Source organism: Mustelus asterias, chromosome 3, assembly GCF_964213995.1.
Source record: "Mustelus asterias chromosome 3, sMusAst1.hap1.1, whole genome shotgun sequence".
NCBI classification, from domain to species: Eukaryota; Metazoa; Chordata; class Chondrichthyes; order Carcharhiniformes; family Triakidae; genus Mustelus; species Mustelus asterias.
The window spans coordinates 71,158,643-71,302,821 of record NC_135803.1 but is presented as its reverse complement, the minus strand read 5'-3'; the positions used below and the strand labels follow the sequence as shown (position 1 = coordinate 71,302,821).

At 44.1% G+C, this 144,179-nt stretch overlaps 2 protein-coding genes across 2 annotated transcripts; one reads left to right on the top strand and one right to left on the bottom strand.

The window, feature by feature from the left end:
* Window positions 1-8,692: 8,692 nt before the first annotated feature.
* On the top strand, window positions 8,693-12,038 carry LOC144484366 (G-protein coupled receptor 55-like). Its single transcript, XM_078202891.1, has 2 exons — window positions 8,693-8,788; window positions 11,066-12,038. Exon 2 carries the CDS (start codon window positions 11,079-11,081, stop codon window positions 12,036-12,038), a length of 960 nt encoding a protein of 319 aa, XP_078059017.1. The 5' UTR covers window positions 8,693-8,788; window positions 11,066-11,078.
* A 15,898-nt stretch (window positions 12,039-27,936) lies between these two features.
* LOC144491830 (NACHT, LRR and PYD domains-containing protein 3-like) lies at window positions 27,937-122,282 on the bottom strand. Its single transcript, XM_078210122.1, is given in 18 exon segments — window positions 27,937-28,735; window positions 48,665-48,839; window positions 49,923-50,093; window positions 56,808-56,978; window positions 62,678-62,848; window positions 62,937-63,107; window positions 63,790-63,876; window positions 65,864-65,950; window positions 66,852-68,727; window positions 70,155-70,283; window positions 73,077-73,136; window positions 80,173-80,348; window positions 80,485-80,584; window positions 83,064-83,090; window positions 86,111-86,164; window positions 97,171-97,419; window positions 105,779-105,842; window positions 122,007-122,282. Coding segments are annotated over 17 exon segments (4,032 nt in total). The 3' UTR covers window positions 27,937-28,735; window positions 48,665-48,676.
* Between the last annotated feature and the right edge of the window lie 21,897 nt (window positions 122,283-144,179).

The following is a 144,179-nucleotide window of genomic DNA, read 5'->3' as shown; positions in this document are numbered from 1 at the left end:
CCCCTGATTCCCACAGTCCAATGGCCTGGCGGAACAGGCAGTATGCTTAGCCAAGCTCTGGGGCGGCATGGTGGCACAGTGGTTAGCACTGCTGCCTCACACCGCCAGACACCTGGGTTCAATTCCCGGCTTGGGTCACTGTCTATATGGAGTTTGCGTGTTCTCCCAGTGTCTGCATGGGTTTCCTCCGGGTGCTCCAGTTTCCTCCCTTAGTCTGAAAGACATGCTGGTTAGGTGCATTGACCAAACAGGCACCGGATTGTGGTGACTAGGGGAATTTCACAGTAATTTCATTGTAGTGTTAATGTAAGCCTTACTTGTGACTAATAAATAAACTTTATCTCGAGAAATGTGCCCGAGATTAACCAGATTACTATGCTGCACTCCTCCGCCTGTGAAACACGCCACGACAGGGTCTGCCCTTGTCAGCACAGTGACTATTCTCCAGGCACACCAGAACAACAATTCCTACTGCCAAACTCTGTTGCAGCCCAAACTCAAAACCAGTGTGAGTGGTGCCCTTATGGAACGCCGATTAAGAGGGAAAATGCACTATGATAACAATGTTCACAAACTCAGCCCTTAACACCTGGTCAAATGGTCAGCATCCAGATCTCACACACCATGACAAGTTGGTGGTGGCACACAGCCATGCCCCACAGCCAAACAGTTACTGCATGTTCTCCCCAGAACATGGGCAGAGTGAAAGCATGTAAGAGCTGTTTAGATTACTTACTAAACCATTCTTACCATAGAATCCCTACAGTGCAGAAAGAGGCTATTTGGCCCATCGAGTCTGCACCGGCCACAATCCCTCCCAGGCCTTATCCACATAACCCCACTTATTTACTCTGCTAACCCCCTGACACTAAGGAGCAATTTAGCATGGCCAATCAACCTAACCCGCACATTTTTGGAGTGTGGCAGGAAACCGGAGCACCTGGAGGAAACCCACGCGCAGACAGTCTCATAAGACCTAGGTTGCCAATCATTGGAACTCAGCACTTATACAGTTCCCTCTAAGTTTTCTGTATACTGGATGGTCTACAGACTTCTCTGAGCTCTAATATTTTGTCCATGTACAGCTTAAATTGAAGAAGTCACTGAACTTCTACAAAGCTATGAAATAGCCTGTTTATTTAAATGTGTGGTATATCCAGATTGACACACACTCAAAGACACACACACACACACACACACACAGACAAAACATACACAGGCACGTGCAAACATACACACACATATACAGACGGAAAGAAAGACAAAAAACACACACAAAACATACATAGGCACACACAAACATATATATACACACACACACACACACACGAAGACATGGAGACACACATCCACAGACAGTCAAAACATACAGAGGCACACACGGACATACATAAATACAGACACACACTTTAGAGGGAACACTGCACAGTCCTACACTGAAGTGTGTCTCCTGACAGAGATGAGAGTATTAGCATTGAACCAAGGCTGATACTTTCTTTCTATTCTTACTCAGTGAACCCCTAAACTGGGTGAGGACAGTATTCAATGCCAATTTTTAATAGCTTCTGTGTGTTCCATATCTGTTGATGAATTGTCACTTGGGTAATCTACTGGAGGATGATTGTGGAATCAATACCCCAGCATGCGTTGAGGTGCAATTGGGGGTAGTGACAGACGGGGAAGGTGTAAGACATGGCAGACAGAGAAGTATGAATGCACTGTGATGTGGCTGAAGATTAAAACTCACAGTTCCACACACACAACTCTCTTAATCTCCAAAATGGCATGTCAGAGATGTTAAGAACCCCGCTGACATTAAATGCGAGAGCATCCCAAAACCCAGAAGGATAACTTGGAACACTGTTCTTAGTGGTGTATATTTTCAATTTGATATTCTGTGAAAAAAGATATTCAAACCAGGGAGGAACAGTCCACTCATTTAGAGATCAATTAATACACAATATTTATTAACTTAAAAGAAAAACACGCAAGGACTATAACAACAATGCACTTAACTACACATATAGTATTACATGAAGTTACCCTTTGTTTTCAACCACTTATATTTCCTGAACTCTGAGACACCCCTTGTTCCCAAAGAATATCCAATATTACATAAGTCTCCGAGCTAAATCCAGCAGATAGTTGCCACCCACAGGTTATTTGTCCACGTCTTCAGTTTCAGCGAAGGTGTCATCTTTTTGCTTTAAGTTTTGGATTTTAACCAGATTCCCTTTTAGCAATAACTTGTTTTCAGGGGAGACTGTTTTCTGCAGCTGGGTGTGGCTGTGATGTTAGCTGTGACTGTGCCCCTTTCTACAATTATTGTGCTCTGGATATATCATGATTTCCCATTGATGTTACTCACCCTTGTGGAGTCAGCTTTTCAGCATCTAAGTGCCAATTCCCTTATCTCTCAACTTTGAAGTTACCTCTTCTGTACCCCATTGTTTTCCTCTAGTCACATAGGCTAAGTTGCATATCAAAGCCCCCTTCAGACAGCTTCCCTTATCAATTCTCCTTTTTATTTTATCCCAATTTTATTTTTTTAATCTTAATTTTCCCCAATTCTTAACAGAGAGCAGAATCAAAAATATCCAGAACTTTCACCCACCCTCCTAGTTCCAATATCTGTTCCTGATATATTCCCTGCTGCTGGGAATATATCAGGAACACCCATTCTGCACCTCCCATCTACACCTCGAAACATTGCACGGTAACTGTCTGATGTCTCAGGCTCTGCCAAGTCCATTGTTAATAAAGTTATGCAAAAACTTTCAAAAAGTTAAAGCAACAGGAAACCAAACTCTGAGTGATCAACGGAGAGTAATTTCTATATTTGGTTTTGAAAAGAGGTTTCTGATGGTGGTACTTGTAGGTATGCAGTTTGAGTGCGTTTTTACAGTAAATCAATGTGAACCAATTATCTTAATCATTAACCACTTTTCAACAAAATTACTGAGTGATTTTGAAGTTTTCGTTATTACTCAATGACGTGCAGTTGCTGCACATTTAGAACTATTCTGATTTGTTACTCAATCCAAACGGGAAGTGGTTAAGAATAGCACGCTAGGTCCTCCCATAAGTCATTCGTGAAACCACCAACTTACCCTCATATGTCCTGTGCATTTAGTTGTTGTTTCAGATATTTCTACTGCTTACTGAATGAGGCTAAATCTTGGAATAAACAGCAGGTCTTTGCAGACCCCAATAAACAAGGGCGTTAACAACTCTCTCTTCAAAGACCCCAATAGGTCAAAGGCTAAACAGTATGCTCATTGTAAACCCCAATTAAAACAGGGAGAAACTTGGGCTTGTTCTTCGTGGAGAAGAGAAGGTTGAGGGAAGATTTGATTGAGTTGTTCAAAATCATCAGGCATCAGGAAAGAGTAGCTAAGGGAGGTGGGGGTGGGGGGGATGTTCCATTGACAGGAGGGCGGAGAACCAGAGGGCACTGATGCATGGTGAATGGCAAAAAAACAAATGTGATCTGGGGGATAAGGCTTTTATGCAAGGAGTGGTTTGGATCTGGAATACATTGCTTGAGACGGTGGTGGAGGCAGATTCAATTGTGGCTTTCAAAAGGGGAATTGAATAATGATCTAAAGTGAAAACAATTCAGGGCTAGGGGAAAAAGACAGGGAAGTGGGACTAGCTGAGCCTCACGGGCAGAGGGCTGACACAGGCATGCTGGGCTGAATGGCCTCCGTCTATGTCCTGACCATTTTCTGATTCTATGATTGAAACAGCTCATACATTGAAAATAAACCAGGGCTGTAAACAGATTGCTTAATATAGATCCCATCAAACCAGGATGTAAACTGTTCACCATGAATTGTCTGGTTTGTGCATTAATTTAAGAATAATTAGGGTTCCTTCTGAGTAAATATGCTAAAGCAAAGCCATCCTCAATTTTATGGTATGTCTTACATGGAAATACTAGCTGTTCCAAACGGAAGTGGTTGTCTTTCTCTTTGTGAACGGGGTTTGACAGGACATATTGCAGTGGCTTAGCTGATTGTGCTTTTGCCTCCAAATTAAAAGGTTGTGCGTTCTGGTCCCTTGTCCAGGGTTTGAGTACAAGAATCAAGACTGGCACTACAGTGAGGACATGCTATATTGTTGGACATGTGCGTCAGAATTCCCATTGACAGTATCGAGACGAGAGAATCGCTAGCAAACAATGCCCTACCTCCCACCGGCTGGAAACACGCAGCTGGGAGGCCAGAGAATCTCATCCCTGGTCTTTTGGATGAGATGTTAAACATATTGTTCACTCAGGTAGACGTAAAAGATTCTATGCAACTTTTTCGAAAAAGATCCTGGTCAATACTTATCACAAAGAAAAACAAGTTATTTTGGTTTCTTTGCTGTTTGTGGGAGCTTGCTGTGCACAAATTAGCAGCCAGGTTCTCTGCATTACAATATATGTCTGACACTTTTACTTTATAGACAGGCAACACATGGGGCCCGATTTTACCATCAAACGGGCGTGAAAACTTGGTAAAGTTGGGAGTGAGGCGAGTAGCACGATCTGCGCCCGCCTCTGCGCCAGTTCCCCCTTTACCAAGGCCCGAAAATGGCCGCGATCGGGCCCGCACCCAAAATGGGTGTGATGGCCATTTAAATGCATTTGCATGCATTTATATTGACTTAATGGGCTGCACGCACAAACTTTACCAGCACTTCCCCCTTTACCACCGCATTCGTCCATCTGGAATCGGCGCAAAACAGACATTCTCAATATAAGTCTGAGTCGGGCGCTCCATCAGTGAGGGTTAGTGGGGAGGTAAATGCCTAGCATCCGATGGCTCTCTGTTGCATAAGGGATCCTTTTGTTGCGGCCATTTTCTTTCTCGGGTTGGTGGCGGCTCTGCGAGTTTGTGGGGGGGGTGGGGTGGTGGGGGGCTGTTGCTCAGCAGGGTCTCCGATGTCCGACTTGCAGCACAGACCCGGATCTCAGACTGACCTTGGGTCTTGTGGTGCTGCTGGGTCCTAGTGCACTCAGCTCACTTCCAGCTGAAGGATGTGCACAAAGCCCTTGCAAATTGAACTGCTGCAGCCTCTCAACTTTTCAAGGAGCTGTGATTCTGGGGAGCATGTGGCTGGGGGAATGGAGGGTCCACTGCCACTATGCCCGAGATCAGTGGGGGGGAAGGGGGGTCTGCTGCCACTCTGTCTAAGATTAGTGGGGGTGAAAGGGGGTCCGCTGCCACTCTGTCTGAGATTAGTGGAGGGAAAGGGGGGTCCGCTGCCACTCTGCCTGAGATGAGTGGGGGGGTGGAAGGGGGTCTGCTGTCACTCTGCCTGTGATCAATGGAGGGGAAGGGGAGTCTGCTGCCACTCTGCCAGAGATCGGTTGGGGGGTGGGAGGAGGGGGGGGGGGGTTGGGGGAGTGGGCCTGCTGCCACTCTGTCTGAGATCAATGGGGGGGAAGGGGGAGAGTGGATCACTCTGTCTGAGATCGGTGAGAGGAGGGGTGTGATTGGTCTGGGTGGCGGAGGAGGTGGGGGATAATATTGTGGGGGTGGAGCAATGTCTTTGGGGGCCAGGAGAGGCATTAGGGGCACCTCAGAACAGGTCTAAAAGTCAAATCCGAAACACTCCTAGTTTCAAGTCCACCCAGCACTTAGAATCAAAATGGTAAAATAGGGCCCATGATTAATGAATAGGAAAGGGGCAATGTGGTGCCCACATGGCACTGGATAATAAGCTACAACAGCAGGTATGTTGGTCATATTGGGATTGGCCAGAAAGAGTCAAGAGGTTCGGACTGCACTATAAGCGGATCGTGTCATAGTAGTAAAACAAGAGAAGAAGCTTTGAAAGAAGTCAGTCGTTCCACCTGTGCCAAAGTCAGTCAAGAGAATGAGCAAGGATAATCCATTTAGTCACAGTTACACAAAACGTCGTGGTATCGCTGCTCAGAATGCTCTCAATATAACGACTGGGCGAGACACTAGACTGATGGGATCTAAACATGGAGTGGCGATAAGGTGTGCACAGGGCTCAATATCTTTAGAAAGAGGAGTATTGAAATGGGGCACTAGATAAAGAAGCTTCGAAATAAGAGACGCTACACTTCAGGAAGAGTTGCCAATGCCAGAATGAATTGGATTAGGGAGTCCATAGAGACTGCACCACTTTCATTAACCCTCTCACTTATTTTCTGAAGATTTAATCAAGTTAGTCAGACTCCATTTGCCTGTCACAGTTCCAGACTGACTTTAATTTATTGAACTTATTTTTCGGTGTGCCAATAACTTCTGCCTCGGATTACTCACACTAGTCCCTATCATTGATTTAAGGTTGATTAGGTTTATTTTGCTTTTCCTTTTGAATTTGTAACACTTCAGCCTCTGGCACCAGCCCAGTAAATAACAGAAATTGAAAGATCATGGCTAGAGCTTCCACTGTTCAAATTCTTACTTCATTCAGCAAGTTAATGTTCCAACCAAACCAGATGACTTTTCTACTTTGAGAGCTGATAACCTTTTAAAAAACACCCCTTATCCCCACCAACCCCTGCATTATCTATCCCTATGCTATCCAATTTCTCGACCTCCTCTTAACTGTGACTTTGGCACCATTCTCTACTTTCAGGAAGAGAGATGTAAATCACTGACTCAGTATCTTAGCCATACCCACATTTTTAATAAGACGATTTCTTTATTGGTACATTTCAGCTCCATTCTCCCTTTGCCTAGCCTTTTACTATTTACAAGTTATAGTGTTCATTTTAATGTTACCCTCTAATCCTTTCACATATATTTTACTTATGCCCCTCTTATTTCCTTCCTCAGTTGTCCTCTGCACCTTCCATGTTCTGTTTGATTCTCCATGGTTTTATGAAACTTAAGCCTCCTTTCTCTGTTTCATTTTAAGCTAAATTTTGTTTGTCACCTTGGAAGCTCAAGCTTTGGATGCCCTTCCTTTCCCCCTTGTGGGAATGTGTCTAGTCTGTACACAAATGATCCTATCTTTGAAGGCTTCCCTTCATTGCTGATTTACTGTTTTATTTGCCAATACTTGATTCCAAGTCACCTGGGTCTGATCCCTTTACAATTCACAATAGTTAACCAGTTTAGAATCATCACTTTTCTTTCTTCTTTGTCCTTTTTCACAACCACTCTTAAACGTAATGACATTACGATCACTGTTTCCCAAATGCTCTCCCACTGAAACACATTCCAATAGCCACACAATTTCTTAAAACTTGATCCAGGACATGTTTCTTTCCTCATGTGGCTGGAAACAGACTGATCAAGAAATTTCTCCTGTACACATTTTAGAAATTCCTCTGCCATCTTCCCACTTTGCACTTCGCTTTTCCCCTAATCTATATCAAAACAATTGTGATCCCCCATTTTTGAAACTTTATTATTTTACCTCCTCTTCCTTCAGATACCATGACCTAAGAGGGTGTTAGTGCCTATTGACTTTCCAATGGACTGATCCATGATTAAACTTGGTAAAGTACCTGAGTGGTTTTACCGTTGCCTTCTGCAGTTGGCTGATCAGGAGACTCTCCCATTCTTGCTGCCTGCCATCAGTTATTGGAAGAATTTACAGGCTGACAATCAACCTGTTTGGCCATGGTATGAATGCATCTTCCGTGGTCATCAAGTCCTGAACTGGGATTTGAACCCAAAGCTTCTAACCAATCACTCTGCCACAAGACATCCCTACTATTGTTTTTTGCCCAACAGTCAGCTAGGGCGAGATGGACTGGGGACAGAGTCAGGCTAGGGAGAGATTCAGACTGGAGAGATGGTGAGGCTGTGGAGGGAGTCAGAATGTGGTCAAATGAAAAGAAAATTATTCTTGAATTAGCATATTTAATTTGTTTATCTCAACTATATAATGTACAGTTATGTACATTACTCAATTTGTAGCATAAAAATCTCAGATGCGAAACAATACACTTTAGGTCAAAAAGATCTATCAATCTGTCTTAGCCCACTGACAGGGGTTTCCTCATCTTGATTGTCCTTCTGGACCCTGTACTTAAAAGCAAAGTAACTCTCCATCCATAAGAATTTGCTCAGTTGCGTGGGCTGTTGAATTTCAAGTTGGTTTCAACAGTTGTTTGAAAGTTTTTGGCATGTATGAGATAATTTAGTTTGCTAAACTATTGAAACAAATGCTAACATTCCTGTTTCGACTACATTCCTTTAAATAACCAGAAAATCAATAAAGTTTTGTTTCAACCTCCACTCCCGTGTCTCTGAAGAAGCTCCTGTTATATAGATCTCCTGCTTTGGTTGCTTGAACTCGGAGCGTTTGTAATATTCCATATCACTGCTGTCAATCTGGTGTTTGTTGCTCCATTTCTGGGCTCAATCTGAACAGCAGTCAGGTTTAAACTAGATTTATTTAGTGGCACTTTGTCGTCCTTCTGCTGAGTGCCAGTCAGAGATTGCTGCTGGTTTCACTGTCTAGTTGGGCACGATATTCTCAGAATGCTCTTTCATTTTCAAAAACTGTAATGACTCTTTAACACCCACATGAAGACAACATGTTAACCACTAAATTTTTCTCAGTCACGCCAGGAATATGTACGACCCCAGTAAAGATCCTAAGCTGGCTAGAGGGAAAGTGAAGCAAAGGGCACAGGGCAGGGACAAAGGCAAGCCGAGGATTAAGTGTGAGCTTCGAATCACTCCAAAATGGACGTGATTCACTGCGTCAGGCTAAAGGGAGAATGGCAGATATCATTGCAAAAAAAAGAAAAGTAAATCAGAAATCACCTAAACAGGAATGGATTTGGAGAGTTGCAGAGGTGCAGGTAAGTGCATCTTACCGAATTATAAACAAAGTTTACTGGCAAAAAGAACCCAAGGAGGGGAGAAAGGCCATGGGCATAGGATGTGGTTAAAAGATCTAGTGTTATCAAGTGTTGTTTTGGGTGACTACCGTTATTTGTATAGGGGTGGACGAGGCATACTTTTCAGCAAGCGTACCATTGACTAATATATTGTAAGTATACCTATGTATTTTAAAATAATGTTAATGAAGTGGAATTTTGCGCTTGTATGTGTTTTAGAACTTAGCTTGACATACTGATGTGTCAGTGGCAGGTTTATCTGATCTCCCCATTTTCAGTGAGGTGTAAAGATTTGATGGGGATTAGCAGGGTAAATATGTGGGATTACGGGGATAGGGCCTGGGTGGGATTGTTTTCAATGTTGACTTGATAGGCTGAATGGCCTCCTTCTGCACTGTAGGTTTCTATGATTCTATGTTGGAACAGAAGGTCTGGAGAAAATGCGTGTGTAATGCTTCTAAAATTTATTTGAAATTATATCATGCACAAAATTGTCAGCTTTGCTTTTTGAACTTACAGATCGAGACATTTTCAAAAAGCACTAAGCAGAAATCAGTTTAACCTATTTCGCAAACACCATAAAGCTATGACTAATTCGACAGCCTATAATAGTTGATTTTCAGGCGATGGCTAGGAAGAGACAGACTGGGGACAGACGGACTGGGGACAGTCAGGCTAGGGAGAGATGGACTGGGGACAGAGTCAGGCTAAGGACAGACGGACTGGGGACAGTCAGGCTAGGGAGAGATGGACTGGGGACAGAGTCGGGCGAGGGAGAGATTCAGACTGGAGAGATGGTGAGACTGTGGAGGGTGTCAGAATGTGGTCAATGAAAAGAAAATTATTTTTGAATTAACATATTTAATTTGATTATCTCAACAATATGATGTACAGTCATGTACATTACTCAATTTATAGCATAAAAATCCCAGATGCGAAACAATACACTTTAGGTCAAAAAGATCTATCAAGGGTTCTTAGCCCACTGACGGGGGTTTCCTCATCTTGATTGTCCTTCTGGACCCGGTACTTAAAAGCAAAGTAACTCTCCATCCATATGAATTTGCTCAGTTGCGTGGGTTGTTGAATTTTAAATTGGTTTCAACAGTTGTTTGACTGATGTCAAATTCTTTTGTCTAATGATCTCTGACATTTGGCAGTTCTCTACACTGTTATTTTCATTCTGCCTGGTTGGTCGCGTATGACTGATCACTCTGAGGGCATTCTGTCTTTGTTGCTGTACAGATTGTAATTAATTCTTAATTTATTATTTATTATGGAGGATGAAAGTACCCCTCACAGTAAACTTTGTGTCTAATTGAAGGAGTACTTGAAACAATTGATTAACCACCATTGATACAGTCAGATTGGGATTGCTGGAGGACAGTCAAGATTTAGACGGCTAACAGGGGCAAAGACATGAAGCATGCAACCAAAATGGGCAGTTGGTTTTTTGAACAAAGGAATTGGCGAGTTAGTTGCATACTATTTAAACAAATAATACTGATTTCTGACTGGGAGTTTTAAATGTAGTTGGTTCAGTGGATATTTCAGTGAATATCCATCTGTCATGCATGGAGCTTTGTGGCTCAGAACATCTACAAATGTTAAAGGCTGGAGTAAATTGCAGATGTGTAATTATCTGCAAGTTAAAGATGGTAGATTTTGTGAATAACGTCCAAGATAGAATCATGGAATTATATGGCACACAGAGTCATACAGAAGGGAGACCCTTCAGCCGACTTTGCCTCTGCCAACTATTTGTAAAAGGTACTCAATGACTCTCCCACTCCTTCTCCCATAGCCCTGTAAAAATTTTCCTTTTCAAATATATATCCATTTTGAAAGTTACTATTGAATCTGCTGCCATCATCTTTCAGGCAGCACATCCCAGATCGCAACATGAGATGTGACAGAGCTAGACAGAAGGTAGAGAAGTTTGTGGCTGGTGCTATTGTTAGAATGCTTAACTAACATGTCCCAACACACCTTTCACTGCTATTTTAATAAAAGCTTTTACCTGTTTATTATCACCTTTATTATAAAAGCAGAGGGAGCATTTTCAAACAGGCGCAGTAAAGAGGTGTCTGTGTTGCCTGAATTTCCACATGTGCGATTGATAGATTAAGCTCCCTGTCAGCAGTGGGACTTATCACAATGTGACATCATCGATCATGATTTCTACCCTCTTGATTTAAACAAAGTGACTGGGTTCTAAGTCATGCTTTCCCTTTTCAGGATTAACCAAGTCATGGATCTGGGCCACCAAAGGAAGTCTAACGTGTGTGAGTTTAACACAAGTGAGGAGGAGGAAACTATGCAACTAGTGATCTACATTCCCACCTTCATCCTGGGGCTGCCCTTCAACCTTCTGGCTCTCCTCATGTTCTGCTGCAAGATCAAGAGATGGACCGAATCTACTATTTACATGAGCAACCTTGCCCTGGCAGACATCCTGCTGCTGTTCTCCCTTCCTTTTAAGATGCTTGAACAGGATGGGGGCTGGCCCTTTGACACGGCCTTCTGCTCCTTTGTGGAGTCCCTCTACTTTGTCAACATGTATGCCAGCATCTTCATCATCACTTCCATCAGCATTGATCGCTATCTTGCCATCATCCACCCTTTGAAGGCAAGGGTTTTCCGATCTCCCCGGAACACCATGATAATTTGCCTTATCATTTGGGCCTTTGTGTGGTTGGGGAGCATCCCGATCTATGGGTTCCATGACAGCACGGATTCTGCTAACTTCACCATCATCTGCTTCCATAAATTTTCTGATAAATCATGGAACCCAGGTCTGATAGCTTTTGTGGAGCTGCTGGGCTTTGTGATCCCGATGGCAATTATGGTCTTTTGTTCAGTCCGAATCATCAGGAAACTTCTGCAAAGACAAAGCGACACACCCGGAAACTGCCAGATCTGCATCAGAATCATCACTGCCAATTTGGCAATCTTCATCTGTTCATTTGTGCCCACCCACATTGGCATCTTCCTTCAGTTTTTAGTGCGGCAGGACATCATTGGCAGAGATTACTGTTCGACACGACGAAGCATCAGTTTATTTGTTCAAGGTGCCATGTGTTTAGCCAATGTCAACTGTTGCCTAGATGCCATTTGTTATTATTTTGTTGCAAAGGAATTTCGGGACCAGGGCCTTCGCACCAAGAAATCCTTGGTTTCCCTTTTCTCAGTCAATGATGTGAGTGTTTAGCCAAATCAGGACTGCTTTACCACATTTACCATGAAGTTTGCTTCACGTCTTCTTCTTACCCACTCTGCCCTTGGTGTTTCATTTGACTGCAGCCTCGTCAACACCATGGTTTATCCATCACACACCCAAGACAATTGCTTCAGTAATTTCTCTATAGAAATGACAGATATTTATGTAGCACTTTTTACAACCTTTAGGAGTTTCAAAGCATTTTACAGTTAATTAAGTACTTTTGAAATAAAGTCAATTTGCGCACAGCAAGATCACAACAACAGCAATGTGACAATCGCCAGGTAACCTGTTTAGGTGATGATAGTTGAGGGATAAATATTGACCAGGAAACTGTGTGAACTCCCCTACTCTTTTTTATAATGGTTCCATGGGATCTTTTATGTCCTGAAAGGGCAGATGGGACACTTAATGTCTCTAACTGAAAGATGATGTTTTCAACAGTGCATAAGTACTCCATAAGTACTCACTGGAGTGTCAGCCAAATTTGTGAGCAAGTCCCCAGACTGGGACTTTTCTTGTTCTTTCAGGGGATGTGGGTGTCACTGACGAGACCAGCATTTGCTGCCAATCCCTCATGACTCTTGAGAACAGTTAAGAGTTATCTACATTGCTGTGGGCCTGGAGTCTGCGTGTGGAGGCAATAAATGCTGGCCTAACCAGCAACACCCACGTCCCAAGCATGAATTTTTAAAAATCTGCAAGACAGCAGATTTCCTCTTTAAAGGGCATCAGCAAACCAAGATGGGTTTTTACAACAATCGATGATAACTTTCAATTCCAGATAATTTGTTGCCAAATAATTCAAATCATTCATTAACTAAATTTAAATTCCACTAGCAGCCATAGCAGGCCTTGAGCCCATCTACCCAGATCATTTGTCTCCCCGAGTGGATTACTAAATCCAGCAACATCATTACTACACCATTGTCTCACAACCTCCGTACTCAGGAGAAAGAGTACTACCTCTGAGCCATGGCTGACACCCTAACCCCACAGCCCCTACTCCCAATCCTACAGATCGGCAACTCTAACATTTCTTAACCCCACAGATTCTGAGAAGGTTCAGTATTTATCCTGCAGTGGGCATTGAAACGTACGAGTATACATTTTCTGCCATCGTCTAGTGGCAAGGACAATGAATTCCGTATGACCCCAGCTTTCCTTGACCCTCAGTGCTGTGAATGTCTTTGTCACAGATTGATGGAAGAAAACGGTAATGCATTAAGATCCTATTGCCTTCCAGCAATAGTCAACAACAAACTGACTGCAAATTCAAAATGTGAGTACTAACTTCAGTTAGAGACAGTCACAGTTGTTTAGTGGATTTAGGCTTTCGCTCTACAAGAGAAACAGGAAGTATTTTAATCTCAATCCACATCTTGTAGTGAGAGTCATAAATGTCGTCTTAAATTCATTTTGCGGATTTTATAAAGTTTCTTTCAGCCTCTCTGTGTGTTGAATTTTCCTTTCAGTTTTAAATCTTCATCAATGCCTTAATTTTTATCCATTTTAAATATTTCTGTCTCTTGTATCTTGATGGTTGGCTCTTGGACTATTTGTGGGTCAGCAGTTAATGTTTGAGGAAACTCCTTTGGTTCCTTCCCAACTGAATTGTTAATCTGCTTACTTTAAATAGGGAGAGACCCCTTTTAAAAATAGGAGGCTCAGTAAAGACAAGTATCCAATTTTTCTTGAAAAAATATAATTTATTCGATAAATTTTGCAAAAGTACTTTACATAATAGCTCAAATTTGACATTTCATAAAATGCAATCCTCCTCCTCCTTCAGGCACCATGCCCTAAGAGACCACTGGCAACCATTGGACTTCCATTGAATTGGTCCATGATTATATTTGGCCAAGTACTGCAGTGGGGTTTGCCATTGCTTTTTGCAGTATGGCTGATCAGGAAGCTCTTCCACTCTTACTGCTTGTCATCAGGCATATTGGGAGGATTTCAGGCTGATGATCAATCTGTTTGGCCACATTATGAAAACATCTTCCACTGCCATCAAATCCTGAAGTAGGACTTGAACCCAGATCTTCAAGTCGCTACCCATTGAGTCACAGGACATTCATAAAGTAATACAATTCAATGTCTTTCAATATGGTATGTAGCACTCAAAGGTCCTTCTTGACATTTACAATTAAAGGGTGTATTTGTAATATAAATTTCATGTCAAGTGTTCTCTGATGCACATAATCCAAGGGTTGCTCCACAGGGTCCAGCCCTTTGGTGTTCTATGGCAAGAGGGCCTTAGAAGTAGACTGTGGCCTTTCCCCATTGAGCCTTTGCAGTAGTTCCCTCACATTTTGTTGTGTCGCCCAGCACATCGTCCAGGATATTGGAATGTCAAGTGATACATGTTTTTCGCCTCGTATTTGAAGAAAATGTTCTCAAGGTACTCAATGTTTTACAGATATCTCAGCGGATACAAACATTCCTCATTTTGGCGCTGAGCCATACAGATTGTAACAGGATAAATGCCCTTAATTACTGAATCATCTGACCTCAGCAGAAATGCTAATTGCAGAATTACAATTGGCCTCACTGCCCCAGACCAGTGAGTAGCTAAATTATCAATGGTTCCTGATTTCTGTTGGGAGTGTTTGTGTGTGAGTGCGCATTGGGTAAGGGCGGATTTGAGTTTGGCAATGACGTTCCCATAGCCAAGCTGTTTGCTGGCACTCGGCATGTAGACTCGAGCATAAAGAATGGGTATTTCCGTGAGGCGCCAGGTGAATGTAAGTGACTCAGAACAATATCTCAACAAGAGTCTGCAGTAGCCATATCCCTGCAACCTCTCACATTGCCAACGCTTACCCCCAACCCTTACCACATTCCGCCCTCTACAAATCTCTCACCTTTGTCCTACACCTGCCAGTTTACAGCAGACTTGGTTCTCAATCAGATCCTATATAGAGAGGTCTAACAGTCTAAACTGGGTGAACATTCTGAAAAAGGCACATTCCCCTTCCTTGTAAAAAAACATAGGAACCTAGAAACAGGAGTAGGGCATTTCCATTTGCCTCCCTTAGCTAATTTAAAAAAATCAATCTCAGTTTTGAAATGTTCATTTGAATGAATCACTAAATATCTGGTTGGAAGATAATTCCAGTCATATCGACCAGCGTAATCAGTCCTATTTAAAGGGACCATCGTAGGACGGCTGAATTACAGTCAGCTCTGGAACTACGATTTTAGCCTCAGCAGTAACCAAATTAGGTCTCAGTTCTCAAAACAGCTCAAGCCAAATGTGTAGGACTTTGGGCTGTGATCCCCCCACAGACTGCTCGAGGAGGGAAAGAAGTGATCACCAATTTGTACTTACACAGCTTCCGTAACATAGAAAAAGGCCTTAATAGCTTTGAGTCTATCTCATCAGTGTGATAATCCACGTGATGATAAATTTTACAGTGGACTTGTACAAGAAAAAGTTTGAAAATTAATCTGACTGCCTATAATAATCAGTTGCAAACAGTATCAGATGGCTATCACAGCAGCAAGTGGACTGGAGGGTTTAACACAACTCTGACTCTTTTAGCAAATTCCCAGAAATGGAATTATAACCAAAGCCGAAGTAACTTGTGACTTTATCCTACACCCGCCAGTTGGCACATTCCCCTCCCTTGTAAAAAACATTGGAACCTAAAAAAAGGATTAAGGCATTTACATTTGCCTGCCTTAGTTCTGTAACTCTTATTAGAGTTTTATCAATTTCAGGTTTGAAATGTTCATTTGAATTAATCAGCAAATATCTGGTAAGGAGATCATTCCTGTCACATCTACAAATCAGAGAATAGCATAGACAGAAGATGTTGGAAACACTCAGATGGTACATTTCTCTCTCCATAGATTCTGCATGACTTACTGAGTGTTTCCAGTACATTTGTTTTTTATTTCAGATTTCCAGTAGCTGCAATATTTTTCTTTAAAGAGTATTGAAGGTTCACTTGAAGGATGTAACACCCGGCTTGTTCATTTGTTTAATATAAAATCTTGTGCACTAATATTGTATTGCAATCGTAAAGAAAAGTGACGGAAATTTAACAATGAATAATGAAGAACATAATACTCAGCATTAAAAAGTGTAATTCGTTGCCTAATATCGTACAAATCTTAGTACAAATCAATTTAATGGAGTTGCATCCCTGTATTTAAAATGTGTTAAAGAAAGAACTTGTATTTATTCAGTGTCTTTCACAACCTCAGGGTATTCCAAAGCACTTTACAACAGTGACTACATGCTGGTGTCTGTAATGTAAGAAATGAAACAGCTAAATTAGACACAACAAATTCACACAAACAATAATGTGATAATGACCAGATAATCTTTTTAGTGATGTTGAGTGATGGATAAATATTGGCCAGGACACTGGTAAGAACTCCTCCGTTGTTCTCTAAAATAGTGGCTTGATAGAACTTCAGTTTATCCTTTCATCTCAAAGATGGCACCTTTGCACTGGATTTACAGTTTAGATTTTGAGCTTAAGTGCCTAGAGTGGTCTTAAACCCTCAAATTCCTGACTCCAAGGCGAGAGTGTAACCATGTGTGATTGCACTATCTACATTTTAAAAGTTGCTTTATAAGCCATAATGTGCCACTGATGGTTAAAGACTGGAGTCCACAAAGAACAAGAAGTACAGAAAACAATCAAGCCTTTTTTAAACATTGGATGGCAACCAAGTGAGATTGGGATCTGTGGACCCTTCTTCTAACTAATCACATTAGTTAGCTAATAAAATGTTCAGGGCTAAGTACGAAAGGAAAGCCACCGAAATAAGATTTAAAAATGCAAACATTTGGGAAGGTGTAATTTTTCCCAAAATCTTGCCATATGCAAGTTCTGAATGCACCCATGATGTAGTACTTTGCGTACCATGCACCTGCTGATATAGTCAATTTTGCAGTAATTAGTGTGTATTGGCCAATGGAACTTAAAGAAAACGAAATAAAGCAAAAACAGGGAATTTGGTTACTTACAAATTCAGAGTAAGCAATAATGTTCTTTGCTGAGCCAGGAAAAAGATACAAAAGTCTGAGGTCACATACCAACCGACTTCAGAACAGCTTCTTCCCTGCTGCCATCAGACTTTTGTAGTCATGGGCATTCAGCCTTAGATCTTCAGGTAAGCGTTCTCCAAGGCGGCCTTCACGACACACGACAGCGCAGAGTCGCTGAAACTGAGCAGAAACTGATAGCCAAGTTCCGCACACATGAGGACGGCCTAAACCGGGATGTTGGATTTATGTCACATTATCAGTAACCCCCATAGCTTGCCCCCTGGACTTGCAGAATCTCACTAGCTGTTCTGTCTGGAGACAATACACATCTCTTTAACCTGTGTTTAATGCTCCCTCCACCCACATTGTCTGTACCTTTAAGACCTGGCTGGTTGTAGGGATTTGCATTCTAATCAGTATTCTGTAACTTGATTTTTTGTGTCTCTGTGCACTGTTTGAGAGCACATTTCCACTCCATCTGACGAAGGAGCAGCGCTCCGAAAGCTTATGGTATTTGCTACCAAATAAACCTTTTGGACTTTAACCTGGTGTTGTGAGACTTCTTACTGTGTTCACCCCAGTCCAACGCTGGCATCTCCACATCAGACTTTTGAACAGACCTTCTTTGCATTAAGTTGATTTTTCTCTACACCCTAGCTATGACTGTAACACTGCATTCTGCACTCTCTCTTTTCCTTCTCTATGAACGGTATGCTTTGTCTGTGTATCATGCGAGAAACAATATTTTTCGCTGTATACTAATACATTTGACATAGAATCCTACAGTGCAGAAGGAGGACATTCGGCCCATCGCGTTTGCACCGACCACAATCCCACCCAGGCCCTATCCCCACAACTCCATGCATTTACCGTAGCTAGCCTTCCTTACATCGAGCCTGCACCGACAACAATCCCACCCAGACCCCATCCAGTAACCCCATGTATTTACCCTCCTAATCCCCCTGACTGAAATTTAGTGGCGATTTAGTACAGCCAATCAACTTAACCCGCAGATCTTGAGTGTGGGAGGAAACTGGAGCACATGGAGAAAATCCACATGGAGAAAACCCGACTCTGGAATTGAACCCGGGTTCCTGGCACTGTGAGGCAGCAGTGCTAACCACTGTCCCGCCCATAGGAATTCCATTTCCTTATCCCTTTAACTGACCTCTCTGTCCAATTAATATCAGGGTAGTGGAAATCCCTCACCCCCTTCTCCAACTATTATAATTCTGTTTTTTACTCAGTTTCCGAATGTGTCCTTGTATTTCTTCCTCCACCTTCCTCCCATTGCAGTATGATGGATCCTGAGAATGCTCAGGAAACTGCCTTGGCATATTTTATCAAAGGCGCTACATAAATGCAGGTTGTAGTCAATTTCTGTAGTCGTATTGGGAACTGTAACCTTCTCCCAATGTTTACTGAAATCCGTTGCCCTTACTCTAGTCAATAGCACGTGGCTGGGAGTTCTGAGGTCAGAGTTGGGTTGGTGACTAGTGCAGTAGCAAGGGGTTGTGTTGATCCAGTGTCTTTACTGTAGAAAACCTTGTTGAAGTGTGAGGACAAATAGAGGAGCAACCCTACTTTCCTAGAAATTGAACTAAAGCAATTCCAGTATCAATTTTTCTAAAGTATTTAAAATGTGCAGTAACTGTTCAGGGAATGAATAACCAATTAGTGAAAATCATTCAAAACTTAAGACAGTCAGCAGTGGGGAAAATGCCAGAATCTAATGTTAGTGATGTGGAAACGCTGATAAATAAATGGAGTTGAGATGCACCTATGAGGTAATGATGTTTGAGAAGGGTTATTTTGAGGATATATCTAGTCAGTTGGATTAATGGGTGAGGGAGATGCGGGGGAATCATTGTGTGTAGAGCAGTTGGAGTTTCAAAAAGCATTTGATATGGTGCCACACAGACGATTGGACAAAATTATTAGTCCTGTGATTGGGGATGATATATTAACATCAATGGAGGATTGATTAACAATTGGAATAATCAATAAATTTCAGTTTGAAAGGTGGTAGTTAGAGGGACATTGCAGGGATCAGTGGGTTATTTACAATCTGTATCAATGACATCAATGATACAATGGATGATATTGGAATAGTGTAGGTTAGATGGGCTTTAGATTGGTTTCACAGGTCGGCGTAACATCGAGGGCCGAAGGGCCTGTACTGCACTGTAATGTTCTATATGTTCTATGTAGTCCCCCTGACACTAAGGGGCAATTTAGCATGGCCAATCCATCTAACCTGCACATCTTTGGGCTGTGGGAGGAAACCGGAGCACCCAGAAGAAACCCGCACAGACATGGGGAGAACATGCAAACTCCACAAATACAGTGACCCAATCCTTTGCATTGTGAGGCAGCAGTGCTAACCACTGTGCCACCATGCTGCCTCTTGTGTGACAATAATAAATCAAATCAAATAGAATTTAAATGTGGACATTTTCAGAAAGTATTTTAGCAGGAGAAGTCACAGTGTCAAATGGCTACGGCAGATGTGAATTAGCCATGGTAATCTTGTTGTTGATGTAGCTGTAATTAATTTAAATTTAAAATGCTAAGTGTTAACAGACAGCAGAACTCACTTCCCTAAAATATTTATAAAACGTTTACATTGAAAACAGAGCTGCTTCCTGGCTGGACCCAATGTCCTTTTTGGTTCTAGGGATATGAGTGTCACTGGCAAGGCCAACATTTCTTGTCTATTCCTAATTCCGCCGAGATGGTGAGTCACTACTTGAACTGCTGTAGTCTGTGTGGTATAGGTACACCCACAGTGTTTTGGCCTGTGGCTGTATGTTGCAGCTCAGTGGCTTGCTGGGTTAATGAGATTACCATTTTGTTCTATATTTATTAATTAAATGAGTTTGAATTCCCCCAGTTGCCATGATGGGATCTCAACACCAGGCCTCTGAATTCCTAGTCCAATAATGCTACCAGTATGCTGTCATCTCCTCACACTTAACCAACATGTGTAACAACAACTGAACCATACTGGGACCAAATTCCAATAGAAACTCCCCATCAGCCCCAATGTATCCTCCTTCAATGCCGCTATTCAGTATCAATATCTCCATTGAAGTATGACAATGGGTAGGTTAGAGAGGATAGTGATGGTCTATGGGATGAGGTGATGATTATGATATGAATTGCAAAATTTTGGATGATCCGAACATTACAAAAGTTGTAAAACATGAGACTAGCAAGAAGGGCACTGGAATTGTCATGACTGGAGTGATGAAGAATGTGGTGAGATAGGGGTGGAAGCAAGCAATGTTATGTAGCTGAAAGCAAGCAGTCTCTCTTTTGGAGTGAAGGTAGATTGGAAGTTCAATTCAGGGTTCAGTAGCGTGCCATGTTTGGGAAAAACGTAGCAACCGGAGAGAATAGATTGGAAAGGCGTTGGGCAATGAGAAGGACAACTAGGGTTTAGAGAGAAGCTGAAGATAACACCTTTGTTCTTGCCTACACTTGGCTCAAAAAACGTCTAAGATTGGATATTGCTTAATCAATCTGGAAATTTGGTTGCATTGCACTGGAAACACATTGCTACTTCCTGGGGAATGTAATATGTCACTGGACATCCAGGAGAAGGGCACATGCAAGAACAGGAGCATTCCCTGTGCATGCCAGAAGGCTTGGAATCAGTACTATCTTGGCATCACAGAGCCAACTGCTGGTGTGATGCTAGAAGTATAAATTGGCATCACTCTTCAAAGAACCAGTGTGAGGCTACGACTAAGATTCCTTAAAGGGCATGCAATTAGAGGTAAGGTAAAATTTGACAACTTTTTCATTGGCAAATATAGGGCTGAATTTTGCAATCTTTTTGGGGGTCTTTAGTAATTAACTGCTGGATTATGTGATTCCTGACAACTCATGCCCCAAACACCACCCTTTGCCTTCAAATCCCCTCAAGTACTTAATTCTCTATCAAAATGAACATTTTTATTCATAACTCCACATCAAAGACACCGCTAATGCCTTAATAACCTCTTGGAGTTGTCAATCAAACTGAGCTTACAACCCCCTTCCCCACTGTTTTAATGATGGATTTTGGAAGCAGTCAAACAGTACTTTCATACAGTCATAGAATCCCTACAGTGCAGAAGGAGGCCATTCAGCCCATCGAGTCTATACCGAACACAATCACACCCAGGCCCCACTCCCATAACCCCACATATTTATCCTGCTAATCGCCTGAAACTAGGGTCAATTTAAAATTGCCAATCAACCTAATCCGCACATCTTTGGACTGTGGAAGGAAACTGGAGCACCCGGAGGAAACCAACGCAGACATGGGTAGAATGTGCAAACTCCACACAGACAGTGACTTGAGGCTGGAATTGAACCCGGGTCCCTGGTGCTGTGAGGCAGTAGTGCTAACCGCTGCCACCGTGCCACCCCAATGATAGCATTTAAGATCATGTCAACAAACATCTACTGAAACCGCAACTCAGGTTTTTTCAATTCAGAGACACAGTTAGGTGGAATTTGTTTCAAAAGCTAAAGGGCAGGGGATTTTTACAAGCATTTATGTCTTTTCTAAAAGATTGTAACTCATACATGGTGGGATAATGTCCTTGCTCCAGCAGAAATGGTGCCTGTTTGAACTCAACCTTAAAACAGAGCTCATACAGGCTCTGCTTGTAGCTACAACTAGTTAATTAAATAACCAGATAATTAGGTAACTGGCTTAAACAGGTTTTCACAGTCTAAAAGCAGGCCATCTAACAGTGCTGACTTTGTTTACACTGGAGTGCTATTTTGGGCTGCAGTAGAGTGCTTAAATTGGAGTTTGGTGATGGAGGGAGTTGGTGAAAAGGGAGCAAGAAGCTCCTTTCCTTTTCTACCTATTCTTAGAAAGGCTTGTAGTGGCCTTGCAGCGGGGACCATCTGGGCCACCAATAGCGGCTTTTGGAGTTGATGTAACAGTTCAGAAAGTGACAACAGAAACAGCTGATTGATAAGTGATACCTGCAGAGTATTTTCTAATGGTTCTTAAAGTATAATATATTAGCTTAAATAAAAGTATTAATTATAGAAGTGTTTCAAATGAAAGAAGGTCACTAGCTTAATTAAATTTTCTTAAAGCGAGTGACTAGCATAATCTAGAGACAAGTCACAGCAGGAGACCTTAGACCAGTGGTGTGCTTCTCTTGCATAATGTGGGAAATAAGGGATGATTCCAATGTCCCTAATGACCATGTGTGCAGGCAGTGTGTCCAGCTGTAGCTACTGGCTAACCACATTTTGAAGCTAGAGCTGTGGTGAAATCACTGTGGAGCAACCTCAAAGCAGAGAATGTTGTAGATAGCACGTTTAGCGAGGTGGCCACACCGCAAGTGAGGATCACACAGGCAGAAAATGAATGGGTGACCATCTGACAAAGTAAAAGGCTCAGGAAGGAAGTGCAGGAGTCACCTGTGGTCATTCCCCTCTCAAACAGATATGACACTTTGGATATTGTTGAGGGGAATAGCCTCCCTGGGAAAACAGCAACAGCCAAGTTCATGGCACCACAGGTAGTTCTGCTGCGCAGAATGGGAGGAAAATGGCGGCAGGGCTATAGTGATTGGGGATTCAATAGGAAGGGATACAGACAGGCGCTTCTGTGGCCACAGATATGAATCCAGGATGGTATGTTACCTCCCTGGTGCTAGAGCCAGGGATATCATGGAGTGGCTGCAGGACATTCTGGAGAGGGAGGGTGAACAGCCAGTGGTCGTAGTACATTTAGGCACCAAATGACATAGGGAAACATGGGATGAGGTCCTGAATGCTGAATATAGAAAGTTAGAAGATAAATAAAAATGCAGGATCTCAAATGTAGTAATCTCAGGATTACTCCCAGTGCCATGCACTAGCAAGAACAGGAATAAGAGAATAGATTAGATTAATGCGTGGCTGAAGAAATTATGTGCCAGGGAGGGGTTTAGATTCTTGAGGCATTGGTTCTGGGAAGGTGGGACCTATACAAGCCGGATTGAACCTGGCAGAGCTTGGCTCAATATCCTCATGGGGACTTTTGCTAGTTCCATTGGGGAGGTTTTAAACTAGAATGGCAGGAGGGATGGGAACCAAAGGGTAGGCTTAGATGGGTCAGCTTCAGATCAGGAAATGGTAGAAAATTAATTAGTGATGTAGTCAGCGACTCAGAAAAAGAAACAATGGTTAAAAGCATTCAAAGGAAATTGATGGATTGAACTGTTTATACTTCAATGCAAGGAGCATTACAAACAAGGCAGATGAACTCAGGGCACAGATAGACACATGGCAGCATGATGTCATTACTATAGTGGAAACCTGGCTAAAAGGGGGGCAAAATTGGCAGTTCAATATCCCTGGATATTGAGTTTTGGGGGGGAGGGGTGGGTAGCATTATTGGTTAAAGCATCAATAACAGTTGTGAGAAGGGATGATATGCTAAATGGGTTAACAAATGAGGCCTTGTGGGTTGAGTTTAGGAATAAAAAAGCGACAATCACGCAACAAAGAGTATATTACAGAGCCCCAAATAGTGAGAGGGAGTTAGAAAAACGTATATGCAGATAAATTTCTGCCTGTAGGAATAAATGGACAATAATAGTAGGAGACTTTAACTATCCCAATATCAATTGGGTTTTAAACAATATAAGGGGCATTGAAGTTGAAAGATTAATGGAGCGGGGGTGGTGTTCCATGGTGGGTGGTCTGTTTCGGGGTGAGGGGGGGCTTTGGTAGTGATGGAGGGGTGGAATTCCATTGGGGAAGTTCCATGGTGGGGAGTTGGACAAAGGTGGGGGCGGGGTGGTGGGGGTGGGTAGTTCCATGGTGTGCGGGGAGGGAGGAGTTCTGTAGTGGAGGGGGTTTGTATTGTGAAGAGAGTGGATGGAAGCCCTGTCAACGTCACCAATGGACTACATTCGGTTTTTTTGCCCGAGATGACACTTGGTCAAAATGACAAAATTCTGCCCTATGACTCTGATTGGTGCAGGCCTTAAAAGCTTGTGGGTGCTCTTTCAGGATGGAATACCTTGAGACTTCAGAGGAGCCAATGGAAGGAACAGTGAAAATCAAACCAGGGATGGAGCAATGTGAAGTCTATGATATCTACCAGAGGAAAGCTATGAAGATGGTGGCACAGAGTGACTTATAATAGCTTGTATTAACCCACCAACTCAGCTACCTTGATTTCCACCCCAGTTCCTGCAGTTCTCCCAGTTTCTCCATCTCCATCACATCTGTTCTGGTCATGCCATATTCCACGCCAGTGTTTCTGAAATGTTTCCATTTATCCTCAATTGAAGATTTTCCTTCACCACATTTAAGGCCCCTTGTCCCATTTCCAACATTTTTACTCTCATCTCTTCCCCTCCTGTCATGAAGCATAAAAGGGTCAATCCAGGTCCTCGTGTATAACTTTACTCACTTCCACATTCATCATTGGGGCGGCACGGTAGCACAGTGGTTAGCACTGCTGCTTCACAGCTCCAGGGTCCCGGGTTCGATTCCCGGCTCGGGTCACTGTCTGTGTGGAGTTTGCACATTCTCCTCATGTCTGCGTGGGTTTCCTCCGGGTGCTCCGGTTTCCTCCCACAGTCCAAAGATGTGCGGGTTAGGTTGATTGGCCAGGTTAAAAATTGCCCCTTAGAGTCCTGAGATGCGTAGGTTAGAGGGATTAGTGGGTAAATATGTGGGGGTAGGGCCTGGGTGGGATTGTGGTCGGTGCAGACTCGATGGGCCGAATGGCCTCCTTCTGCACTGTAGGGTTTCTATGATTTCAAAGCTATCTTTAGCATTTCAAAGGAGGGAGCCATGAGAACCTCCTCTTGCCAGACTTTCCATGCTTCCTTTCCCTTCTGCTACTCCACTGCAAAAATGGGTGGATATCCACCTTGTAAGATGTGCAACATGTTTGCATTGCACATCATCTTCTGTCTAACCACTTCAGTGCCATAAAGTGCTCATGCCCAAAACAGGAAAGGTCTACATTTAAATATGATAATTTGGCTGCAGATAAGATTTCGAGCAGCTCACTGCTTCTCTTTCGATTTTGAAGAGTTTTAAAATTTCGAGGGATTTTTGGGAGGGGTGGGAATGGTGGTAAGTTTTTGAATTTCATGGTAAATTTTCAATACTAGTTCTGTTTCCTCTGGCACTACTGTATTTTTTAATATATGGAGCCTTGATATTCATTGGAAAACTGTACGTAATTGAAGTTTTTACAGGACTTTAGCAGTGCCTGGGAAAAAGGTGGCTCTTACAGTACAAATGTGCACATTTGCTCAAGGAATTATAGGCTTCTCGGTACAAATTATTATGAGCATTAAGGTTGCCAAGATACCAGGATTGGTCTGGAGCCTCCAAGAATTGAACAGTAATCTCCAGGACACTGCAGTGTACAACTCTGGAGAAAATCACTTGGACATTTAAAAGAAGATTTTTAATGTAATTTTGTTCAACATTTCTCTTTTCTAGATATAAAAGTATTGAAAATGAGTTTTTTTAAAAAAGCTGTTTCGTTGACAGTCAAGTATCATCCATTTGGGTAATGAATCTTTTTGCTTTCCAATTGGCATAGGAAGGCAGTACGTCACAAGGACGGATGTATTGGCTGACTGATGACTGGAGCATGGGGAAGGTCATGTGATGAAACCTCCAGGAATATATTTAATCACAGTTGGAAACTGCAGTCACAAGTAAGTTAAAAGTGAATGATAGGCTTGTTTCAAGTTTCTGAATACAGGGCACTGTAACATCTGATATCTCATTTTGATTACCAGATAGATTATCGTGGAAACTAAACTTATTTATCTAACCTTCATTCTTCAAATAATGGCAGAAATTCTCCAGCCATTCACGTCTCGCCACAGATGCCAGCGAGAACGGAGAATTTGGCGCTCAGCCAAATCTCTGTCACTGCAGCAGGACCAGAGAATCCCAGTTGCAAGCGAGGACGGAGAACCCAGCCCAATATTTTTTTGGAGGATCACTCAGTGTGCGATCAGAAACACCACCATAGTTCAACCCTATGATTCAATACTTTGCTGCTGCCAAGCAAACATCACTTATTGATACCCCGAAGTGCTAAATAGCCTACTCCTGCTTCTATTTCTTATGTTCTTTATCTTTTTTGCACAGATTTCAGATCTCACTAAGCATCTTGTTCTCAACTGCTCCACACATCGCTCCATCAGCATTAATTCAGCTTCTTTTCTCTGTTTAATCAAAGCGCAAGCAAAGTTTACTGTCACGGGCACACACTTAATGTATGACACACACTTAATGTTGACTCCCTCTCCAACCTTTTTTTTAAACACACATTGGCATTATCCCACAACAGGAATAGTTTGGAACCAACCTGGACATCAATAGATTTGAGACAAGATCATAAAACATAGAAGCAGAAATAGGCCATTTGGCCCATCAAGTCTGCTCTGCCATTCAATGAGATCATAACTGATCAGATGTGATAATCCTCAACATCATCAGGGGTAAGTTTTTCACTCAAAGGGTGGTGGGTGAGTGGAATCTGCTGCCGTCAGTGGTGGTGGAGGCAAACTCGATAGGGTCTTTTAAGAGACTTCTGGATGAGTACATGGGACTTAATAGGATTGAGGGTTATAGGTAAGCCTATATATAAGCCTAGGTAGGTAGGGACATGACCAGCGCAACTTGTGGGCTGAAGGGCCTGTTTGACCTGTATTTTTTCTATGTTCTATCATTTTCCTGCCTTATCCCCAGCACCCTAGATTCCCTTACTGATTAAAAATCTGTCAATCTCAGCCTTGAATATACTTAATGACCCAACCTCTACAGCCCTCTGTGGTAAAGGATACCATAGATTCATTACCCTCAGAGAAAAAAATCCTCCTCACCTTGGTCTGAATTGGGTGACCCTTTACTCTGAAATTATGCTCTCTATTCTAGACTCTCCCACATGGGAAAACAGCTTCTCAGCATCTATGCTGTCACGTCCCCTGAGAATCCTACGTGTCTCAATAAAATGGTCTCTCATACTTCTAAACTCCAATCAGTACAGGCCCAACCTACTCAATCTCTCCTCTTAAAATTCCTCCATACCCTGATTAATCTAATGACTCTTCATTGGACTGCTTCCAATGCCATCATATCTTTCCTTAGATAAGGAGACCAAAACTGTATTCCAGGTGTGGTCTAATTAGTGCCTTGTGTAGTTTTAGCAAGACTTCCCTATTTTTATACTCCATTCTCTTTTAAATAAAGGCCAACATTCAATTTGCCTTCCCTATTATCTGCTAAACTTGCATGCTAAGTTTTTTATGATTTATGCATAAGGACCCCAAATCCCTCTGTGCTGCAGTCTCTCTCCAATTAAATAATATCCAGTTCCTTTATTCTTTCTACCAAAGTGCATAACTTCACATTTTCCTACATTTTATTCCACCTGCCAAGTTTTTGCCTACCCATTTAATCTGTCTGTATCCGACCCTGTGTCATCCTCACCACTTGCCCTCCCACCTATTTTTGTGTCATTCACAAACTTGGCAATAGTACATTTACTTCCCTTGTCCAAGTTGTAGCGGGCTCCCTCTTTTTAACTCCACTCGTAGGCTTATTTTAGGTTTGGTTCTCCGTTACCCAAACCCCACCAATGCCCGAGTGATTCTCTCTCTCGCCGATGGAACAACGGCCACCTTGCGCCTACTTCACTAGAGTAGCGGTCCCAAGAGAGAGAAAAGGAAACTGCTGCCTATCCACTACTTGGCAGCCTTTCCTGAGTGAGCGGGTTCGAATCGCCCTGAGTACCCTCGGTTCTCGACTCCGGAATTATGGTAAGGGATATTAAAATGTGACCTGACCAGAGATAGCTGATGAGAAAATGAAAGAGCAAGATGGGCTCCAATCGAGTTCAAATCATATATCTTTTATTAAACACCAAAATTAAATCTCATCAACACCAGAAAACAACATATAGGTATCTTATACTCTATAACTATGACTATGGGGACAAAACTGAACGGGCACAACATAAATTCTAACTTTAAACAGTGTTAGCAATATCTTATACTATGAAAAGGTTCATGCACCCACCATTCCCACAAAAGCCTCCACTGCTATGTTACCCTCGGGAACTTCACGAATTACTAGGAAATACTCCGTTGAGCCGACCTTGACCTTCTGGGCTGTCTGTGTGCTGGAAAACTGCTGTCCGCAACGCGGTTCAGGAGGGTGAGAGAGTTGCCATGCGGGTCCGAAGAGAAAAAGAGAATGGCTGCGAAGCCACACTTTTTAAACTTCAGATTTCAAAAGTCCCGTGAGCTCCGTCCCCACCGGCAATTGCAAGAACAATGGTCCTGGATCGCTATCAGCTTCAGTGATAACACAGTCTATTGAAATCACAAACGGCTGAGACTGCCTTGTCCAGTATGAATGGCCCATCAATGTTCCTAATCACTTTATCGGGGCTTACAGATTGCTTTCCCATCATGGAGATGGGTTTCTCCTTACTGCTGGATAGCCCCATTATCGTATCTATTGTATCTTATCCAGGTACATTGTGGCTGGTATTGATCTTCTAATCTCGATGCAGGTCTGGTCTGGTGACGTCATCTGCTCCCTTTGTGATTCAGTTAATCTAATCAGCAGCCTGTCTGGACCCTGACCGTTTGTGAGTTTGACTGGAGGCACCCTTTCTGGGCTGAGCCTGCTGGGAGAAAACAGATAGTTTCTGCAGCCAAACGTGGCCACTTCTACCATTTAAATGGCCAATGTGCGTTTTACAGTCCTTATATGCATTGGTGTTGCCTGAAAAACTTACAAAGTCCTTAATATATATTGTAAATAATTGCAACCCAACATTAATCCTGTGGCACTCTACTAGTTACAGGTTGCCATCCTGAAAATTACCCCCCTAACACAACTCTCTGGGTGAGATTTTCCGCACAATCCACCGTGCGTTTTGTGGCAGTGAAGAGCAACTCGCCATTGGCCAGTGTCAGGATCTTCTGGTGCCACCCCTTGCCACCATGAAACTTTCCGCAGGGGTGTGCCATCGGTGGGACCTGAAGATCCTGCTGGTGTGAATGGTTGGAAAATTCTACCGTCCGTCTTCTATTAGTTGGCTAATCCTCTATCATGCTAATATGTAACCTCATCAAAATGGGTTCTTATCTTATTAAGCAGCCTTTTGTGCGATATCTTATGAAGGCCTTGCCTTTTCAGCCTTGCCCCTTGCCTGAGGTGTAGTGATCCTCAGGTTAAATCACCACTGGTCAGCTCTCCCCCTCAAATGTGAGAGCAGCCTATGTTCGTTTGTGATTATTACCTTATCAAATGCTTTTAGAAATCCAGGTATATTACATCTACTGGTTCCCCTTTATCTATCCTGCTCATCACCGCCTCAAAGGTTTCTAATACATTTGTCAGGCATGATTTCCCCTTCATGAAGCCATGTTGACTCTGCTTGATTATATTATGTATTTCTAAATGCTCTGCTATTACATCCTTCATAATAGGCTCTAACATTTTCCCAGTGACAGATGTTAAGCTAACGAGCCATGGTTACCTGTTTTATTTTGTGTCTCCCTCCCTTTTTGAATAAGGGTGTTAAATTGACAGTTTGCTAATCAAAGAACAAAGAAAAGTACTGCACAGTAACAGGCCATTCGGCCCTCTAAGCATGTGCCGATCATATGCCCCAACTAAACTAAAAAAAACCTTCGACCCTTGCTCGGTCCGTATCTCTCTATTCCTCCCTATTCATGTACCTATCCTGATGCCTCTTTAATGTTGTTAATGTGCTTGCTTCCACCACTTCCTCTGGCAGCGCGTTCCAGGCACCCACCAGTCTGTGTGAAAAACTTCGCCGCATATCTCCCTTAAACTTTCCCCCTCTCACCTTGAACCTGTGCCCCCTTGTAATTGACACTTGCACCCTGGGAAAAAGCCTTGAATATCCACCATCTCATAATTTTGTAGACATCTATCAGTTCTCCTCTCAGCTTCCAATGAAAACAATCCTAGTTTATTCAATCTCTCCTCATATGCAACATCCTGGTGAACCTTCTTTGCACTCTCTCCAAAGCTTCCACGTCCTTCTGGTAATGTGGTGACCAGAACTGCCAACACTCCAAATACAGCCTAACTAAGGTTTTATATAGCTGCAACATGATTTCCCAACTCTTGAACTCAGTGCCCTGGCTGATGAAGGCAAGCATTCCATATGCCTTCTTAATCACCTTGGCCACCTGCGTTGCCAATTTTAGGGAACTGTGGACCTGCATGCCCAAAATCCCTCTGTATTTTAATCCTCTGAGACTTTTCCAGAATTTAAGATTCTTGGAAGATTATTACCAGAGGATCCACTATCTCTGCAGTTACTTCTTTTAAGGTGCAACCCATCAGGTCCAGAGACTTATCGGCCTTGAGCCCCATTAGTTTCTCTAGTGATTGTTATTGCATTTATTTCCTCCTGCCTTTTTACTTAGTATTTTTAGAATGCTATCAGTGTTCTACCATGAAGGCTGATGGAAAGTATTTATTTAACTCCTCTGCCATTTCCTAGTTCCCGATTATTATTTCCCCAGTCTCATTCCCTAAGGGGCCTTTATGTTCACTTAAGCCTCTCCCTTTTTTTTCCAAGAAGTTCTTGCTGTTCGTTTTTATATTACTTGCCAGTTTACCCATTTCTTCTCATGCTTTATTATTTTTTGGTCATCTTTAATTCATTTTTAAAATTTCCCAATCCTCTGACTTACCATTAATCTTTTCCACATTGTATATTTTCTCTTTCAGTTTATCCTCCTTGGTTAACCATGGTTGATTTATCCCCTAAAATCCTTCTTCCTCACTGGAATATATCTTTGAGAGTCATGAATTATTTTCATAAATATGTCATTGCTGATCAACTTTTCTGCTAATCTCCTTTCCCAGTCAACTCCAGTCAACTGTACCCTTATTCTTGCACATTACCAGATCCAAAGTAGTCTGACCTCTGGTTAGACCAACAACATATTGTTCTAGGAAACTGTCCTGAATACACTCTGAATGTTTCCTCATGGCTACCTCTGCCAATTTGATTTTCCCAATCAACATGAAGATTAAAGTCACCCATGATTAAAGTACTGCCTTTTTTACATGCCCTCATTATCTGCTGATTTATTCTGTCCGATAGTATAGCAGGGGACCTATTGATTATTCCCACTAGTGTTTCTTCCCCTTGTTATTTCTTATCTCCACCCATATGGATTTTATATCTTCTACCCAAGGCTGAGCAGTGAGATAATGGGAACATCAGCTTATAGAATAGTATAGTTAGTTAAGAAAAGCCCACAGATTTGGAGTGGCCATTTTTATGTAACACAATGCATCTGCTGCCTGTTCTTTATGTAGTAGAAATCACGGGTTTGGAAAATGCCTTTAAAAGAGTCTTGCTGAATTACTGCATTTTGGAGATGGTATACACTATTGCCACTGTGCATTGGTGGTGAAGGAAATTAATATTTCAGGTGGTGGATGGGGTATCAATTAAGTGGGTTCTTTTTGTGGGAGATGATCATTGCCTAGCACTTCTGTGGTGCAAATGTTCAGCGCCAAGCCTAAATATTGTCCAGATTTTGCTGCATATGGACTGCGGAGTCACAAATAAAAGTTAAAATTAAAGTGAAAGTTTATTTGTCACAGGTAGGCTTACATTAACACTGTAATTAAGTTATTCTGAAAATCCCCTAGTCGCCACTCTCCTACATCTGTTCGGGTACACTGAGGGAAAATTTAGTACACAACCAATGCACTTAACCAGCACAACTTTCGGACAGTGTGAGGAAACCGAAGCTCCCAGAGAAACCCACACCAACATGGGGAGAATGTGCAAACTCCACACAAACAGTGACCTAAGCCAGGAATCGAACTCGGGTCCCTGGTGCTGTGAGACAGCAGTGCTAACCACTGTGCCACTAGCACATTGATGGTGCTGAGCATTGTGCATTCATCAGTGAACATTCTTATTTCTGACCTTAAGATGGAGGGAATGTCATTGATGAAGCAGCTGAAGATGGTTGGGCCTAGGACATTACCCTAAGGAACTCCTGCAGTGAAGTCCCAGGAATGAGATGACTTTCATTACTTTTGTCAGCCCTGTATCTTTTCTGGAATTCAAACTGAAAGTTTGGCTGTCCATTTGGTCTCTGTTGCTCCAACCTGGTGGGAGTCTGCAAATAGTTGCATAAGTTATTGTCTGTGAACACTTCAAACTCTGAACTGATTTGTATGTCTCTGAACGTTTGAGAAATAACCCACCTCAAAGCTGGCAGTTTGAGTTTAATGCTGGAATAATTCTGCAGATTTTGCTTGTTTGGCTTTAGACTCTGACTGGCTAGGGGTCTGGGGGATGGTTCCTGGATGGTGATTTGGTCAAAGAGGATAACAAGCTCAAGAGATACCATGACTATGTCCTCTCCCTTAGACTGCTTATATTTGTAGAATTTCTGCTACAACTACTGAAAACTACTGCTGTCATCAAATACTCTTGACAAGACTTCAAAGATCAGTTGCAGACTCTTTTGGACATCAACCCCTTTCGTTAGTATTTTTGTACCAGCCTTCCCAACAGATGCCCCATCAAGAATGTTGTGTGCTCACACTCTTTGAGGTACCTCGTTGCCATGACCATCTGCACATCCTCAATCCAGTCTTCAGTCGAAGGATTGCCTGACTTTTCTGGTCTGCCTCCAAATCTATTGGGCATGCTTTCTTCCAGTTGATAGATAAAACATGCATGAAGGAATACTCCTTCCTTATTCTACACTGAACCCAGCCAAAAACCATCATGATGATTGTGGGCCTCAGTGCCAAGGCCAATCTCTGCAAGGCCACCCACACCAAAATGCCCTGCAGTAGTTGGGGAGAGTCAAGCTGCCCCGCTACACATATGAGGACCCATGGCAGAAACTCACAACCCTGAGTAGATGTCATCCTTGAATTAAGGGACAGCCAATGACAAAGAGATTGTTAAGAGTGATTCAAAAAAAATTAATGGAATAGACAGGCCATTTAATTCAAAGACAAATATCCTATCAATGTCTTACCACTTAAATGTAGTAATGAAAGAAACCGATTTTTAATTAATTTTGTTCTGGGATATCTGCAAAAGCATTTGGAGTTTTATGTCAAATGGACTGCAAATAGACAATCAAGTCTTTGAGGTGTCGGGGATACATGGTAACATGTGGCCAGTCATGCAAGAAATGAGTATCAAAGGGCAAATAAACTAAACGTATAGTATTGGAAACTTACAGGTAAATTATCCCCTATTTCAGGATCAGTCAAAGGACAGCATAACTCATTCAACAAATTAATATACATAGTATAATTGTTCCACAAAATATAATGTTCTTGTACAATATAACTTCCTGCACACAATTCAAATTCATATGCATGACATCAATTTAAATTTATATACACAGTATAAACTATTTTGCAATGGACAACCTAAGGTCCCATTTGCAATGTAAACCATATAAGACCATAAGACATAGGAGTGGAAGTAAGGCCATTCGGCCCATCGAGTCCACTCCACCATTCAATCATGGTTGATTTCAACTCCATTTACCCACTCTCTCCCCATAGCCCTTAATTCCTCGAGAAATCAAGAATTTATCAATTTCTGTCTTGAAGACGCTCAACGTCTCGGCCTCCACAGCCCTCTGTGGCAATGAATTCCACAGACCCACCACTCTCTGGCTGAAGAAATTTCTCCTCATCTCTGTTCTAAAGTGACTCCCTTTTATTCTAAGGCTGTGCCCCCGCGTCCTAGTCTCCCCTGTTAATGGAAACAACTTCCCTACGTCCATCCTATCTAAGCCGTTCATTATCTTGTAAGTTTCCATCAGATCTCCCCTCAACCTCCTAAACTCCAACGAATACAATCCCACGATCCTCAGACGTTCATCGTATGTCAGGCCTACCATTCCTGGGATCATCCGTGTGAATCTCCGCTGGACCCGCTCCAGTGCCAGTATGTCCTTCCTGAGGTGTGGGGCCCAAAATTGCTCACAGTACTCCAAATGGGGCCTAACCAGTGCTTTATAAAGCCTCAGAAGTACATCCCTGCTTTTGTATTCCAAGCCTCTTGAGATAAATGACAACATTACATTTGCCTTCTTAATTACGGACTCAACCTGCAAGTTTACCTTTAGAGAATCCTGGACTAGGACTCCCAAGTCCCTTTGCACTTTAGCATTATGAATTTTGTCACCGTTTAGAAAATAGTCCATGCCTCTATTCTTTTTTCCAAAGTGTACGACCTCGCACTTGCCCACGTTGAATTTCATCAGCCACTTCTTGGACCACTCTCCTAAACTGTCTAAATCTTTCTGCAGCCTCCCCACCTCCTCAATACTACCTGCCCCTCCACCTATCTTTGTATCATCGGCAAACTTGGCCAGAATGCCCCCAGTCCCGTCATCTAGATCGTTAATATATAAAGAGAACAGCTGTGGCCCCAACACTGAACCCTGCGGGACACCACTTGTCACCGGTTGCCATTCTAAGAAAGAACCTTTTATCCCAACTCTCTGCCTTCTGTCTGACAGCCAATCGTCAATCCATGTTAGTACCTTGCCTCGAATACCATGGGCCCCTATTTTACTCAGCAGTCTCCCGTGAGGCACCTTGTCAAAGGCCTTTTGGAAGTCAAGATAGATAACATCCATTGGCTCTCCTTGGTCTAACCTATTTGTTATCTCTTCAAAGAACTCTAACAGGTTTGTCAGGCACGACCTCCCCTTACTAAATCCATGCTGACTTGTCCTAATCCGACCCTGCACTTCCAAGAATTTAGAAATCTCATCCTTAACGATGGATTCTAGAATTTTGCCAACAACTGAGGTTAGGCTAATTGGCCTATAATTTTCCATCTTTTTTCTTGTTCCCTTCTTGAACAGTGGGGTTACAACAGCGATTTTCCAATCCTCTGGGACTTTCCCTGACTCCAGTGACTTTTGAAAGATCATAACTAACGCCTCCACTATTTCTTCAGCTATCTCCTTTAGAACTCTAGGATGTAGCCCATCTGGGCCCGGAGATTTATCAATTTTCAGACCTTTTAGTTTCTCTAGCACTTTCTCCTTTGTGATGGCAACCATATTCAACTCTGCCCCCTGACTTTCCTGAATTGTTGGGATATTACTCATGTCTTCTACTGTGAAGACTGACGCAAAGTACTTATTAAGTTCCTCAGCTATTTCCTTGTCTCCCATCACTAGATTACCAGCGTCATTTTGGAGCGGCCCAATGTCTACTTTTGCCTCCCGTTTGTTTTTAATGTATTTAAAGAAACTTTTACTATCATTCCTAATGTTACTGGCTAGCCTACCTTCATATTTGATCCTCTCCTTCCTTATTTCTCTCTTTGTTATCCTCTGTTTGTTTTTATAGCCTTCCCAATCTTCTGACTTCCCACTACTCTTTGCCACATTATAGGCTCTCTCTTTTGCCTTGATGCATTCCCTGACTTCCTTTGTCAGCCATGGCTGCCTAATCCCCCCTCTGATAACCTTTCTTTTGTTTGGGATGAACCTCTGCACTGTGTCCTCAATTACTCCCAGAAACTCCTGCCATTGCTGTTCTACTGTCTTTCCCACTAGGCTCTGCTTCCAGTCGATTTTTGTCAGTTCCTCCCTCATGCGCCTGTAATTACCTTTATTTAACTGTAGAACCTTCACATCTGATTCTGCCTTCCTTCTTTCAAATTGCAGACTGAATTCTACCATATTATGATCACTGCTTCCTAAGTGTTCCCTTACTTTAAGATCTTTTATCACGTCTGGCTCATTACATAACACTAAGTCCAGAATAGCCTGTTCCCTCGTGGGCTCCATCACAAGCTGTTCCAAAAAGCCATCCTGTAAACATTCAATGAATTCCCTTTGTATAATATAAATTCAAACTAGTAGTTATTATTCCTATACAGGGTATATATTCAAATACACAATATCAATCTCCTCCTTTCATAGTGTAAATTGTTAGGTATGATATATATTCATGACGCCAATTCATTTGTTGCAATGTTCTTCTGTCCTCTAGTGGATGTAGAGTTGATGTGCAGAAACCAATTCATGAGAATGAAACTATGAAAGATGGAACTGACATGGTAGGTTGTTGCATAAAGTTAAATCTCACGAGATCCAGGGTGAGGTATCTAAATTGATACAAAATTGGCTTCTTGACAGAAGCTAAAGGGTGGTTGTAGAGAGTTGTTTTTCAAACTGGAGGCCTGTGACCAGCAGTGTGCCTCAGGGATCAGTGCTGGGCCCACTGTTATTTGTCATTTATATTAATGATTTGGATGAGAATATAGGGGGCATGGTTAGTAAGTTTGCAAATGACACCAAGATTGGTGGCATGGTGGACAGTGAGGAAGGTTATCTCCAATTGCAGTGGGATCTTGATCAATTGGGCCAATGGGCTGATGAATGGCAGATGGAGTTTAATTTAGACAAATGTGAGGTGATGCATTTTGGTAGATTGAGCCAGGGCAGGACTTACTCAGTTAACGGTAGGGCATTGGGGAGAGTTACAGAACAAAGAGAACGAGGGGTACATGTTCATAGCTCCTTGAAAGTGGAGTCACAGGTGGACAGAGTGGTGAAGAAGGCATTCGGCATGCTTGGTTTCGTCGGTCAGAACATTGAATACAGAAGTTGGGACGTCTTGTTAAAGTTGTACAAGACATTGGTAAGGCCACACTTGGAATACTGTGTGCAATTCTGGTCACCCTATTATAGAAATAAAGGAGGAAAAATATACAGATGAGTACACATAAGATGATGGCCTGGCACACAAACAGTCACCTGGGAAAGAGACATTAAACAGACACTGACTTTCAGTACAAACAGCCACCTGAGATTAAAACATAAAGGACAGACAGCTATCCAAAGTTAAACATGCAGGAATCAAATCTTACAGGAAGCTAGCCAGGGCTTAAAGATAAGGACAATAGGGATAGATAATGAGATTAACTACAGGTGGGATCGGGAATACATAACTGCAGGAAAACCAATTACTGTCAACTACTGTATGAATAGACCGAAACTAAAGTCATTGATAGACACTGATGTAGGAAATGTATCCATTCATAGAACAATGCGATGTTAACATGCTTATGTCTGTATCTGTCTGTATTTGTCTATAACGATGTGTTGATATGTTTAACGATCGATCACCGACTTGATTACAACGATGTGATAATGGCTAGATGTCCGGTCCATCTATTGTGTAAAGGGTATAAAGATGGACCGCACCTATTGTCTCATTGAGAGAAGGTTTTGCTGCTTGTTAGTGCCTTTTCTCCACGAAGCTTCGTTTAATACAACTGTATTATTGAAACCTTCAAGTCTGACTCACAAGTGGCATTTTTCCCACAACAAATTGGCATAGTCGCCAGGATCCCATTACTGGTGAGACCAGTTGGCCACGATCGGAGCCGGGGTAGAGATCACTGAATCTGTGAGAGTCAGACAAGGTCAAGAATATAGTTTGCAAGGGGTTAAACTTAAGGGGTATTTGTAGTAATAAGTATTGCTGTATATGATATAATGATAAGTACTAACTGCTGATAGTGATAAGTAACTGTTGCTTGTGCTGACCGACAAAGAGGACAAGGTAGTGCCTGTCTCAAAACCCTGCCTTAGACCGGTTGTTAAGAGGAGGAATCTCCCACACGAAGGTCAGGAGATTGAAGTGTGGCAAGAGACACCAAGGGCACTTAGGATTGTGAAGCACAAGTGGCAGAGGTCGGTTAACATCAAACTCTGTAGTGGCGAACAAACGCAGAGTTGCTATCTGATTGCATGAAAGTTTGAAAAGTTGGGAACTGTACTGTCAATGTTGTGAAAAGCGGAGCGGAAAAGGAGCTTGATCAACTCTGACCTAAACTGGACTCTGGTGGAGAAGCACCTTGCCGAGGTGGTAACAGTGGAAGCCGTGAGTATAACTTGAAACCCTGTAACGGTAGTGAAACACGGTGCTAGAGTAATAATAGTGGCCGGGGGTAGTGAAGTCCCTACGGTAGAGAGCACACTTTACTAGCAAGTAATCATGGCCGGGGTTCGTGAAGTCTGTGAAATGGCAGATAATGAAAGTTAAAAGGGGACCTGCAGGATCCCTCATTGAAATTTACATGACATACAGGAAAGAGTTAATAAAGAGAATGCAAAAGGATGGCTGGGATACTTCCTACACCTTAGAGCAGCAGAGAGAGTGGATAGATAAAGAAAAGAGAAACAAGACAAAGAAGATAGGAGTAATGTTAATACATCAGTTAGCTGGTCTAATTGAGCAAGTAGTCGCCTCTACTAAGAACTGGAGAGAAGATAAAGAAAGGATTAGAGAATTAGAATCCCGAGTGAGGGAACTGGAAAAGCAAAGCCAGGTTTTAGAAGAAAAGCAATCGAGAGGGGAAACTGTTTCTCTACCTCCTTACGAATCCACACAGCAGGAACCAACCGCTCCCCCAGAGAAGTGGGAAGCACTAGAACACAACTTAGCACCAGTAACCTGAGGGGGAACAAATGCGCGACCAAAGGCAACTTATTAACCCTTCACCCCAGGTGAGAGACAGCAGATAATGGCTTCCCTGGGTAGATTACAACCTAGAAGCACAAACACTAAATTCTGGGAAGAATTAGACACAATCTGGGTAGGACACCAATTACACCTGAGAGACGTACACCAGCTGGTCAGGGCAGCCCGTCCAGCAGATAAGTGGAGGCAGGTAGCAGGTAGACCCGCCGCTCCTCCAGCGCAGGATTATAATGGGGGATGGTGGACACATGCAGTCGCCCTAACATCAGAGATAGACACCCAACAGGCACCCTTCACCCAGTTTAAAGCAGAGATTCAGAGGATATTAGGGAATACTCCCACTAACTGGAGCAGAATTACCACAACAAAACAGTTAAAAGGGGAAGGAGCTTCTGAATACAGGGAACGGTTGTTCCAGGTATGTCAAGAGTGCTCAGGACAAGGGAACCCAGGTCGAGGGGATCGAGCATTCATCCAAGCTTTTAAGGACGGACTCTCCAGTGCTCACCAGGTCATCCTAAAAATGGGAGTGATTATGTCTCAAGATTACGATGAATTGGTAGAGTGGGCTAGCGGAGTACCGGGAGAAGAGAAATCCCAGGCAAGAACAAGGCTAGAAAGAGTAGCAGCCTACAGTAATGGGAATGGAACAAAGTCTAAACTGACTTGCCACAATTGTGGCCGGCAAGGACACTTTGTGAGGGATTGCAGGACTCCACGGAAAGGGAACAGATTTGGGAACAGTGGGAAACATTGCAGCCACTGTAATAAATATGGACACAGCAAGAAGTCTCACACCAGGTTAAAGTCCAACAGGTTTATTTGGTAGCAAATACCATAAGCTTTCGGAGCGCTGCTCCTTCGTCAGATGGAGTGGAAATGGAGATGGAGTTGACATTTCCAAACCATCTGACGAAGGAGCAGCGCTCCGAAAGCTTCTGGTATTTGCTACCAAATAAACCTGTTGGACTTTAACCTGGTGTTTTGAGGCTTCTTACTGTGTGTTCACCCCAGTCCAACGCCGGCATCTCCACATCATAAATATGGACACACAGAAGCAGTGTGTTGGAATAAGCATGGGAAACCCCCGACCCGATCCATGACCACAGCAGAACCGGAGGAACCACAGGACCTCCGGGGTCAGCAAGGTTGACGGTCTGCAGCCCCCATCCACAAGGGTAAGGAGGGAAGGATTTACGTGTCAGCACTAGTAGGGGGCAGGCAATGTGAGATGCTAGTGGACACAGGAGCATCCATATCTGTCACCGACCTACCCTTACCCACTACAAATAAAATGATTTACCTGACCGGGATAGGAGGGAACAAAACACCCGCCTACCTGAGCGAGACCACGTTAGTAGAGATAAATAATCTGTATATACCAATGAGGTTTTATGTGTGCAAAAATAACAAGGGTACAATAATGGGAAATGATCTGATGAAAGAATATGAGATTCTGATAGACTGTGGAAAGGGAGAATTTAGATACCGGTTTGACTAAAACGGACCCAATAAAGGTACCGGGATCGGAGCATAAGCCACACCGACAATACCCAATCAAACCAGAGGCAGAGAAAGCTGTAGTGGAGATAGTTAAAGGATTAGTGGAAAGGGGGATTCTGAGAGAAACCACAAGTACCACTAACTCCCCAACTTGGCCAGTGAGCAAGCCTGACGGAAGCTATAGGCTCACGATAGATTACACCGGACTCAATAAAGTCACGTCCAAATTGCACCCCATTGTAGCAAGCCCTTTGACAATCCTGAATGGACTGTCACAGGAGCATAAAATATTCACAGTATTGGACATAGCCAACGGATTCTGGTCCTTACCATTGGATCCTGAATCCCAAGACAAATTTGCCTTTACAGTGGGAGACAAGCAGTACACTTGGACTCGTTTATTCCACAACAGCCCCGCTATATTCCATTGAGCAATGAGTGACATCCTGAACAGATTGGAACTGCCAGAGGGTAGTGCAGTCCTACAATATGTAGACGATATCCTGATAGCTTCAGAGTCCAAGTCAGGACATCAAGAAGCCTTATATTTAGTACTGAATGAATTAAAAGCAGCAGGGTTAAAGGTGAGCCCCAAAAAGGCACAAATCGGGAAAACACAGGTCCTATACCTAGGACACCTCATATCCCAAAGACTTAAAGAGATGCCAACGGACCGAAAGAAGGCAATACAACAAATGCTGCGACCCGTCACCGTAAGAGGGGTCAGAAAGGTGCTAGGACTATTCAACTATAGCCGGAGTTTCATCCCAGGGTTCGCAAAATTAGCAGAACCCATACAAAGACTAGTCAAAGGGGGAAAACCAGCTTTAGATCCCATAGAATGGGGACCCGAGCAGGAAGAGGCTTACACTAAACTAAAAACAGAACTGATATCAGCCCCTGGACTAGGATTACCCGATTCTAATAAGGACTTCCACATCCACTGTAGTAATGAGGGAGGGTTCTATTCCGCAGTGGTAACACAAGACCATGGTGACAGAAACAGACCCATAGGATATTATTCCACAGCAGAAGGGCTGGTAGTCACCGGACTGCCAAGGTGCATAACCACCTTGGATTGCGCCGCCTGGGCTGTAAAGGTTAGCGAGCCAGTAATTATGGCAGGGAATATAATCCTTCACACCAAACACACCTTGGTGGAAATGTTGAACACAGGGAAACTAAGGTCAGTCTCAAACATGAGAAGGGCTAAGTGGGAAGCTGTCCTCCTACCTCCAAGCAAGTGCGTGATAATAATAAGGGATACAGGGAATAACCCAGCAGAAGGGATTTTAGATGAAGGAGAGCCACACAATTGTGAAGATGTAGATAGGGACGAGGAAGAGGGTAAGATAAAGGATATACCCTTAATAACAGCTGAGGAGACCCTTTTTGTGGATGGGTCACGCAAATATGTGGAAGGATCACCCCGAACAGGGTGGGCAGTAGTGAATGACAAATTAGAGACAGTAAGGTCAGGAAGGATTGACGGAGGTCTATCCGCGCAAGTGGCAGAACTAGTGGCACTCACACAGGCACTAGAGTTATCTAAAGGTAAAACGGTAAACATCTATACAGACAGTCGCTATGCATTTGGAATCATACATGACTACATGTCAGCATGGGGAAGAAGAGGGTTCATAACCACAGGAGGGACCCCTATTAAGCACCAGCAAAGAATTGAGGCATTATTGAGAGCTAGTGAGAAACCTAGAGAAACCGCAGTAATCAAAATTGAAGCGCACCAGAAAGAGCCAGGAAAGATAATCCAGACTGGTTAAATTTCAAAGGGAACCAAGCCGCAGACAGGGCGGCACAGTTAGCCTTAGGCCAATAGCAGCAACAGAACAGACAGGAGATGAAATAGATATTCGGGACTTACATGAGGATACCCCAAGGGAGGAAAAGGAGAAATGGAAAGCACAGGGCAGCCAAAGGGACTGAAAACATTTGGAGATGGGAAGATAAGGTAGTAGCACCAAAGTGCATACAAAACACCCTATTGGAACTACACCATGGACTCTCACATGTGGGTAGAGAGGCCATGATAACTAGTATAGGAAAGGAATGGTGGTGGAAAGGAATGGGAAGAGATATAGCCCGACACTGTCACCGATGCGTGACGTGCGCGCAACACAACCCTGGTAGACCCATAAAAATTAAAATGGGACACCAGCCGAGACCAAAGGGACCCTGGGAACATCTGCAAATAGATTTCACAGGGCCACGACCACAATCCCATGGCAAAACTTATTGTCTGGTTATTATAGACCAGTTCACCAGGTGGGTAGAAGCGTTCCCTACTACAAATTGTACTGCTACCACGGTGGCTAGGATATTTGCAGAAGAGGTAATCCCTAGATGGGGTGTACCCCTACAAATCGATTCGGACCAAGGGACGCACTTCACTGGAAAGGTGGTAAAAACAGTATGCCAATTAATGGGGATAAAACAAAAAACATCCCTTACCACCCACAGAGTTCTGGAATGGTGGAACGCATGAATAGAACATTAAAAAATGCATTAGCTAAAGCCATACAAACATCGGGGAAAATGTGGACAGAGGTATTGCCCACTATACTAATGAGATTAAGGGCTACCACAAACCGGACCACTGGATTAACCCCTTATGAGCTAATGACAGGACGGGCGATGCAATTACCCGAAAGCATCATAGCAGGTGGGACCGATGTACGTCCACTAAAAGATAAAATCAGGGGATATGTTCTGGAACTAAGCACCCAACTAAAAGGGATGTGCAAATTGGTAAAGGACAATCAGGAAATAAAAGACGCAGAGAGAGACCTTGAAATGCTCTCTGACGTCCCAACAGCGGGAAGTCGCGTCCTAGTAAAGACATTACCTGACAAACCAGGGTTTGCACCAAAATGAAATGGGCCATATGAAGTTATAATTAGTGGAGTCACCTGTGCCTGTATAGACATAAGAGGGAAAGGGGTCTGGAAGCATTGGACACAGCTAAAACTATACAAGGGGACAAATAAGTAATTAAATTGATGAACTAATGAAAATGCTTTCCTCAACACAGGCAAAGACTGCAAGCAAGAACGACTGGCGTGTGCGGGTTAATAGATAATATAACTTGTAAAGATTATATGAATTATAGTGTTAGGTTTGATATTTGATCGTTGCGAATATGTATGTAATTGCGTATGTAACTGTACTACTTTGCGTTGTGGCGACTGTAAATTTAACTGGATTGGAGGGTAACTTGTTTTACAAAGCTCACATACATTTACACGGGGATCGAACTGTATGTTACCCGTTAGCACAATCGGTTGAAGCCCTATTTGTAGCCACCCCTGGGTGGACCCCTCATGACTTATATACCGTAGATACATCAGATACACCCTGTAAGGGACAAATTGGCAAATATAAAAGAGGTATACAGGGGAGATGTGTGGGACTTGTAAACCCCACAGATCCTGTGTGCAGGAGGTTCCAACACGGGGGAGGAAAAGCTTGTTCAGATACTGCAAGCTATCCGCTTTGTTTTACGGGACAGGGATGGGGATGTGCCTATGCCTTGGTCCCTAAGAATGATTCCTGCGTACAGATGCAGTGCGTCCGTCAACATTGTTAATAAGGGACAGTTTACTTGCACTTGTGATGAACAGAAATGTCTGAATATAACCGCGGGAAGACAGCTCATTTGTGGACAATGCAATGGAACTCACGTAAGCTCAGACAAATGGACATACCTATTTGATACTTAGCAGGTGGTGGGATCAAATGGGGAGTCAAGTAAACCGAACAATTGGCAATATGAACAAACTCATAATCAAGACACTAAATGTTACCGGGCTAAGAAGGGATATGTGTTCCTCTTCAATGGTACTTACATGACAGAAACACCAAACCTCCCAAACCGTTTTGCAGTAGGAACAATCGGACCACTGACTGTTCCATGCCCTCAGAAGGGGCATATTCGGAGGAGAATAGTAACTTGGGCTATCAGCAAAGAATTCTGCGCTGACTGGAAAGTCCCAGGCACAATGGGATCCTCACTGGGAAATGGGTTCCTTAGAGCCTTATCTCTGGGTGGGGGGGGGGGGGGGGGGGGGGGGGCAGCAGGAGTGATTAGTGCGAAGAATAGAAATCATATTGTTTGTGGACTAACAGTCCTGGGAAACAGCACTTCAAAAGCACTGGAGGCTGTTAACCAAGAAATGGCTGAACTGAGATTATATGCACAACTGACACGATACGCAGTGGACTATCAGTTAGCACAACAAGGGGGAGTGTGTACAATTATAGGCAATAAATGCATAACCCATGTCACAGACGAGTCCTATAACAATACACAGGTCATCAATAGCATCAGAGAACAACTTGATAGCTTCAGACAGGGACCGAAGAAAGGAAGTAACTGGCTGGAATGGCTCATGGGGGGGTCCTGGGAATCTTACTTATTACATGGATTGGTCATACTCATTTCAATTGTAATTGTCTGTTGTCTCATTGTTGGATGCCTAAAAGTCTGTTGCAAGGTGATGGTGACTAGAATTGTGCCAGGAGCCAGTGTATACATCGAAGAAGAAACCCCGATGAAGATCCCCAAAGACATCAGAAGAAACGAAGAAGGAAAGAAGAACAAAGAATTATACATATAAAAATTGTATTATTGGTCTAAGGATTAGTGAAACTCATAATCCGACCAAAAGCGGGGACTGAAGGAGGAAAAATATACAGATGGGTACACATTAGATGATGGCCTGGGACACAAACAGTCACCTGGGAAAGAGACATTAAACAGACACTGACTTTCAGTACAAACAGCCACCTGAGATTAAAACATAAAGGACAGACAGCTATCCAAAGTTAAACATGCAGGAATCAAATCTTACAGGAAGCCAGCCAGGGCTTAAAGATAAGGACAATAGGAATAGATAATGAGATTAACTGCAGGTGGGATTGGGAATACATAATTGCAGGAAAACCAATTACTGTCAACTACTGTATGAATAGACTGAAAGTAAAGTCATTGATAGTCAATGACGTAGGAAATGTATCCATTCATAGAACAATGCGATGTTAACATGCTTATGTCTGTATCTGTCTGTATTTGTCTATAATGAAGTGTTGATATGTTTAACGATCGATCACCTACTTGATTGCAATGATGTGATAATGGCTAGATGTCCGGTCCATCTATTGTGTAAAGGGTATAAAGATGGACCGCTCTTATTGTCTCATTGAGAGAAGGTTTTGCTGCTTGTTAGTGCCTTTTCTCCACGAAGCTTCGTTTAATAAAACTGTATTGTTGAAACCTTCAAGGGGCGGCACGATAGCACAGTGGTTAGCACTACTGCTTCACAGCTCCAGGGACCTGGGTTCGATTCCTGGCTTGGGTCACTGTCTGTGTGGAGTTTGCACATTCTCCTCGTGTCTGCGTGGGTTTCCTCCGGGTGCTCCGGTTTCCTCCCACAGTCCAAAGATGTGCGGGTTAGGTTGATTGGCCATGCTAAAAATTGCCCTTAGTATCCTGAGGTGCGTAGGTTAGAGGGATTAGTGGGTAAATATGTAGGGATGTGGGGGTAGGGCCTGGGTGAGATTGTGGTCGGTGCAGACCCGATGGGCCAAATGGCCTCTTTCTGTGCTGAAGGGTTTCTATGATTTCTATGATTTGAAGTCTGACTCACAAGTGGCATTTTTCCCACAACAGAAAGGATATTATTAAACTAGAAAGAGTGCAGAAAAGATTTAGTAGGATGCTACCGGGACTTGATGGATTGAGTTATAAGGAGAGGCTGAATAGACTGGGACTTTTTTCTCTGGAGCATAGGAGGCTGAGGGGTGACCTTATAGAGGTCTATAAAATAATGAGGGGCATAGACAAGGTAGATAGTCAATATCTTTTCCCAAAGGTAGGGGAGTCTAAAACTAGAGGGCATAGGTTTAAGATGAGAGGGGAGAGATACAAAAGTGTCCAGAGGGGCAATTTTTTCACACAGAGGGTGGTGAGTGTCTGGAACAAGCTGCCAGAGGTAGTAGTAGAGGTGGGTACAATTTTATCCTTTAAAAAGCATTTAGATAGTTACATGGGTACGATGGGTATAGAGGGCTTATGGGCCAAATGCGGGCAATTGGGATTAGTTTAGGGGTTTTAAAAAAAGGCGGCATGGACAAGTTGGGCCGAAGGGCCTGTTTCCATGTGTACACCTCTATGACTCTATGACACTTATATAACATGCTTCAGAGCCTCAGGCAATCTCAAAGTAATTTAAGGCCAATTAAGTACTTTTTGGAATGTAGCCATCATTTAATATAGGGTATCACAATCAATGGGTGGAGATTTACGACCGCGTTGTGTCATTTTCATAAAGTGGGACATGATGTGATTAGCGCGATTGATGCTGGTTTTCGCAACCAGCGCAATTTTACAACCCCAGGATTTCTGGCGCGGTCAGCCACTCGTCAGGAATGGGCGCGAGGCTGGTTAATTTATTTAAATTTATTAAAATGCTCATTTTAATGTGATTAGCGAGCCTGGCTCAATCATCCAGGCTCACTTGCCTTTATGGCCTCGCCAGGAGAGGTTCTCTCTGGCGAGGAAAACACCTGCTCCCCATGGAACAGGGAACAGCCCTGTTGGCCTCACCGATGGAACCGGAGGCCAATAAGGCCCCCTGGGGAGGCCGAGGGCAAGGCGGGGGTGCCCTTGGGCAGTGCCAGACTGGTGCTGTCAGCCTGGCACCTGGGAAATGACCGCTGGGCACTGGACAATGCCCACCAGGCAGTGCCAGTGGGAGTGGGGCCAGTGGGGAGGGGCGCTAATACGGGGAGAGGGCCCGCTGCCACTTTACATGGATTGGTGGGGGGAGAGCAGCTGGGCCACGATCACTGGAGGAAGGCAGCGGGGCCACGATCGGTGGGGGAGGGAGGGGATCCGCAATCAGTCTGTGCAGCGAGGGGGCAGCAGTGGGGCTGCATCTCGGGCCGAGGGCCCCCGCGATTGTACGGAGTGGGGGGGGGGATACTTGAGACAGCCTGCAGTAGCAGGAGTCTGACAGTGCTCTTTGTCTGTCAGACCCCTACTGTTATTAATGCAGATGTGCAGCATTAGAGGTCTGCACATGCGCAATGCCTCCCTCTATAGGCTGTCGGGTGCATTGAGCCCCACCTACTTCTGCAGTGAGCAATGGACTCACTCAAAATTTTGCAGCCAGAGTGCGTATGGGGAGAATGCACCCAAACCACGAATCTGGAACTCTCCCAGTCCCACGCCCGCCCAACAAAAAGTTGTAAAATAGCTCCCAATGTCTACACTAATGGGGACGAAGTAGAAATGGTCGAGAGCTTCAAGGTGTCCAGATCACCAACAACCTGTCCTGGTCCCCCCATGCCAACACTATAGTTAAAAAAGCCCACCAATGCCTCTACTTTCTCAGACGACTAAGGAAATTTCATATGTTCACTACTTTTAAAGATGCATCATAGAAAACATTCTTTCTGGTTGGATCACAGCTTGGTATGGCTCCTGCTCTATCCAAGACCACAAGAAACTACTCAGGGTCATGAACAAATCCCAGTCCATCATTCAAACCAGCCTCCCACCCATTGACACTGTCTACACTTCCCGCTGCCTCTGTAAAGCAGCCAGCATAATTAAAGACCCCACGCACTCCGGACATACTCTCTTCCACCTTCTTCCATCGACAAAAAGATACAAAAGTCTGAGGACAAGTACCAACGGACTCAAGAACAGCTTCTTCCCTGCTGCAATCAGGCTTTTGAATGGTCCTACCTCGCATTAAGTTAATCTTTCTCTATACCCTAGCTATGACTGTAACACTGCATTCTGCACTCTCTACTTTCCTTTTCTATGAATAGTATTCTTTGTCTGTGTAATGTGCAAGAAACAATACTTTTCACTGTATTCCAATACATGTGACAATAATAAATCAAATCAAAATCGCACTTAGAAGCCACCTTGAGAACAACCCTCAACCTTGGCCATTGCTGGCACACCTACTGCTGAACTTCCAGTCATAGCTGACCAGGTATGTGAACTTGCCCTGGTAGTTGTCCCAGAGTGTTACAGCAATGCTCCATCCTACTGATTGAAAGGTATTTGGAGACATGGTTAACTTGACATCAGAAAACATGTGCAAGAGATACTCAGCACTGGACCATATTGGCACTGATACAAACCTGCTGAGAGGCAACTCAGAAGATAATCTCCAAGTGTGGCTTTAAAAGTAAACTGTAGCACAGAATTAAATACCTTATTTTTCAAAACACACACTGCACACCATTTCTCCTTATGAACACCATGCCCCCTTCTCCACACCACTCCTCCTTAAGAGGATGTACTTAACATTAACCTAAGGCGGTTGTGAGTGGGACAGTGAGTGATCGCAGACTCTGGTGTTCAGAGTAGGACATGGGGTGATGTTTTAGACCATGTTGCTCAGAGTAGGAGATGGAGTGGTGAGTGTCTCAGATCAATGATGTCCAGAGCTGGACATGGAATGTTGAGCAGAATTGTAAGAATATCAAATTAAATAATAAGAGAAATGATCACCTGTTTCGTGCTCTATAGGTGAAGTTTGCAGTTGGCTTGTTGTGCGAGACGCTTCAGTTTGATTGCTCCCCCCAGCTTGTTCCTGCTCAGGTTCAGCTCTCTGAGCGTACATGCCACTTTCAAAACAGACAGAATATTCTCAATACAAGCAGCAGTCAGACTAGTGTCCTTTAAGCTGAGGGAAACAAGCAGAAACATACTTTGACACTAGCATCCAGTAAAAGTATCAATCCACATCACAACCTGCACAAATCCTGTTATTCTTGAAACTCCAAATGCTACTAAATCCAGAAATGTTATTCACACCAAAATACAACCGCCACTACTGAAAATAAAATGCATCCTGAAATATTACCCAAAATGGCTTGATGGCTGAAGTGGACAACAAAAACGACTAGAATCATGAAGTTGGAAGAGCTTTACTGAGTTGGTTAAGCTGCATTGTTAGTGGGGAAGGAGAGGCATCTTTACTCTCCTTATAATTCTATGCTATACCTGATCTGGGAGTCTTTGGTGGAACAGTGTTAAGGGCACTTTACTCTGCATTTAACTTTTAATGTAGCTGAGAATATCTGAACCTGACAAGGTCTCTGATATTATTTGTGCTGATCAGACAGATTATATGTAAAATTCATATGCCTATATATGTGAGTTCAGATCTGTAGCACAGTCCCAGTGGACACAGGTCCAGCTCCTGATAGAACTAAGGCAGAAATGAAGTTGCTACTTCAGATGTCAGAGGCCTTTCACACAACAATGGTCACTGGTTGCAGGACCTTTCAACTCCTGTACAAGATTAGCAGCCAGAACAGTTCCAGTGCTGAGGATCCAATTGATACCTGTGAGAACAAAAAGGTAATCCTTAGCTTTTCATGCCTTCATTAACTTGCTGTTTCCTTTCCCCCAGATCTGAGTGGCAGCTAGGGAGGGGGAGGTGACCAAAAGGTAATCTTCTTTAGGCATCCCTCCAGATAGAAACCAAAGTGAGATCTCCTGAGACAAAAGCAGTTGGAGACTATTTCCACTCATCACAATGTCTATCCCAACGTCTGTTGTGGATGCAGATTCAATATTGACATGGAAATAAAGATCTCCTCCCCTTTGTGTTTAGAAGCTGAGTGACTATCAGATGCATGAGAAAGGAATATTGGGTTGTAGGGTTCCTGAAATGGGTATTGTTCCAATTTACATCATTCAGAACTGTAATCTTGCATAGGTTTGTTAGAAGGATAGAAACCAACATTGAAACCAGCCTTACTTGATTTCTTGTATCCTACAGTGTGGATTCTTCAGGGCCACAGAAAGTGACTTCAATCCTGAATCTTGCAGGTTGTTGCTACTCAGGTTGAGCTCAGTTAGTGTGGCACTGGCAGTGAGGGCATCCGCAAGATCTGGGCAGCAGGCACTTGTCAGGTTGTTGCGATACAGCCTGCAGGAAATACAGCAACAACATTCTCACTGTCTTTTATTAACACTGCACATCCTAGCAATACTATAGCCTCATTGTAATGAACCAGCTAGGGAATATCAAATCAGAACGACAACATGGTCGGGATTCTCCCAGCCTGCTGCGCTGGCATTTCGCGAGTCTCCCAAGCGCTTTTTTTAAAGCACAATAAGCTCTGTGCCAGAAACTGGGCCCGCTACTGTCTTCCCACCACCCCCCGCCCACCTGCTGCGAGTGATTTCCACCAGCGGGGTTTACAACTGCTCCCCACTAACAAGGAACAGCTATCCTCACCCTGCTGGTGGAAGCAGAGGTCATTGAGGCCTCCCTAGGAGGTCAGGGACAAGGGGGGGTGCCCCTTGTGCAGTGCCAAGTGGTCAGGGCATAGTGGGGGTGATTAATGGGGGGGGGAACTCACTTCCACTCTGCAAGTGGGATCAGTGGGAGAGGGAGGAGGGCGATCAGGGCTGACCATCGGGGTGGGGGGTGAGGGGGTCAGGTCTGGTCATCGGGTGTAAGGTGGGGAGTAAGATCGGGCGTGGCTGTGTTTGAGAGGTGGGGAGATTGGGGCTGGTCCAGGGGGGTGGTTGGTCGGCAAGGCCAGTGATCAGGAAACCAGCAATGTGGGGGGGGCCAGTGTGCATGCATCGATCTGCGCACTGATAGATCTGCGCATGCGCAGTGGCCCACTCAGCACTATGCTGCTGGCCTCTCGGGCGGGAACAGACTCCATCTGCTAATTTTCAGAGTGAATCACACTGAAGCACTCTGGATTGCTCAGAGTGTCGGAGATGTGTTCAGGTAAGTACGCCCAAAAAACGGATGGGAAATACTCCCATTTTCCTGCTCCTTGGGCACTTCATTTCCTTTGGTGAATCCTGGCCCATATGTCTGCAGAAGTCTCAAAACCCTTCATAGGCAATCTAATATTATTGAAGTACTGTGACTCTTATCCCAGAGGCCAGGAATCTCCTGTGCTCTCACCACTGCTCAAACTTTTCCAGATGCGCAGCAGAAATTCTATTTACATGTGTGAATTGGGTTTCCACTCCATTTCCAGTGAAGCGAAGGTGTTGGAGTGGGAACAGCATCATGAAATTTCTCAGCCACAGGCTAAGCAACAGCAGCCAATTTGCACATCGCAGAAACCACATATTTAAAATGGATGACTAAGCAGTGAGTGAATTTTACATGGTGTTGGTTAAAGAATGAATATTGGCCAGGACACTGATAGAACTTCCTGCCATTCTTCAAACAGTAACATGAGATCCTTTACATCCACTGGAACAGACTTGCATGCTCTCTATTTTGAAAAGCAACACATCTGGCAATACTGCACTCTCTCAGTACAATAGTGAAGTGTCAGCCTAGATTACATGCTTATTCCATAACTTTCAGACGCAAAAGTAAGAGTGCTCCCTACAAACGCGCATATGCTGATAAAATACATTTATTTTATTGGATACTGTATGTTCTGACAGTATGCGTGAGGCTGTAGTTCAGACTCATTTAGCATTCGGCAGAAGCATTCAAAGATGCAATAGTTATCCTTCACTAAGAGTGGGACTGAGTTGTACGAGAGACACGTGAATGATATGAATAAGCATAAAGAGTGCTCGCCCTGGTTCCACAAAGATTTTTAAAAGAGAAAGCATACAAATCTGAACATTTTTTGAAAAGCTGAGAGAAATGGGACTGATATATACCATATACATTGTGCCAATTTCTCTTTGAGATTTGAAAACAGAGTCCTATGACAGGCATATGATTCCCATTTTGCATAAACACTGCTTTAGGTGTGATGGCAGGATTGTCATATGAGGAGGGATTGGGTCAACTGGGTCTGTGTCAAAGGAGATGGTAGAAGAATGAGATGGGACCTCATTAAAATATATAAAATTCTGACAGGGCTGGATAGACTGGATGCAGGGATGATGTTTCTTTGTGGTGGGAAGTGATCTAGAACAAGGGGTCGCAGTCTCAGGATACTAGGTAGGCTATTTAGGACTGAGTGAGGAGAAACCTCTTCATTCAGAGGGTGGTGAGCCTGTGGAATTCTCTACCACAGAAGGCTGGGGAGGCCAAATCACTGAATATATTTAAGAAGGAACTAGATAGATTTCTAGACCCTAAGGGTGTTGAGCTTTGGGGAGAGAGAGGATTATGGTGTTAAGAAAGAGAATCAGCCATGATCGGATTGAATTGCAGAGCAGGCTCAAAGGGCCGAACAGCTTACTCCGGATCCTATTTTCTATGGGTGAGATTCTCCACCCCTCTGCGGTGTGTTTTACATCAGTTGGAGGTGGCACACTGCTCATTGGCAGTGGAATCATATGGTCCCTCCATTGTCAATGGGGTTTCCTGCTGAATGTACCCCTTGCTCCGGGAAGCCTACAGAGGGGTGCACCATCGGCGGGAACATAAGATCCTGCTGGCATAAATGGCAGCAAGATTTTGGCATATGTTTCTATGAGTTCATGGCACCCATTTATGAACCTATCTGAAAGTTGATTCAGGCAGATAAATGGGCCCAAAAGGTTCCCAACAGTTTAACTCCCAAAATACCCGTTTTTGGTGAGAAATGGAAAGCCAGAGTTGAAAGTTTCTCTCAGTGCTTCTCTGGATTATATCACATTCAACCAGAACAATATATTATGCATTATAACTATTTATATTAATATATGACAGTTTATAGTGTGATAAAGTAATTACTAGTCTTATGGTTGTCATATTGAACAAGGACACTGGGGCAAAGATTATAAAAATTAACAGGAGGCAATTGAAAAGTCATTTTGTTTTCAATTGTACCTAGCTTTTTCACTTGGGTTTAGCATTAACAACCATTCCTTAAGTGGACATTATGTCTCCTGTGAATTAGTGTGACACTCTTTACAAATGATGTGGAGCTGCCGGCGTTGGACAGGGGTAAACACAGTAAGAAGTCTCACACCAGGATAAAGTCCAACAGGTTTATTTGGTAGCAAAAGCCACTAGCTTTGCGCTGCTCCTTTATCAGGTGAGTGGGAGTTCTGTTCATAAACAGGGCATAAAAAGACACAAAGACAATTTACAAAATAATGGTTGGAATGCGAGTCTTTACAGGTAATCAAGTCTTAAAGGTACAGACAATGTGAGTGGAGAGAGGGTTAAGCACAGGTTAAAGAGATGTGTATTGTCTCCAGCCGGGACAGTTAATGAGATTTTGCAAGCCCAGGCAAGTCGTGGGGGTTAGGTAGTGTGACATAAACCCAAGATCCCGGTTGAGGCCGTGCTCATGTATGCGGAACTTGGCTATCAGTCTCTGCTCAGCGACTCTGCGCTGTCATGCGTCGTGAAGGCCGCCTTGGAGAACGCTTACCCAAAGATCAGTGGCCGAATGCCCGTGACCGCTGAAGTGTTCTCCAACAGGAGAGAACACTCTTGCCTGGTGATTGTCGAGCGGTGTTCATTCATCCGTTGTCATAGCGTCTGCATGGTCTCCCCAGTGTACCATGCCTCGGGACATCCTTTCCTGCAGCGTATCAGGTAAACAACGTTGGCCGAGTTGCAAGCGTATGTACCGTGTACCTGGTGGATGGTGTTCTCACGTGAGATGATGACATCCGTGTCGATGATCCGACACATCTTGCAGAGGTTGCTGTGGCAGGGTTGTGTGGTCACTGTTCTCCTGAAGCCTGGGAAGTTTGCTGCAGACAATGGTCTGTTTGAGGTTGTGCAGTTGTTTGAGGGCAAGAAGTGGGGGTGTGGGGATGGCCTTGGCGAGATGTTTGCCTTCATCAATGACATGTTGAAGGCTCCAGAGAAGATGCCGTAGCTTCGCCGCTCCGGGGAAGAACTGGACGACGAAGAGTTCTCTGTCCGCCGTGTCCCGTGTTTGTCTTCTGAGGAGGTCGGTGTGTCTTTTCACTGTGGCGCGTCGGAACTGTTAATCGATGAGTCGAGCGCCATATCTGTTCTTATGAGGGCATCGTTCAGCGTCTGGAGGTGTCTGTTGCGATTCTCCTCATCTGAGCAGATCCTGTGTATACAGAGGGCTTATCCGTTGGGGGTGGCTTCTTTAATGTGTTTAGGGTGAAAGCTGGAGAAGTGGAGCATCGTGAGGTTATCCGTGGGCTTGCGGTACAGTGATGTGCTGAGGTGACTGTTCTTGATGGAGATGCATGTGTCCAAGAATGCAAGCGATTCCGGAGAGTAGTCTATGGTGAGCCTGATGGTGGGATGGAACTTGTTGATGTCATCATATAGTTGTTTCAGTGATTGTTCACCATGAGTCCAAAGGAAGAAAATGTCATCGATGTATCTAGTGTATAGCATCGGTTGAAGGTCCTGTGCGGTGAAGAGGTCTTGTTCGAACCTGTGCATGAAGATATTGGCATATTGAGGTGCGAATTTGGTCCCCATGGCTGTTCCGTGTGTCTGGATGAAGAACTGGTTGTTGAAGGTGAAGACATTGTGGTCCAGGATAAAGCGGGTGAGTTGTAAAATTGCATCTCGAGATTGGCCGTTGTCGGCGTTGAGTACTGAACAGTTGCAGCAATGCCATTATCGTGGGGGATGCTGGTGTACAGTGCCGAGACATCCATTGTGACGAGATGTGCTCCTGGTTCAACTGCTCCATGTGTGCTGAGTTTCTGTAGGAAGTCCGTAGTGTCGCGACAAAAGCTGGGGGTTCTTTGTACAATGGGTTTCAAGATCCCCTCGACGTAGCCAGAGAGGTTCTCCCACAGGGTCCCATTGCCCGATACAATGGGACGGCCGGGTGTGTTTGCCTTGTGTATCTTCGGGAGGCAGTAGAGATCTCCAACGCGGGGAGTACGTGGGATGAGAGCACGGACGGTGCTCTGAAGGTCCGGATCAAATGTCTTGACCAGATTGTTGAGTTGTATGCCCAAGTCGTCAGGAGGTGCATCAATGCCAGATTCATCAGCCGCACTCACAAGACAGCCCCGAACATCACCCAAGCACAATGCAATGCCATCTGCGCTCTCAAGACCAACCGCAACATTGTCATCAAACCAGCAGACAAAGGAGGGGCCATCGTCATTCTGAAGAGAACGAATTACTGCAAAGAAGTGTACCGACAACTGAACAACGAGGAACACTACAGACAGTTACCTGCAGATCCAACCAAAGAACACACCCGTCAACACAACAGACTGATCAAGACATTTGATCCGGACCTTCAGAGCACCCTCCGTGCTCTCATCAAGTTCCGCACACATGAGGATGGCCTCAACTGGGATCTTAGGTTCTTGTCACACTATTTGTAACCCCCATGACTTGCCTGGGCTTGCAAAATCTCACTAACTGTCCCGGCTGGAGACAATACACATCTCTTTAACCTGTGCTTAACCCTCTCTCCACTCACATTGTCTGTACCTTTAAGACTTGATTATCATAGAAATCATAGAAACCCTACAGTGCAGAAGGAGGCCATTCGGCCCATCGAGTCTGCACCGACCACAATCCCACCCAGGCCCTACCCCCACATATTTACCCGCTAATCCCTCTAACCTACGCATCTCAGGGGCAATTTTAACCTGGCCAATCAACCTAACCCGCACATCTTTGGACTGTGGGAGGAAACCGGAGCACCCGGAGGAAACCCACGCAAACACGAGGAGAATGTGCAAACTCCACACAGACAGTGACCCGAGCTGGGAATTGAACCCAGGACCCTGGAGCTGTGAAGCAGCAGTGCTAACCACTGTGCTACCGTGCCGCCCCTGTAAAGGATTACCTGTAAAGACTCGCATTCCAACCATTATTTTGTAAATTAAGTTTGTGTCTTTATATGCCCTGTTTGTGAACTGAAATCCCACTCACCTGATGAAGGAGCAGCGTTCAGAAAGCTAGTGGCTTTTGCTACCAAATAAATCTGTTGGACTTTAACCTGGTGTTGTGAGACTTCTTACTCTTCACAAATCCCAGGGATTGAATACAGAATCCTTGACACAATAGTCTGAGGTAATACAATGTATCAAGTGCTGTTGTGTCATCTCAGTGTCTACTGTGTGAAGATAAGTATCCATTCTAACAGATCGAAGCCCATGCTATATATTAATAGCCGGTAAGGGGGTGGGTTGGAGGCATGAGGTGGCATTGGTTGCCATGGCTAGGGCATGTGGTGTGTGTGGGAATGAGGAGTGAGGGATGGAGGGCTGTTATTTGTTGCAATCCTTTTTTCATTTAATTCAACATGAACTCAGAGGCAGGACTTCTGTCTGGCCTCCCTCTGCATCCGGCAACCACTTATTCTGGGATTTTGGGCCCATTTTCTGATCCAGACTACCCCATCCTGGACAAAAATCAGATTTTTAAGGAGCTCGTGAAAACCTGGGTCTAAGTCACAATTGGAAGTTCCTGGTTACAAGCAGGCCCATTAAAAGAACTTCATAGAACTATTAGTTCCGCCCTTTTGCACAGCTGCCTACTGTCTTCATTAGTTCACAGTGGTCAATCAAACCAATTATCCCAGAATGTCAATCACCCACGATATTTGGTTTGATTCGCAGATTAGTGGCATATATTGTGATATTGTTAATATCCAAAATTACCTCAAAAAATAAAAAACTTAACTTTTCATTGGGCAGTAATTGTATCCGAAAATCTGACAGAAACCAATAGATTGTTTCAGTATAACCCTCTCATCTGTTGAATCTTTTAAGTAAATCACTTTTAAGAAAATGCACCTACCCCAGAGTTTGTAATTTACAGTTGGGATCTTTCAGTGCTGCAGACAGTTGCTGTACTCCCACATCGCCCAGGTTATTGTACCCCAGCTCTAAGGCCATTAGGCTCTGGCTTGTTCTGAGGGTGGAGGCGAGATCTTCACAGCAGCCTTCTCTTAAGCCAGTCTGGTGTAATCTATAGGGGTCAGGAGTGGAGATGAGCAATACAATTCAAGGAAAAAAGTCAGGGAAAGAGAAGAGGGGCAGCATCCAAGGACAGAGATTAGCACCGCAGCTTGGTAACAGGATTTTTATATAAATTCAAAGGAGAAACGTAACAAGAAGTAACATATATATTGTTTGGATAAAGATTTTCTTCTTTACAGTTGATATTCATGTAATGCTGATTTGATGTGAACATGGGATAAACTATTCCAATGTTTGCATTCATTAAGCCCATTTCTATCCCCTACCCCCTTCATCTTCCCATAGTTTGTTGAAGAGTAAGGAAAGCATTTAATGTGTTATTATAAATAGCATTCACCTCATTTATCTGTGCCTATACAGTTAAATTAATACTAGATTCTGACAGATTGGAATTAAGAATAAAGCTCTACATCATCTGAACAAGTGGTATAGATTTGATAAGCATATCTCAGGTACAGAATAAAACTCACTCAGCAATGTTCAATCTAATACTCTTGGAACAGTTAGAGGATAGGTTGGTTGCAGAGTTAAACTCCCACTGCACTATACAATCAAACATTCTTAGGTCAAGTACAGCATTATAAGGGCAGATACACTAAGCTCCATCTACACTACATCCAACCAATGCTGTACTACATCTATGAGTATATGATTGAGCAGTTCCCTTTATACTACCCAACAAAGTTCCTCAGCCAAGCCCCAGAAATCTGACCTGTATGTGACATTTCCATTTGCTAGTCCAGTTGGGTTGTTGCCGAATATATTGGTAAAATCTATAAAGTATGCCCAAATACAGTTTACTCTCTCCACCTCCTCCCATTTTTTTTGTAAATTCCTTCTTTGTCATGTGTCAATCACAAGCATATTGTTTGAATTGTGTAATGTAATAAGATGTCATATCTGACTTGCCATAGTCATATGATTCTGCCATGAGACAAGCTCACTGTAAGCTGCCATTTCTATCCTCTAATACATACTAATACATGAAGCGTGATGTCTAGAAGTGGAGATAAAACAGATTTTTGAATCCTGCAAATGTTGCAGAGAAAACACAGGCACACAAAGGTTTAAAACTGCTGAAAAAAGAGACAAAGGAAAACCCAAATATGAAAGGAAAGCAAACAGATACACTGAGTGAATAAAATAACTGTATTAACTTTTCCAGTCTCAGCTCCAGTCAACATAAAATGTAATAGGTTGCAAAATTGGTAGTTTTATCACTTACAGTGGCAAAACTGAGATTACAACAGCCTTAATTAGCAGACCTGCACCGATAAGGTCAGCCATGCTTCCCACACTGCCGGGGATTAATTGTTACAAAGTGCATAGTACCTTTGATCTAACTGACAAACAAAGAAAAAGACAATAGAGACTTTGAAATCTTTGAATGAACTCTTTGAAACCTGAGTCAATATTATGTAGGAATGCTATGTCTTCAACACTGGAGTACAAGGTGCACAAGAAACCATTGATCAGTATGTGATGGCAGTAACATAGCTTGCATAATCACATGAATTTGGACAGCTAAAAGATGACCTGATTAAAGATAGATTAGTTTTAGGCATGCAAGACCCTTCAGTGAAAACTGGTCTACTGAAAGATGAGAAACTGATACTAAAGAGTGATAGACAAGTGTCAAAATGTGGAAGTTGTGAAATGTCAACTTAGAACATATGTGTGGCAGAGTGGACCAGTTGATACATTGTGCTGAGAGTCAGTCTAGACCAGAGAGCAGGGAAATCACAGACAGAACATTGTGGAGGACAGCATACAAAGGAAAAGAAAGAAATCCCAGCATGGAAAAGCAGTGTTTTAACAATGGGAAGCAGAATCATTTCACACACAAATTTGGTGAAAGGAAAGTAACAAAAACCTATACAGATTGTCACTGGAGAGATCTCAAAAGAAGAATCTGATGAAGAACTATACACCATACAATAGATTGGTTCAGTCAAGTCTATAGGAGTTAAATGGTTTTGTGACTCTTGATAACCCCAAATGGAGATTATAAAGCAAAGAAGAAGTGTCAGATAGACATTGGTGTGTCATGTAACATAATGACCTTCAGAGCTCAACATAGCAATCAAAATAAAACTCTTAAAAATGAGATTGAGGCTATATAATGGCATAATACTCATACCAAGAGGACAAATATGTCTGAGAGCCCAATGCAAATCATAGATGGGACACAATGGACACTCATTCCAGCTAAAGCAATTCTAAATCTTGAACTGGAAAACCTGAATATGCAAACAGAGATTCACAACATGTCATAGCTCACAAAACCATTGATTGTTGAACAGATCCTACAGGAGTGTTTTGTTATGACTAGTCCCTTAGTGAAGTTTCCCAATTTGTTCACTTTGGGATGGGCTACCCCCCAAGTTATGCCCTGGGTGAGGAGGGATGAATTGGCTCCTTTTCTTTATTAAACCCCCTAGGTCAGTCACAACAATGTTAATTTAAAAAGGTTTTCTCCCCTTGCGACAGAAGGAGCCAATTTAACCAGGCTTTATTTATGTTTCAGAAGAAGCCAATTTAACCAGGCTTTTTTGAGTTAAAGTGGAGTGAGTTTATTAGCTATTGAACACAAGAAAAATAATAAACAAATGCATACATTCACAAAGAGTAGAAATGAGAATTGAGCGAAAAATTAGCTTTAAAAAATATGCAAATCAGTTTTTGTCTGTGAAGAGTAGATGGTGGAACGTTGTGGCTGTTGCAGTTTATGAATCCAGCTGACTTCAGCAGATGAATAGTAGTTTTGAGATTTCAGTGTTCTAGGGCTCAGCTGAAAAGCTGCCTTGTTTCCTTTCCAGCTGTGGCTTTGCTGACCTTGCTTGCTTCAGCAATCAGAGAGAGGGAGTTACCTGCAAACATTTGTAGGGGGTCTGCTGCTGTGTCTTTCTTCTTATGCCACACCTTGACACACCAGAATTAGCCACCACTGAATAAATTTTGCTGCTGCCCTTTGTCTTTGTCTTTATATATTCCTGGAAAATGAAAAGCCACATACCGGTCTGTGACATTTCTCACAGAATATCATTTATCCTGAGATGATCATCAGCACAGAATCTCCACAGGAGATGCAAGTCACTTTCTGTATGGTCTTTGGTGTATCATTGTCTGGAAACAGGATATGATTCTGTGTCCAGAGACTGAATATACATCTATCTTTGGCTTGTGTGCCCATTTTTTAAAACTGCAGATCCTATTTAAAATTTCAGTATATAATTTGGGGTTTCCCCCCACCATCATAAAAGTTTATAGGGTTGGGATGCCTACCAGGACAATATCAAGTAGAAGTAGATGAAAGTGTAAGACCAACGCAGCATCTGCCAAGCAGAGTTCCAGCTGTCCTCAAGTCAACCTAAAAGACAAGATAGTAGAGCTGGAACTCCTACAGACTGGATTAGCAGCATGTCAACAACCTGGAAAGCTGTGAGTACGCTTACGACCCAAAGGATCTAAATAAACCACTGAAGAGATCTCACTACCCCATGCCAATAATCAAAGGAATTTTGCTGCGAATTGCCAAGCAAATATATTCACTAGCCTGGATGCAAAGGATGTTTACTGGCAAGTGAAGCTGGATCAAAAAAGCAGCTTCCTAAATACATTGTGGACACCATTTAGGAGATACAGATGGTTGCACATGCCGTTAGGATATCAACCCAGGCAGCATGAGATAGTCAGTGATCTTCCTAGAGTAGTAGCCATATTGGACAATGGGTGTGGGGACACTATGGAAGAAGCCATAGCTGACCACGGTCAGAATTTAATACTACTGTTTGCAAGATGAATCTGAATAAGAAAAAATTGCAACTGAAGATGCCGGGAGTCAAATACATAGACAGTAAAAGGTCTTTGCCCAGCTCCTTGTAAGGTGAGAGCTGTATCAGCGATGCAGTGACCAACAGATATGAAAGCAGTGCAGCGATCATTTGTCAGAAGAGTGTGAACCATTATGCAAGCTCACTGCCAAGGATGTACAGTGGTATAGGGGAACAGAGCAAAAGCAGCATTCACTAAATTCAAGTAATGAGTGATGACAATGCCAGTTCAATGAGGAATTCACGAGATGGGTTGGGAACAACACTGATACAGCAAGGACAGCCTGTTGTATTTGCATCTAGGGTACTAGATGCAAATGGAACGATGCTACAAATGAGTGCCTGGCTGTTGTTTTTGCCAGTGAGCATTTTCATCAGTACCTGCTTGTGAGAGACACAGTAACAGTGAATCTGATCACAAGTCCCTTCAAAGCATTTTTCACAAATGGCTACTATCTGCTCCAAAGCGTCTGCAAAGAACAATACTTTGTTCACAAAGATATCATCTGGGCATGATATACGAGCAAGGGAAACAGATGTACATTGCAGACATGCTGCTGATTTCCTTGATGGCATCTTGTACAAAGGAAATAGAGTAATCAGCCCTAAGCGAAGGGATGCTGAAGCACATCCATGCAAACCATCAAGGAATTAAATCCGCTCTGAGAAAGGCTCCGCTGGACGAACATGAGCAATGAAATTAAAGACCACTTTGGCCAGTGCGGTGCATGTAGCAATTACAAAGCTAAACAAATTAGAGAGCCATTGATGATGCATGCCATCCAGACAGACAATGGATGAAGTTTAGAATAGAGCTTTTTTACTTTGGTAGGAACTGATTATCTTGTCACCGTAGACTAGGATTCTAACTACCAAGGTATCATGATTGGCATGGGCTTGGAGGGTCGAGGGGTCTGGTCCTGTGCTGTACTTTTCTTTATTCTTTATACTGGGAGTTGGACCAGCTGACTTCATCAACAACAAGGGGAGAAATAATAGGAAGTCTAAAAGCACACTTCAGTCGGTATAGTATTTAGACAGTGTGGTGAGTGACAATGGCCCTGAGTTCATGAGTTAAGAATTCAGCCATTTCACAAAGGATTGGGAAATTCAGCACTACACATCATCTCTGCATAATTACTAGTTGGATGGAAAGGCTGAGACTGCAGTGAAAATCACCAAAGAGCTCATCAAGAAATTAAGCAAATCTAACGTATACAAAGCAATCCAGACTGATTACAGGCATGGAAAGTGGTCCTATCCAGAGACTAATGTCACACCACATGCGTCCCCACATGCCTGGGGACTCCAAACCAACATATTTCAAGTGGGGGTACCTCCAAGTGTGGGATGATTGCAATCTGATTTGCGGTGGACATACTGGCCCAGATCGCACTGGTTTTCTTGCCTGAAAAGACACTCAGGGCGGAGTTTTCTCAAAGAAATTACTATGCGCAGTGCATGTGTAGAGACTGACTAGTGGATTAAGCAGTTGTTAATGAATGAGGATAACAACTCAGAGTCAGACTGGGATCATGCATGCAAAGGTATCTTTAATCACTGGGAAAAGGGGGATATTTGTATCTTTTGTTGATATGGAAAGGGGGATTTTGAGTTGTGAAATGTAATAAGTCTGATCATATCTGATTTGTTGTGGTCATAAGACTGCTATGAGGCAAGATCATTGTAGGCTGCCATGTCCGTTCAGCTCAATAAAGCCTCTCACTGATAAGACACTGAAGAAGCACTGCTGTCCTTGTACATGAAATGCCTATGTAGATTTTTACTGCTGATACTGTTCTCCAGGTGGTTGTTGATGAGTGGACAGTAACAATCACAAAGTGGTGTTACCTACCCTAATTTCTCTATTTTACAGCCATCATCTTTGATCACTGCACACAGCAGTTTTATTCCCAGGTCTCCAATAGTATTGTAGCCAAGATCCAGGCTTCTCAATGATTTGTTGGTTTTAAGAGCGAGTGCCAGTTCTTCACAGCAGTGGTGTGTGAACTCATTGCCCCATAACCTAGATAAATCACACAGACATTATTAAGTATTGTCAAAAAAGGTTTGAAATTCAGCTGGATCAGTTTACCATGACAATGGCCGCCTACCCCAGGGTCTCGATCTCACAGTCAGAGTCTTGCAGTGCAACAGAAAGCTGCTTCACTCCTGCATCTTTCAGCTGGTTGTATTTCAGGTCTAACTCCTTCAGAATTCGATTTGTCCTTAAAATGGAGACGAGGTCTTCGCTGCACTGGTCTGTGAGATCATTTGTACACAGACTGCAGATGATAGAAAATTTATTGAAGAAAGCATCATTTAATACATGTACAGAATTCAATCACTCAGTATCTACAAGCATGAGAATCATAAAACCTTAAAAAAATTATCATGGATAACTAACAGTGTATCTAATCCATAGAATATATAGCACTAAATGAAGCTGCACCAATATTAAGCCTCTCTTGAGGAGAGATGCCATACATTTTTAGGAAAATATTTTGTGGTTGTCAAACTGAAGCTTGCCTATCAATATCCTGCGTCCCAGCTTGAAACAACATAGGTTAAGTACAGAGCACATTTTCTTCCAAACTGTCCCATTGACTCTCCCAGATTACGTACAGCATAGGTTAGATACAGAGTAAAGCTCCATCTACATTGTTTCATTAAACGTTCCTACATCAGGCACTGAATGAACTAGATACAGTGTAAAGTTCCCTTAATGCTTTTACAAGTGGTGGTCTCAGTATCAGTAGGATAAGTACAAATGTGCCATTGTACCTCTTCTCCCTATCCCTTTTCAGAAAGAAGCCTTAATGCTAACATAGAGTTTGTGATTGCATGAGAATTCTTCATGAATCACCAGACAGCCAAGTTGGATGTAAATACAGGGTGGACCTTTATACTTGTGGCAGTATCCTGAAGCAACTAAGCAGTTTTGAGAAGTAAAAAAGGTTTCCTCACAGAAGTGTTTCCAGTCTGCAGCTCGAACTCATCAGTGCAACAGCCAGCTTTTTGAGGCCTGTATCTCCCAGTGTGTTATTTATCAGGCTGGAATGTAAATCATATCACATTTACAATAAACTCATAGCATAGGAGCCTGTAGTTCTAGGGCCATCTATAGCCCATCGTCACACAGGCAACTTGGTCTTCAAAGTCCAGCAAACTCCATTCCTAAGCCTAACCCTAACACTTTAATTTCTTATTTGTTGGTTTGTTTTGTTTGAATATTATGGATGGGCAGGTTTGGAAGAGGTTGTTATTGACACTGTTGATTGCTGATGGATAAATGTCAAATTTGCACACTCAAGATTTGTCAACACTGGTGGTTTGAGTTAGTAGGAATAGATATTTAAACTGATTAAGTTGTCCCAAGGCTCTATGGGCTCCAGCAAGCTTGGACACCCATGACACAGAGGGCATAACCATCCTGAGCAGCAACCTTGATCATGTTCATGGTGAAGGTCAGTTCAGACCAGAAGAGTAATTTAGTACCAATTACCCAATAACTATTTATTGTCTGAATTTCCTCACCAAATCATCAGAAGGCTTTCAGCAATAAGCAACAACAATAATCAGGGAACATTCAGCTCAAGATAATCAAGGAGAAACAGTAAAATGTTGAATACATCCCCTAGGTTTGAAAAAAATGAAGTCGCCAGTTGCTGGTGGCTTGAAGTGGGTGGCTGAGTCAGATATGACAGGAATACCCCAGGCTTGATCTTCAGTTCTTGCTGTGTCAGTTGACCTCATCAATTACAAGGGAGCACAGATTCAGGGTGAGAGGGGGAAAGTTTAAGGGAGACATGCATGGAAGTTTTTCATGCAGAGTGTTGGGTGCCTGGAATGTGCTGCCAGAGGAGGTGGTAGAAGCAGGCACATTAGCAATATTTAAGAGGCATCTGGGTGGTACATGAATAGGGAGGGAATAGAGGGATATGGGCCGAGTAAGGACAGAAGTTTCTTTTAGTTTAGTTAGGGCATCATGATCTAATTGGGCTTGGAGGGCCGAAGGGCTGTTCCTGTGCTGTACTCTTCTTTGTTCTTGTTCTGTCAAGAAGTTGAATTGTTCAGCCTTGGTTACCAGCACTGATCACTAACCAGTGACCAGTAAAACTGCGTGGATATCATGACTATGGTGCCCTCATGATTAAATACTGAGTTAATATTAATTCCCTTGAAAATTATTGTGTGTGAGGTGCACACAGTCACTAACCAATATGTGTGCTAATGGAATTTTCAGCTAGACTCTGCTGCCAGCTGAACCATTGTTCAACAAATTCTGTGTCCCCAGTTTCCTCCCATGTCCCAAAGGTGCTGACTGTCACTGGGGTATGGCTTCCAGGGCAGTGGACACTCTTCAGCATGTCACTATTCTTTATGCATCAGCATGGTTAGTAAGCAGCAGCATAATATCCTGGTAGCGGAGGGATGCTGATCTTTGGCAGGATCCAAGCAGTTGTAATTCTATACCACTGCATCAATAGAGATGAAACAACTGGCTGTAAACTTAGTATGGAATCCAGGATCTTGTGTTCCTTATGGCTCAGTGCTAGACATGGTAATGCAGTGGACCACTGAGATAGAGGCAGAGCTGCTTATCCTCATTTCCTTCCAATGAGACAGAAAACTTTCATTTATAAAGCAGTTTCCATGATCTCAGGATGTCCCAAACTGCTTCACGTCAATGAAGTACTTTTCTGAGATCTGCTTCAATGATGTGCGTTGAGAAATAAATACTGGTCATTGACCCTAGCCGAATTCCCTACTGTTCTTTAATGCAACTGGATCATTTACATCTACCTGAGTGACAAGACGGATTCTCATCTGAAAGAAAGAAACCCCCGTGGCATAACACTCCCTTTGTACAATACAGCAATGTCAGCCTTTTGTACTTATGTCTCTGGTCTGGAATTTCAAACCCACGACCATCTGAATCGGAAACAAGAGTTTGACAATTGAGCCAAGGATGATGCATAACAATGAGATTCTTCTAAGAATTGTACACCAAAAGTTCTAAAACCAAATTCCAACTTACCATAACTCCTTGATTTGGTTTTTATTGGCGAGCAGGAGATCACTCATAGAATCAATCATTTTTTCATTCATGATACTACCCGTTAGCCTGGAATTCAAACAGTGGGTCAAATAGATCACATAATGTCCAGAAAAAGGTGTGGTAAAACAAAGAGTTATATATAAATAATATTCCTGCAATGGATCACATGGTTTGCCCTTTTCCAATGGCATTGCTGATAGGCTACATTTAAGATGTTTAAATGCTTTGGCAGAGCTGTGAGGTTAACCTGCCCTGTCTCATGCAGATTATTTATTCAATACTCACTGTGGGAAGGTGGTTTAAATAGACATCTCCTGCAGTGAGTGGACAACCCATTGTAGCCCTTGAATGTGAAAGGACAGTATATGAGGCACGGTCCCACCCAGTCCCAGAGTGCGAAAGGACAGTGCCTGACCCACTGTCCCACTCAGTCCCAGAGTGTGAAAGGACAGTGCCTGACCCACTGATCCACCCAGTGCCTGAGGATGAAAGGACATTGACTGACCACATGTCCCACCTGGCCCTACAGTGTCTAACCCACTGTCCCATCCAGTCCCAGAGTGGGAAAGGACATTGACTGACCACACGTCCCACCCAGTGCCAGGGTGTGAATGGGTTCAATTGAATGCGAATGCAGTTTACCATCTGGTACACTGAAAGTCCTGGCAGAATTAGCAATTCTCATTAGAATGAACAAGACTAAATTACCTAAGAGTACCAATCTTAAAAGGTCTCAGTCCATTTGCCCAGTCCAAAAAACAAATAATTGTCAAGTTGCTCATATCACCAGTTCTCCCTTCCGTGCTGTCCTTGGGTATTCGGTCACATTCTCAGCAACTTTGTCCTGAATCTGAACTGTTTGTGCATCTTTCCTCTTCTAGCCTTGAACTCAAAGTAACATTTCAAATTCCTTTGTCATCGAAAAGTGAAACAGACTCTCCTATTCTTTTATGGCCAAAGTACTTACGTTATTTTTTCAAAGGATTTCACAACTGGCAATAGTCTTTTCAGTCCATCTGGTGATATCCTGTACTTGGATAAATGGAATTCTTTTCTGTCCATATCTGATGTTTTAAGAACAAAGGCCAATGCTGAGTAATCAGCCAGTGATAGTTTTTTGGAGGACAGCACTCCCTGATGGAGGGATTCATTGACCTCCCTCACTACTGACTTATCATTTAGCTCATTTAGACAGTGGAACAGATTGATGCACCTCTCTGGGGGGATGTCAGTCTGTAGCAGCTTCTTCATGTAGCTTATGGTGTTCTGTAGGTCATCTTTCTGTTCCTCCACATGGGTTAGGAGACCTTGCAAGCAGTTTTGAATTCTTTTCCTTCCCAAGCCACAGAGAAATTGGAGAAACAGGTCCAAGTGGCCGGTGTGACTCTGAACGACTTCTCTGCAAGCACTTTTACAAATCTCAAAGAAGGTTGGCTTTGAAATGGTCTCCCAGATCCGCCCAAGCAGGCTGCATGTCATCAGGTTCCGTTTCTCATTGTGGTAGGTTACAAAAATATAGAGAGCAGCAAAGTACTCTTGGACTGTAGTATGGACAAAGGAGTAGACCCGCCTCTGGGAAAACGCAGTGTGTTCGATGTAATATTCTCTACAGAACCCACCACAGATAGATGAGATATCAATATTAAAAGATTTTAAATCCTCCTCGTAAAATACAAAGGTGCAAGACTTCAGATACTGGAATGCCAGCTTGCCTAAATTGAGTAACGCCTCTTGATCTGACTGGAGTAACTCGCAGGTCTTCTCAATCTTTTCCTTTCCGTGGCTACGATGCGTATGGTGGTATGTCACCATGACAACCAGAAAATTGGTATAAACCTCAGTAACTGTGTTCCCTCTAAATTCCTCAGCTGACTCTGACTCAAAGACATGTTCCAAAACAGTGGAAAGGATCCAGCAAAAAGCAGGCACATAGCACATCATCCAAAGGTGACTTTGCTTCTTTACCAGTGCAATAACTTTCTCTGCCAGTTGGCCGTCCTGGCATTTCCGTCTGAAATACTCTTCCTTTTCCTCATCTTGGAATCCCTGTATTTCTGTCACTCTGTCCACGTAGCAGGATGGAATTCGGTGCATTGTTGATGGGCGTGATGTTATCCAAACAGATGCTGAATGGAGGAGATTGCCTTTGATGAGGTTTGTCAATAATGATCGGAGGGGCACCCGCTTCGTTATATCAGAACAGACAGGGTTACTTTCAAACTCCAAAGAAAATCGGCTTTCATCCAGCCCATCAAAAATGAACAGGGAGCGGGCAGAATCCTTTGGGTAAGTGTCGCCCATTTGCTTCATGTGTGGGTAATGTTGTTGCAGCAGCTGCACAAGGCTCATGCTTTCCTCAGAAATCAGATTGAGCTCGCAGAATGGAAAGACAAACACAAAATCATACTCCTGGTGTGTTTTCGACATTGCCCAGTCAAGGAGGAACTTCTTTACGTAAATTGTCTTCCCGATGCCTGCGATCCCACGGGTAATGACCACTCTTGGTTGCCGCTGTTGGTGCATGGGTCTGAAAATGTCCGTGTGCTTCATTGATTTAAACGTTGCCCTGCCATGTCCAGGTGAGGACGATCGAATCTTCGTTACCTCGTGCTCTATCTGAAGCTCATTGCATTTGCCATCAGTGATCCAAAGGTCTGTGAACCTCTGAAGGAGACAAACACGTTCCCCTGCAGTGGATGTGTAATCAGTAATGTATTCAAGTTTATCCTTCAGGATCTTTTTATGACAGTTTATTAGTTGATCATAAGATTCTCCTGTAAGTAAAATAGGGAGAAGATTTTACATTCTATTTATATTCATCTGCAGGGAAAACTTGTGCGAATCTGAGCAACTAACATCCATACTTAAAAATGGAACTCTAGAGCAAAGCTCCCTCTAATCAGTTCCAATCACTCAGGTCAGACACTGAGTGGGTTTTATGCAGAGAAAAACCTCCACTACATTACCCATCAAGCACTCCCAAGCTCAAATATCCATTGCATCACAATATATTGGAATCCACAAATGTTATTTTTGTGTTAGTGTGACATTTCCATTTGCTAGATACCCATTCTCATGTAAAATCATCATTTCAATATGACAACAGCACTTCATGTTGTCAACTACAATGTAAATTATATTGAGAACATTAAAACTAATGCTTGCTGGCACAAAAGGAGACATTTCCTCTCTATTTGGTGGGGCTGTTTCAAACCCAGGATCTACAGCTGTAAGGACAATGCCCAACTCTTGATCCCATGTCATCTATGAACATCAGCTGGAATCTTGCGAATAGGTCTGAGCCCCACATTATATGAAGGATGTGAACGCATTGGAGTGCAGAAGAGGTTTAGCAGAATGGTTCCAGAGATGAAAAACTTGAGTTATGAGAATAGATTGGAGAGGTTGGGACTATTCTCCTTGGAAGGAAGAGGGCTAAGAGGAGCCCTCAGATATGCATATCTGAGTTTTGGTCGCTTTAAATCTTTGGGTATTTCAAGCCCAAACTATTCATTGTGTGAAAAAAAAATCTCACATCATATTTGCTTCTTTTGCAAATCACTTTAAAATTGTGCCCTCTTGTTCTTGATCCTTTTACAAATGGAAACAGCTTCTCCCTATCTACTCTGTCTAGTCCCCTCAAGAGTTTGAACATCTCTATCAAATCTCCTCTTAGCCCTCTTCCCTCCAAGGCGAATAGTCCCAACCTCTCGAACCTATTCTCATAACTCAAGTTTCTCATTTCTGGAACCATTCTGCTAAACCACTTCTGCACTCCAATGCGTTCACATCCTTCCTACAGTGTGGGGCTCAGAACTATACTCAAAATTCCAGCTGAGGCCCAACTGGTGTCTTGTATAAATTCAGCACAATCCTCTGGCTCTTGGCCTCTATGCCCCTATTAAGAAAGCCCAGAATACTGTATGCTTTATTAACTGCTCTCTCCACCTGTCCTGCCACCTTCAGTGATTTATGCACATATACACACCTCCCTCCGTTCCTGCATCTCTTTAAGAATTTTATATTGTCTCTTCATGTTCTTCCTGCCAAAATGCATCACCTCACACCTGGGATAGAAATTTCAGTATTTCTCCATCCAAAAACTAGTGTTTTTCCATATTGGGGCATTATGGAAAACACTGGTCAAGGTCTACAAACAAAAATGATCTAGCACCTTATAATTTCACACTAATTTAATAGAATCCAACGAGGATTATCCTTCCCCTGTTTTTGATGCCCATAGATTCTGTTGGTATCTTACCTTCCAAGCTGTTCCAGCAAACTCTCTCCACATTGATTGTAATGGGCATGGAACTGACAGTAGAATTCTCAATAATGGGCGAGATGATGCTGCTCCCTGTTTCTGCCCTCACCTTTGCACTGATCGTTCGATTCCTCCCTAGGTGAAAGTGAGGAATTACACTCATTAGTTAAACATGTGAAATCCTGACACAGCTATTTATGCTGTCTTCCTGTCTTATAGACCCTGACCCGAGCTGGCTCTGGATCCATAATTGCCAGCCATTGTCTGATACCTCACCTGGGTGAATAATATCTCAGGTGTGATCTATTAAACTATTGAGGGGCACCACCGTACCAACTCTTCATCCAATACGCGTTTTCATAAGATTCTGGTACGAGTATTGGGGAAAAAGAGAGTTGCTCTGTTGGGACAGGCTTCATATTAATAATGCTGGGGCCAATGTCCTGGTGAAGCAAATATTCAGGGCTGTTGAGAGGGCTTCAAATAAATAGCAGAGCAGGGGGTAGAGAGATTGTTCAGGTGAGGGAAAATTTGGAAAGTTAAAGAGAAAAGTTCTCTTTAAATAGAAAGCTGCTACACAAGATAAAAACTCACCGTGTTTGGGATGGTGGGGTGGTGAGTGGGTGGATATATTGGTATAGATAGAGGATCGGCTAACAGTAAACAGAGTTGGGGTAAATGGATAATTTTCAGGGATAGGGATCAGTGCTGGGTCTCATTGATTTATAAATTGCATTAATGACTTGAATGAAGGGACAGAGTGCATTGTAGCCAAATTCACTAATGAAGCAAAGATAATAAGAAAGCAAATTGTGAAGAAGACAAAGGGCTGAATTTTGTCTTCAGTTTGGGAAATATGAATTGGGCCATTTCCTGACAAAGAACAAAGAACAATACAGCACAGGAACAGGCCCTTCGGCCCTCCAAGCCCGCGCCGCTCCCCGGTCCAGGATTGAATCCTGAATCCAGGATCCCCGCCCAATTTTCCAGCCTATCTACATACCAATATCCTATCCACCGAGCTGTCCCTCACAGCTACGATGCTTTGTTCATTACAACCTATTAACTCACCCCCACCCCCCCATTCCCGACCATGTGATCTCCAGGGAGAGGCGAAAACCCAGAGTGAAAAACCCCAGGGCCAATATGGGGAAAAAAAATCTGGGAAATTCCTCTCCGACCCCCTGAGGCGATCGAAACGAGTCCAGGAGATCACAATGGCCCTGATCGGAAAATGCTTCCCAACCCTAGTCATTTCCACTTCTGCTTTACGAACACCATATGAATTCCCTGCCCCCGAGACAGGTTCCCAACTATCCGCAGTCTCGCTCTGTACTGGCACCAGCAAGATGATCATAGAATGAAGCCATGAAACGAGAAACAAGGAACAATTAGCCCGCGCCGCTCCCTGGTCCAAACTAGACCACTCTTTTGTATCCCTCCATTCCCACTCCGTTCATATAGCTGTCTAGATAAGTCTTAAATGTTCCCAGTGTGTCCGCCTCCACCACCCTGCCCGGCAACACATTCCAGGCCCCCACGACCCTCTGTGTGAAATATGTCCTTCTGATATCTGTGTTAAACCTCCCCCCCTTCACCTTGAACCTATGACCCCTCGTGAACGTCACCACCGACCCGGGGAAAAGCTTCCCACCGTTCACCCTATCTATGCCTTTCATAATTTTATACACCTCTATTAAGTCTCCCCTCATCCTCCGTCTTTCCAAGGAGAACAACCCCAGTTTCCCCAATCTCTCCTCATAACCAAGCCCCTCCATACCAGGCAACATCCTGGTAAACCTCCTCTGTACTCTCTCCAAAGCCTCCACGTCCTTCTGGTAGTGTGGCGACCAGAACTGGACGCAGTATTCCAAATGCGGCCAAACCAACGTTCTATACATCTGCAACATCAGACCCCAACTTTTATACTCAATGCCCCGTCCTATAAAGGCAAGCATGCCATATGCCTTCTTCACCACCTTCTCCACCTGTGACGTCACCTTCAAAGATCTGTGGACTTGCACACCCAGGTCCCTCTGCGTCTCTACACCCTTTATGGTTCTTCCATTTATCGTGTAGCTCCTTCCTACATTATTCCCACCAAAATGCATCACTTCGCATTTATCAGGATTGAACTCCATCTGCCATTTCCTTGCCCAAATTTCCAGCCTATCTATATCCTTCTGTAGCCTCTGACAATGTTCCTCACTATCTGCAAGTCCTGCCAGTTTTGTGTCGTCCGCAAACTTACTGATCACCCCAGTTACTCCTTCTTCCAGATCATTTATATAAATCACAAACAGCAGAGGTCCCAATACAGAGCCCTGCGGTACACCACTAGTCACAGGCCTCCAGCCGGAAAAAGACCCTTCCACTACCACCCTCTGTCTTCTATGACCAAGCCAGTTCTCCACCCATCTAGCCACCTCCCCCTTTATCCCATGGGATCCAACCTTTTTCACTAGCCTACCATGAGGGACTTTGTCAAACGCTTTACTAAAGTCCATATAGACAACATCCACGGCCCTTCCTTCGTCAACCATTTTGGTCACTTCTTCAAAAAACACCACCAGGTTAGTGAGGCATGACCTCCCTCTCACAAAACCATGTTGACTATCGTTAATGAGTTTATTCCTTTCTAAATGCGCATACATCCTATCTTTAAGAATCTTCTCCAACAACTTCCCCACCACGGACGTCAAGCTCACCGGCCTATAATTACCCGGGTTATCCTTCCTACCCTTCTTAAATAACGGGACCACATTGGCTATCCTCCAATCCTCTGGGACCTCACCTGTGTCCAGTGACGAGACAAAGATTTGCGTCAGAGGCCCAACGATTTCAACTCTCGTCTCCCTGAGCAGCCTTGGATAGATTCCATCAGGCCCTGACATTGTGTTCTGAACCACAGAAAGCCAGTACACTCACCTGGTATTTTTATCTTTGAGAGTTGGGTGTGGGTTGTGGTTGCCATCTCCTGAAACAAGCCTGAGATGGCAATAGAGGTAAGTGGATGCCAAGGTGAGGTGGTTAGAAGGTCTACCTCCATTTAATGGGACATCGGACTAATTCTATTTGTGGTTGTTAGACCCTCCGGCCCTCATCCTGATTGCTTGCTCCATGGCCCCTTGCTCCACCCTCTATGGCGCCTCCATACTCTCTCATTTCATTTTTGTATTTCAGTGTAATACACTTACCCATTGCCATGATGACAGGCTTTTTTTAAGGGAATATCTTCAGTTACCTGTTTGAGTTATGCTGATCTGACACTGTTGAACACTGGAATACAAGCATGCATATAGATGAGTAATCCTTCCTGTGTAAATTTAAGTTAAGCATTACTTTGAAACTTGGTCAAGAAAATTATTAAGTAGTTAGGAACAGAGAGCGTTGGTGAGGTTAATGCAGTTGAACTGGTGCACATGGACTTCGAAAAAGCATTTAATAAAATGTCACATTACAGACTTGCCAACAAAGTTAATATCCATATAAAGGACCATAGCAGCGTAGTTGGTTAATTGACAGGAAACTGTGTAGTGGTGGATGGCTGTCTTTTGGACTGGAGAAAGGTATATGGTAGAGTTTGCCAGGGGCTGGTATTAGAACCACTGCTTTTTCTGGTCAGTGTTAATGACCTAGACTTGGGCATACAAAGTTTCAAAATTTGTAGATAACACAAAACTTGGACATATTCTGTTGTTTCAGGAGGCAAATGATAGGTTCAAGAGGACACAGGCAAGATGGTGGAAAAAACAGACACATGGCAGATATTACAATCCCAGCTGATGTTATATCTGAATGGGAAGATCCCAGAATGGAACCTTGGCTCAAAAAAGCGTAACTTATACTTTTTTTAGAAAACGTAGAGAAACAGAGTCTGCTTAGGACCACTAATTCGTTTTAACAACAAGGAAAATGACATTTATTAAACATGAAAAAAATGGATTATGATACAGTATGCCTTTACTCCTCCTCCCTCCCACCTTTTATTTTAACAATAACTCACAGGTTTTAGGATTAACACGGATTACAAAGTACATCTTAATTTACAATGATCTCATTAAAATAAAGTCCCTTTCATGCACACAAGATGACTGTAGGCAAATCACACTCTCTGCTCTGAACCCAAGTTCGTGTCTGTGGTTTTTTCCTCAGAATCCTCCTAGATGATTGTCACATGAGAATTTTCAAACTCCAGTCCCAAAAGCACACTTAAAAATCTTACGTCATTATTAAATTTTCCCTTAGTGGTTTGCATTGCAAAATCCAGACCAGGTTTTCCAAAAGACACTTTTAAACAAAGCTTCTGCTCCACCCTAGCAGCAAGTCCAGTCGAGGATTTTACACCAACCCCTTTATAATTTCTTTGTCTTGGCTGCTGTGTAAACTTGCTCACAAATTGGTTTAACTCTTGATTTCCAGACTGTATTAAAATAACATTAAAATTCAATTTACCTCTAAAGTGTGCTGTCCCACTTTAAATCTAATTACTGCAATTGTCTCTTTAACACAGAACACCTTGTCATCAAGAAATCCTAGCAAAGCTGAAGTCAGTGGGAATGGGGTGGGGTGGGGTGGGGTGGGGTGGGGTGGGGTGGGGTGGGGTGGGGTGGGGTGGGGGGGTAGGATGGGTGGGGTGGGGTGGGGTGGGGGGGGTAGGATGGGTGGGGTGGGGTAGGATGGGTGGGGTGGGGTGGGTGGGGGTAGGATGGGGGGGTGGGGTGGGGGGGTAGGATGGGGTGGGGGTGGGGGGGTAGGATGGGGTGGGGATGGGGGGGTAGGATGGGGTGGGGGTGGGGGGGTAGGATGGGGTGGGGGTGGGGGGGTAGGATGGGGTGGGGGTGGGGGGGTAGGATGGGGTGAGGGTGGGGGGGTAGGATGGGGTGGGGGTGGGGGGGTAGGATGGGGTGGGGGTGGGGGGGTAGGATGGGGTGGGGGGGTAGGATGGGGTGGGGGTGGGGGGGTAGGATGGGGTGGGGGTGGGGGGGTAGGATGGGGTGGGAGGATGGGGTGGGGGTGGGGGGTAGGATGGGGTGGGGGGGTAGGATAGGGGGGTGTGGGGGTAGGATAGGGGGGCGTGGGGGTAGGATGGGGGGGCGTGGGGGTAGGATGGGGGGGCGTGGGGGTAGGATGGGGGCGGCGTGGGGGTAGGATGGGGGTGTGTGGGGGTAGGATGGGGGGGGCGTGGGAGTAGGATGGGGGGCGTGGGGGTAGGATGGGGGGGCGTGGGGGTAGGATGGGGGGGCGTGGGGGTAAGATGGGGGGGCGTGTGGGGGTAGGATGGGGGGTGGGTGTGGGGGTAGGATGGGGGGGTGTGGGGGTAGGATGGGGGGGTGTGGGGGTAGGATGGGGGGGTGTGGGGGTAGGATGGGGGGGTGTGGGGGTAGGATGGGGGGGTGTGGGGGTAAGATGGGGGGGGTGTGGGGGTAGGATGGGGGGGTGTGGGGGTAGGATGGGGGGGTGTGGGGGTAGGATGGGGGGGTGTGGGGGTAGGATGGGGGGGTGTGGGGGTAGGATGGGGGGGTGTGGGGGTAGGATGGGGGGGGTGTGGGGGTAGGATGGGGGGGTGTGGGGGTAGGATGGGGGGGATGTGGGGGTAGGATGGGGGGGTGGTGTGGGGGTAGGATGGGGGGGTGGTGTGGGGGTAGGATGGGGGGGTGGTGTGGAGGTAGGATGGGGGGGTGTGTGTGGGGGTAGGATGGGGGTGGTGTGGGGGTAGGATGGGGGGTTGTGGGGGTAGGATGGGGTGGGATGTGGGGGTAGGATGGGGGGGTGTGGGGGTAGGTTGGGGTGTGTGGGGGTAGGAGGTTAGGGCTGTGGGTAGTGGGGTAGGATGGAGGGGTGTGGGAGTGGGGTGGGGTGGGGTGGGGTGGGGTGGGAGATGGGGTTGGAGTTATATGTAGCACACCAGTTGGAGTTATACCGAGCACAAAGGAAGATGGTTGCAGTTGGAAGTCAGTCATCTCAGTCCTGGGACATCATTGTAGGAGTTCCTCATGACAGTGTCCTAGGCCCAACCACCTTCAGCTGCTTCATCATTGTTCTTCCCTCCATTATACAGTCAGAATCACTGATGTTCAGCATCATTCACGACAACTCAAATACTGAAGCAGTACATGTTCATCTGTAGCAAGACCTGGACAATATTCAGGCTTGGGCTGATAAGTAGCAAATAAAATTCCTGCCACACAAGTTGACTTTCCCCTTGACTTTCAATGGCATTACCATCACTGAATCCCCCACTATCAAGATCTTGGGAGTTACCTTTGACCAGAGATGAAACTAGATTAACCATACAAATACTGGCATTAAGTGCAGGTCAGAGGCTGGGAAGTCTACAAAGAGTAATTCACCACCTGACTCCTCAAAGCCTGTTCACTACGTACAAGGTGCAAGTTAGAAGTCTGATAGAATATTCTCCATTTGCCTGAAAGAACACAGCTCCAATAATACCATCCAGGATGAACACCACCGTATCTTTTGACTCTGCACTCTACAGTCTCTGGACTCAACATTGACTTCAACTTTAGATCAGAGCTTCTGTCTCCATCTTGTTCTGTGTTTGGTTTCTTTTCCTTTTTTGTTTTGCTGGGTGGTCTTGTTTTGTTTCTTTCTTTATCCCTTCATGTTCCATTCAGGTGTTTGCTATATTGCCACACACTTCATTAGGACACAATCTTTTTTTCCTTTTCTATACCTATTAACACATTCTTTGGCTATTAGATTTTTGTTATTTAATTTTTCCTGTCTACTGCCCTCTCACAGAGCTTCTCTTGCATTCTTCATGCTGCCCCCACACACCCTCTTCCACTGAATTTTAAAACTGTTACATTTCTATCTTTATTCAGTTCTGATGAAAGGTCATAAGATAGAACATAAGAACTAGGAGCAAGAGTCGGCCATCTGGCCCCTCGAGCCTGCTCCGCCATTCAATAAGATGATGGCTGACTTTTTTGTGGATTCAGCTCCACTCACCCACCTGCTCACCATAATTGGTCATCTTGCCAGAAACATTAACTTTGTTTTTCTCCACAGCTGCCTGAAGTGTTGAATATTTCCAGCATTTTTTTTAAGTTAAAGGGCTTACAGCAAAACGTTCATCGGGATGACATTTGAGGATGTGAAATTATGGTTCTGAGAAGAGACTTGAGATATAAAAGTATTTGACAAATTTGAGTTTTTGAGAATTCACAGTAGACAAAAGAGGGCGAGTGGTATGCTTAGTTTTTCAAAAGACGCTTAACAAGGTGCCACAAAAGTCTAATATGCACAATAAGAACTCATGGAGTTGTGGTAGTATAATAACACTGATTAATGGGCAGGAAGCAGAGAGCAGGGATTAATGTGGCATTTTCAAATTGGGAGACTGTAACTAGGAGAGGTCACAAAGATCAGTGCTGAGGCCTCTGCTATTTACAATCAATATTAATGGCTTGGGTGAAGAAACTGAGAGCAATGTATCTAGGTTTGCGGGCATTACAAAACTAGAGGGAATGTAAGCTCTGAGGAGCACACAAATATATAGGTAGATTAAGTGACTTGGCAACAAGATGGCAGAAGGGGAAATGTGATTGGCAGTAAGAACAAATAAGCAGAATTTTTTAAAAAAGGTGTGATTCCTTTAAATGTTGATTGGGGAATTATCTATACAAGGAACCCAGTAGGTTGGCATACAGGTACAGCAAGCAATTAGGAAAATAAATTGCATGCTGGCCTTTATTGCAGGGGTGCATGTAGTACAAGAATAATTATATCTTGCTATAATTGTACACGGCTTTCTTGAGACCACATTTTCAATATTGTGTGCTGTTTTTGTCGCTGCATTTACAGAAGGATATACTGGTGGAATAGAGAAGGTTCACTCGATTAGTTATGAGACTGTTGTCTTACGACGAGGGACTGAGTAATTAGGGTCTATAATTTCTAGAGTTTATGAGAGAGGTTAATTCATTAAAATATACAACATTCTTAGTGTGGATACTAAGATATTGTTTCCCCTATCTGAGGGACCTAGTCTATGTGGGCACAATCTCAGGTTAAGGAGTCAATCATTTAGGATTGCGGTGATGAGAAACTTCTTCACTCAAAGGGCTGTGTATCTTTGGAATCCTCTACCTCAGGGGATTGTGAATGCTGCATCATTGAACATATTCAAGGCTGAGAAGGACATAATTTTGGTCTCCCGGAAAATCATGGGGAATGGTCAGAAAAGTGGAATTGAAGCAGAAGATTGTATTGAATGGTGAAGCAGGCTTGTGGGAGAGTGTAATGTATTACTGTTCCCATTTCTGCAGAGAATGACCAAAGAAATTGAAAACGATTTTTAGAATTATGAAGGGCTTTGGGAGAGGGAACAGGATAAGAAGTCAAAGTCAGTAATAATAAATGATCCTAAAGGGAAACAAGAAGAAAGGTTAGAAGAATTTTTTTTCAGATAATTATAAGAGTTTGGAATGCCTTTCCAGAGGGAACAGTTGATAAAGTAAATGGTGTAGACACAGTAAAAACAAGTGAGATTGCATGCTTAAGAGAAATTCACCCCTGTTAATACGCACAAAGGTAAGAATAGATACAATTTTAAAAATCAGATGACATAGAATGAGTTATACAGATTGTTGTACTCACATTGCTTAAAGGTGGTGAGCACTTCAGACAGACTAGTTCAGGGGCGAAGAAATGTATTTGCTTTGGCAGACACCGGAATCTTAAATTAAAAAATGGATTTTCGTCATCGTCTGGGTGACGTTCTCACAGTTCCTGTAATAGTACTGAAATACAGATAGAAAGGAAATCTCACTTCCTGTTTACTCTATTAATCATTTCATTCAAAGTGAATGCTTTCGACTGATTACACCCACCCCCTCAGATAATTTGTTTCTAACATGACAGTGACATTCAATATATTCACAGTTCTCAGTACCATAGATTTTGCTTAACAATCAAATTGGAAAAAATCAGTCACTGTGTTCTTATTGTGCATAGTAGACTTTTGTGGCACCTTGTTAAGTGTCTTTTGAAGGGCAACAGTCACCCTTATCCACTTCTCTACCTACCGCCAGTCTCTTTCATCTTACATATCTATTATAGCGGCTGACAATTCTGAACATAAGTTGTATCGACAGATGTGTATCTTCCTATATTCCAAAATGGTTTCCTGACCTCATTTTCCGATTTTCTTTTCATCCTTCCCTTCCTGAAGGTGCTGAAGTAGATTTGCTATGGGTGTAAAAGAGTTTTAACAATTGAAAATCTCTTATGCAAGACCATACTGCTGCTGATAGCCCTGCACCAGAATCTGCATCCTGTGTCAAAGAATCTGGGCCTCAGTAACTTTTTCTGGGTTTTAATTATCAAGTGAATGTATGTAACAAGAAATAAATACATTATTTATGTAACATGTATATATTTACAATGTAAAGTATAATATCTCGCAACTGTTACAATCCTCATGGAGATCAATAAACTAAAACAACCAAGTTTACTGAATGGCCCCAATGAGAAAACCAAAGGAAAAGATTTCACTTTGTTTAATTTTTGCTTTAACAGTCAAACCAAACTCAACATAAACTATACACGAATTAACAGACAAATCACGGTCAACAGCAAATAGCAGATACCATAAAGATGGATCGAATGGATTTACTGGGTGGTCCACTCAAATGGCGGAATTCTCCTGAGACTAAGCGCCCAAGTGCGTTTTGCGAGGGTGGAATGGCCTGTCATTGGCAAGCGACGGGATCTTCCAGTCCTGTCACTGTCAACGGAGTTTCCTTTTGCTTGCCGACCGTGCTGACGGGGAACTTGCAACAGCAGTCGCCATCGGTGGGACTTCAAGACCCTACCAGCAGGAAGGGCTGGAAAATTCAGCCCCAAGTCCTGTGGTGGGGCAAGGGTGGGGAATGTTTCTTATTGCAGTGGGCAATGGGAAACCACACAATGGGCATGATCTTACCACCTCGCCTTGCTGTCGATCAATGTGGTGAGCTGAGAACATGGCTTGCGAAGCAAAAAATCCAATTCGCACCAGCGCATAACGGTTTGCTATCTTCCTGGACCTTTTCGAATGGCGCCAACTGCTTCATGCCCGAAAACTTATTCGCATGTATTTGACTGGATTTCAGTATCATTAGCGAGCTCAGCTGCTTCCCTTTCCCAGATGCTTCCCACCTCTCCGGCGAGACATCACACCAGCGTGAATCACTAATTTAAAAGTGTGGCTCAGGCACAGCAATAGTGAAGAGGAGCGAGGAGGTGAGTACCACTGAGCACCAACCTCTGGGGTGTGGGGGAAGGGTCTCAACTGCTGCCATGATACAGGGTGGGGTGAAGGACTTACATGGATACAGGGGTTTGGAGGACTCGTGGCGATCTGGGGAGCCTCAGGTTGTGGGTTGCTGCTGGATTGGGGCTCGTGTTGCGCACGTTCTCCTGGTCAACTGAACAACCCCCAAGGGGTTGCATTTTAGACTGAGTCCCAAGGAAGGCTAAAGGAATTTTGGCGTTTATTGCCAATGGAGTAGAGTACAAAGTAGGGAAGTGCTGTTGCAACTGTATAGTTAAAGTTAAGTCACCATAGTCCCAGATGACTATAGGGTGTGACTGATGTGATTTAACCTGAGGATCACCACCCCTCAGGTGAGCAACGAGGTTGAGAAGGCTGACCTTTGTGAATAACTTCAGCCGGTATGGGAACTGAGCCCTGCATCACTAACCAGCTGTTCAGCCAACTGAGCTAAACCATGCATGACTGCCTTGATCATGACGGCTCTCCTTGAGGAACCTTGCCAAATTGAAAACGTGCAGCCACTATCCCACTGATGATCAAGCAAATGTCCATGCATTCTGTAGGGTGCAGTTGTGACTTTAATGCTAGATGAATGTGTGAGGAGGCAGCAATTTTTGATGCCAGATTGCCCTCCTCTGGGTACCACCGCATTTCAGGATGCACACATGCTCTTCGGTCCAGCTTATCCTTCTGAGCATCATGACAATGTGGGAGTTCTGTGCAATGATTTAATGTCGTCTGGAAATTCATGGCTGAAATTAGAGGAGCAGCAATGATAGTGTTCATGATGTAGGGGACTTTTCCAGGAGCATTTAATCATCATTCTCCTGGAATCTGTTGGCAATGAGGGCATTATGCACATGCCTGTCTTGACTCATCCACAGAATGGCCTCCTCGTCTCCATCTTCAGCTTCCACGATCTCATTACCATCATCCCCTTCAATATCCTTTGCATTGGAGGAGATGTACAGCTCCTCATTTTGTCATGTGGCAAGTTGCCACCCCTTTGCAGCACAAAGTTGTAGAGGTGGCGTGATGATGTGTGACACCCTCTAGGGTGTGTACTGGAGTGCTATATCTATGCAGGCACTGGAACTGCATTTTCAGTATCACTATGGTGCGCTCCACCAAAGTCCAGGTCATGTCATGAGTCTCATTATACCTTTTCTCAGCAGGTATCTGAGGTCAACATCAGTCCCATCCTTTGTGGGTAACCCTTGTCCCCAAGAAGCCGACCCTGGATCTAGTGTGGTCCCTCAAATATATTTGGGGTCTGTGATTGACTCAAGATCTGAATCATGGCCCTTCCAGGATATCTGGAGCAAACCTAAATGATAATTTTTTTTTGATCTCACACCAGTTGCACATTAAGTCAGTGAGAGCCTCTGTGGTTAACACAGTGGTCTGCTTGTTGCCAAGGAGCTTTTATAGCCATGTGAGTGCAATTGGTGGCACCCTGCACCTGTAGAAATCCAGAAATCCCAGTATCCCAGTGCTCTTGCGTCCTGGCTTGCTTAATTTCTGTCAAAGCGCACAAAATAGCGGGCTTTTGCAAAAATGTTGTCTGTGATCTGCTGGTTGCATTTGTGAATTGACATTTGGGAGATTCTGCAGAGGTCTCCAGTGGAGTCTGGAAGAAACCACAGCTATAGAAGTTGAATGTGGCAGCCACTGGGAATGGGTATTCTTAAGTATCCGGGTTGCCAAATCTTGTAGAACGCGGCAAATGTGAATGACCAGATCCTTTGATATGCATAGATGTCGACAACACTGGTTCTCATTCAATTGCAGATAACACATGTGATGTCTATGCATCTGGAGTCCAGTGAGGTGTCTATGAATGACAGCTCTCTGAGGAACATCCTCAGCTGCCTCTTGTTCTTCAGGGCTCAACTCCTTCCTTTCCTGAGGCAGGTGCCTCCTTTACATTCTTCTCCATATCCCCTGCCTTTAAGCAATAATTCAGGCAGCAACAACACCAGGGTCCATCTTCCTGATGGTCTTCTCACTGCAGTATCAAAGAGAGACCCAAGAATCAGCATTTTTTTGTTAAGATCTACTTTTGGTCAAGGAATAGTCTGCAACTGTGGCCGCAAGATCTCTCTGCGCATGCTGGAGAGCCTGATTTCCAGTGCAGGATGCACATAAATGTTCACTATGGACAGAATTTTATGACCTCATCGCTCCCATTTTGCGGTGGGAAAAAGTTGTAAAGAAGGGCGTGATGTGACTAGCAAAGATGACACCCATTTTCACACCCATTCCCATTTTACCAAGAAAACAAAATTGACACGACAAAATTGGGACGTTTTTTACACAGAGGGTGGTGGGGGCCTGGAATGCGCTGCCAAGTAGGGTGGTGGAGGCAGGCACGCTGACATCGTTTAAGACTTACCTGGATAGTCACATGAGCAGCCTGGGAATGGAGGGATACAAACGATTGGTCTAGTTGGACCAAGGAGCGGCACAGGCTTGGAGGGCCGAAGGGCCTGTTTCCTGTGCTGTACTGTTCTTTGTTCTTTGTTCTTTGATCGGGACCCCACCCAAAACGGGCGAAACATCAATTTATATATTTTTTGCATTCATCACAATGTAATTGATGAGCTTCACTCCCAATCGTCCCAGCTCACCTGCCTTAGCCACCTCGTTCGCTGCAGCTGGAATGGGTGAGGAAAACACCTCAAGTATAAAAGTCGCATTTAGGTGCTTGAGTAGTGAAGGAGTGCGAGGAGTTAATCTCTGCTTTCAAACTGCTTGATGTTGCTCATGGGGGTTTGTTTCATAGCGACCATATTGCGTTTCGGGTTGGGGGGGCCTGCAAGTGTGTGGGATGAGGAGGGGGGGGCGCTGCTGTTGTTCATGGGGTCCCACTTCAGCCTCCTAGGACAGAACCGGGTCAGGGCGCTGACCTTGGGTCCGAGTGGTGGTAACAGCAAGCACTGTTGCTGGAAGTGGCAGTGCTGCAGCCTCAGGACTTATCAAGCAGCACTGTCTGTGGCCACTACTGCATGGGTTCTGGGTGTGTGTTTGTAAGTGGGGGTGGAATCAGGTTGGGGGGGGGGGTGCTGTGTTGCCATTCTGGGGTATGGGGTGTGTGTTTTGTTTGGAGTCTGTGTAGGGGTATGGGGAGTGTGTTGCTGGGGGGCATGAGGAGTGTGTGTTCTTTAACCTCTCCATCTGTCTCTCCCCGACCCCAAATTTCTCCCCCCCCCCCTTCAGATTAACAAAACGGCTTTTGCAGTGCAACTCATAGATCTTGATGTTCTTTTGGTTGCTGCTGGAGCTGAGGAGGAGTAGCAGGATGAATTGCAGGCAGAGGAGGTCCAGACCTTACCATTCGCAGGAGTAGAGGGAGACAGGCACCAGAGGTAGGACGTGGCTGCCCCGAGGGGGGGAGGGGGCAAGAAAAGGAGGGAGCGGAAACCCCGCCAGTTCCCCACATGAATATGCAGACTCCACACAGAGAGTGACCCAAGCTGGGAATCGAACCCGGGTCTCTGATGATGTGAGGCAGAAGTGCTAATCACTGTGCCACCGTGCCACCTCATGTTCGTCAGTGGGAAATGCAGCCTGTCATGAATAGGTGTAGCGCACAATCACTCCCTCATTTTACTTCACTGGAAATCCCATTTTGAGCCTTCTCATGAAATTTAGCTCTCGTGCCCCCACATGATGCCTGCTCCAATTAAGAACAGAAACTCCCAGCCACAGTCATTAATAGTGGGGCATAGGAAGTGGGGGAGGGGTGAGTGTTAATGCAAGAGGCCAGAGTTGGAGGAATGGAAGGTTCTGGGGAAATTTGTAGGTCAGAAGGAGGGTACAAAGTTATGAATGAATGAGGGCACAAAGTAATTTTGACACAAGGATGAGAATTTGAAATTGGAGGTGTTATGAGACCAGAGTACTTTTAGCAATGGATGTGAACAAGGACAGAGTAATGAATTTGCTGGACTTAGTGCTGGATAGATTATAAATAGTAGAGGTATGGCCAAGTCAAAGATTAGAGAATGGCAAGCTGGTCAGGAGAGCATTGGAATAATTGAGTTTGATGGAGAGAGAGGCATGTCTATACAGTCTATACAGTATTGACCGCTTTCCACTGTCCAAAGGCAATGAGCTGTACTGAAGTAGTGAATTCACTGGTTCTACTGAGATGAGTTCTGGGCTTCAAAATGGCTCCAACCACTGAACTCCAATTATGGGCAGGTGATGCATGTGCTCTGCCTGGTCAGCTGCCCAAGAGTTAAAATCTATCTCGATCTAACCTTTTGAAAAGATTTGAACTAAACGAGGAAGAGAAGCTGCAGGATCAGGCATGGTTGTTTGCTTCAAATTTCTCAGCTTTCTATTCATCATTTACAGGGCATGACTGGGTTTTACAGATAGAAAACCTTTAGAAACTTCAGGAAAACTCAAACCCTGATGTGAAATTCAATTTGGCTGGGGTGCAAAATTGGCAATGTTACAGACTGGCTTGCATTCGAATAAGTAACAGAAGCAGCTATTGGAGTGCCGGAAACCGTTCAGCAGTATCACATAGCTGGGAAGAGTGAGGTGGAGGATCACCGTGGGACAGCAGAGGTTCATTCTTTCCTTGATCCTTCTGGCCCCACTAAGAAAAGTTTAACACTTAACTTCAAAGGGCCTCATCTTCCTATGGAGTAGGTTTCACTAAATGGGGTGGTTGCAGTGCATGCACTCATCAGCAGCTAGTTAAAATGCCATCTAATAACATCACAGGAGCCTGGTATTCACATACTTCTGAGGATGCTGACTGAGACAAAAAGGTGCCTTGATTGCCTAAGCAGAGGGTCCAGTGAGTTGAAAGACAGTGGTTATGCAGGAATGGGAAGGCAAGTTTTTGGAAATTGTTTTAACTCCATGGTCACCACATTCAAGCTATCTAAAGAGGGACATTGGCCTCCAGTGTTAAATACAGCCCTTAGGCAGCACCTTCCAAAGCCCCGACTGTTACCATCTAGAATGACAAGGGCAGCAGATACCTGGAAACACTACCACCTGGAAGATCCCTTCCAAGTCACTCACCATCCTGACTTGGAAATATGTCACCGTTCCTTCACTGTCATTGGGTCAAAATCCTGAAACTCCCTCCCAACAGCACTGTGGGTGCACCTACAGCTCAGGGACTGCAGTGGTTCAAGAAAGCAGCTCACCACTACCTTCTCAAGGGTAACTAGGGATGGGCAATAAATGCTGGCCTAGCTAGTGACACCCACATTCTGTAAATGAATTTATAAACAGTTGACAATTGTTGAACAAGCCATTATCTACAGAGCTCACAGTTTCTAGATTATGTTATTACCCACTGTTTTTGCTGAAGCTCTAATAGTTGACTTCCTATTTCTGTGGGTTGCAGGCCACATTGTCGGTTTCAGTTGTTTGTATAGCCAATTTTCCACTTGAAGCTTTGCTTCCACGTGGTAGTTTACTGGAAGGTGTTTTATATTTATTTTGCTTCAGGCTTTCGTTCCTGCTGATACATAGACCTCATCAAGCAGGTTGAGAGTCTTAGGGGAGTTAAAAATGAAAAAATGGGAAACATATGCCCAATTCTAACTTAACTTGGAATGTCTGTACCTATTGCCATTTTTATGAAATAAAAAAAATATTGCAAATGCTGGAAATCTGAAATATAAAAAGCGAATGTTGGACATACCCAGTAGATCTGGAAGAATCTGTGGTGCTTCAGGTCCAGGACCTTTTTTCAGAACTGAAGGTAGATTGAAATGTAATAGGCTTTGAGCAGGTAAAATGTGGGAGGAAGAAAAAAACAAAGGTCTGTGACAGGTTGGAGGCAGGGAGAGATTCACTGACTAATGGCATAAAATGCAAAGGGAGGTTCTTAGCAAAGAAACAAAAGATTTTGTCCAGAGTGGGTGTGAATGGCAGAATAATCAACAGCTGTATTCAAAAGATATAGAAGACAAGATTAAGGTTGGTAAATGCAAAAATAAACAACATGAACAAAACGGGAGGACAGAGCTTTTTTTATTCATTCATCGGATGTGGGCATCCCATCCCCAATTGCCCTTGAGCTGAGTGGCTTGCTGGACCATTTCAGAGAGCACTTCAGAGTAAACCACATTGCTGTGGATCTAGAGTCACATTTAGGCCAGACCAACACATTTCCTTCCCTAAAGGGCATCAGTGAACCAGATGGTTTTTTTATAACAATCAACAATGGTTTCATGGCCATCATTAGACTTTTAATTCCAGATTTTTAACTAATTCAAATTTCACCATCTGCCATGACAGGATTTGAACCTGGGTCCCTAGAGCATTACTCTGGGGCAGGGATATTTCCTCTTCTGTTAATGCTGGGTTTGTCAATGGAAGTGGAAAGTATTATGAGAAGGCCAAAGTCGTATTTTATGTTGGCATGAAGGCTTGCCGTGAGCTTCCCCTCCCTCATCAGTAGTGTGCTGCATTTCCTGCCATTCGACATTGGGAATATTATAATACATTTGCATCTCATTAGTGAACACGTACACCAGAAGAGGAAGTAATAGCACTTAGCTGCTTTGAAGTTGTCTGCAGCTGTCAAGCAGAACCATGGGCCGGAACTCTATCACCTCACCGCCCATAATCAGAGTGGGTGAGGGTCCAACAACAGAAATCTCCATTGACCTCAGGTGGGAATTTCCAGTCCTGCCTGAGCGAGGCCGTAAAATCTTGCCCATGATATTTATAAATGTTGCGGTTGGGAACAATGGAGGATACTTCAGATGCATTCAACGACAAAGAAAAAGAATCATATCTCTCCACAGGGCCAGTGAGCTCACCTCAAAGCCAGTGCGTTCACCCAACCCCACCAAAGGTAACTTCATAAATAAGACTTGCAATCGAAACTGCAAAAAGAGATTAGGTTTAACATCACATACAAGGTGTATCAACACCAATGTAGGAACGTAAGAGTTAGGAGCAGGGCTAGGCCATTAAGCCCTTTGAGTTTGCTCTGTCATTCAATAAGATCATGGCTGATCTGGTTGTGGTCTCAATCCCACTTTGTTGTCAGCCCCCATAAGTCTTGACTCCCTTGTCTATCAAAACACTGTATAATGTTACCTTGAATAAATTCAATGACTTAGCTTCCACTGATCTCTGGGGAAGATAATTCCAAATATGAATGACCCTTTGAGAGAAAAAAGTTCTCCTAATCTCCATCTTAAATAGTAGACCCCTCATTCTTAAACTGTGTCCCTTAGTTCTAGTCTCTCCCACAAATAGAAAAATTCTTCTAGTATCTATCTTATCAGATTTCCACAGAATCTTAAATGGTTCTATAAGGTCACCTCTCTTTTTTAACTCCAATGGGTATAAGCCCAACCTGTTCAACCTTTGTTCATAAGATAGGCCCTTCATCCCAGGAATGAATTGAGTGAACCTTCTCTGAACTGTTCTATCTTTTCTCAAATAAGGAGATCAAAACTGTATACAGTATTCCAGGTGTGGTCTCACAAAGACCCTGCACAGCTGCAGTAAACCTTCCCTAATTTAATATTCTATTCCCCTTGCAATAAATGCCAACATTCCATTTGCCTTCCAAATCATTTGTTGTACATGCAGAAGAGCTTTTTGTGATTCGTGTACTTGGACACCCAGATCTTCTATAAAATCAAATTCTGCAATCTCTCTCCATTTAAACAGTATAAAGCTTTTCTATTCTTCCTGCCAAATGAAAAAGTTCATACGTTCCTACATTATACTCAAAGTGCGGAATTTTGAGTTCTCGTTTGCCGTCAGCGTAAACAGTGACATGGGCCCAAAATCCTGTGAGATTCGAGAAACGAGATTCTTGCCATCGTTATCTTGTTCTCCGATTTTATCAGATGCTTGCCGGTGATGTGACAAGGTTCCAGCCATTACTTTTAAATAAAACTGAACATAAGCATATGCTCCCCCCCCCCCCCGCTTCACTGAATATTCATCTAGGCTTACAACAGGTATATAAAAATGGGAAGCAGTTGAGGTATAGCCCCCAGGGGAAGAGGGATATGCCTAGGCAGTGCCAGGAACAGGCTATGTGGGATGCCCCATTCTGGGAGGGGTTCCCCTTTATGTGTGATAGGGGAAGGGGCACGGTGCTTCTATGGGGTGAGAGTTGCCCTGATGCCTGTGTGGTGGGGAGGGGGGGGATGAAGGGTTATGGCTATGCTTGTGTGGTGGGGAGGGGAGTCACCTCGATATCTGTGTGGTGGGGGAAGGGTCACCCCTGATGCCTGTGCAGTTGGAGAGCCTGATGATTGTCGAGGAGGGGCGGTACCCAATGTCTACTAAGTAGTGGAGTTGCCTTGATGCTTGTGCAGAGTTCCTATGTGTCATGGGAGGGTGGGGGCAATTTATTTTTATTGCAGTTTGTGGCACCTTTAAAGATGGCGCCCTGATCTGTGTGGAGCTGGTCTTGCTGCCTCTATTAGGCCCGATTCTATTACAGTGATGACGAAAACCTTGCCCTCAGATAATTTTTGCACAGAGTGCAATAAAATGTGGAGAGAAAATATGGCTGTGCAGCCGAAAAGTTACATGCTGGTTTTCTCACCTTATGTGGAGATGCCGGCGTTGGACTGGGGTAAACACGGTAAGAAGTTTAACAACACCAGGTTAAAGTCCAACAGGTTTATTTGGTAGCAAATGCCACTAGCTTTCGGAGCGCTGTCAGGTGGAGTGGAGAAATGCTCACAAACAGGGCATAGAGAGACACAAACTCAATTTACAGAATAATGATTGGAATAATTACAGATAATCGAGCCTTAAAGGTACAAACAATGTGAGTGGAGGGAGCATAAAGCACAGGTTAAAGAGATGTGTATTGTCTCCAGACAGGACAGCTAGTGAGATTTTGCACATCCAGGCAGGTTGTGGAGGTGACAGATAGTGTGACATGAACCCAATATCCCGGTTGAGGCTGTCCTCATGTGTGCGGAACCTGGCTATCAGTCTCTGCTCAGCGAATCTGCGCTGTCATGTGTCATGAAGGCCGCCTTGGAGAACGCTTACCTGGAGATCAGAGGCTGAATGCCCGTGACTGCTGAAGTGCTCCCCAACGGGAAGAGAACAGTCTTGCCTGGTGATTGTCGAGCGGTGTTCATTCATCCATTGTCATAGCGTCTGCATGGTTTCCCCAATGTACCATGCCTCAGGACATCCTTTCCTGCAGCGTAACAGGTAGACAACGTTGGCCGAGTTGCAAGAGAATGTACTGTGTACCTAGTGGATGGTGTTCTCGCGTGAGATTATGGCATCCGTGTCGATGATCCGGCATGTCTTGCAGAGGTTGCAGAGGTGGCAGGGTTGTGTGGTGCCGTGGTCACTGTTCTCCTGATGGCTGGGTAGTTTGCTGCGGACAATGGTCTGTTTGAGGTTGTGCGGTTGTTTGAAGGCAAGAAGTGGGGGTGTGGGGATGGCCTTGGCGAGATGTTCGCTTCATCAACGACATGTTGAAGCCTCCGGAGAAGATGTCGTAGCTTCTCTGCTCCGGGGAAGTACTGGACGAGGAAGGATACTCTGTCCGTCATGTCCCGTGTTTGGAGCGTCGGAACTGTCAAGCAATGAGTCGAGCACCATATCCTGTTCTTATGAGGTCATCTTTCAGTGTCTGGCGGTGTCTGTTGCGATCCTCCTCATCCGAGCAGATCCTGTGTATACGGAGGGCTTGTCCGTAGGGGATGGCTTCTTTAACGTGTTTAGGGTGGAAGCTGGAGAAGTGGAGCATCGTGAGGTTATCCGTGGGCTTGTGGTACAGTGAGGTGCTGAGGTGACCGTCCTTAATGGAGATGCGTGTGTCCAAGAATGCAACCGATTCCGGAAAGTAGTCCATGGTGAGTCTGATGGTGGGATGGAACTTGTTGATGTCATCATATAGTTGTTTCAGTGATTGTTCACCATGAGTCCAAACGAAGAAAATGTCATCGATGTATCTAGTGTATAGCATCGGTTGAAGGTCCTGTGCGGTGAAGAAGTCTTGTTCGAACCTGTGCATGAAAATGTTGGCATATTGAGGTGCGAATTTGGTCCCCATGGCTGTTCCGTGTGTCTGGATGAAGAACTGGTCGTTGAAGGTGAAGACATTGTGGTCCAGGATGAAGCGGATGAGTTGTAAAATTACATCTGGAAACTGGCAGTTGACAGCGTTGAGCGGAGAAGCTACGACATCTCCTCTGGGCCTTCAACATGTCATTGATGAGGACGAACATCTCGCCAAGGCCATCCCCGCACCCCCACTTCTTGCCTTCAAACAACCGCACAACCTCAAACAGACCATTGTCTGCAGCAAACTACCCAGCCTTCAGGAGAACAGTGACCATGGCACCACACAACCCTGCCACAGCAACCTCTGCAAGACGTGCTGGATCATCGACATGGATGCCATCATCTCACGCAAGAACACCATCCACCAGGTACACGTTACATACTCTTGCAACTCGGTCAACGTTGTCTACCTGTTACGCTGCAGGAAAGGATGTCCCGAGGCATGGTACATTGGGGAAACCATGCAGATGCTACGACAACGGATGAATGAACATCGCTCGACAATCACCAGGCAAGACTGTTCTCTTCCCGTTGGGGAGCACTTCAGCGGTCACGGGCATTCAGCCTCTGATCTCCAGGTAAGCGTTCTCCAAGGCGGCCTTCACGACACACGACAGCGCAGAGTCGCTGAGCAGAGACTGATAGCCAGGTTCCGCACACATGGGGACGGCCTCAACCGGGATACTGCGTTCATGTCACACTATCTGTAACCCCCACAACCTGCCTGGATGTGCAAAATCTCACTAGCTGTCCTGTCTGGAGACAATACACGTCTCTTTAACCACATCATGCCCTGTTTGTGAGCATTTCTCCACTCCACCTGACAAAGGGGCAGCACTCCGAAAGCTAGTGGCATTTGCTACCAAATAAACCTGTTGGACTTTAACCTGGTGTTGTTAAACATCTTACTGTGTTTCTCACCTTAATGTGGAGATGCCGGCGTTGGACTGGGGTGAACACAGTAAGAAGTCTCACAACACCAGGTTAAAGTCCAACAGGTTTATTTGGTAGCAAATACCATAAGCTTTCGGAGCGCTGCTCCTTCGTCAGATGGAGTGGAAATTTCCACTTTCTTCAAAAATTCAAAAGTTTGGTCACGCATGACATTTCCTTTTGAAATTGTGCTGATTATTCTTCATTGTATTTTCTAATTTCTATTGCTTTAAACCTGATTCTGGAAGGTTTCTCTGCACTTTCTGTGGTTTTGTCTCTTTTTAAAGTATGACACGCATTTTAATTTGATTGATGAGAAATGTGTGTTGGATGTATCATGTTTAATTGTGTTGTTTGCAATCTGAAATGCAAGCATTTTTGGCATTGGGTGGGTTGATACACTTTTATTATAAACAGATTGTTATATCAGATAATGTGCTATTTATTATAGGGTTACTGACCATAGTGATCAAATTAAACTAATTCTGCTCTAATTATACAGCCCTATAGAATTTTTACCAGTGTTTTAGGCATCAAAAATCCATGATTTGTTTTTCCATCAAGATTACAAATGAATGGCCTTGATGATTAGTATATGTTCACTTAACTGTGTATTTAACTGTAGACTCAACCCTCAGAGAAGAAATTCCTCCTCACCTCGTGCTTAAATTGACATCCCTTTATTCTAAAACTGTACTCTCAGTCCATGTGCTGTGGGTTGACCTACAATGCCGTTAGGGAGGGAATTCCAGGATTTTGACCCAGTGACTTTGAAGGAACAGCGATATATTGCCAAGTCAGGATGGTGAGTGGTTTGGAGGGGAACTTGTAGGTGGTGGCGTTCCCATGTATCTGCTGCTCTTGTCCTTCTAGATGGAAGTGGTCATGGGTTTGGAAGGCGCTGCCTAAAGATCTTTGGTGAATTGTTGCAGTGCATCTTGTAGATAGTACACATTGCTGCTACTGAGTGTCGGTGGTGGATTGAATATTTGTAGATGTGGTGCCAATCAAGCGGGCTGCTTTGTCCTAGATGGTGTCAAGCTTCTTGAGTGTTGTTGGGGCTGCACCCATCCAGGCAAGTGGGGAGTATTCCATCACACTCCTGACTTGTGCCTTGTTGATGTTGGATAGGCTTTGGGGAGTCAGGAGGTGAGTTACTCGGCGTAGTATTCCTAGCCTCTGACCTACTCTTGTAGCCACTGTGTTTAGGTGGTGAGTCCAATTGAGTTTCTGGTCAATGGTAACTCCAAGGATTTGACAGTGGGGGATTCAGTGATGCTAATACCGTTGAATGTCAAGGGGCGGTGGTTAGAGTGTCTCTTATTCGCGATAGTCATTGCCTGGCATTTGTGTGGTGTGAATGTTATTTGCCACTTGTCAGCCCAAATCTGGATATTGTCCAGATCTTGTTGCATTTGAACATGGATTGCTTCAGTATCAGAGGAGTTGTGAATAGTGCTGAACATTGTGTAATCATCGGCAAACGTCCCTACTTCTGACCTTATGAGGGAAGGTCATTGATGAAACAGCTGAAGATGGTTGTGCCTAGGATACTAACCTGAGGGAGTCTGCAGAGATGTCCTGGATTGAGTTGACTGACCCCACACAACCGCAACTATTTTTCGATGTTCCAGGTATGACTCCAACCAGCAGAGCGTTTGCCCCAGATACCCATTGATTGCAGTTTTGCTAGGGCTCCTTAATGCCATGCTCGGTCGAACATGGCCTTGATGTCAAGGGCTGTCACTCTCATCTCACCTCTGGAATTCAGCTCTTTTGTCCATGTTTGAACCAAGACTGTAATGAGGTCAAGAGCTGAGACACCTGGCTAAACCCAAACTGGGTGTCACTGAGCAGGTGCTGCTTGATAGCACTGTTGATGACCCCTTCCATCACTTTACTGAAGACTTGTGTTCCAGAGTAGATCTTGTGATCAAGAGTAGATTGATGGGGTGGTAATTGGCTGGGTTGGATTTGTTGTTTTTTGTGTACAGGACATACCAGGGCAATTTTCCACATTGTTGGGTAGATTCCAGTGTTGTAACTGTACTGGAAGAGCTTGGCTAGAGGAGCTGCGAGTTCTGGAGCACAAGTCTTCAGTACTATGCTGGAATGTTATCAGGGCCCATTGCCTTTGCAGTATCCAGTGCCTGCAACCATTTCTTGCTATCACGTGGAGTGAATCAAATTGGCTGGAGACTAGCATCTGACTTGCTGGGGACCACTGAAGGAGGTCGAGATGAATCATCCACTCGGCCCTTCTGGCTGAAGATTGCTGCGAATGCTTCAGCCTTGTCTTTTGCACTGATGTGTTGGGCTCCCCCATCTCTGAGGATGGGGATGTTTGTGGAGCCTCCTCCTCCGCTGAGTTGTTTAATTGTCCACTACCATTCCTGACTGCATATGGCAGGACTGCAGAGTTTGGATCTGATCCATTGGTTGTGGGATCATTTAGCTCTTTACATCACTTGCTGTTTATGCTGTTTGGCATACAAATAGTCCTGTTTGGTAGCTTCACCAATTTGATACCTAATTTTACCACTGGCACGCCTTTTTGCACTTTCCATTGAACCAGGGTTGATCCCTTGACTTGATGGTAACTTTTGAGTGGGGGATATGCCTGGTGATGAGGTTGCAGATTGTGCTGGAGTATAGTTCTGCTGCTGTTCATGACCCACAGTGCCTCATGGATGCCCAGTCTTGAGTTGCTCGATCTATTCAAAATCTGTCCCATTTCACATGGTGATAGTGTCACACAACACGATGGAGGTTTTTCTCAATGTGAAGGCAGGACTTTGTCTCCAAAAGGACTGTGGTCACTCTTACAATACTGTCGTGGACAAATGCATCTGCAGCCGGCAAATTGGTAAGGATGAGGTCAAATGGATTTTCGCTGTTGTTGGTTCCCTCACCACTTGCTACAGACCCTGTCTGGCAGTTATATCCTTTCGGACCCAACAAGCTCAAATGGTAGTGCTGTTGCTGAGCCACTCCTGGTGGTTGACATTGAACTCCCCCACCCAGAGTTCATTTTGTACTCTTGCTACCCTTAGTTCGTCCTCCAAGTGTTGTTCAACATGGAGGAATATTGATTCATCTGCCAAAGGAGGACAGTACATGGTAACCAGCAAGATGTTTCCTTGCCCATGTTTAACCTGAAGCCATGAGACATAGGGTCCGGAGACAACGTTGAGGACTCCCATAAAGTCCCTCACGACTGTATACCACTGTGCTGCCGCCACCTCTAGTGGGTCTGTATACCACTGTGCTGCCACCACCTCTAGTTGGTGGGATAAGACACATCCAGGGATGGTAATGGGACATTGTCTGTAAGGTATGATTCTGTGAGAATGACTATGTCAGGCTTGACTAGTCTGTGAAACAGCTCTCCCAACTTTGGCACTAGCCCCCAGATGTTTGTAAGGAGGGCTTTGTAGGGTCGACAGGGCTGCTTGTTTTGCTGTTGTCTTTTCCAGTGCCTAGGTTTATGCCAGATGGTCTGTTTGGTTTCATTCCTTTTTATTGCCTTCATAGTGATTGATACAAGTGAGTGGCTTGCTAGGCCATTTCAGAGGGCAGTTGAGAGTCAACCACATTGTTGTGGCTCTGGAGGTCACATGTAGGCATGGTGGCACAGTGGTTACCAGTGCTGCCTCACAGCGCCAGGGGCCCGATTCGATTCCCGGCTTGTCTACGTGGAATCTGCATGCTTTTCCTGTATCTGCGTGGGTTTCCTCCAGGTGCTCCAGTTTTCTCCCACTGTCCAAAAGACGTGCTGGTTAGGTGTATTGACCATGCTAAATTCTCCCTCAGTGTACCCGAACAGGCACCAGAGTGTGGTGACCAGGGGATTTTTCACAGTAACTTCATTGCAGTGTTAATGTAAGCCTACTTGTGATGCTAATAAATAAACTTTAGGTCAGACCAGGTAAGGATGGCAGATTTCGTTCCCTAAAGGGCATTAGTGAACCAGATGGGTTTTTCTGATAATTGACAATGGTTTCATGGTCATCAGTAGACTCTTAATTCCAGATATTTTTTAGTGAATTCAAATTCCACTATCTGCTACGGTGGGATTCGAACCCAGGTCCCCAGAACATTAGCTGAGTTTCTAGATTAATAGTCTAGCAATCGCACCACTCTGGCATTACCTCCCCTATATCTGTACCTGTACCTTATGAATGATGTAACCTTTATCAATAACTGTGAGTGCTGAGAGATAACTCCTAGACCTTGGTTGGCATATGCTAATTACTTTTAATTGAATTTGAAACTATAACTGCTTGTGTATTCCTGAATTCTGGACTCTGGCTAGTTACTGGCACTGACCTGCGACTTTCCTGCGTCCTCGCTATATAGATGCATTTAAACAGCTGTTTAAGAGAACTCTGTGACTTGACCTGGTTACTTGAAGGGTAAGGATGTAATCAATTAAGAGGCTGAACATCAAAGTCTGCAACAAGGATGAAAATCCTGACTCGGGTTGCCATGCCCAGTAAAGATCTGGCTTGAGGCAATTCACACCTCTTTAACCTTGTTTATCCCTCTCTCCTGTAAAGACTTGATTACCTGTAAAAACTCGCATTCCAATCATTATCTTGCAATTGTGTCTCTGCCTATATATACCGAGTTTGTGAACCCACTTCTCCACTCACCTGACGAAGGAGCAGCGCTCCAAAAGCTCGTGATTCCAAATAAACCTGTTGGACTTTAACCTGATGTTGTGAGACTTCTTACTATGCCCAAGGCATGATATTTTCATAACTTTTAAAAGTAAACTGTGCTCAATGTGGAATCTTCTGGAACTGATTTCTCATTTTTTAAAATAAAGGACAATAATATGCTATAAAAGTTGGCCACCAATTGTCCCCTGATTAGTCTGGGGATTCCCAACTGCCTCATTGTCTCAAAGGGGTAAAATGATACATTCCAGGCTAAAACGTGTCACCATCCATCTCCTGGAGTCATCCACAAGACATTTTCTGACTAGAATTGGTCATTTGGAAACAAAGCCCGTGATTGTCTCAGTCCCCTACCTCTGGCCAAGAAACATCTTCAAACAATAACCGAGGTCATTGCCAATCAAACCAGGCCAAGCACCATATTTAGGAAACAGACCTGAGAAACCACATGGTAGAGCAGCCAAATGCCAGTTTCCCATCACTTACATTCTTTTATTATGCATCAAAGGAAAGGCTTACAGTTAAGTACTCTTCATCTCGGGACCTATAACAATGATCCAGGTAGAGTAACAGATTTGAAACCCTGGGTGACCACTTCCCATTGGACGAGCCTCTGCTGGCTCAATAAGGCAGTTCATACTCCATGAAGCCCTCGGGGAGATCTATTGATGATACCTCGTGGCCATCATAACATCTCTCCCTCCCTTTAGGTCTGAGTCTCTCCCAGTACCCGCACTGCAAGGAGGTCCTTTCCATCACTGGTGCTCGGTTGGAGGTCCATTGAAGGCAGGGCTGGGTCAGGTGGCGTAAACCGAACAGGAGTCCTTATTTTCTGCAGAGAGCATTGCAGGATTACTGATGCGGGTTACTGCCCAGAGTCCCACTTCTTCAGTCTCCATCTCCAAGTCTGTAACTACACTCGCTGGAGAGGCCAACGTGAGTCAGCTTCAAGCTGAGAGCTGGCACCGGCAGTGGCTACCTCCATGGCTGGTGGTGGGACCTACTGGGACAGGGACTCCCTGGTTCTGAGATGGTCCAAGTACTTTTTCAGGGTTTTAGCCTGAATTTTGACCTAAGATACTGGTCCCGTTTTCTCCATAACAATCCCATCTGGGTCCATCCTGGAAGTTCCACAAGTGAACCAGACCACCTGTTGCAAAAGTTCTCGCTGTCCTTGCAGATTCATCATTTTTTTTTGGTTTTCCCGTTGGGACTCCATCCTCCCCGCCAAGATTGGGAATAGCAGGCTCAATCTGGTATGAAGCTGTCGTCCCATCAATAGCTCTGCTAGAACAACAACTGCTGTTGTGTGCGATGTGCCCTGTAATCAAATAGAAATTGTGTAAGTTTAGTCTCCATGGATGTCATCAGTTGTTTTTTCCTGCCATTTTTGAAGATCTAACCTGCCCGTTCTGCCAGTCTATTTGATGGTAAGTGATAAGGTGCTGCTCGGATGTGTCAGATACCATTGAACAGCTGCTAGTAAAGGCTGTGCCGTTACTGGAAACCAGGACTTTCGATATTCCATGTACACTGAAGCTTTGTTATAATTTCTCGATTGTAGCCTGTGAAGTCGTGGAGCCCATGCGGTGTACCTCCAACCACTTGGAGTGTGCGTCCACTATGATTAAACACATGGAACCCATAAAGGGGCCTGCAAAATCCACAGGCACACGCACCCATGATGTGCCAGGCCACTCTCATGGGTGTAGGGAGGCTGAGGGTGAAAGTTTTTGATTTTCCTGGTACAGGTTACATCGCTTCACCAAGTCTGTGATGTCAAAGTCAAGACCAGGCTACCACATGTAACTCCTAGCCAGCATCTTTATTTTTGATTTTCCTGGGTGGCCATTATGTAGTTCCATTGATATTGGACGTCGTCCTGGGGGGTGAAACAATTACTTGGGACCCCCAAACAATAATCCCATCTTCAATACCAAGGTCAGCTTTCTTAATGAGGTAGGGCTTCGTTTCTTCATGGAGTTGTCCTTGGAATCCACCGTATAGAATCATGTGCTTTATTTTGGATAAGGTTGGATCTTTTTGGGTCCAGGCTTTTAATCTGCCTTGCTGACACAAGCAAGATCTCCAAAAAGTCATAAAAACCTGTTCCAATGGTAAAGGAGCCAGGCTAGTGGGCAATGGGAGACAGCTCAGTGCGTCAGCATTAGCTATCTTGGTTCCAGAGCAGTATTCCAGAAGATATTTGTAGGCTGCCAATAACAAGACCCAACATTGTAAAGTTAAAAAGTAAAGTTTATTTATTAGTCAGAAGTAAGGCTTACATTAACACTGCAAGAAGTTACTGTGAAATTCCCCTAGTCACCACACTCCGGCACCTGTTCGGGTCAATGCACCTAATCAGCGCGTCTTTCATTATATCCGAGCAGAGGCGATAGGGGGAATTCCTTTGACCAAGATGTCACCTCAGTATACTGCTACCTTGTGTAGCCTTTGAAAGATGTTCTCCATAACTCTTTGGAAGCCGGCACACACTAATGAGACCCGAAAGGGCAAACGGATATACTCATTGAGTGCCTTATGTATGTTGATTGTCACATATTTCCAGGAGGACTTGTCCAATTCAAGCTGAAGAAAGGTGTGGCTCATGTCCAACTTGGAGAACATCTTGCCACCTGTCAACTTAGCGTACAAATCTCTGATTTGGAGAACCTACTGAGTTTGGAGACCCGATTGACTGTTAGTTTATAGTTCACTCCCAAAGGCAAACTGATTTGTCAAGCTCTTAAGGTGCCATCGTTTGGTTTCCACCTTCTCCAGCATGGAGTAAGGGACTGACATTTCTCTGAAATACATAGGTGTAACATTGTAATCTTGGCCTTGGCTCCTTTCATTTTTCCCAGGCCCTCTTGAAAAACTTCAGAGTATCAGCTATTAACTTTGTACAGACCCCCATGCCTAGCCTGAAGACCTCCAAACAGGTCAGCTGGACCCAATCTCTCTCCATAAGGCTTGGTCCATGCCCCTGTCCAATAATGAGTTGGAGACAAGCAGAATGTTGCCTATAAGTGGTGCCTTTGATCTGTAAAGATTTCCCCGTGTAAGTGGCTACACTGGCCTTCGTATCCTCCAACCTCAGAAGTTGGATGCCCTATTGGAGACACTTTTATATATCTAATCTCTGATAACGGAGACTGCAGATCCCATGTCCAGTTCCATCTTCAACGGATGGCCATTCACTAGTAATTCTACTACCATCGGGGCAACATTTTTTGTACTAATATGATTGAGCTGTAGTGTCCCTGTCTCTGGAAGAGGGGATATTTCCCTGATACGCTCAGGTACTGGCCTCGGCTTTCTTCTTAGGCAGCATGCATTTTGCCTGTTCCTGAAACTTACCTGTGGCTGAGTCCTTTGACAGTGCTTGCAATAATCTGTCATCTGACAACCACACCTCTCTGGAGTACGTTCTCTAATACTCCTGGGGTTGTCACTGCCTTTCCTTGACTGTCTGGTGGTGACATTAGGGTTCCTACATCGAAAGGGGCTCTTTAACACTTGATTTATGCAAGCAGTTTTGATTAAGGACTGGTTACATGGGGTCCCTCCCCCTAATTGGAGGACATTGCTGTCTGATACCCCTTATAGTTCCTGAGCTCCTTTTTCTGAGTTCTCAAGTGACAAGGCTATTTCAATGGCTTTTTTAAAAAGTCCAAATTGGGTTCTGCCAACATCTTCTTTTGAGTGGTTAGGTCATTTATGCTACATACCAATCTGTCTCACAACATTCCATTTAGAGGTGGTCCAAATTCACAATATTGAGCTAATTTCCACAACCTAGCCAAGAACTCAGTGAGAGATTCCCCAGAACCTCTCTGGGGACAGGAGGATGTGACTGCAAGTGAGGCAGGTAGAGGGATCCAAGAGATAGCACTGCAGGAGCCTCAGCCACTGCCCTTGTCCAACAAGTTTGAAATTCTTGCTCCCTGTGTGGATGAAAGCAGTACTGTAGGGAGAATGAGCAAACTCATCACAGCACCTTGGTTCAAGTGGAGGGAGAAAAGGCAAATGTAGTTGTAATTGGGGATAGTATAGTCAGGAGAATAGACATTGTTCTCTGTAGCCAGGATCGAGAGTCTCGAAGGCTGTGTTGCCTGCCCAGTGCCAGAGTTCGGGACATATGCTGTGGGCTGGAGAGGAACTTGCAGTGGGAGTGATGGATCCCATGGCCATAGTTCATGTAGGTACCAACGACGTAGGTAGAACAAGGATGAAGATTTTGTGTTGGCAGTTTGAGGAGATGGCCACTAAATTAGCAAACAGAACTGCCAAGATAATAGAACATAGAACAGTACAGCATAGGAACAGGCCCTTCGGCCCACGATTTTGTGCCGAACATGACGCCAAATTAAGCTAATCCCATCTGACTGCCCTTGGTCCATTGCTCTCTATTCCTTGCATATTTATCTAAAAGCCCCCTAAATGCCTCTATTATATCTGCCTACACCACCACCCCTGGAAGTGTGTTCCAGACACCTACCACTCTATGTAATAAACTTGCCCCTCACATCTCCTTTGAACTTCCCCCCTCTCACCCTAAGTGCATGCCCCCTAGTATTAGACATATAAACTCTGAAGAAAAGATTCTGACTGTCAAACCTATCTATGCCTCTCATAATTTTATTTACGGCTCCAGAGAAAACAACCCTAGTTTGTCCAGCTTCTCCTTATAGCTCATACCCTCTAATCCAGGCCGCATCCTGGTCAACCTCTTCTGCACCCTTTCCAAAGTCTCCACATCCTTCCTGTAATGTAGCGACCAGAATTTAATGCAATATTCTTAAGTGCAACCTAACCAAAGTTTAATAAAGCTGCAACTTGACATCCTGACTCTTGTACTCAATGCCCTGACCAATAAAGGCAAGCATGCCATATGCCTTCTTTACCACCCTACCTACTTGTGTGGCCACTTTCAGGGAACTATGAACTTGTACCCCAAGATCCCTCTATACATCAATGCTGTTCTGGGTCCTGCCATTAACTGTATATTTACCATTTACATTTGATCTCCCAAAGTGCAGCACCTCGCACTCTCCCGTATTAAACTCCATCTGCCATTTCTCCACCCATATCTGCAACTGATCTATATCCCGCTGTATCCTTTGACAGCCTTCTGCAATATCCACACTCCACCTATCTTTGTATTGTCTGCAAACTTACTAACCTACCCATCTGCAATTTCATTCAAATCATTTATATATATATCACAAACTATATCCCAGTACGGATCTCTACGGAACACCATTAGTCACGGACGTCCAGCCAGAAAAACACCCTTCCACCACTACTCTCTGACTTCTATGGGCAAGATGTGGAGATGCCGGTGTTGAACTGGGGTAAGCACAGTAAGAAGTCTCACAACACCAGGTTAAAGTCCAACAGGTTACGGAGTTTAACCTGGTGTTGTGAGACTTCTTACTGTTCTATGGGCAAGCCAAGTCACTGTGGATCTCATGCATCTTATTCTACCATGAGGGACCTTGTTGAAAGCCTTTCTAAAATCCATGTAGACAATATCCATTGCTCTACTCTCATTGATCACCTTCTCGAAAAAATCAATCAAGATAGTAAGACAAGACCTTCCTCGCACAAAGCCATGCTGACCTTCCCTAATTAGGCCAAGGTTTTCCAAATGTTCGTAAATCCTATCCCTAAGAATCCTCTCCAATAGCATCCCAACCACCAATGTGAGACTAACCGATCTATAATTTCCTGGATTATCCCTTTTTCCTTTCTTGAATAGAGGAACAACTTTACCTACTAGCCAGTCCTCTGGGACTTCTCCGGTGGCTAGCGAGGATACAAAGATCTTTGTCAGTGCCCCAGCAATCTCCTCTCTTGCCCTCACAATAACCTGGGGTAGATCCCACCGGGCCCTGGGGACTTATCCACCTTAATACTCTTCAAGAGACCCAATACCACATTTTTCTTGATCTCAAAATGCCCTAACATATTAACATGCTCCACACTTATCTCATTATCCTCTATGTCCTTCTCCTTGGTGAATATAGATGCAAAGTGCTCATTTAGGATCTGGCCCACATCTTCCACCTCCAAGCACAAGTAATCTCTGAATTATTACCTGAGCCATGTGCAAATTGGCAAAGGGTACATAAAATTAGAGAGATGAAAATATGGCTTAAAGACTCTTGTGGAAGAAGTAGATTTTGATTCATGGGGCAATGGCATTAATACTGGGAAAAGTGAGGCCTGTACCACTGGGATGACCTACAACTGAACCATGCTGGGACTAGTGTTTTGGGAACCTTATATATATGGAAGTAGAGAGGGCTTTAAACTAAATAGTGGGGGTGAGGGTTCAGCTGCACAGAAAATTTATGAAGGTTTGAGTACAGGTTAGTGATGAGTCTGAGTATCAACAGAAAGCAAAGGGTAGTGACAGAGAAATGATATAGGCACTGGAGTCTAAGACGCAGAATGTCTAAGTAGAAATAAGAAATAGCAAGGGAAAGAAGTCCCTGGTGGGATGATCTACAGATCCCAAACACTAGTTCCACAGTGGCACAAAGTGTAAACCAAGAAATACTGAGGGCTTGAGAGAAAAGTATGGCACTAAAGATGGGTGATTTTAACTGTGTGGCCAAATTCCCCACCAACTCAATTTTCATGTTTGCTGATGACACAACCGTAGTGGGTCAGATCTCAAACAATGATGAGACAGAGTGCAGAAACAAAATAGAGAAGCTGGTGAATTGGTGCGACGACAATAATCTCTCCCTCAATGTCAGTAAAATGAAGCAGATAGTCATCGACTTCAGGAAGCGCAGAGGAGGACATGCCCTGTCTACATCAATGGGAATGAAGTGGTAATGGTCGAGAGCTTCAGGTTTCTAGGTGTCCAGATCACCAACTACCTGTCTTGGTCCCTCTACACTGATGCAATAGTTAAGAAAGCCCACCTTCGCATCTACTTTCTCAGGAGGCTAAGGGGATTCGCATGACTGCTACGACTCTCACCAACTTTGGCAGATGTACCAGAGAAAGCATCCTTTCTGGATGTGTCACAGCTTGATATGGCTCCTGTTCTGATCAAGATCACAGGAAACTACAAAGGGTGGTTAACGTAGCCCAGTGAAACACTGTTTTCCAGCCTCCCATCCATTGACTCTGTCTACACTTCCCGCTGCCTTGGAACAGCAGCCAGCATAAATCAAGGACCCCATGCACCCCGTCGGGAAAAAAGATACAGAAGTCTGAGGTCACGTACCAGCTGACTCAAGAACAGCTTCTTCCCTGCTACCATCAGACTTTTGAATGGACCTACCTTATATTAAGTTGATTTTTCTCTACACCCTAGCTATGACTGCAACACTACATTCTGCACTCTCTCCTTTCCTTCTCCCCTTTGTACTCTATGAATGGTATGCTTTCTCTGTATAGCGCTCAAGAAACAATACTTTTCATTGTATACCAATACATGCACAATAATAAATCAAAAACATGCATATTGACTGGAATAATCAAATTGGCAAGGATAACCTGAAGGTAGAGTTCAATGAATGTATTAGAGGTTGTCTTTTGGAGCAACATGTTGTGGAATCAACCAGGGAGCAGGTGATTCTAGTTTTGGTATTATGTAATGAGGTCGGGCAAATAAATGATGTCATTGTTAAGGATGGTAGAGTGATCATAGCATGATCATAGAATTTCAAATTCAGTTTGTGGGTGAGAAACTGGAGGCCCACACTAGCATTCTGGATTTAAACAAAGGAAATTACATAGGCATGAGGACAGATTTGGCCCTAGTGGACTGGGCAGGAAGGCTACATGGTAGGACTGTTGATGAACAGTGGCAGATACTTGAGATATTCAAGTTCTCCCAACCAGAATATATTCTTGACAGGAGGAAAGATGACAAGATGTAACAAGCAAGTTGGATAATGGAGATCCTGTGGATGTAGTCTATCTGGACTTCCAGAAGGCATTTGATAAGCTGCCACACAAAAGGTTAATACACAAGGTTAGTTCACATAGGATTAGGGGTAATTTATTAGCTTTTTAAATTCATTTATGGGATGTGAGCATCACTGGCAGGGCCAGCATTTATTGCCCATCACTAACCACCCTCCATTTCAGAGGACATTTGAGAGTTAACCACATTGCTAGAGAATAGAGGATTGTCTAACCAACAGAAAGCAGGGATTTGGGATAAATGTGTCTTTCTTGGGTCGGCAAAATGTAACTAGTGGGTGTCACAGGGTTCAGTCCTCGGGCCCCAACTACTTATAATCTGTAGTAATGACTTGGATTCAAGGATAGTAGGTACCATAGCCAAATTTGCAGATGACACTAAAATAGGTGGGATAATAAGTTGCAATAATGAAATAAGAAGTTTACAAATTAATATGGGTAGGTTAAGTGAATGGAGCAAAATTCTGCAGATGAAGTTTAACGTAAATTAGTGTGAGGTTATTCATTTTGGTAGGAAAAGTACAAAGGCAATTTATTATCTAAATGGAGAGGAACTTCGTAGTGCTACTGTGCAGAGAAATCTGGGTGTACTCGTGCTTGAATCACAGAAAATGAGTATACAGATAGAATATAAAAGTAATGAAGTGTTGCTGCTACTGTGCAAAGCATTAGTGAGACTGCACTTCAAATATTGTGTACAGTTTTGGTCCCCTTGAGGAGGGATGTAGTTGCATTGGAGGAGGTTCAGAGGTTCATTAGATTGATGCCAGAGATGAGGGGTTTGACTTATGAAGAGAGATTGAGCAGTTTACTCCCTGACATTTAGAAGAATGAGAGGAGATCTAATTGAGGTGTATAAGATGATAAGGGAGATCGGCAAAGTACACGTGGAGAGGGTGTTTCCTTTTGTCGGGAAATCTAGAACAAGAGGTCCTTGATTTATGCTGGCTGCTGTTCCAAGGCAGCGGGAAGTGTAGACAGAGTCAATGGATGGGAGGCTGGAAAACAGTGTTTCACTGGGCTACGTTAACCACCCTTTGTAGTTTCCTGTGATCTTGATCAGAACAGGAGCCATATCAAGCTATGATACATCCAGAAAGGATGCTTTCTCTGGTACATCTGCCAAAGTGGATAAGGATAAGTGGATTAGGATAAGGGGTAGCAGATTTAAATCAGAGATGAGGAGAAATTACTTCTCTCAAAGGGTCCTGGGTCTGTGGAATTCACTGCCCCAGAGTGTGGTGGATACCAGGACTTCAAGTAAATTTTAGGGAGAGAGATTTTTAATTAGTAAGGGTTTAAAGGGCTATGGTGAATGGGCAGTAAAGTGGAATTGAGGCTGAGATGAGATCAATCATCTTAAATAGCGGAGCAGGCTCAAGGGGCAGAATTGCCTTCTCCTTCTCTTAGTTCTTATGATTCTTATGAGTTCTTCCAGCCATGTCGAAGCAATACCTCTGGAGAATTGTACGGGGCTTCGGGGCACAGTGGTTTTTCACCAGGTCTACTGGCTCAGTAAAAGTTTTGAGTTGGGGGCATCCAGATAAGTCAAACTTATTTTCTCACTGAGAGTCGGGGCCCTGCATACTGTCAACAATTTTTCGTCTCCTTCAATGTTGTTAGCACAGAAGACGTAATGCATACACTCAGTATATCGGGCCTAGCCTTACCTGCTGGTGTCATAGGGCTCGAGTTTCCTGAAAAGAGGCATAATGGGTTTTTCTTACCGGAGAAGACTCTTGACTTACGGAGGTTGTCAGGAAGTGTTGAAATCTCCTCTTCCGAGTTTGACTTTAACACAAAGACACATTAACACAAGATACTTAACCGACTGTCTTCATTTTACTTGCTAGCTAGGGGGGTAGTCTCTCGACACAATGGATCAGAGATACCACTCTAACAGACAAAGAAAATCATCCTGGTTTATACAATTCTGTAACTCACAGTCAGTTGGACACAATCCAATTAAAAGTGTTACAAATGACATACTTTACGTAATGATCCAATAGAAAAAAGTACTGAACCACCCTCATCTATGAGATCACGATACCTTGTGGGATACCGCAGTATATCATCCCCAAGTCTGTCCTCGAGTCTCTTAGTGAGACATCATGTTTCTATTTTTGATAGTGGCCTCACAAAGCATTTTCACTAAAACAGTCTCACATGGGCATCCTTTAATTGATAAAGGGGGCCTACAAAAGCCATTAGTATTTTATGGCCTTGTCAATGCAGTTAACTGAATCTCTAAGGGATGTGGTCAATTCATCGTGCCTTCAGGGTATTTCCTAATTATAGCCCTGATAAGTTTTGCTTATTGCCAACATATTGAAACACATGTATATATTGCTTATCAATTCAATGACTGAGCTTTTTATCACTACCTGCAGTTTCAAAGGGTATCATTATTTTACCATTAATTCTTGTCAGTTCCCACTAAGTCCCCTACCATAACTTTTTCGTTAGCTAAGACATTAATATCTTTCTGATTCTGTTTTGATTAGAAACTGGGAAGGCAGCTTCATTAAAACTCTCTCTTGTATCAGTTGTTTCTGATAAGGTGTCTAGTGAGGCTATTAAGTGTCCTTTATGGCCTTGTGATTCCAACAGTTGGGTGCTTTAAAGGAATGTATCTAACATATGTTTGGTATCAAAGTTTCTTTGTTTAATTTCTAAAAATGTGTAGAAGATATATTTATGTGTATGGACTAATTAAAGATATTACATGTACCTTTAAAACTACAAGTATTTAAAACACCTCATTACAATTACCAGCAAACTTGCTCCCCATTGATTTAAAGTGAATCCTACATCTAAGTTGATTAAACAAAAACCCTAGCAGAGTCTGCCAATCTTATAGTAGCCCTTTTCTTTTCTATCTTTCTACAGAGGGAAGGAGAAAAACAATTTTCTCCCCATCGTCAGTGTAGTAATTCAGCTAAATGCCAGTTTCCTATCACCAACATCCTTTATTACGTACCAAAGGAAAGGGCTGCGCCTGCAGCTTACAGTCAGGTAGTCTTCATCAAGACCTACAACAGCCGGGTAGGGCAACAGGTTTAAAAACTCCTGCTGACCGCTTCTCAATGCACTCTGCTCGCACTCAATGAAGCCCACGGGCATATCTATTGATTCCCATGGCCTTCGTGGCCATCATTATGTTATTATTTCCTTTATAATGGATTCTAACAATTTTCCAACAACAGATGTTAAACTAATTGGCCTATGGTTTCCTATATTCTGACTATAGATGTATGAATGACTTTCCTCGGCAATTATCCAGGATCTTGCAATAGTATATTAAATATAGTGGAATACAAGAGATAGATGACAAGTTGAATGTATCAAATGGAAAATACATTGGTGAATGCAGTGTAGAGGAAGTCCTTAATGTAGTGTTTTCAAACCAGGTTTCCCTGGAACTCATGGGTTCCATGAGCATCACTAAAGGGTTCGGTGCAATTTTCAGATCATTTAAAAATTTTATCAAATTTTTCGATCTTTCAAGACATATTCTACTTATATTTAACAAAAATTAATCATTTTCATTCAATCATGTTTTACTTTTTCATTTTAAAAAATATAATAGGGAGAAAGGGGAGAGGGCAGGAGTTCCACAGAATTTCATGATGTATTGTAGGGTTCCTTAACCAAAAGAAGATTGAAAACCACAGCTTTAGTGAGGTTCATTGAGGTTCACTGAGGCTTTCTTGAAATTACTTTTTCGTTTAGATTCATATGGAAGTTGGTTAAGCAACAACATTGGTTGATTGACTGTTGTAGTGCTAATGTCAGATAGGGTTGCCAATTGTAATTAAATGTACTCCTGGGGGTTTCATTACCCGAACTGTCCCCACTTTATAGCTTTTAGTCAGTCAACACATCCATCGTTGTGACATACTGCCTTCCTACATCATTGGAAAGCAAAACGACTTATTACCCAGTTGAATGGTTCTTGACCATTACCCAAATAGCCTCCCCCTCCATTTTCAATATTTCTTTCATAAAATAAAATACTGCAGATGCTGGAGGTCTGAAAAAAACCAGAAGAATCATATCAATTCACACCAATTACTGAAAGTGGCAATGCAAGTGGATAAGGTAGTCAAGAAAGCATACGGTATGCTTGCCTTCATCGGTTGGTGCATTGAGTATAAAAATTGGCAGGTCATGCTGCAGCTGTACAGAACCTTAGTTAGACCTCATTTAGAATATTGTGTACAATTCTGGTCGCCACACTTACCAGAAGGATGTGGATGCTTTGGAGAGGGTACAGAAGAGGTTTACCAGGATGTCGCCTGGTCTGGAGGGTATTAGCTATGAGGAGAGATTGGATAAACTCGGTTTGTTCTCACTGGAATGGCAGAGGTTGCGGGGTGACCTGATAGAGGTTTACAAGATTATGAGTGGCATGGACAGAGTGGATAGTCAGATGCTCTTTCCTAGGGTAGAAAGGTCATGTGCTAGGGAACATAGATTTAAGGCGCATGGGGAGATGTACAAGGCAAGTTTTTTTTTTACACAGAGGGTGGTGAATGTATGGAATGCGCTGCCTGGGAAGGTGGTGGGAGTAGGTACGATAGCGGCATTTAAGGGGCAACTAGACGAATACATGAATAGGATGGGTATGGAAGGATACGGACTCCGTAAGTGCAGACGATTTTAGTTTAGGCAGACATCATGGTTGCCACAGGCTTGGAGGGCCGAAGGACCAGTTCCTGTGCTGTACTTTTCTTTGTTCATAGAATCTCTACAGTGCAGAGGGAAGCCATTCAGCCCATCAAGTCTTGATCAACCACAATCCTACCCAGACCCTATTCCCGTAACCCTCTACATTTACCCTGCGAATCCCCCTGACACTAAGGTCAATTTAGTAGAGCCAAAAGCATCTTTGGACTGTGGGAGGAAACCAGAGCACCCGAAGAAACCCAACACAGACATAGGGAGAAAGTGCAAACTCCACACATTCTTAATGTTAACTCCACTAATGCTGCTGCGTTTTTTTTTAGTACTTTCTGCTTCAATAATCTACCTGGTATAGAAAAATGCATAGACAAAATGACAAAAAAACGTTGTTAATATCCTATTGTTTTCTCTCTCCAGAGTTGCAGAGCTGTGTGATAGAGATTTACCTCCAGCGTCTGGAGACTCCAGGCCAATCCTGGAGGGTTGGCAACCCTAGTGCCAGTCGCAGCGTATGGCATTTTGATCTGTACTGGTCAGTGAGTGTGTCTGGAAATTTATGTTGATCTGCAGACTGACCAGGGTGAGCCATAGATGTACACTGAAGAAAACAAAACACGGCACAGCGCTCACTCGGTGTCTCACTCATTCAGCCCTCATGCCTGGCGGACCGATGCGCACCGGGAAACAGGGCTCACGCGCGGCGACCGTTTAAAATTTAACGGTCAGTCGGTGCCGCGCGCGCGGGCAGTGGTGCTCGTTCCCTGTCCATCCCAATGTGATGTGAGAACCGGGAGAGTGGGAGGCAAAGGAAGAGAATCGTCCAGAATGTAAAGGGGGGATGAGGAAAGAGACTGACATCAACAACAACATTCGACGCCTCCCTCTCAAGCTCCATCCACCCCACCCGTTAACATTATGTTTGCAGATATGTGTGGTGTTGCTCTCTGCTGTCCCCTGAGAAGTTTGTGTACGGTGGACTGGTAAGTGAAAACTCATGCTGAACTGGGACTTAAACTGCTGCCCTCACAGAAGAAAGAGAAATTGATCTTACTGGAGCGAGTGCGTGACCTTTGAACCACCCCCAAACTACCATGGGTGCCCATGTTTAAGTTTGATTGCAGTCTCAAGATACTGAAGGCAGTTTTCAAGGTTTGCCTGTATTGGGAGAGTACAGTCCACTTCATACCTGTATTACATACAGTATAGTAACAATACAGAAACAGATTAATTCGCCCAACAAGTCCATGTTGGTGTTTATGCTCCACATGAGCCTTCTCCTTTCTTACCTCATCTAAAACTACCATTGTAACCCTTCACCCTCATATGTTTCCTCAGTCGTGGTTTTGATTTGATTTATTATTGTCACGTGTTAGTATACAGTGAAATGTATTGTTTCTTGCGTGCTATATGGACTAAGCATACTGTACATAGAGAAGGAAACAAGAGAATGCAGAATGTAGTGTTATAGTTATAGCTAGGGAGAAAGATCAATTTAATGCAAGGTAGGTCCATTCAAAAATCTGATAGCAGCGGGGAAGAAGCTGTTCTTGAGTTAGTTGGTACATGACCTCAGGCTTTTGTATCTTTTTCCCGATGGAAGAAGGTGGAAGAAAGAATGTCCGGGGTGTGTGGTGTCCTTAATTATGCTGGCTGCTTTGCTGAGGCAACGGAAAGTGTAGCTAAGACAATGAATGGGAGGTTGGTTTGCATGGTGGATTGGACTACATTCACGACCTTTTGTAATTTCTTGCAGTCTTGGGCAGAGCAGGAGCCGTACCAAACTAATACAACCAGAAAGAACGTTTTCTATGGTGCATCTGTAAAAGCTGGTGAGAGTCGTAGCTGACATGCCAAATCTCCTTAATCTTCTGAGAAAGTAGAAAGTTGGTGGGCTGTCTTAACTATAGTGTCGGCATGGGGGGACCAGGACAGATTGTTGGTGATCTGGACACCTAAAAACTTGAAGATCTCAACCCTTTTTACTTCATCCTCATTGATGTAGACAGGGGCCTGTTGTCCTCTACGCTTTCACCCACTGTGGTTGAGAGGGCTCTCAACTGTGTCTGATTCATCCCGCGGGTCACTGTTCTCACTCCCTTCCCTCCCTCCCAGAATCAGGATAGGGTCCTTCTTGTCCTCACTTTTCACCCCACCAGTCTCCGCGAATCAAACACCAACGCAAACTGGAGGAACAGCACCTCATCTTTCGATTGGGCACTTTACAGCCTTCTGGACTGAACACTGAGTTCAGCAACTTGAGAGCATGAACTCTCTCCCCCACCTTCACCCCATTTCCATTTATTTTATTTTATTTCATCTCATTCACCTATTTTATCATCATGTTTTCTCACTTCCATTTTTTCCACTTCTCCATTCCAGCTCTCCTCCTTTCCATCCACCACTCTCACTCTCACACTCACTCCTTCAGGTCAACTGCCACATTCCTCAGGCAGTCCTTTAACAATTTGTACCTCTGTTCTGCCATTAACACATTCTGATCACTTAATGAACACTTTTAGCACCTTTTCAATCTTCTGTATCGTTGTTTACATTCCCTTTGTCCAATTCCTCCACCCTCCCCATAATATACATCTCTGCTGATTCTCTTTACTCTCAGCTCTGACGAAGGGTAACCTGGACTTCAAACATTGACTCTATTCTCTCCCCACAGATGCTGTCAGACCTACTGAAATGTTCCAGCATTTTCTGCTTTTGTTTCAGATTCCAGCATCCGCAGTATTTTACTTTTACCCTCATATGTTTGTCTAGCTTCCCCTTAAATGCGCCTATAGTATTTGCTTCAACAATTTCCTGTGGTACTGAATTACATATTCTCACCACTTTGGGTGAAGAAGTTTCTTCTGAATTCTCTGTAAAATTTATTTAATTGACCATCTTATATAAGCCTATTCTTCCCCACAAGGGGAAACATTCTCTCTCTGTCCACTCTATCAAAACTTTTCATAATTTGAAATGTCAATCAGGTTACCCCCTCAGCCGCCTTTTCTCCAGAGTAACATAAGGCTTGAACCGTTACGCTTATTTACACTGGGTTGGTGAGCTGCCAAAGTCTCGGTAAGAATCTGTGGACATTTGGCTGACCTGGAGCAGTGAGCGATGCAGCAGTAAGAAGGGCTGAGGGTAGCACTGCATGACCAGCATCAGATCACAGTATTTCTGTGGCATTCCCTCTTCCAGTTTTTTGAGTGGACTCCTGTGGTCTCTTTAAGAACCCTGGTTGGGCTGCCCAAGGATTAGTACCAATGGATGAGCATATACAGGGAATGCTTCAACCCGGATAAATGTGTAGTGGTACATTTTGGCAGGTCAAATGGGATGACGGAGTATAATATCAAGGGTAAGACTCTTAGCAGTGCAGAGGATCAGAAGGACCTTGGGGTCCGGGTCCGTAGGACTCTTAAATCAGGTAGAGGAGGTGGTTAAGAAGGCGTATGGTGTGCTGGCCTGCATCAATCGAGGGATTGAGTTTAGGAGTCGGGAGATAATGATGCAGCTTTATAAGACCCTTGTCAGACCCCACCTAGAGTACTGTGCTCAGTTCTGGTCGCCTCATTACAGGAAGGATGTAGAAATTATTGAAAGGGTGCAGAGAAGATTTACAAGGATGTTGCCTGGATTGGGTGGCATGCCTTATGAGGATAGGTTGAGGGACTCGGTCTTTTCTCCTTGGAGAGACAAAGGATGAGAGGCGACCTGGTAGAGGTGTACAAGATGTTGAGAGGTATAGATCGGGTGGATTCTCAGAGGCTTTTTCCCAGGGCTGAAATGACTGCTACGAGAGGACACAGGTTAAAGGTGCTGGGGAGTAGGTACAGAGGAGATGTCAGGGGTAAGTTTTTCACCCAGAGGGTGGTGGGTGAGTGGAATCGGCTGCCATCAATGGTGGTGGAGGCAAACTCGATAGGGTCTTTTAAGAGACTTCTGGATGAGTACATGGGACTTAATAGGATTGAGGGTTATAGGTAAGCCTATATATAGGCCTAGGTAGGTAGGGACATGACCGGCGCAACTTGTGGGCCGAAGGGCCTGTTTGTGCTATAGTTTTTCTATGTTCTATGCTCCCTGTCATTTGCACTGAACATTACAAACAGGCTCCTACAAATAGACCTTTGTTTGCAAATTCAAATTGGCTCCTGCCTGTTTTGGGTGGGATGCAGACTTGCCTGGGTCTTAGACTCCCAAGTGGAGACAGTTTTTTAAAAATTGTTTACCGCTTAATGTCCCAGCATAAATAGACCTGTCAGCAGCTGAAACTTGCCTTCATGGATAAAGGTATACTATCCAGAAAGTCTTTATTTTGCAGTATTGCCAACGATTTTATAAATATTATTTTTAAATCCTCCCATCCCAATACAGCTGAATGAATTAATATGGTGGTGAATTCCTAAAGATATATTTTCAGGGATGTTGCAATCTCAATGGATAAATATATTGACTACAGTGTAATGAAAGAAATAACAAGCTGCTTTACCATGCCAAATTGTTTCACAATGCGGAGATGCCGGTGTTGGACTGGGGTAAACACAGTAAGAAGTCTCACAACACCAGGTTAAAGTCCAACAGGTTTATTTGGTAGCAAAATCCACTAGCTTTTGGAGCGCTGCTCCTTTTAAATCCTATTAAATTGTTTCACAGCCAGAGCTACTTTTAAACAATTGTCAAAGGTAAAGGCAAACAATCTACACACAGCATGGTTCCATGAACAGCACTGAGACAAATCTGTGAGTGCTTTTTGTGGTTTTGATTGAAGGAAACCACTTGCATCCAGTTTACCAGGCCTCAGTTTTGCATCTCATCCAAAGTCTGTGACAGTGTATTGCCTCCTCAGTAGTGCACATGAATATCAGTCCAGATTGCATGTTGAAATGCTGGAGTGAAGTTGAAGCTACTATGTTCTTATTCAGTGATGAGAAGTGCTACTACTGAGCCAAATTAGGCACTTAAATAACATTAAACAATTTTTAAAAAACTTTAATCTCTAAACTAACTGCAACATTTCACACTAACAGCCTGGGTTTACTAAGTTGTGTTTTAGAGTCAGTGTCTGCTGAAAAAAGTCAGTGCTTCCAACCTGCCATTCGTCTGTAGCTCTCCCATGATGTCCACATTCCCACCAATGTACAGAGCTTTCAAATATGTATGTTTTTAAAAATTCATTCGTGGGACATGGGCATCACTGGCTGGCCAGCATTTATTGCCCATCCCTAGTTGCCCTTGAGAAAGTGGTGGTGAGCTGCCTTCTTGAATCGCTGCAGCCCATGTTCTGTGGGTTGACCCCCAATGCCATAAGGGAGGGAATTCGAGGATTTTGACCCAGCGACTGTGAAGGAATAGCGATATATTTCCAAGTCAGGCTGGTGAGTGACTTGGAGGAGAACTTGCAGGTGGTGTTGTTCCCATGTATCTGCGGCCCTTGCCCATCTAATTGGAAGTGGTTGTGGGTTTGGAAGGTGTTGTCTGAGGCTCTTTGGTGAATTGCTGCAGTGCATCTTGTAGATAATACACACTGCTGCTACTGAACGTCGGTGGGGGAGGGATTGAATGTTTGTAGATGTGGTGCCAATCAAGTGGGCTGCTTTGTCCTGGATGGTGTCAAGTTTCTTGAGTGTTGTTGGAGCTGCACCATCTAGGCAAGTGGGGATTATTCCACTCTCCTGACTTGTGTCTTGTCGATGGTGGATAGGCTTTGGGGAGTCAGGAGGATCTTGTTGCATTTGAACATGTAGCACCCAGCAGCAGTCAAGAAAGTGAAAAATATTCCTTCATGCTGTGCCATAGAGCTCACACAAATCAACATCAGATCTGTGTCCATCTCTTAGCATTTGCTAAGTTAATTTGCCATGTTATTATTTGCTGAATGGCAAACTACTGGAGTACCTTGCCAAGCAGATCCATGAACCAACATATGGAAGTCCATGATCATCAATGCCTTCTTAGGGCTTGGTACCTGAAGAGAGAGAAAGAGACTGTTTGCTGCATTATCTTTACTATTAGCAATTGTCTTGATTTATCTTTTCTAGTTAATATTTGCTGGTGTAATCTTGAGTGTGAGCATTTATGTCACAACTGACATGCTGCTGAGCTTGCACATGAGGAAAGGGTACCCAGTAGCATTTAAGTACATCAAACCCTCAGAAGCAAATACACTGTTGGAAACTTTTTTTGGAAATTGGAGAGACTGTTTGTTGCTCATCTTCCAAGCTTATACCATAACTTCCAAATAAACCCTGTTTACATGTGTCAATGGGACTTCCATTGAATTTTTGATTTTCCCTAAGCAATTTAAGTTACATTGCAATTTTGAGCAAATATGCAGCAGAAACTGATGTAGAGTGCATAATGTAGAATGATTAATCAGGAGGGTAAGACATGTCAATTAGCATATGACTTATTCTAGATTAAGCTGGTGTGAAAATGTTTAATAGAAACAATACCAAGTTCCACTCGCTCACCTTTTATTCTAGTTGTTCCTCAGATATGAGCAATGCTGGAACCACCATAGGGGTAATTCTCTGAGCTCGCCATGCCTGGCTCAAATTGTGCTGATCCATGAGAATAGAATGTAGGCCTACAAATCAGCTTTGCAACCAGCTCTAAACAGTTTGCGATCCTCCTGGCCCCTTTCTAATGGCACGAAACAGATCGTGTCCAAAAAGGGTGTGAGGTCATTTAACATAATTAAAGCTGCATTTAAATATGCATAACCCATTAGATTCCCTGCACATGGAAGTCTTTGGGTGTGGTGCGAGAATAGCGAAATCAAGACTGGTCTCCACTAGCAGAAACCTGGCACGATGGCTACACTGTGGGGCTCGAGGGCATTGAAGCCTTTGGGGGCATAGCCATTGGTCACCATGGCAGTGGCCACCAGGCAGTCTGGCAATGATAGTTGGGTATCACCTGTGTGCCGGGGCAGTGCCAAAAGGGTGGGGCCTGAGTGGGGTTTATGAGAGGGAGGTTAAGTTGGGGGGGGGGGGGGGGGCTGGTGTCATGATGCAGGGATGGTTCATGTTGGGGGTCATGATGGGGAGCATGTCAGGGATCAGGCGGGGACCCATTGGGAGGGCCCCGTTGCCCTGATGTCGGCGACCCATGTCGGGAAGGGGTTGGGGGAACATGCCGCCGATGGGGGAGGGGGGTGTCCCAATGTCCGTGGGGGGTCTCCCAGTGCACTGTGAGATCAGGGAGTCCTTGAGAAAGAGCACTCTGAAGTCGTGCTCACCAGCAAGTCTAAGCCCACCCACCCCCCAGCAAAACTCCCAACACTCCAAAGACTGACTGATTGGGGTGTGGAACATGCCTGAGAGACTGGCACGGATTGCTCTGTTATTCTCGCTGTGGTGATTTAGTCATTTTTTAGGAGGATTCTGCTCCATATTTATTACCCATCTGCAATTGTTGTAGAGAATGTGATGGTGAACTCTTTGTTTTGCAATTGAGAGCCTTGCTAGGCCAGTAGAATGGCACACCCAGTCTGGTAGATGCTGAAAAGTCCTCCTTAGTAATGTCAGAGGGTTTCTACCAAGATTGGGAGAGCTGACTTACAGACGAATCAAGCAACAGCCTGTTATAGTCATACCAACTGAATCATACCTCATAATAAATATCCCAGACTCTTGCATTATCATTCATGGTATGTTTGCCCTACCAGCAGACAGGCGCAGTGCCATGGTATATAGTTGGGAGGGAGTTGTCCTCAACATTGATTTCAGACTTCATGAAATCTCTAGAATCTCTGAGAATATAAAGACTGACAAATCCCCAGGGCCTGATGGAATCTATCCAAGGCTGCTCAGGGAGACGAGAGGTGAAATCGTTGGGCCTCTGACGCAAATCTTTGTCTCGTCACTGGACGCAGGTGAGGTCCCAGAGGATTGGAGGATAGCCAATGTGGTCCCGTTGTTTAAGAAGGGTAGGAAGGACAACCCGGGTAATTATAGGCCGGTGAGCTTGACGTCCGTGGTGGGGAAGTTGTTGGAGAAGATTCTTAGAGATAGGATGTATGCGCATTTAGAAAGGAATAAACTCATTAACGATAGTCAGCATGGTTTTGTGAGAGGGAGGTCATGCCTCACTAACCTGGTGGTGTTTTTCGAAGAAGTGACCAGAATGGTTGACGAAGGAAGGGCCGTGGATGTTGTCTATATGGACTTTAGTAAAGCGTTTGACAAAGTCCCTCATGGTAGGCTAGTGAAAAAGGTTGGATCTCATGGGATAAAGGGGGAGGTGGCTAGATGGGTGGAGAACTGGCTTGGTCATAGAAGACAGAGGGTGGTAGTGGAAGGATCTTTTTCCGGCTGGAGGCCTGTGACTAGTGGTGTTCCGCAGGGCTCTGTATTGGGACCTCTGCTGTTTGTGATTTATATAAATGATCTGAAAGAAGGAGTAACTGGGGTGATCAGTAAGTTTGCGGACGACACAAAACTGGCAGGACTTGCAGATAGTGAGGAACATTGTCAGAGGCTACAGAAGGATATAGATAGGCTGGAAATTTGGGCAAAGAAATGGCAGATGGAGTTCAATCCTGATGAATGCGAAGTGATGCATTTTGGTGGGAATAATGTAGGGAGGAGCTACACGATAAATGGAAGAACCATAAAGGGTGTAGAGACGCAGAGGGACCTGGGTGTGCAGGTCCACAGATCTTTGAAGGTGACGTCACAGGTGGAGAAGGTGGTGAAGAAGGCATATGGCATGCTTGCCTTTATAGGACGGGGCATAGAGTATAAAAGTTGGGGTCTGATGTTGCAGATGTATAGAACGTTGGTTCGGCCGCATTTGGAATACTGCGTCCAGTTCTGGTCGCCACACTACCAGAAGGACGTGGAGGCTTTGGAGAGAGTACAGAGGAGGTTTACCAAGATGTTGCCTGGTATGGAGGGGCTTGGTTATGAGGAGAGATTGGGGAAACTGGGGTCGTTCTCCTTGGAAAGACAGAGGATGAGGGGAGACTTAATAGGGGTGTATAAAATTATGAAAGGCATAGATAGGGTGAACGGTGGGAAGCTTTTCCCCGGGTCGGTGGTGACGTTCACGAGGGGTCATAGGTTCAAGGTGAAGGGGGGGAGGTTTAACACAGATATCAGAAGGACATATTTTACACAGAGGGTCGTGGGGGCCTGGAATATGTTGCCGGGCAAGGTGGTGGAGGCGGACACACTGGGAACGTTTAAGACTTATCTCGACAGCTATATGAACGGAGTGGGAATGGAGGGATACAAAAGAGTGGTCTAGTTTGGACCAGAGAGCGGCGCGGGCTAATTGTTCTTTGTTTCTCGTTTCAAGGCTTCATTCTATGATCATCTTGCTGGTGCCAGTACAGAGCGAGACTGCGGATAGTTGGGAACCTGTCTCGGGGGCAGGGAATTCAGATGGTGTTCGTAAAGCAGAAGTGGAAATGACTAGGGTTGGGAAGCATTTTCTGATCAGGGCCAGTGTGATCTCCTGGACTCGTTTCGATCGCCTCAGGGGGTCGGAGAGGAATTTCCCAGATTTTCTTTTCCCCATATTGGCCCTGGGGTTTTCACTCTGGGTTTTCGCCTCTCCCTGGAGATCACATGGTCTGGAATGGGGTGGTGGGGGTGAGTTAATAGGTTGTGATGAACAAAGCACCGTAGCTGTGAGGGACAGCTCGGTGGATAGGATATTAGGATGTAGATAGGCTGGAAAATTGGGCGGGGATCCTGGTTTCAGGATTCAATCCTGGACCGGGGAGCGGCGCGGGCTTGGAGGGCCAAAGGGCCTGTTCCTGTGCTGTATTGTTCTTTGTTCTAATCACAGAATCTTTGAAGGAAGCCATTCAGCCCTTTGAGTCTGGCTCTCTGAAAGCACATTCTACCTAGTACCACTCCTGTGCCATGAGGAAGCATTGTGGCGCTGTGGTAACGTCCCTGTCTTTGGCCCGAAAGCTCTGAGTTTGAATCCAACACCAGGACTCGTTGACTATGAAAGGAACGGCTCAATGGGCTGATAATCTACCACTTCCCCAAAAAGTGTGGATGCAAAGTTATCCTGAAACAAAAAACTCCACTCCTGTGTCATAACCTTGCATATTATTTCTATTTTGGATCATAATCCAATTTCCTTTTAAATAATGTGATCAAACCTGCCTACACCACTCTCTCAGGAAGTTCATTCCAGACTCCAAATACTTTCTGGGTGAAAAATATCTTCCTCACATCACTTCTACTCCTTTTGCCAATTGTTTTGAAAGTGTGCTTCCTAGTTCTCGATGTTCTCTTGAGTGGGAACAGTTTCAAAAGAACAAAGAACAATACAGCACAGGAACAGGCCCTTCGGCCCTCCAAGCCCGTGCCGCTCCCCGGTCCAGGATTGAATCCTGAATCCAGGATCCCCGCCCAATTTTCCAGCCTATCTACATCCTAATATCCTATCCACCGAGCTGTCCCTCACAGCTACGATGCTTTGTTCATCACAACCTATTAACTCACCCCCACCCCCCCATTCCAGACCATGTGATCTCCAGGGAGAGACGAAAACCCCAGGGCCAATATGGGGAAAAGAAAATCTGGGAAATTCCTCTCCGACCCCCTGTGGCGATCGAAACGAGTCCAGGAGATCACACTGGCCCTGATCAGAAAATGCTTCCCAACCCTATTCATTTCCACTTCTGCTTTACGAACACCATCTGAATTCCCTGCCCCCGAGACAGGTTCCCAACTATCCGCAGTCTCGCTCTGTACTGGCACCAGCAAGATGATCATAGAATGAAGCCTGCTACGCTCCTTGCATTGAAGTATAAGCACTCCAGACCTCCAGGCCCAGTGAGGTCGTCCTCCCCCAGAGTGCTCTTCTTCTTTGCCAGCCTTGTCCCAGCCCCAAGCCTCCACACTTGTAGACCTAATATTTTGATCCCCACCCCCCTGCCATACTAGTTTAAACCCCCCCGAACTGCACTAGCAAAGCTCCCAGCCAGGATATTTGTGCCCTTCCAACTTAGTTGTGACCCCTCCCTCTTGTACAGGTGCCATCCTCTCCTGAAAACTTCCCATTGATCTATGAAAATGAAGCCCTCCCTCCTGGACCAGTCCTTTAGCCAGGCATTCATTTGTACCAACTCCCTATTCTTAGCCTCACTGGCACGAGGCATTGGGAGCAGCCCAGAGATGGCCACCCTAGTGACCCTACTTTTTAACCTATTTCCCAACTCCCTGAATTGCTCTCTTAGGATCCCCCTACTCTTCCTATCTACGTCATTTCGTGCTATTTACCCTGTCCATACACCTCAAGATCTTGAATATCTCTATCAAGTCTCCCCTAGGCCGCCTTTTCTCCAAAGTAAACCATATCAACCTCTCCAACCTATCCTCATACCTGCAGTTATTTATCCTATGGACTCATTCTTGTGTATCTCCTTTGTACTCTCTCAAAAGCCTTCATATCCTTCCTCAAGAATGGTGCTTAGACTTGGGCGCAGTATTTCAAATGAGGCCTCACTAGTGTCTTATACATGTTCAATGTTACTCTTGTGCTAATTGCTCCTACTAATAAAGCCTGAGATACTATATATTTTATTAACTGCTCTCTCAACATTCCCTGCAATCTTCAATGACTTATGTACAGAGACACCAAGGTCCCTCTGTTCCTGCACCTCTTTAGGGTTTCTCCATTTATTTTATATTATCTCCATTTTCTTGCCAAAACAAATCATCTCGCACTTCACTGTATTGAACTTCATCTTCCACTGGCTGCCCAATCCATCAACCTATCTTATGTACTTTTGAATTTCAATACAATCCTTATCACAGTTGATAACATTTCCAATCTGTATCATCTATAATACCCTGATCAACACAGTCCAGGTCATTAATATCAGGAAGAGCAAGGGCCCCAACATTGACTCCTGGGGAACTTCACTAAAACCTTCAACTAATCTGAAAAACAACCATTTATCACAACTTTCTGTTTCCTGTCACTCAGCTAATTTCTTATCCAAGTGTTTATTGTCTATTCTATGAGCTAGAATTTTGCTTGCAAATCTGTTCTGTTGAACTGTTTCAAATGACTTTTGAAAATCCATATACATCACATCAACAATGTTGCCCTTATCAACCTTCTCTGTTACCTCCTTAAAAAAACTCCAGAAAGTTAGTTAAACATGATTTTCCCTTAATAAATCAAAGCTGGTTTTCCATAATTATTTTGCACTTGTTTAAGTGACTGTTGATTTACTCCCGTACTATTGGCCGGGATTCTCTCAAAAAAACCTAAATGCCCAACAGGCAGGAAAACGTGGGATTTTCCCACTCGTTTTTTGGGCATACTTAGTGGAACAAATCTCTGGCACTACAGCGTGTCTCAAAGGGATTCACACCGGTAAGCGGGGGTGGGGCCGGAACCTGCTGGAGAGCCCGGCAGCATAGAGATGAACGGGCCACTGCACATGCGCCAATTTGTCAGTGGGGAGATTGGCATATGTGCACTGCCCCCCCCCCCCCCCATTCGCTGGTCTCCCGAAGGCTGGCTTGCTGATTGTTTCCCAATACTGCCCCCCCACCCACATGCAGCCCCGATCGCCTCCTCCCTCCCAATCGCAGTGCACAGCGGGTCCTCCCCACCACCACCGATCGCCCTCCCAGTAGGCCCCACCCCCTTGGCATTGTCCAGTGGCAGGGAGCCCAGTGGGTGTTGCCAGGTTGGTACTGCCAGACTGGCACTATCCAAGGGGTATCGCTGGCCACCCCTGACCTCCCGGGGAGGGGGGGGGGGCTTCAATAGCATCTGATCGCTGGGACCTGGAGCACCCTGGACAACTTTCAGGTGTCACAGATGTGGCCGTGCCACCCTGTTTAGCCCACTGCACATGAGATGCACCAGTGTAAGCAAGGGGGATTTGGAAGGGTTGGGAACAGTCGGGGTCTCCTGGATGGAAGGCCCCAGCATGGGGTCCAGTGCTTCCTCCTCCCTTGGGGTGCCCGTGGACCCCTGGGACATTCAATGGGGATGGCGGTACACCTGGAGTGAGCTCCAGAGACCACTCCGTTATCTGACTCTGCTAGTCAAGATATCCAGCTGCGTCTGCCCCATGGTGTGTGAACCTTCGGCAGTAGGCTTCCGAGTGTGGACCAAGTTTTGGATCCCCTCGGGCCGTGCTCTCTGAGACTGGGCCAAACTCTCATCCCGCAGCAAGTGCTCGCTGTGACTGGGCCATGCTCCCGAGGCCTCAGCCATGGCCCTCTGAGACTCAGCAGTGCGTGAACCCTGCCAGCCAAGGCGACCGTTTCTTGCCCCAATCTTTCCACCGTGGTCGCCACCCTGCAGTTCTGGTTTGGGTGCTGACACCATCTCCTGTGACTGAAGGTTGTGGGTCTCCTCAAAACAGCCTTGCAGTTGCTGGTAGGTTGCTGACACCCCTCCTGCACTCCCTGTCATTGCTTCTGCATCTCCAGCAGCTTCAGGAGAGCTGGTCCCAGTGGCCTGGCTGGGGGCCATCTGTATCCTTGGCTCTGGCAGACATCCACGTGCCCAAACCTTCAGATCTTCCTGCCTCGACCTGATGTGCATCTACTGCTGTGATGCTCACCAGAAAGTGCCCTGGAAGCCTCACCATTAACATGTCCCACTGTGGTGACCTTATCTGCACTGGTGGATTTTGCATGTGTTGCCTGTGTTGACTGTTGGGTACTTTACTCGGAGATGTCGTTAGAACCTTCCTCCCAAGGTGTGCGATCTCCACAGGGCCAGGTGGTGGGTTGAGGCGCCAACTCCTGAAGGCCCAGCCTCGTCAGGTTCTGCTCTTGCAAAATGAGGCACATGGGTAAGTACAAGGGAGGGACAAGTATCTGGGTAAATTGCAACTCACTTGAGATTGGTCATATTCATGTTTTGTGACTCCTCACTTCTGTGGTGCATCCTGACCTGGCTGTCGGCTACAGCTCTATCCTCTGACTCCCCAACATGGTTCACTCCTTGTATGCAGTGAGGATGCACAACATACAGCGCATGGACTGTAGTGATTCAAGAAGGTGGCCACCACTTTTCAAGGGAAGCTATGGATGGGCAATAAATACTGGCCAGCCAGCGATGCCCATGTCCCACAAAAAAACATAATCAATCATCCCATTCTTCTCAGCTGTCGCCTGTCTTCTTGATCAGTACAAAAGTCATAAAAACATAAATGTATTCTTCCAATATTCTTGTTCAATAGGAACAGGTCTTAAAACCTTATAGTTTTGCAATGTCCATTCATAGTTCAGCAGCACAGCTGTGTATTGTATTCTTTTAGCAATGTCACTGGCCAATTGCTGACCCATTAAATTCATCCAAGTATCTTTGTTTCCCAAATTTCTCCACTAACTCCTGCTTCCATCACCAACAGTGATTTTTACAGGAATATAATGACAGAGGCAGTGTTCTTTAATTCCTTGTCCAGAAGGCCAATTTGGCACACGTGAACTTTGGCAGTCAGTGTTTGTATATTTCAACTGCAAGTGGAATCAAAGCAAAACCTGATGCTATATTCCCCCAACATCCATACATGTAGTTAACAGCAGGGGTCACTGGATTGTTGCAAGAGCAAGGAACCTTTCTTAATGTTTCCCTTCCTTTTTGACTCAGGGAACCTGAGGCCAGGTGTCGTACCCCAGATGTTTACTTAGCATAAACTAATGATGAATGGATGTTTTGCTCTGAATGGCTCAGTGCAACATTACTAGGTTATTTTACCATATTTTAAAAGACATCCTTCAGTTACTCAAGATGTTGTAAAATGGGCTTTTTATGACATTTTATGGTGAAAATGACATCACTTTCCTAGTGTTTATCATTCTGAGCCCGATTAGAATCACCAAACACCATGCTGCATCCTTTAAATGGTTATAGTACATGATTTAGACAACATTTCCCTTTGTTCAAAAAAAGGACATTTACATTTGTCATGTAAAGTAGAACCTTTGAGCAAAACCAATGGGAAAGGCAGATTTGAAAAGTGTGATTCCCGAGAATGTAATTTCATTATCAATCATAATAAAACCAATAATCTGTAATAAAGATTGTGAAATGCTTTAATTCTTCAAATGTATAAACTCGAATGGAGCCAGGTTTATGCAATTTTGTCCTCAAATGCAATTGTCTAACCCGTGTATAATTCTGGTGAACCCAATATTTAATTCCTGAGATACAGTTCCCAACATTTAAACCAGTACTCTGAATGGGGCCTGATTATGACTGCACAACTGAAACATAACTCTGCTATCAGGAGGGATAAATCTCAAACACATGCTTTTGATCATTAGGAGTGATACGTGGAAAATTTTCAAATCCATAAAGATGGTATGGCAAGTTGATGAACTGGTTAAAAAGGCTTTCCTTTAAAAAAAGTTGGGTTTATAAATAGAGGGACAGGATATAAAAGCATAGAGATCAGTACGCCAACTGAGGCCTTTATAGGCCTTATGGCATATTGTGGGCAATTCTAGGTACAACATTAAGGAAACATTTAAATACCTTACGATACAGTGAAGGTTTACCAGGATATTACCAAGGATTATGATCTTCAGTTATTAGGAGAGGTTAGAAATGTTTGCACCATCCCCCTCAACAGAAAAAACTAGAGGTAATGAAGTAGAATTTTTCAAGATGATGAGGGGTTTTGCTAGAGTAAACAGAGAAAACTATTCCACCTGGAATGTGGATAATCAACACATTTAAAATCATTTGCAAAAGATCCAGAAATAATATGAAGAGAAATTCTTTCACTTGGAACTTTCAGAATCTGGAACTTAAAAATATAATGCAAGCTGATTGCATAAATAATTTTGGACAGGTTGGACAGGCTTTTGAGAATGAAGAACTTGAGGGTTTCTGTCAAAACTGGGGATGTGGGACTATGCACACATGCTCTTTCAAAGAATCAGCACAGGCTTAATGAACCAATAGATGTTTTAACTTGAGTTTCATTATCAGAAAAGTTAGATGGCAAGTAAGGTACTTACCTATTAAGAGAATTAAACTCCACATTCTTGTCTTGATTCTATTTAGAAGGTTAGATGTTCACTACATCGTATAAGCATTGTGACTATGTTGTTTAAAAATCATTTTGGCTTGGAAGCAAAAAGAATTGGTAGAAACCTTTGTGTGAAAACAGTGTATTTTCTAGTAATGTTTTACTGGCAAAATAATGGGTTTAAATTTTCCTTTGAAAATCAGGCCCATAACTACAAGTTAGGATAGAACAAAACCTCAAGAAGTACATTTGATCAAAGACATCTCTATAATCTGTAAACCCAAAAGGAAAGCTGATTGAAAAAAAATTGTACAATAATAGATAAGATTGTTTATGAGATTTAAAAGAAAGACTGTGAGCACTTGAATAGAAGCTGAACATATAAGTATCATCCATTAATGGTGGAATCTGAACCAGTGGAACTGGGTGCGGTTGCAATAGACACTTCAGAAGCTTTGCATGTTTCAAGAGAGATTTCGTGGATATCATGCTAAAATAAAACAAAACAAAACACTTCAATCACAAGGAGAGGTTTAGGATGCAAGACTTCATCTGATGTAAACAGGATTTGTCATCCATTTGACTGACTTTGTTCAGCCTGCCTTCCAAATATGCTGCATATCATATTCACACCTTTACTGAATCTGTCTTATGTTCTTATAAGGAAAGGCAAAAGGACAACAAACACAAAGGCACAGGGAAATCATTAACAAAGGGTACAACAATGCAAATGAAATTCCATTGTGGAGGTGGACAATATATTACCTGAAAAATGTAATATCAAATTAGTTTAATCTGCAAAATGTGATTATAATCAGTTTTATTGAGAAAGATGTGAAAGGAGAGGCTGTATTTGAATCATTGTTACTATGAATGGATAGAATTAAGTAAAACTAGGACATATTGGATAAGTTGTTTCCCATGCACAAGCCAGAAATTAGGTCTTTTTTTGGTTGAGCTGCTGGACATTAGTTGCTGTTCAGTTCCAAAAGATGATGGAGCGACATTAGGTAATTGTAATCTAATCTCAGAGGCTAAAATTCCTGTCTTCCTTAAAGTTAGCAAAAAAGTAGCTGTGAAAAGCTTTAGAGCATCATTAATTGAATGCCTAGCCATATTTGGTGATTGTCTCAGGATTCCTACTCATTCAAAAATAAAGTCAGAATGACATTGAAAAGGCTTAAAGAAAAAAAAATCCGCTTTTATTTATTTAGTGCTTCACAGTGATATAATCAAGGAAAATGGATGCAGAGTCAAAGAAGTTTATGTTAGGAAGTGGTGATCAAATGATTAGTCAAAGGATGGAGTTTTAGGGACAGAATCCTAGAACATGGGGCCTAGATGCCAGAAGGCACAATCGCTGGTATTGGACAAGGAGAGGAGAGGTGCACAGCATGTTTAGGATCTGAGGGATGATGAGGTAAAAGTGAAGACAATAATAAATTGAAAATGGTGAAAAATCAAGAGGTGGTATGGGTCAGCATGGATAGGAAGGACAAATGAATGGGACTTGGTGCAGGATTGGATAGGGACAGCAAAGTTTTGGATGAACTGAAATTTACAGAGCATGGAAAATGGGAGGCTGGCTTGCAGAGCTATGGAATAATCAAACCTGGAGCTGACAAAAGCATGAATGAGAGTTTCAATTAGATGGACTGAAGTAGCAATGAACCAAGAAATGCAATTATAGAAAAGATTTGGGATTAGAAACACAGATGGGATGCTGAATTTGTGAACAGTTTGTGCAGAGATAGTGGCTGGCGGAGAATGTGATTAGTGCTTGTAATGGGTGCAGTAGATGACAACTTTCGTCTACCCAAAGTTTAATTTGAAATACCTGTTAAAGCGATGTGTCAAGTTAATTGAGGAAACACAATTGCAGTATTGGCCATTCTTTGAATCTGTGATGCAACGTTTCATGGCCATTGTCTCTGCTGCTATTGTAGCACAAGCAGAAGCCACCCAATGTTTGTGTGCTGCAGTAAATGATCAGACTGAACTTCGGAAATCTCAACTGCCTGCAGGTTCAGACTACTACCAAAATGACTGTGTGTTTGTTGGTGCAAATGTGCTTTCAGCATCTCATAGCAGTCCAGCAACCCATGCTCCTGTGGATTTTTAAAAAATCTTTCATGGGATGTGGGTGACACAGGCTAGGCCAGTATTTATTGTTGGGATTGCTGAGAGGCTTCTCCAGCTGAGTGGAAGTGGCTTTGTGGAGCACAAACTTTCTGTCCTCTCTTAGGATGACGGCCTTCTTTCTCCCACTACCACTCTGCTGGTGCCTTGGCTGTTGCCTGTCAACCTGTTGCAATCTCCCCTCACTGGAAGTCAGCCAACTCCCATCAAGCCTTCTGCAGCCACTGGGGCAGGAGCACTAGGTTGGACAAGGGCAGCTGTAAGATGGACACCAAGGAAATGCATAATGATGATTATTGAATGCACTGTTATGCTTTGTTGAATATAATTAGATGGAATGGTTTCATGATGGCTTGTATTTCAGAATAAAGGTGAAGAAGACACAGTGATGGTCTATAATGGAGGGATAAGGTGTGGAACTATTGACAATGTGAGTCTGGACTTGAGAAATCGAGTTGAATTAGACATTTAAAAAAATTATGGACAGTTCTTTCAGAACATGACTCCCTCCTCCTTTTCTTCCGCTTCCTTTCTTCCCCTTTCCTCTTTCACCTTCTCTACCCTCTGAAGACATAGCAGTGTGGGCTGTATCCTCATGATGGTCAGGTTGTGGATAATACAGCAGCATACCATCATGAATCAGGACAGCTGACCTGGTGAGTGCTGAAAGGTAGTTGAAGCAATGGGATCTTTGCTTCAGTCGTCTGCCACCTTTCTCATGGCAACATTGTTTTTATCATATGAGTGCTGGCCACAAGTCATTAAGTTGCAGAATAGAGTCATCAGCCAGTAAAGATAGGATATCTATTTTCCACAGCAGCCACCCTCTAGTTCATTGTGACTGCAGAAAGATTGCTGGAACAGTAGGCTAGTGTAGCGTGAGCACATCATGTCTGCTGTCAGGATTGTGGGAATTCACCAGCATTTTCCTTTATTCATTTATGGGACATAGACATCGCTGGTTAGGGCAGAATTTATTGCCCATCCCTAATTGCCCTTGAGAAGGAGGTGATTAGCCGTCTTTCTGAACTGCTGCAGTCCATGTGGTATATGCATACCCATAATGCTTTTAGGAAGGTAGTCCCTGAAAGGACTTTTACCCAGCAACAGTGAAGAAATGCCAATATAGTTCAGAGCGAACATATTAAAGTCTCCTTTTCTAGCATATAGAATCTGTCAGCTCTTGGATGGAGCAATGGATGGCGAACCATAAAATATTAGCTATGTCACCTGTTTGTGCCTGGAAGGATCGCAATGCAGAGGTTACCGGGCAGTGGTCACTTTCCTCACCACTGACAGCTGTTTTGAACATCTCCGAGTCAGGTTCCAAGAGGTGGCAGATTTCCGTGACTACTACTCTTAGTGAGATGGAGGTAGGTTGGAGGTTCAGTGAAGAATTCAGGAGGACGTTGATTGTGATGGCAACCAGGAACAGCATCAGATATACCAAAAAATGAGGCATCAAACCAGTGAAGCAACAACACAGGACTACGTGCCTGCCAGACAGTGAATGCAGCATGCAAACAACAGAGCTCAGCAATCCCATAGCCAATGGATCAGATGTAAACTCTATAGTCATGCCACAACCAGGTATAAAAGTATTGATTAAAAATAGAGGAGGAAAGTTAAGCATCATCCAATTGGGAAATAATTTGTTTTGCTTTCCAATTGGCTTCGGAAGGCAGTATGTCACAAGAATGGATGTGTTGGCTGATTATTGGCTGGAGCATGGGAGAAAGTCAAGTGAAAAATTTTCCAAGAGTACATTTATCACAGTAGGCAACCCAACTTGCAGTAGGAACCAAGGCCTTTCCCACCTCCAGCACCAACCTTGGCCTTCCCCAATTGCAGTACCACTCTTCAACTTTAAACAACTCCTCCAAACACTTAATTTTTTTTGGGTTGTCTCATAATAAAAGATGGCGGTGGTGTGGAACAATTATTCTAATCAGTGAAAAAGTCTGTCAAGTGATTTAAAAAAAAATTGGGGGTATGTGGCAGCATTGACATCAGCTCTCTCCTCCACTATTAGGAGATGGTATAAGTGCTGTCTGTGGAAAAAGGAAAGGGAGAGAGAGGAGAGAGAAAAAAAAACTGTGTGTGCAGTGTTCCCTGTACATTCGGGAAAGCCAATGTACAAGACCCTTGGAATGTGGCATGTGTCCTTGTTGTTGGAGGACTATGGCACAGTATAACAATACATTTTTCATCCCACAACCAAACTGTGGTGTGTCGGAAGATTACGGCACAGTATAATGTGGGCAGATAAAAAGCCCTTTTCAATTGGGTGATGCGTAGAGTGGGTGGATAAAGCTATTTACAATTTGGACCATGAAGCCCTGATTCCTCCTCATCAGAGGGAGCCTACGTGGGCTGGCTTTGGCTGCTCAGTATCTGTAGTGCCACCACCTCTGCTAGTGAGCACCAAGTCGGGCGGTTTTGAGAGTCTCTGTACCAGGGACGCCATAAGGGGTTAACATTTTCTGGTGCCCCGGAGTCCTTTTGGTCGAGGTCCCCTTAGACAGGGCCTTCCTCCTGATGACTGGTGAATTGGAGCTGGGACCGGGCAGGCTGGGATTGAATCCGGAGACATAGGATGGAGGTTCGAGGCCTGGAGTACAGGGTTGTAGTGGCATGTTGGGCTGGTCCTTCGAGGGGCATGGGTTGGGGTCCATCGTTGGGAACCGCTGAGACGGTCGTGTGGGGTAGTTGGTTGGTGCCCTACAGTCCCAGGCGAAATGATTGGTTTGCCTGCAGTTATAACACACTGTGCTTGTGGGGATGGGCTTCTGGGCTCGGCTCTGTATGGTTCTCCGTGTCGGGGGTTGGGCGTATGTCCTGTAAGGGCTTGTGGTTCCCTGTGTCGGCGATCAGCAGGGGTGTATGGGTGTTCAGGGTTTGCTGGTCCCCTGAAGTTTGGTGGTACCCTACAGTCCCGGGCAAAATAGTTGGGTTGCCTGCAGTTATAACACTATGCTTGTGGGGGTGGATATCTGGGGTTGGTTTTGTCTTGTTCCCTGTACCTGGGGTTGGGAATATATTGGGGTTTTGCGCAGGCTGCGGTTCTCTCCATCGATGATTGGCAGGGGTATATAGGGGTGGGTGCCCTGAGTTTCCCAGTCCCCTGTTTCCACCTCCCCCATCGTTACGCCAAACTGGGGCTGGGTCTGGGTGGATCGGGTTTATCTTTGTGTTTCGTGGACTTGGGGGTGTCTGTTTGCCTGACTTCCTGTTCCCACACGTGAGGCATTTTGCAGATGGCCCAGGCTTCTGTATATGTATTATCATCGGGGTCAAAATTCTCACAGGTTTTCCAGCTACCCTCAGTGGCGTGTGCTGTCAGGGTCCGGATCCCATGTGGACCAGTAATGTGCGTTTAATTGAACTCAATTTAATTGGCCGAAAACTGCAACAAATTGGTTCCATAGTCAGCCAGCCATCGGGAGTTCCCCTCTCTTTTGATGGCAGTTGTTTACTCTTTTACCGGGTATCCCTATTGTAGCCTACGGTGGTCAGAATGGCTGCCTTCATGTCTGGTAGGGTTCCTCTGGCCATGTTCTGGGGTTCTGGTAGGGCGGAACGGATGGTGGGACTTAAACGTAACAGAATAATTTTAACTTCTTCTGCCTCGTCTAGGCCGTTTAAAACACGATATTGAGTGACGTGGTCAAAGAGAGCATGTGGATCCCCGGAGGGTTCGAATACCCCAATCGTTTTAGCTATGTCAGTGAGTTGGGTCATGGTGTATGGAATTATATAAGTCACACTGTGCTTCTGTCTGTCCTGTCGTCGGGTGGTGACCGCTTTCATCGGCACGGGAACCGGATTAGTGACTGGAGTTATCAGGATGGGAATCAGACTAGGATGGGATCTACTGGGGTGGGAACCGGACTAGGGGCGGGATCTACTGGGATGGGAATCGGACTGGGGGCTGAGACTGAATTTTTCAGGATGGGGGCCAGATTGGGTGGTGCCGTTGGTTCTATTACTGGGAATTAGGGGGTCCCTAGTCGGCAGTGGCGTTAGCTGTTGCATAATGGCAGGCATCCTCTTATAATTCCCCCCACTCTACCCCTGGGTCACTATCCCTGCTTTCGGTGGTGTATGCACACATTACACCCCTTTTTATGGCTAGTTGTGATTTTAAATTTTCAATCTCACGCAGGCATTTGGAGTGGTCTGTTGCTCAGGCAGTATTTTCTTTTCCTGTTTGGTGCAAAACTTTTACTGCAGCCTGCCGGTTGCTGCATTTACGTTTAACTTCCTCTACCTGTTGCAGCGCAGCCTCTCTCTCATTGACAGCGCGCTGTGCCTTTTGGTAGGCTTTATCACATTGAGCCTGGAACTGGCTCGTGTATCATATTAATTTGGTTCCTTTCCTCTTGTGTGGCTACCTCTGCTTCCAATTCTTGTATGTGCATGGTAGCACTGCTTTAGTTGGGTTGCCTGGGCCTCTCTGTCCTGTTTAACCCGGATCATTTCCGCTTCTCTACCATGGAGCTATTCTAGACAACTAACGATCGCAATCGCCTTATTAAGCTTGGGAGCCCTTTTACCCCTTCCTTACGGTCATGAGTCCAACAATTCTCTCCCTCGGATCCCAGATCTGGTTTCAGGGTGTCACCCCACTGCACCCATTTGGACCATTTATGGTTCAAATATATACAGAGGATTTCCTCCCATGACTGGCCATAATTATTTCCTTTTAGGGTTCGTCACATGGGTATGGGTAAGGGATTGGGGTAGGGGTCCAGTTTTCACTAAATTCCCTTCCGTAGATTTTACCCAAACTCCCTTGACTATCCTAGTTCTAACTACACAGTTTGTCCATCTCGTGTTACAGACACCGGGTTTATAGCCCAATTTACTGGTCGAATCTGATTTGTCCTTCACTCACTTAAGACTGGCCATCACATGGGGACACCTGCCCTCTTAATTCAGGCTCAGACGGAGTGTTGGAGAAAATGGGGTTGGTGGGTTCGAATTCGGAGCAATGTGGTTACTTCTTATCGAAGTCCCATCTGGGGTGCCGAATGTTGCACCTGTAAAACTTCAGATACTTTCAACCAATTTACTTACTCAGAAGTTTTACCCCGGTGCCCTTATTTGCAAGATGGACAAAGGACAAACACAAGTAAATGTTTAATAAGTTTATTAATAACCCTTAAATTACCCACATTAAACAAGAGGATACCCCAGATTCAAGTGTACTACCCGCAAAGATGGTTTGGTTAAACTGGAGGCCCAATTCTCTGAGTCCCTCTGGTCTGTCGTCACAAAGGTGAGCCTCGATAGCAGCTTCTTCCTTCCTTCTCTGCTCAATCTTCCTGATGGTCAAGGTCACCTCCCTCGTTGAGTCTTCACTGCTGGTGTGTCTGAGATGCATACCTTTACCCCCCTCCTTCCCTGCCTTTCCAGAAACTTCTCTGGCTTCTGGCCAATGAGGTCTCAGGAGGGTGTCCCAATGCCCAGTGGGCTTCTTGATGTCCACCTGACAGGATACCGGGGGCTCGTGCCCAGGTGTTCATCGCCATGGTGTTGCTTACATGTAACCTGTTGCCATATAAGGTAACAGCAGGAACTCTGGGTGACAGAAAGTCTGGCCCGATCTGGGTCAGTGCATTTCAATGGGGTGCGATGATCTGTTGGGTCTCAGTGCGATGATCTTTGATGGATTATTGATGGGACAGGCCCAGACTTGTTTCTGTGTCTTTGTATTTTTGACCTTAGTCAAGTCTGGCCTGCCTGAGGTTTGACTGTGTTTGATTTTAATATGCCCAATCCTTTAATTTAGGATATTCAATCTAATCGGCCCTATAACCAGGCCCTGATTATATTACCACAGAGTGGTACTATGTTTGCCAATAAAGAGAATCAGGTGAAGGGACACCAGCCTCTGAGGAGTTATTTCAGTGGCAATGAGGAAAAGGTACGACCCTAAGGAACTTGATTGCCAACGTCCAGCTTCGTTTGGCCTAAGCCATTTTCAGGCATCATGCCTCTGATTGGAAAACTGGACTCTTTTGACCCTGCTGTGGAAGACTGGGCCCAATATATGGAATACATGCATTACTTTTTAAGGGCTAATGATATTGTGGCAGATGAAAAGCAATGGGTCATTCTTCTGACCGCTTGTGGCCATCGGCATTTGCCATTGTTTGCAGTTTAACTTCCCTGGAGGTACCAGATACCAAACCTTCCAAGAATTGGCAGACCTAGTGAGGAAATATTATGACCCTAAGCCACCTCTGATCTTGAGAAGGTACTGGCTTTACTTGACACTCCTGGAGATGGTGGAATGTGTTACGAGTTTCCTAACAAGGCTGTTTGGTTAAACTGGACAGGTTAAAATGACTGGCGGAAGCAGTGAATTTGGGTTAACACTTTGCTAAGAGTCTGTTTGGTATGCAGGATAAATATTGTAACTATCCAAAAATGCCTGTTGGCTAAAGCCCAATTAGACTTCAAACAGGCGCTACAGCCTTATCGAAGAAAAATGGTTCAAGTGGAGCACATGAGTTGCAAGGTATCCCAAAGGAAGTGGAACCCATGCCAATTCAAATGAGTTCGGGGACCACCACTTGAGCGTAGGCGATTACAGAGCCTCCCTCTGGAAATATCTGGATACAAGTAAACTCGGGTCTGCCCACAGCACAACCCCAAAGCAAAGCCAAGCTTTGACCAGACATTCAACAGTCCCTTCAGAATCCCCACCAGCGAGGCATTCTAACTGATGCCGATATGTGGAGTCGGAACAGCAAAGCAAGCTTTCAAGACTTAGATTTAGGAAAACAACATGTAAACCGGTGTCCAAGAGAGTACATACCCTGGAAGGGCCACGTACATCCGATGTGGAACAATTAACTGCATAGCAATGTCCAAATCAGACCCAATTAAGATAACCGCAAGATTATATGGACATTCAGTATTAATGGAGGTTGATACAGGCGCAGCAGTATTGGTGGATGGAGAATCAGTGTTCAGTAAAATTCGCATTGGACTCCAACCCTTTTACCATAATTAAGGTTCAGCAAGACTGAGAACTTACATAGGGAAACCTCCAAGAATTGTGGGAACAACCTTTATTCCTGCCTCATACAAAAGGCAACTGGTTTGGTTACCATTAATAGCAGTGGAGGGCTTGAGCCCAAGCCTAATGGGGCAAATCTGGTTGAGAGAAATCCATCTGGATTGGGTAAATATTTTCCAGTTGGAAAATGTTCGCTTGAGTGAAGTCCTGCTCAAATACTTGGAGGTTTTCCAAGAAGGGCTAGGAACTATACAAGGAGCCAAGGTGACCTTGCATGTCGACCAGGGAGTAGTCCCACAATGTTGCAAGGCATAGCCAGTATCTTTTGCTTTAAGGGAAAATGTGAAAACAGAAATTAGAAGACTGGAACAAGAAGGTATCATAAAACCTGTCCAGTTCGGAGAATGGGCAGCACCAGTCATGCCTACTTTGGAGCCAGATGGTTCAATCTGCCTTTGCAGGGACTTTTAACAAACAATAAACTGTTATTCACAGCTGGACAAATACCTGATTCCCTGGATCGAGGATTTATATGCAAATTTGGCAAAGGGACTCTTATTCATGAAATTAGATGCGAGTCATGCTTATTTGCAGTTGCAGCTGGATGAGGATTCGCAGAAATATTCCACAATCAATACTCTGAAGGGCCTCTTTCAATACACAAGGTTATCTTTTGGGGTGTCATCAACTTGTTCGACCTCCCAGAGAATAATGGAAAACATGTTACAAGGTGTACCCCAAGTGGCCATTTATCTGATCACGTTCTTGTTACAGGTAAAACAAAGGCGGAACACCTACAGAACCTAGAGGAAGTTCTTAGTCATTATTCAAGGCCTGGTGTGCGCCTAAGAAAGGAGAAATACATCTTCCTGGTACCTCAAGTGACCTATCTGAGCTACAAAGTGGACAAGTCGGGTCAACATCCTTTGAATGGTGGTGTTAGCTTGAAGGGCCGAATGGCCTATTCCTGCACCTATTTTCTATGTTCTATGTAAGAGATGAGTGCCTGTGCAATACATTCTCCCCACGTTGGATGATAATTTGGAGGAACCGGATCCGGTGCTGAAACATCGCAAGAGACCCATGAGGGACGTGAGCCTCCATGGTTTCTTGGACTAAAGATGGAAGGGGGGTAATGATCTTAATGAAGTTAGCCGCTTCAAATATGAGCTCACTGATTGAGGTAACGATTGCCTGCCCGATTAGGGAGTCTCACCTGTGTATATATTAAGGACTCTCAGTGCTACTGACACTCTGGATTCTGACTTTGTACCTGAAGCACTCTTAGGAGTTTGTAAATAAAGGGAATCTTTTGAAGGGACACTGGCTTCTGAGGAATTATTTCACATAGGTAAACACTTGCTTTTCTCACTGATAGGCTAATTCCCATCTCAAAATCTCTTCAGACAGCTGCCCTTATCAACTCTGTTTTACTTTCTTTTACCTCAATTTAATTTATTAATCTTAATTTTCCCCAGTTCTTAACATTGGACACAACTGCATCTCAATGATACGGTGTTGCAAACCTACTTTAAGCAAAGGAAACATGATTTGCTGGTATATGATGAGAGGTTAGTGATTCCAGCCTCACTGAGATCAGTGATCTTGGAAAGAATACACTAGAGCCACGTGGGTAACACAAAATGCAGAGCTTTATCTTCTGTGTGATGACTGGGATTATCAATTACTATAAAGGAAAGGATTTCTCAGTGCGAGATATGCACAGACCAGAACATGGGGAGGCGTTGGTGTAGTGGTACTGTCACTGGACTAGTGATGATGTGTAGTTGCCGAAGGACTGACGAAGGAGCAGCGCTCCGAAAGCTAATGGTATTTGCTACCAAATAAACCTGTTGGACTTTAACCTGGTGTTGTTAAAACTCTTACTGGACTAGTGACCCAGGGTACAGATCCGGGAACTTAGGTTCAAATTCCACCACATCAAATGGTGAAATTTGCATTCAGTCAAAATAAAATCTGGAATTAAAAGTCTAATAGTGACCATAAAACCATTGTCAATTGTTGTAAAGATCCATCTGGTTCACTAATATCCTTTAGGGAAGGAAATCTGCCATCCTTACCTGGTCTGGCCTACATGTGACTCCAGACCCAGAGCAATGTGGTTGACTCTTATCTGTCCTCTGAAGTGGCCAAGCATTCAAGGGCAATTAGGGATTGGCAACAAATGCTGCCCTTGCCAGCGATGCCCTCTTTCCATGAAAGAATAAAGAAAGAAAGGGAAGCCATTATCTCAACTCAGTTCCAGCCCAGACAATGGAATGTCTGGGCATGGATTTGTTTAAGTTTGATGGAAAATCCTCCTTTATTGTCATTGATTACTTCTCCAGATGCATTGAGGTAAAACATCTATATGCTACAACTACAGCGGTAGTCATTCCGGCTTTAAAGGAAATCTTTGCAACATAGATTTCTCCAATTTTTTTCTCTAATAATGATCCAAAATTTGCCAATGATTACTTCACAGCATTTGTGGTTTGTGCATCTCACAAGTTCCCCGAGATATCCCCAATCCAATGAAACGGAAAGAGATGTCCAAACTATCAAAGCACTAATAAAGAAGAATGAGTATTTTACAATTACAATCCCAAATGACTGATTACCTCAGAATTGTCGTTGATGGGCAGAAAACTCTGAACACAGTTTCCCATCCTATCAAAATGTAACTTCCAGAACTAGAAGTCTGAGAATATCAGAGTTCAAGAACCATAGAATCTCTACAGTGCAGAAAGAGGCCATTCGGCCTACTGAGTCTCACCAACTCTCCAAAAGAGCATCCCACCCAGACCCTCCCCTCCGGCCTATCCCTGTATCCCAGGGCAATTATCATGGCTAATCTACACATTTTTGGACACTAAGGGGCAATTTAGCAGGAGCAATCCACCTAACCAGCACATCTTTGGACTGTGGCAGGAAACCAGAGCACCCGGAGGCAACCCACGTTGACTTTGGGAGAACATGCAAACTCCAGAAGAACAAGAGCAATCCTATCGAAAACAACAGACTTATAGCTATAACTGGAGATACTGTACCAGGAACTTACACCGATGGATGGAAACAGAAAAGGTATGGGTAGGGAACAAGAGAAAGAATGATTAATAGTCCAGAGAGATGACAATCAACAGATTTCTTATTTAGTGCGTAGTTCAGAACATACTGTAATAGAAACCGGAGTTAATAAAGATCCAGATTCTACAATTCAATGAAGACCATCCAAGGCGGAAAAAAAGTTCAGAGAGAAACCACTGATCTTCCAACTTTGACAAGAACATGATCAGGGAGAGTTGTGAAGCCTCCTGATAGAATATATCTGTGATATCAGAAACTTGGGAATAGAAAGCAGAGAGTTGGAATAAATGGGTGCTTTTCCAGTTGGCAATCAGTAACTAGTGGCATGCCGCAGGGATCGGTGCTGGGGCCTCAACTATTTACCATATACATAGACGATCTGGAGGAGGGGACCGAGTGTAGGGTAACAAAGTTTGCGGATGACACGAAGGTGAGTGGGAAAGCAAATTGTGTGGAGGACACAGAGTCTGCAGAGAGATTTGGATAGGCTAAGTGAGTGGGCAAGGATCTGGCAGATGGAGTATAACGTTGGTAAGTGTGAGGTTATCCACTTTGGAAGGAATAATAGTAAAATGAACTATTATTTAAACGGTGAAAAATTACAACATGCTACTGTGCAGAGGGACCTGGGGGTCCTTGTGCATGAATCACAAAAACTCAGTTTGCAGGTACAGCACGTAATCAAGAAGGCAAATGGAATGTTGGCCTTTATCACGAGAGGGATGGAGTATAAAAGCAGGGAGGTCATGCTGCAACTGTACAGGGTACTGGTGAGGCCGCACCTAGAGTACTGCGTACAATTTTGGTCCCCTTATTTAAGAAAGGATATATTAGCTTTGGAGGGGGTACAGAGAAGGTTCACCAGGTTGATTCTGGAGATGAGGGGGTTAGCTTATGAGGAGAGATTGAGTAGACTGGGCCTGTACTCATTGGAGTTTAGAAGGTTGAGGGGAGATCTTATAGAGACATATAAGATAATGAAGGGGCAAGACAGGGTAGAAACAAGACCTAGGGGGCATAGCCTCAAAATACGGGGGAGTCAATTTAGAACAGAGTTGAGGAGGAACTTCTTCTCCCAGAAGGTAGTGAATCTTTGGAATTCTCTGCCCAATGAAGCAGCAGAGGCTACCTCGTTAAATGTGTTTAAGTCACAGATAGATAGATTTTTAACCATTAAGGGAATTAAGGGTTATGGGGAGCGGGCGGGTAAGTAGAGCTGAACCCACTATCAGATCAGCCATGATCTTATTGAATGGCAGGGCAGGCTTGAGGGCTAGATGGCCTACTCCTGCTCCTATTTCTTATGTTCTTATAGGGTGTAAGTAAATACGAAAAAAATATGGACAAGGATTTGGGGGGATATAGTTTTAGGGTTTGTAAGGGGTGATGTGTTGGACTGTGTAAATACCACCTTCCTTAATAATTTAAGAACACTGGAACATCCAAGAAAGAGAAGCAGGAGCAGGTCACCAGGCCCTTCAAGCCTGCCATGCCATTCAATATAATCATGGCTGATCTTTGCCGGCCTCAACCCCTTTTCTGTGCAATTTCCCCATAGCGTGCTGTTCCTTATAGAATCATAGAATCCCCACAGTACAGAAGGAGGCCATTAGACCCATCGAGGCTGCATCGACAACAATCCCATCCTATCCCCATAACCGCACATATTTACCCTGCTAATCCCCCTGAAACTAGAGTCAATTTAGCATGGTCAATCAACCCAACCCACACATCTTTGGACTGTGGGAGGAAACCGGAGCACCCGAAGGAAACACACGGAGAGAACGTGCAAGCTCCACACAGACAGTGACCCAAGCCAGGAATCAAACCTGGGTCCCTGGCATTGTGAGGCATCAGTGCTAACCACTGTGCAACCATGCCATCCTCAATCTATCAAATATTTATCCACCTCCATTTTGAATACTTCCAATGATCCAGCCTCCATCACCCTTTGGGGCAGAGAATTCCAGAGATTCACCATTCTCTGTGAGAAGAAATTTCTAAGCACCTTAGTTTTAAATGACGCCCCTTTCCAGTCATTTAAAAAGAGAACACATGGCTGGAGAGGAGGGGGAGCACTGGTTTCAGCATTGTAACGCCTCGTCCTGGATTGCTGTACATAGTTCGGTTGTATAGAATAAACCAGTTATTGTTTGAGCATACCAATGTCTCAGTAATGTCTCAGAGAGCTTGGCGAAGATAGGGATCTAGATGAGTATACGGCTTGTAGGAAGCGACTTAAGAAGGAAATTAGGAGAGCCAGAAGGGTTCACGAAAAGGCCTTGGCAAGTAGAATTAAAGAAAACCCTAAGGCGTTCTATAAATATGTGAAGAGTAAAAGGATGAGACGTGAAGGAATAGGGCCTATAAAAGGTGAAGGCGGGAAAGTCTGTATGGAACCAGTAGAAATGGCAGAGGTGCTTAATGAGTATTTTGCCTCGGTTTTCACAGAGGAGAAGGACATGGGTGGATGTACTGTAGGCTTGCGGTGGACTGAAAAGATTGAGTATGTGGACTTTAACAAAGAGGTTGTGCTGGAATCTTTGAATGGCATCAAGATAGATAAGTCGCCGGGTCCGGATGGGATGTACCCCAGGTTACTGTGGGAGGCGAGGAAGGAGATTGCAGAGCCTCTGGCGATGATCTTTGCGTCATCGATGGAGACGGGAGAGGTGCCGGAGGATTGGAGGATTGCGGATGTGGTTCCTATTTTCAAGAAGGGGAATAGGAATAGCCCAGGAAATTACCGACCGGTGAGTCTAACCTCAGTGGTTGGTAAGCTGATGGAGAAGATTCTGAGGGACAAGATTTATGAGCATTTAGAGAGGTTCAGTATGCTCAAGAATACTCAGCATGGCTTTGTCAAAGGCAGATCGTGCCTTACGAGCCTGGTGGAGTTCTTCGAAAATGTGACTAAACACATTGACGAAGGGAAGGCGGTAGATGTGGTTTATATGGATTTTAGCAAGGTGTTCGATAAGGTCCCCCATGCAAGGCTTCTCAAAAAAGTGAGAGGGCATGGGATCCAAGGGGCTGCTGCCCTGTGGATCCAGAACTGGCTTGCCCAAAGGAGGCAGAGAGTGTGTATAGATGGGTCTTTTTCTAATTGGAGGTCGGTCACGAGTGGTGTGCCCCAGGGATCTGTTCTGGGACCCTTGCTGTTTGTCATTTTCATAAATGACCTGGATGAGGAAGTGGAGGGATGGGTTGGTAAGTTTGCCGACGACACGAAGGTTGGTGGGGTTGTGGATAGTCTGGAGGGATGTCAGAAGTTACAGAGGGACATAGATAGGATGCAAGACTGGGCGGAGAAGTGGCAGATGGACTTCAACCCAGATAAATGCGTAGTGGTCCATTTTGGCAGGCTGAATGGGATGAAGGAGTACAATATAAAGGGAAAGACTCTTAGTACGGTAGAGGATCAGAAGGACCTTGGGGTCCGGGTCCACAGGACTCTAAAATCAGCTCCACAGGTGGAGGTGGTGGTTAAGAAGGCGTATGGTGTGCTGGCCTTTATCAATCGAGGGATTGGGTTTAGGAGTCCGGGGATAATGATGCAGCTATATAAGACCCTCGTCAGACCCCACTTGGAGTACTGTGCTCAGTTCTGGTCGCCTCATTACAGGAAGGATGTAGAAAAGATTGAAAGGGTGCAGAGGAGATTTACAAGGATGTTGCATGGATTGAGTGGCATGCCTTATGAGGATAGGCTGAGGGAGCTCGGTCTTTTCTCCTTGGAGAGACATAGGATGAGAGGAGACCTAATAGAGGTATATAAGATGTTGAGAGGCATAGATGGGGTGGACTCTCAGAGGCTTTTTCCCAGGGTGGAAATGGCTGCTACGAGAGGACACAGGTTTAAGGTGCTGGGGGGTAGGTACAGGGGAAATGTGAGGGGGAAGTTTTTCACACAGGGTGGTGGGCGAGTGGAATCGGCTGCCGTCAGTGGTGGTGGAGGCAAACTCAATAGGGTCTTTTAAGAGACTCCTGGATGAGTACATGGGACTTAATAGGATGGAGGGTTATAGGTAGGCCTAAAAGGTAGGGATATGTTCGGCACAACTTGTGGGGCCGAAGGGCCTGTTTTGTGCTGTAGTTTTCTATGTTTCTATGTTTCTAAACTAACCAACACAACATAAACATCTTCCTTTATTTTGTGGAGTATGTTCCTGATGAGCAACAGAGCTTCCAGGGGAGTAGAGGAAAGAGTGAAGGAAATCATATTTAATAGAGAGATAGGTTTCATATTTCTGAAAATATTCGATGGAAGGTGACACTGGGAACAAAAATGGCTGTGTAGCAACAGGCACAAGTACCAAAAAGGTAACAAACATTTGGATCACCTTATTCAAAAGGAGGTATGCCCCAAATAATCAAGGTTTTGGTACCTGTCTGGCCAAGCATCTTTGGTGGGTAACTCATGTGCCCAAAACACTAATCAGAAATTGGGGCATATGACAAACAAATATTTCCAGGTTGCATTCTTGTCAGTTGAGGTTTCAGATTTGGAAAATACCCTGTTTTACTTTCTGATTTTGAGCCATAAACAACAAGCTGACCCACTTTAAGTTGCCAAACTTTCTAATTCAGTCAGACAGATGCATATAATCCATATAATAAATGTAGAGTAATGTTGTTCCCACATTGATTAAGCACTCCCAAGTCAAGTATGTCATGAGTTAGATACAGAACGGTGCTCCACCTATATGCGTCCCTTTTTGAAAAGATTGTTGATGTTTGAAATCTGAGATCTAAATAGAAAATACTAGAAAACTCAAATAGGTCAGGCACCATTTGTGGAGAGAGAGACAAAGTTCTGACAATTTGAAATGTTAGAAGCAATTACATTAAAAAAGAAAAGTGGTTTGGGAGAGATGAAGTGTTAAAATTTGTAAAACCTTAAACCTACTTCCAGTTTTAATAGAGGTGGAGGGGCAGGGGGTTGTAGTGGACACCAAATCATTACCTTGGGGATCCAACTTCCAACTCTCATTTCAGGAATTGGGGACTCTCCCACAGAATCATTAATATAGATGCAGGTTTCCTACCTGTTCCTGGAGCTGCAGCCACATCCAGAGATGGGAAGCCAATTCTGGGTGGTGAGTCTGCTAGAAAGAAAATACACATTGTGGAAGTAAAACCCAAAATGATCTCCTTCTCACTTGTGCTCGACTGTTTACCAAGGAATTTCTTCCAGTTAGTATCAGAGCAAATAACTTGGTCTCCTTTCTACAGATTTTTTAAAAATTCATGTGCTGTGGGGTCACTGGCTAGGCCAGTATTTGCCACCCTAGTTGCACTTGAGAAGGTGGTGATGAGCCACATTCTTGGAACTACTGCAGTCCTTGAGGTGTAAATATACCCATAGTGCTGCTAGGGAGAGAGTTCCAGGATTTTGACGCAGTGACAGTGAAGGAAAGCAACTATATTTCCAAGTCAAGACAGTGAGTGACTTGGAGGGGAATTTCCAAGTGCTGGTGTTCCCAGGTATCTGCTGCCCTAGCCCTTCAAGATGATAGTGATCATGGGTTTGGAAGGTGCTGTCTAAGGAATCTTGGTGAGTTCGTGCAATGCATTTCGTAGATGGTACCCACTATTGCTACTGTTCATTGGTGGTGGAGGGAATGAATGTTTGTAGAAGAGATACTGATCACGAGGGCTGCTTTAAATGGATGGTGTTGAGCTTCTTCAGTGTTGTTGGAGCTGCATGCATCCATGCAAGTGGGGAGTATTCTGTCACACTCCTGACTTGTGCCTTGTAGATGGTGGACACATTTTGGGGAGTCAAAAGGTGAGTTATTCACCACAGGTTCCTAACCTCTGACTTGTTCTTGTAGCCACAGTATTTATACGGCTAGTTCAGTTCGGTTTCTGTTCAATGGTAGCCCCCAGGATGTTGAAACTGGGGGTTCAGCGATGATAATGCCATTGAATGTCAAGGGGTGATGGTTAGATCCTCTCTTGTTGGAGATGGTCATTGCCTGGTTCTTGTGTGGTGTGACTGGTACTTGCCATGTCAGCCCAAGCCTGCATATTGTCCAGGTCTTGCTGCATTTGGGAATGGACTGTTTCAGTAATTGAGGTCCTAAAAAGTTCTGAACATTATGCAGTCATCAATGTGCATCCTTACTTCTGATCTTAAGATGGAAGGAAGATCATTGATAAAATATCTGAAAGTGGTGGAGCCTAGAACACTGTACTGAGTAGTGATGTCCTGAAACTGAGTTGATTGATCTGCAACCACCACAACCATCTTCCTTTGTGCCAAGCATGACTCTCATCAGTGGAGGGTTTCCCCCTGATTCCTATTGATTCCAGTTTTCCCAGGGCTCTTTGACGCCACACTTGGTTAAATGCTGCATTGATGTCAAGGACAGTCACTCAGGATGATCCGTCTTGGCCTCCTCCAGCATCTCCGTCTTCAAGCAATTCCATTTGCTCTACATGATATCAAGAAGCGGCTGATACTGGATACTGCAAAGGCTATGAGCCCTGACAATATTCTGGCAATAGTTGTGAAGACTTGTGCCCCAAAACTTGCCATGCCGCTAGCCAAGCTGCTCCAGTACAGCTACAACAATGGCATGTACCCAGCAATGTGGAAAATTGCTCAGGTATGTACTGTACACAAGAAACAGGGCAAATCCAACCCTGCCAATTACTGCCCCATTAGTTTACTCTTGATTATCAAAGTGACAGAAGGCATCATCAACAGTGCTATCAAGCGGCAGTTGCTTAGCAATAACCTGCTCACTAACATTCAGTTTGGGTTCCTCCAGAGTCAGTTAGCTCCTGACCTCATTACAGCCTAGCTTCAAAGACGGACAAAAGAACTGCATTCCAGAGCTGATTATCGAATCATTCAGACTCTTTTTCAGACAATTGAATGCAGGTCTACTTGCATGACAAACAGCATAAGTAGTTCTGTCTTGTAGCTTCATCAGGTTGGCATCTCATTTTTAGGTGTGCCTGGTGCTGCTCCTGGTGTGCCCACTTGCACTTACACGGTAGTAGTGCCACACAGCATGATGGAGGGTATCCTCGATGTGAAGACGGATCTTTGTCTCCAAAATCACTCTTAGTGATAATGTCATGGCCAGTTGCATCTGCGGCAGACAGGTTGGAGAGGATGAGGTGAAGTATGTTTTTCTCTTTTTGTTTGTTCCCTCACCATCTGCCGCCAACCCAGTCTAGCACCTAT

Bases quoted from the DNA above. Each gene is read 5' to 3' on its own strand.
- LOC144484366 (XM_078202891.1), top strand. From the start codon at position 11,079: ATGGATCTGGGCCACCAAAGGAAGTCTAACGTGTGTGAGTTTAACACA.